The sequence below is a fragment of the Rana temporaria genome, chromosome 3 (assembly GCF_905171775.1).
Source record: "Rana temporaria chromosome 3, aRanTem1.1, whole genome shotgun sequence".
NCBI lineage: Eukaryota > Metazoa > Chordata > Amphibia > Anura > Ranidae > Rana > Rana temporaria.
In genome coordinates, this window is record NC_053491.1 from 291906896 (window position 1) to 292028791 (window position 121896).

At 44.8% G+C, this 121896-nt stretch overlaps 2 protein-coding genes across 2 annotated transcripts; one reads left to right on the forward strand and one right to left on the reverse strand.

Annotated features, from left to right (window-relative positions):
- Positions 1–6324: 6324 nt before the first annotated feature.
- Positions 6325–31567, reverse strand: NUDCD2 (NudC domain containing 2). Its single transcript, XM_040344738.1, has 4 exons — positions 31282–31567; positions 27343–27391; positions 16715–16866; positions 6325–6558 (listed from the first exon to the last, which is right to left on the reverse strand). The coding sequence occupies exons 1-4, from the start codon at positions 31468–31470 to the stop codon at positions 6475–6477; spliced, it is 474 nt and encodes a 157-aa protein (XP_040200672.1). The 5' UTR covers positions 31471–31567; the 3' UTR covers positions 6325–6474.
- HMMR (hyaluronan mediated motility receptor) lies at positions 31521–121405 on the forward strand. Its single transcript, XM_040344736.1, has 17 exons — positions 31521–31825; positions 42499–42597; positions 45108–45190; positions 48136–48213; positions 50308–50496; positions 56799–56885; positions 64811–64922; positions 72976–73041; positions 73488–73561; positions 75091–75177; positions 77495–77706; positions 80942–81043; positions 81126–82577; positions 97677–97755; positions 100122–100298; positions 114605–114767; positions 121276–121405. The coding sequence occupies exons 1-17, from the start codon at positions 31780–31782 to the stop codon at positions 121293–121295; spliced, it is 3126 nt and encodes a 1041-aa protein (XP_040200670.1). The 5' UTR covers positions 31521–31779; the 3' UTR covers positions 121296–121405.
- The last annotated feature ends 491 nt before the right edge of the window (positions 121406–121896 follow it).

Below are 121896 nucleotides of genomic sequence, written 5' to 3' on the forward strand. Positions count from 1 at the left end.
GGGAACCTTGAAGGTCTAGAGAGAAGGCATTTAAAGCTAAGACTACTGCCCTTAGTTCTCTCCAATTAGAGGACTTTTCTGCCTCTTACTGGGACCAAACACCCTGAGCGTAGTTTTGACCCAGGTGCGCCCCCAATCCCCATAGGCTGGCATCCGTCGTTACCACCTTTTCTATTGGAAATGACCACACCAGGCCTGCTAACAGGTTTATCTGACTTCTCCACCACCAAAACGATCGTTTGACTTTGGTGGGGATTTTTACATTTGCCTTCAGAGATTCTGTCCTGTGATCCCATGCTTTCAGGAAGAAATTCAGAAGAGGTCTGAAGTGAAGTCTTGCCCATTGCACTTCTGGTATGGATGAGGTTAGGGTTCCTAGAGCTGACATTACTTGTCTGACTGACAGCTCTTGATTTGTCTGTAAGGAGGCTACGACCCTTTGTATTTTTAGCTGTTTGTCTTCTGGGAGAAAAATTCTCTGCTCCACTGAGCTGATCTGGTACCCCATAAATTGTGCTTCTTGGGTTGGGCTGAAATTAGATTTTTCAATATTTACGATCTAGCCCAAGGCCTCTAGATGACTGCAGGCTTTTCTGAGATCCTTCAACAATTTCTCACTGGAGGGGACAAAGAAGAGCAGGTCGTCTAGGTATGGAATTACCGCTACCCCCTGCAAGCCAAGAGGAGCGAGAGCCTCTGCCATGACCTTTGAATTGGAGGTGCATAACCTCCTTTCCCATGTTTACTGACAATCTTAGAAACTCCTGAGATTGAGTGGCTATGGGGATATGCAGATAGGTATCTCGAAGGTCGATTGATGCCATAAAGTACTCTTCTGTCAAAAGATTTTTGTCTGTGAAGATTGAGTCCATACAGATTTTTTTGTATAGGACTGATCTGTTCAGCGGCTTCAGGGTGAGAATTAATCTGAAACTTCTGGACATCTTTTTCATTATGAATATATAGGAATAAAATCGCTGATAAAACGTCCCCTGTGGTACTTGAGTCACAACCCCCTGAATCATCAGATCCTTCAAACAGGTTCTTCTTCATTGCTAGGGATTTGACCACATCTCTTGGTAGATTTGTCTAAAAGGTACCTCTCCGGGGGGGGTGGGTCCAATAAGGGAGAAAACATTAAAGTCTTCCCCCTGCCCACAACCGGCTGTCATTGTGCTTTGCTGGTTGACGCAGGAGGATGGAACAAGACATTCCCCTTGCCTTTTCCCTTCTGCCCTGACCAACTTTTCTTCCTCTCTTGAGGCTTAATATGTTCTTGAGCCCTTTGAGGACGAAAAAGCCTTTTGCCTGTCTGCTTCTTCTTTTTGAGAGGAAAGGATTTCTTCTTGTCTGCAGTTCTTTCAATAACTGCATCTAAATCGGGGCCAAACAATATGTCCCCTTGGAAGGGTACTCCACATTGCTTGTTTTTAGACGCTGTGTTCCCCGGCCAGGTTTTCAACCACAGCGCCTTCCTAACCGAGTTAGTAAGGGCGGCAGACTTTGCCGTCATCCTGATAGGCTACAGCTGCTGACAGGGTTGAAAAGGAGTTTAGGATTTCTTGCTTTGGAGAATCAGCCATTATATGAGCTTTAAGCTGGTTCAACCAATACTCCATATTTCTGTAGACGCAAGTAGTCGCCATTGCAGGCTTAAGATTGCCTATGATGGATTGCCAGGCCCTCTTTAATTGCTGATCCATCCTCTTATCCATGGGGTCTTTCAGAATCCCCATGTCCTCAAAATGCTAGATCCGTAGATCTTGAGACTTGAGAAAAGGCTGCATCGAGATGGGGCGGTGGACAGGTTTATGTTTCACCTGTGGTGCTTGTATTGGTCCAGCAGCACACCAACACCTTTGCAGCCATTGTGCTACATGCTGGGTGTTTGGTGTGCTCCTGCACCTCTAAGGAGGGGTGGCTCCCCATCAGTCCTCCTGCCCCTATCTATCCATTAGAATGCATGTGCCTCCATTGTGGGGACACTCATTGTTTAGTGTTGGGACCACAGATTACAGGGTGCCTTAGCGCGGCTCTGTGGCTCACGCATGCGTTTGCAAATGCGTGCGGACAAAACCCCCGTTTTTAACACATACTGTTGGACAGGTTAATTGGCTGTTCTGCGAGCTGGTCGGTAAGTGGGCTTGGTTTTTCCCTGGGCATTCCCCAGGTTTGGTTGTTATCTGCATCAAGTTTTGGAACCTTATTCTAGGGAGCTGCTGGGTCTTCATCAAAGGAAACCTTCTTGTGTGCCCTAGCAAAGAAACGTGACCTTTCCGGATCAGTCCATTCTTTCTTGATTGCCTCAGAAATTTATGAATGGACTGGAAAGGTGCATATCTTGGGCTCACGAAGTCCTGCATACATTCTGTCGTGTAAAGACAATTCTTTATGCTCTTCCTCAAAGCCTAAAGTCGCATTAATAGCTTTTAGGAGGCCGTCAACTTGTTCCAAAGACAATTTATATTTTGAACACATTCTTCAACTCGTCCTCCTCCTCATCCGATTCTTGAGAATGTGAGGGGGGGGAAGGACCTTCCTGGTTCAGAGGACTCTTCTGCCGCCACTACCAGGACAAACAGTGAGTCTTGTGAGGTAGAGGTCTGTCTCATGGATGGTTTCGTGAGTGAGGACTTAAAAGATTGAATAGTAGCATCTAATTCTTTAACAGATGCAATTATGTCGCTGCAAGCGGCAGACGCTTCCTCATTCACTAATGCATCAATACATGTTTGACATAAGGTATTTTTCCAGCCTTCAGGTAGCTTAGACGTGCATGAAGGACATTTCTTTTTATTCCCTGGGTCAGAGCTCTTGGTCTGCCATAAGGGAAAAGAAAAAAGAAAAAAAAAGGACAAACCATCCATCAGAGTCAGCCTGAAAACCAAGATGCTCACCACAGGTGCACAGTGAGGCATCCACTACATTCATGCCCAACAGGCCCCCGCTACCAGGTGGGAAAAAAACACTCCAACCCCCCTCTTCTGAGAGCTAGAGAGAGACCCCATAGTAAATGAGAGTAGAACCTCAGTCTACTCCTTACCTGGGACTTGCTGGTGCCAGTGCCTGTTCCACTCGCTGCAGATCCTGCATCCATGTTTGAGGCAGCAGCACAATGCTGGTGGCAAAACCGCCGGTTTCCGGACTCCACTAGCGCCTCTGCACCAGACCTGTTCCTCCCTCCTCCCTTTCCGGTGGAAATGACATGCCCATGCCTCACGCCCCTCGTTGGATGCTTCCCCCTTCCGGTTACCTCATTTTCAGGGGAAGCAGCCTGACTGACCTTCCCAAGATGGCGGCGGTGTTCAGCTGCCCGGACCAGAGAAAAAAAAATGTCCGTGCCGTCTACCTTGCTGAAGGGCAGCATCCCGGTGCAGTCCCAGCTCCTCTGAGCACTGATGAGGGAGAAGGAGCCCATTCACCAGGCACTCTATAGCCCGTGGATTGGAGGAATCAGACTCTGAGGTAAGTGTGACGAGATCCTTGCTCGCCCAGGTCCTGCTCTCCCGACACTCCTCTGCTACCAGTGAGTCAGCTTGCAGATTGCAACGTCTGATGGTCCAGTCACCCAAGGTTCCGGGATCCGAATTACAGCTATGTGCCATTCGGACCCATTAAGAACAAACACCAGGCAGGCTGTATGCAAGTTCAAACAGGACTCTTTATTTTCAAGTACACAGCACACTTTTATACAGAATTTGGTACATCCCACCCCCAACAACCGCTTTCCTATTGGTCAATTGTAAAGTATATGCAGTCTTCACTCAAGTCCTCCTTGACCATGCAAATGAGGACTTGAAATTGTCAACAGGGATTGGTCCAATAGCTTGGATAGAAAGACTTGTGTATTGAGACAGAAGCCCCAGGGGGTAATCAATGTACACAATAACCCGGTCTACTTAATTACTACCTCTGAGAGGTTACATTGCTTTAGACAATAGAATGCTAATTCAATACAGCTGACAGGCTTCTAACCTTTAGAACAATACAAAGTCCCTTAGCGTAAACACATACATCTTCAAACATACATAATAGATTCAATTAACCTTCCATCCCTAATTCTAGCCAGACGGACTGACTCCGACACCCGCTCTTAACCTGCAGAACACAATAAAAAGGTATTTCACAAGCTGGTTCCACTTAGCATTTCAAAAGCCTTGCATTGAATGTCCCTCTCCTGTGTAACAGATGTCAAGTAGAAACACTTTAATATCTCAAGGTCCATGACAGTAAGAAATAAAAACAGGTGGAGTATGGAGATCTGGCCTCTCTGGACAGCACCTAGAGAGCTCCTAACCCCCACATGTGCTCCCGCCGGAGGAAATACAAAAACTGATAAGTGGATGGAGCCTCCCTTTTAAGAAATTTGGTGGTGGTGTGTTTCCTGTCAAGTGGGTGGAGCCACGCTCTCAAGGTGCTGTCCTGAAAGACGATAATGGAAAACTTCCCTTTAGCAATTTTGAACATCAGCGTGAATGACACCGAACCTTCTTCAAGGAAATCACAGAGCTCTGCCATTCAGAAACAGAGAAAAGCTGTTCTTACAAGGGAAGAAGAGTCAGATTTGAAGAGCTGGTCAGTATAGATTCATAAAGTGCTCATAAATAAGAACAAGTGCATCGCCTATTATCCCTTCCCAAAATATTTCCTGGCCTTCCAGCACTATTATATCTAAATATACAGTAATGGCTTTAGCGTCTAAAGCTGTCAGTCTGATTTAAACTGGGCTTACATCATAGGTAGGGCTTGGCTTTTTTTTAAGATGTTACACTATATTGTCAAAATTATTGGGACACCTGCCTTTACTCGCACATGAACTTTAATGTCATCCCAGTCTGTAGGGTTCAATATTGAGTTGGCTCACCCTTTGTAGATAACAGCTTCAACTCTTCTGAGAAGGCTGTCCACAAGGTTTACAAGTGTGTCTATGGGAATGTTTGACCATTCTTCCAGAAGTGCATTTGTGAGGTCAGGCACCGATGTTGGACGAGAAGACCTGGCTCATATCTTCGCTCTAATTCATCCCAAAGGTGTTCTATCTGGTTGAGGTCAGGATTCTGTGCAGACCAGTCAAGTTCCTCCACTCCAAACTCAGGGACCGCGACAATGATCAGAGTCCCTGCTCTCCCTGAGTTTGGGCAGCAGTAGGACGCGCAGCTCTCTCCTCCCTGACTCTATTGTTTTTGTAAGAAGCCTATTAACCCCCTTTGGTGGAGTGATCCTTTGGCTGTATGCATCACACTTAGGAGTTGGCCATCTGTGGGGACTTTTCTTATGAATTTGGACTTTTGCATTTACAGTAAAACCTTGTTTTTAGAGCGTTTTGAAAGACAAGCAACATTTTTAAATAAAATTATTACTTGATATACAAGCAATGTCTTGATATAAGAGTAGCGTCATGTCACAACTGAGTATTAAAGAGAAGAGAGGCACCCTCTAAGTGTAGCAATATGGTTACACTTAATGAAAGGTACAACATTTAGAAACTCACATGGTTGATGATTAAAACAGGCACATCCAAGTATGCAGGCATCCGGGGTAAAGCTGTCCACATAAACCATCCTTTGTACCACTATTGATGTCATCCCTTCCACGAGCGGTTCATGCCTCGCTTTCAAATCACACTACTGAAGGGTAGTCTTCCTGGTCACAATTGCACACCGACAGCGGTGAGGACGACGGTCTATGTGGATCGCTTTACCCCAGATGCCTGCATACTTAGATGTGCCTCTTTTAATCATTAACCATGTAACTTGCTAAATGTTGTACCTTCATTAAATGTAACCATATTGCTACACTTAGAGGCGTCGCTCGTCTTTTTTATACTCGGTAGCTCCTGCTGGATTTTGCTTCTAATCCCCTTGGGGAGGCTTCCATTTGTGGATGGACATTTTATGGTTACACAATTTATCACATTGCTATAACCTTTTTATATGGACTATAGCCTGAAGGACTTATGAATAAATGGTTGTGGAATGAAACATTTGAGTTTTCATTATTTCTTATGGGAAAATTTGCTTTGCTATACAAGTGCTTTGGATTACAAGCATGCTTCCGGAACGAAGCATTACTGTATTAATTCTCACTTAATTTCTGGTATGTAAATTCTATTCATATTTATGAATTAATTGCACCTTTTTTTATGAATTGCTGAGCAGTTGTGGTTTCCAATATTCATGCACATTTAATTTAAAGGTATAGTGCACTTATATATTGAGTGTGTAGTATATTGTATGAAAAAGTTCTGTTACAGCATTAAGACACTGCTCTTTGCACCAAGGAGTACCTGGAAGTATAAGGAACAGCAAATGGTAAAAGTTCAGATTATGAAGAAATCGCTTCACTTTACTAGAAATCGTTTGGACAAGTACAAATTTATGATAGATGACTCAATAAAAAGATTTCCAAAATGTCATTTCCAAATATAAAAAATAAAATTAGATCATTTTAATTGGTGTTCACATTAGAACAGGATTAATTTTGTAAACCAGAGAAGTCAGGTCCACCTTTACTGTAGTTTCCTGAGATTTCTGCTCCGCTGAAGTCAAAGCCAGGGTTCTGAAAGATGAAATGCATAGGTTAGTAATTTATATTTGCTTTAAATTTAAATCTTGCATGGAAATACAGCCAAGCCCCTTAACACTGTCCAGGGATGTCTGACGACGGTCTATGTGGATCGCTTTACCCCAGATGCCTGCATACTTAGATGTGCCTCTTTTAATCATTAACCATGTAACTTGCTAAATGTTGTACCTTCAATGACTCCCTTACCGATTCACCAGAGAAGGGTCCAACCATGCTAGACACACAGACTGACAATCCTCAAGCCCCAAGTATGTTCATAACAGAAGTTCTCAATTTTTGAATTACAAAAAAACTTGAAAAAGCTTTAAATGAGAGTAATGCCGCGTACACACCATCACTTTATGTGATGAAAAAAAATGACGTTTTTAAAAACGTCACTTTAATTGACCGTGTGTGGGGGAAAACGTAGTTTTATGTCTTGTAAAAAACGACCAAAAAAAATTGAAGCATGCTTCAATTTTATGTGTCGTTTTTCAAAAGTGCACTTTTTACTTCACAGAAATTGACCGTGTGTAGCAAAAAACGTCGTTTTCTAAGACGTTTTTTCATCCACGCATGCCCAGAAGCTACTTATGAAGCAAGCTTCAATGGTAAAACGTGGTGGAACGTAACCTCGCTTTGCAAGAACATTGTGAGAAAAACGATGGTGTGTAGGCAACTTCGTCTTTGAAAATTGAAGTTTCAAAAACGTCATTTTTTACTTCACAGAAAGTGTCGTTTGTTTTCATCACATAAAGTGATGGTGTGTACGGTGCATAAGAATTCCTCATAGTCATGCTTTTTACTTTATGAGATGCCCGACTGCCATTGTCTTCAATGCTTTCTAATATTTTCAAAAGAAAAGGGCAGCAATGGTGTCTCCCATATTTCTATCCCGATATACTCTCTTTAAGAACATTATTATTCAGCATTTAACCCTTTCAAGACCAAGCCCATTTCTGACATTTGGTGTTTAAAAGTTAAAATCCGTAGTTTTTGCTAGAAAATTACTTAGAACCCCCAAATACACACATATTTTTAGCAGAGAATCTAGAGAATAAAATGGCAATTGTTGCAATATTTTATGTCACACAATATTTGTGCAGAGGTGTTTTAAATGCAACTTTTTGGTAAAAAACCTACGTTGGACTTACCGGTATTACTACGAACCTTCCCGGACGGCACACCTGAGAGATGAGGGCTCCTCCCTACAGGAAACACAATCAATTGACAGCTTGTTATAAGTCCCCACCCTTCCCCCTTGATCCACAGTATGTAATAAAGTAATCCCGAACTGGTCCACAAGGGACATTGTTCCGTATAGGTACTTACCACCTAGCGTTTAGCTTAGGTTTTCCCTCCACATAGGGCGGGAAGTAGGCCTGCCGCCCTGGAAGGTTCATAGAAATACTGTTACCGGTAAGTCTAACGTGGGTTTTCTCCTGTCACCTTCCAGGACGGCACACCTGAGAAGATAATCAAGTAAACACAGGCCTGCCTTCAGAGTGAGACTACAGCTTGTAGGACCTTCTGACCAACAGTCAAGTCTTGCTGTGACAACATTTCCACCCGATAGTTCTTCAGGAAAGTATGATGACTGGACCAGGTGGCTGCACTGCGGATTTGCTCCCAGGAGGCCTTTGCTTTTTCAGCCCAGGAAGTTGCTAGAGATCCGGTTGAATGAGCTTTGATTTTAGCTGGACCTGGGATCCAGAGCATATATAAGCCCCTGGAGATGGCTTCTCTTATCCATCTGGAGATTGAGGCTTTAGAGGCCTGGAGTCCCTTCCTGGGCCCAGCATACAGAATTAGTTGGTGATTGGATCTCCTAAAACTTTGTTCTCTCTAGATAGGCAAGGAGACACCTTCTTACATCCAGACAATGTAATTTCTTTTTGTTCTCGTTTTTTTTGGTTCATCACAAAAGGACATTGATTTTATGTCTTGCGTCCTATGAAATAAGGATGCTACATTTGGTAGGTATAAGGGATCTGCCCCGAGAGTGAATCTGTCTGGCTGTACCAGTAGAAAGGGTTCCTTCATGAACAGCGCCTGCAGATCCCCTACCCTCCTGGCTGTAGTAATTGCTAACAAAAATGCCATCTTTTAAGTTAGAAACTTAAAAGGGAACCTCTTCTATAGGTTCGAACGGGTGTTTAGATAACGCCTCTAACACCCTAGTCAAGTCCCAAGGTGGAAAATTACCTTTAAAGGACAGGGGAAACTCTTTAGCCTCATACACACGCTCGGTTTTCCCGGCAAGAACCAGCAAGAAAACTGCTGGCAGAGCTTTCTTGCCGAGTAAACCGTTCGTGTGTACGAGGCCTTGCGGTTTCTCGTCAAGATAACTGCCCAGAATCTAGACGAGAAAAAATAGAGAACCTGCTCACTATTTTCTCGCCGTGATTCTCGGCAGCGTTTTCCTGCTGAGAAACCCAAGCGACTATATACTTAGCTGTCGCCGTGGAAACCCACACATGCTCGAAATGACTGACACATGCACGGTAGCTTCCAAGGCATAGGTAGGGTTTAGCAAGATGGCGGCGACGGCATCGAATGTGACGAGTGCGTGATTGTCGTAGTGGATGATGTCACCTTGTTCGTGTCATTCAAAAGAACGGCGGTTCTTTTGAATGGAGTGTGTACACTCGGCTGGCAAGAGAATCTTGGCAAGTATTTAGTCAGGAAAAACAACGAAGGTATTTATTACCTTCTCTGAGCAGCCTTTACACTTCAGGAGCTGACGCTCACTAACCAGGCTCTCAGCTGGAAAAATTCCAGCCTTGGGTGTAGAACTGGCCCCTGCCTGAGAAGATCTATCCTGTTTGGGAGCTTCAGTGGTTCCGTTACAGCCATGGATTTCAGACTTGCAAACCAAGCTCTCCTTGGCCACCAGGGTGCTATCAGAAGGATCTGGCCTGGAGATCTGCTGAGCTTCTGAAGGACCCATGGAATCAAGGCCAAGGGCGGCAAGGCATATGCCAGCCTGTAATGCCAGGTCTGAGTCAGTGCATCTAATCCTTCTGACTCCATCCCTTGGGAAATCGAGAAATATCTCTTTACTTTTCTGTTCTGCCGGTTGGCAAACAGGTCTATTTCTGGATTTCCAAAGTACTGCACCAGGGTTTGAAATACCTCAGGGTTTGAAATACCTCAGGGTTTGGTTTCCATTTCCCCATGTCTTATCAGCTGACGACTGCATTGCTTGTCCCCTTTATGTGGATGGCAGAAATGGAGAAAACGTTTCCTTCGGTCCAATCCAGGATCTCCTTAGATAGTTCCAGTAGGGGTCTGGACCTGGTACCTCCCTGGTGACTCAGGTAAGCTATGACCATGGCGTTGTCAGAGCTTACCTGAACCTCCTTACCCGTGATGTCTTTCTCAAAGGCTTTCAGGGCTACCCCTACCGCACTGAGCTCCCTGTAGTTGGATGACATCTGAGCTAGTGAGCAGCTCCATTGCCCATGGGCTTTTTTCTTCTCTAGGTGGGCTCCCCACCCCCAGGAACTGGCATCTGTGGTGACCTTTACCGATTCCACTGGGCCCATGGTCGACCTTCTTTTACGTTTTTGGGGATTGTCCACCACTCCAGAGAGGACAGGACCTGAAGGGTTAGCAGTATCTCCTGATCCAAGAGGACAGGAAGAAGAAATTAAGTGTCCTTGAGTGGAGTTGTGCCCAGACTATAGCTGGTATACTTGCTGACATCAGGCCTAGGGTTCTAAGATTTTCCCTTCTGGAATGTGACGGGGTCTTCACCAGATCCCCTACCACTGAAGCAATCTTCGCCACTTTGACTTTTGGCAGGAAGAGCTTCTGCAGTCTGGTGTCTACTATGTAGCCTAGGAAGTCTTGACCTGTTCTGGTACGTGGGAAGATTTTTCTGTATCGATTATCCAACCCAGGTTTTCCAGGACCGATACCGTTTTGTTGGTATCCAAACGTGACCTGGAAGGCTGACTGCCCGGAGATCAGTAGATCGTCCAGGTAAGGTATTAGGGAATGAACCCTGGCGATGTAGAAAGGCTACTGCCTCCGCTAAGATTTTTGTAAAAATCCTTGGACTGACTGAAAAATCCAAATGGTAGGGCTCTGAACTGCCAGTGAAAAATCTCTCCTCTGACTACCACTGCGAACCTCAAGTATGCCTGATGGTCCACGTGAATTGGCACGTGCAGGTAGGTATCCTTGAGGCTTCCTTCATGAGGTACTTGCATACCGAGTAGATGCTTTCCATGATCATTTTTTTTGTATTCCAGGTACTTGTTTGGGTTTCTTAAATTTACTATCAGGAAGTATTTTCCCAATGGCTTGCAAACAAATACGTGGGAATAGAATCCCTGGTGTTGTTGTTTTGGTACTGGTACCACTACCTGCTGTTCTACCAATTCCTGGATACCCTCCAGGAGGGCAGATCTTTTTAGGGCATACCTGGGAGGATGTGTAAGAGTGATCATAGAGGGGGATCTTGCTGAGAATTTGAGACGATAACTTTCTCGTAAGATTTGGCAGATGCAAGTGCTGTCTGAAATCTTTTCCCACCGAGGAACACATTGGGACAGTCGGGGGGGAACAGTAAATTGTTCTTTTTCTTTCCCTTACCATAACCCCACCGTTTGTTGGGTTCCTTTTTGGTTCTATGCTTTGATTGCCCGGAATAGTCTCAAAAGTTTTCCTAAATCTTTTTTTGGGTTTAACTGGAAAACTATTTACCCTTTTCCGATGACCATGACAGGACATCATCCAAGCCCTGGCCAAAAAGCAATGAACCTTGAAAGGGAAGACCACATAGCTTACCCTTAGATGTTAGATCCAGGCTTTAATCCAGACAGCTCTTCTAGCTGAGTTGATTAATGCTGCTGTCTTAGCCGAAGCTCTTGCAGATTCGATTGCAGCATCCGCAAGGCAAGCAACAGCTTTTCCCATTACTGTTAGAGAATCAATAACATCCTCTGATTCGGTTCTCTGGGATAGTTAATAATATAAAGAAAAGTCCGATGCGCTACTGTGAGTATACAGATATGATAAAAAAGTGAATAAAGTATACCTGGTGCAGCTATATCTAGAAGTGTTCACATAACACGAAAAGTATGAGCAAGGTAAATTATATGATAAGCGCTCCAGATATGTGATAAATCACAACAAAGGTATATGAAAAAAAAAAACGTATAGTGCACAAACAAAATCAGTGACAACACTCAAGTGCGTGCAGAGTGTATTCAAAAAGGGAGATGCAAATGTGTAAACCTCTAAGTATAGTAGAGGTCTGTACCTCTATGGACCTAGATGCATCAAAAGTAAAGTGATGTGCAAAAATGAATAATAAAAAATCAAAATGCAGTGCTGATGTAGCAGTCTATAAGAAAAGGCGATAAGATGTTCTAAACTTCCGACTTCTTCACTCAGACTCTGGTTGGATATCCACACAGGTACTGTAGTACCCTTACCTTGAAGGTGCTATATATAAGCATATAGTGCTGTCTCTCCAGGTCTCAGATCTCGTCTATCCCAGAATCACTGGCTCCAGCTGCTCAGGCCACTGTGTGCCTCCAGTGGATCCAGGCTCAGTAATCCAGAATGGGGGGATGCAAATAGCAGGGAGAGAAGAAAACATATGCCTCCAATGGTGTAGTGGGTTTATAATCCAAAAAAGTTTATTTGCACCAAAAAAGGGGGGTTGCACAGAGAAAGCAAAATAAAACGTGCAAACAGTGTTTAAAATGAGCGGGGACATGGCGATCAAACTACGTCCAATGGCCTCCGGCTTGTGCGGGTGTTTCCTCGGTCTCGACACCGTACGGCGTTACGTCACGTACCTCGTGACTTCATCAGGGAAGTTGATGTCCCCTGATGAAGTCACGAGGTACGTGACGTAACGCCGTAGGGAGTCGAGACCGATGAAACCCCCGCACAAGCTGGAGGCCATCGGGACTGGCTTAAGGGGTCTATATCTGACTCTCCCTCTGAGCCATGTCCTGATCTGGCCTGGCTTTCTGAGTCCCACCCCCCTCTTCTTTCTCTTCCTGGCCTAGAGGGAGTACTTGTGAGGGTGGGAGGAGGGCACTGGGTCCCCTTGTAAAGAGGCTTTCTTGAGAGGATGTGCCTTCTCTAGGGGTAAATTCCTCTGTGTCAGGACCCTGAGTTGCTGGCTGTCTGGCGGCTTCACGGAAAGCTTTAACAGTTGCCAGCATTTCAGTCTGCATGAATGAAAGGAATCTTTTCATCATTGCAGCATCCTCCTTACCTGCTAAATTGTTTATACATTTATAGCAGAAGGGCTTTGAGTGGGACTTTGGTAGTTAATCCTTACAGTCCCCACATTTTTTTGAGGAACTATGCCCTGTTGTGGCAGGAGATTGTACTGAGGCCTCCTGGGTTCCGCTGGGGGATTCTGTAAGACAAAAAATATAACACATATGCATAATATTACTCGGTCTTCCCCTAAGACTGCAGGTTTGTACTGGGGAGGGGAAAGGGTAAGGTGAGAAGTGAAATCCAGTTCCTGTTCTGGCTGGCCCCCGGGATCTGAGACCCCTGGAAGCCAGGACCTCTCATTCCCTTTGCTCCTCCCTTTCCAAGGGGGGTTTGTACTCACCGGTCCCCAACCTGGATCTGCCTGCAGTCGCATTTGCCTTCCCTTCCTCTTGTTCCATGAGGAGGTTGGCTGGGTACTGCTAGAGGGGCTGGTACAGATAGCCGACCGCTTCCCACCGCCTTGCTCTCCACGCCACAATTCACACAGTCTCCCAGCATTTTCTAGCACTTCCGGGTTGCACTGTGTCTGCGGCGCCGCCCACTTCCTGTGATGCGATCGTGTTCAGAATGAGGTTTGGAGATCAGTGCTTCCTTCATTAGGAAAACCCGGAAGTGAAGAGAGTAGCTTAATGGCGGCATTTTTGAAATACAGTGATGGCGCGCACTCCCTGCGGCCAGAGCGCTGGTGCAAAGCCTACAGATTAGTTCAGCCCTCCCCGGCCTCCCTAAAATCTGTCTCAACAGGGGTATCATTGGACCCGGTCTTTTAGGTCTTTAAACAAAAAACAAAACATGTGGCTATGTTCGGGAGAAACACAATCAATACTGGGGATTAAGGGAAATGGTGGGAACTTATAACAAGCTGCCAATTGATTGTGTTTCCTGTAGGGAGGAGCCCTCATCTCAGGTGTGCCATCCTGGAAGGTGATAGGAGAAAAGACACTTTCATGAATTTAAAAAAAAAAAAAAAAAAAAACGAGTCAGTTAGCCCAATTCTTTTGTAAAATGTGAAAAATGATGTTACGCCGAGTAAATAGATACCAAACATGACGATCGCGGCGATACCTCACATGTGTGATTTGAACACTGTTTACATATGCAGGCGTTATTTGTATTTCTTTTTAAATTTATTATTTTTTTATATTAAATTGTGTTTAAAAAAAAAATAAAAATAAAAGTGATCACTTTTATTGCCGTCACAAGGAATGTAAACATCCCTTGTGACAGTAATAGGTGGTGACAGGTCCTCTTTATAGAGGGATCGGGGGGGGGGGGGGGGGGGTCTAAAAGAACACGAACACCATCATTTTAAAATGACATTTTTTAAAAACAATGTTTTTTTTCATGCCGAAAAATGATCGTGTGTACGCGGCATTACACTTCCAGGTACTTAGGTCTCCACAATGCCTTTATATGCCTTTCTCTTCAAAAGCATGGCACCCTCTATGTTCAGGTATCATCCATGGTTCTCTATCTGGAGTGAGATTCTGACTCAGACATGACACAATCATGTGAATCTTGGCTATGTTCATATACTGTATGTATGGCACAAATTAGTCTTTGCTGAAGTCTTTCACCCTATGACTTGCTACAAAGTTACATGTAGAGTCCAAGCAATTACTAAGGAGAGGGGGCTGAGAAAATGCTTCCTGATGACATCATCCCACCCCAAAGCAAAGTTTCCTAAAGGAACACGGTCATGAGAAATTGATGGAGGCTGGCACCACTGAACTCAACTTTGAGAATGCTAGTTCCTTGGTTGTCACTGTGATACTTTAACTTCAGGCTGGGTTTACACTGCCGCACGGAGTGGCTCATAGCAGGAGTCCGGTGCATCCCTGTTCACCAATTCAGGCTGAATTCTGACCTGAAGACACACAGGACTCCTGTGCGATTCACACTGGAGCCGTGCTGGACATGTGTGACAATCTCCTGACATGCAAATTGAAGGTGGGGAAACCCGCATTCAATTCACACTTGTGTGAACCCAACCTTAAAGCGGAGCTCCACCCTAAAGTGGAACTCACGCTGATCGGCACCCGCCCCCCCTCCGGTGTCACATTTGACACCTTTCAGGGGGAGGGGGTGCAGATACCTGTCTAAAGACAGGTATTTGCACCCACTTCCGGCCACACGCTACGGGCAAAAGACGGGTTTTTCTGACTTCCCGTCTGTTGCCCGTTGTGTGCTGGGAACACTCGGCTCCCAGCACACAGCGTGTGAGCCAATCGGCGGGCGCAGCGCGACTCACGCACGCGCCGTAGGGAACCGGGTAGTGAAGCCGGAGCGCTTCACTTCCTGGTTCCCTCACTGAGGATGGCGGGGGGAGCAGCAGAGAGACGAGCGATCGCTCGTCCTCTGCTGTGGACGGCGCTGGACTCCAGGACAGGTAAGTGTCCTAATATTAAAAGTCAGCAGCTGCAGTATTTGTACCTGCTGGCTTTTAATAATTTTTTTATTCTGGCACATCCGCTTTAATGCTTTCTGAGTCAGGACTAGGACTGAAAGTCAGACACAGCCTGCCATAGCATTTTCCGAAGGAGGCCTGCAGTGGCATATCCAATGCTTCTTTCATGACAAAGTTACTTTATAACCAGAGGGCTGCTTTTTGGAAGGATAAAAGCAGGAGGTTTTGATTTTTTTTTGCTGTACATGGTTACTTGTAAGGAATGTATTAATGCAGACTTATAAGATTACCAAAAGGTCAATTTTTAAGACAAAATAGCCAAACTTAAAATGGATAATTAGCAATATATGATTTTTCTCTAATTAGGCATGCAATTCAGACACCTCTGCTACAATCTATAGCCCGATTCAGATAGCTTTGCTACAGTTCATAGCCCAATGTGGCTTGAAGAGGAGCTCCAGTCATATTTCTGAAATATTAAAAAAAGTCAGCAGCTACAAAAACTGTAGCTGCTGACTTTTAACAGACACCTACCTGTCCCAGGAGCCAGCGCTGTGCTCACCAGAGCCGTTTCTTCCACTGGTCTTCAGCCATCTTAACTGTGGGCACTCACCGGCTGCCCACCGTGCTGGACTTTGAATAAGTCCCATAGTATTCTGTGTCCCAGAAGACTGGTAGGGGAGGAGGGGGGAGAACGTCGGATTGGATAACCTAGGTGATCCGAATGGAAGTAGAAGCAGGTACCTGTGAAAAACAAGTACCCGCTCCCCCCAAAAATGTGCCAAATATTGCAGAGGAGGGGGTGAGGATGAGAAACAGTGGAAACTTTTGGGAAAAGTTCTGCTTTAAAAGCTACCTGTGTGACATGCCTGCTAAGTGGCCACATTGTCTAATATGCTGAAGCTAGAAAGGCAACACTGGAAGCTGTAAAGGCAAAATTACAACCCTAATTTGCAATTTAGATTTCAGTGCTACATCTCTGCTGACTTCTTGCCTGTTTGCTGGCTCATAAATCAGCATCATCACTTTAGACCACGGGTCTCCAAACTATGGCCCTCCAGTTGTTCAGGAACTACAATTCCCATCATGCCTAGTCAAGTCATGGCTGTGAAAGTCAAGAGTTTTACAATGCCTCATGGAAGGTGTAGTTTCGCAACAGCTGAAGTGCCATAGTTTGGAGATCCCTGCTTTAGACCAGCGAGCCCACAGGTGGCACAGGAAACAAAAGAAATAAAGGACTGTTCTCTGCCTGGCTAGGCGGTATTGTGGGAAAATATGAACTGTAAGAACGGTTACACAGAATTGCTTATCAATTGGCATATAAAACGGTCTACATATGAGTAGCTCAAATGTGCGGTTTGCACAATGTTTCATTATTTGATTCATGCATTCATATTGTGTTTGAAGTACAATAGTAAAGTTTTATAGTAACCACTGAAAACCAAAAAGAGAGAAACTAAATAAATTGTGAAAAAGAGTAGACAATACCTCTCTTTGAAACCTTTCTAATGTCAACTTCTTTTGCATCTGATCCTGAAGCCATGGATCAGCAGAATATTCTCCTTCCAGTAAAGAGGGCCAGCAATTGCCTGCATCCCGGTTGGACTTCGTTAATACTATTCGTATAAGTTTTTTGTCCTCTAAAGAAAAAAGAAATACATTTGCCATGTGGACTACAAAAATATCACGCTTTAGCCTGCATTCACACCTGAACAGAGATTATTTTGAAACATTTCTTGAGGCAAATTTGCACATGCATCAAACGTCAAGAGTTTGTTTCCTGTGCTAGACAAGAAAAAAAAAAAAGAGAACAGTTCCATAAGAGGAGAGGAATTCTTCCAGAAGTAGAATGCACAAGGCATTTACAGGTGTCCCCATTGAGATCTATGGAGCCCTAAAAGCTGGACTATGCTTAACCACTTCCATACAGGGCATTTTCACCCCCTTCCTGCCCAGACCAATTATTAGTTTTCAGCGCTGTTGCACTTTGAATGACAATTGCGCAGTCATGCAACACTGTACCCAAAATGAAATCTTTGTGTTTTTTTCCCCCCCACAAATAGAGCTTTTTTTTGGTGGTATTTGATCACCTCTGCGTTTTTTATTTTTTGCGCTATAAGCAAAAGAAGAGCGACAATTTTGAAAAAAAAAAACACACACACACACACACACACACACACACACAATTTTACTTTTTGAATAAATATCACAATTTAAAAAAAAATATATATATATATATATATATGTTTTTTTTCCCCTCAGTTTAGGCCAATATGTATTCTTCTACATATTTTTGGTAAAAAAATAAAATAAAAAATATGCAATAAGCGTTTATTGATTGGTTTACACAAAAGTTATAGCGTTTACAAAATAGGGGATAGTTTTATGGCATTTTTATTAATCTTTTTTTTTTTTAATACTAATGGCGGCGATCATCGATTTTTTCATGACTGCGACATTATGGCAGACACATCGGACACTTTTGACACATTTTTGGGACCATTGTCATTTTCACAGCGAAAAGTGCTATAAAAATGCACCGATTACTGTGAAAATAACACTGGCAGTGAAGGGGTTAACAAGGAGGGGCGCTGTAGGGGGTTAAGTTTGTTGTAAGGGAATGTTCTTACTGTGGGGGGGGCATGGCTGTGCGTATGACGTCATTGATCGTCGTTCCCTAACACATGGAACAGACGATCACCGACAGCCACAATAGGAAGAACGGGGAAGATTTGTTTACACTCACCTCTCCCCGTTCTTCCTCTCTGTGACCCAATCGCGGGACACGAGTCCCGCGGTCACGGAGGACAGGACCGGGTTGCGAGCGTGCCGCGCTCGCCACCCACGACTGGGCATCTTAAAGGGGGATGTGCCCAGCCATGCTATTCTGCCAACATAAATAGTCGTGCGGCGATCCTGTTACTATAAAAAAAAAACAATTAAAAAATAAAAATAAAAAAAAACCACACACAAGTTACCTACTGGTAAAGTTCTTTCCTGGAGCCTTTCAGGACAGCCACTTGAAAGACCTTGGCTCCTCCCCTCAGTAGCAAACACTGCGCTGGCTGTTCAGTTTTTTTTAAAAGAGCACCTCCAGTCCGCTGGGGAGACAACATATGATACACATAATCAAGTTAGATCACATTTTGTGTAAGGAAATCGCAAACATTTTATACATTTGGGTGGGTACCTGTGCTGTCCTGAAACACTCCGGGAAAGAATGTTACCCGTAAGTAACTTTGTTTTTTCCCCCCCCCCCATCGTCTTTCAGGACAGCCACCTGAGAGGATAAAATCGAACACTTACCCCTAGGGCGGGACTAAGGCTTGCAAGACATTGCGTCCAAAAGGTCTGATCTTTTGTCGACTAAAGATCCACTCTATAGTGTCTTACAAAATTGGCGAAGATGGACCAGGTTGCCACTTAAAAAATCTGCTCTAGCTCTCTCTGCCTGCGACCATGCCACTGATCTTGTGGAGTGTGCCCCGATACCCTCTGCGATCTGCATGCCTCCCAACATATAAGACTAATAGCCTCTCTTAGCCATCTAGCTATGGTCCATCTTGAGGCCTTGTGCCCTTTCCTGGCCCCTGAAATTAGAACAAATAAGGAATCTGTATAAGGGCTTTTGGTTTTATTCAAATAATGTAGGACGCCTTTCCTGACGTCTAAGGCCCCGTACACACGATAGAATCCATCCGCAGATAAATCCCAGCAAATGGGTTTCTGCGGATAGATCCTATGGTGTGTACACGCCAGCGGATCTGTTTCCGCGGAGAAATCTCCTCTGGGATGGATTCCAGCAGATCGGATATTTGCTGTGCTGCACAACAAATCCATCTGCTGGAATCCATTCCAACGGATGGATCCGCTCGTCTGTACAGACTTACCGGATCCATTCGTCCAAAGGGATTCCCCGCACGCGTCGTAATGATTTGACGCATGCGTGGAATTCCTTATATGACAGCGTCGCGCCCGTCGCCGCGTCATAATCGCGGCGACACGTCATCGGCAGAGGATTTCCGCGCGGATTTCAATGCGATGGTGTGTACACTCCATCCCATCGAAATCAGCGGAAATCTTTGAGAGGATTTATCCGTGGAAACGGTCCGCTGGACCGTATCTGCGGATAAATCCTCTCGTGTGTACGGGGCCTAACATATGGAACTTAATTTCTTGTTCCCTGGAAGGGTTTGTACAAAATGAGGGTAAAACAATATCTTTGCCTCTGAAATCTTGAGGCCATTTTAGGTAAAAAAGCTGGATCCATCTTAAAAACTATGCAATCTGGAGAAAAAAAAAAAAAAAAAGAAGAAGGGGAGGAGAGGACTGATAGAGATAGGGCCTCTATCTCATAGACCCTTCTAGCTGTAGTAATTGCTACCAAGAAGACTGCTTTAAGTGTCAGCATCTTCAAACTGCAATTTTCCTGTGGCAAAAAAAAAAAAAAAAAAAAAAAAGAAGAAGGGGTCCGCTGGCATAGTTTGTAGCACTAATGACAGGTCCCACTTTGGGAAGGTCGGACTTTGTATCGGTCTTTGTCTACAAGGATTTGAAAAGTGATTATCCAAGGATTGGATGCCAGTTTTCTTTCTGGATATAGGGACAGTGCCGAAACCTGACTTTTCAGTGTGCCGAGACTATCTGCCCCACTCTGTAGGAACTCTAGAACCGCTACTGAACTTTGTGTCTTAAAGGAGTTCTCTGTACACCATTTGTTAAAGCATTTTCCATACCCTCTGGTAGATGTTGCAAGTCTCCATTTTCCTGCTTTTCAGCAGTGTCTCAATTAAGTGGTTTGAGAATCTTTTCGCTTTCAGAAGCTGCTCCTCAAAAACCAGACGGCCAGGTTCAACCTTTCCACTTGGGGGCAACACACTGGGCCCTGGGGGGGGGGGGGGGTCCTTCTGGGTTGGTAGTAACCAAGGGGGTTCTACAGCAAGTTCTTTTAGTATAGAGAACCATGGTCTCCTGGGCCAGTGTGGCGCGATGAGAATCAGTGACGTGTTCTCTGTATGCAATTTCGTTAGAACTGCTGGTATGAGCACTGGTGAGGGAAAGGCATAACATTTGTTGAATGCCCACCTCTGTGCTAGTGCATCTACTCCCACTGTATCATCTTCCCTTTTCAGGGAGAAGAAAGCCTGAACCTTTTTGTTTTCTTTTGGAGGCAAATATATCTGAGGTGTTCCCCATTTTTGCGTGGTGTTTGAACACTTCCTGATTTAGTGCCCAGTCCCCTTCTCTCAACTTTGTTCGCGGAGGAAATCTGCCACTTTGTCTAAATCCTCTTTTAAGTGTACTGCTGACAAAGGAGAGAATGTTTTTCTCTCCCCAACTTAGGATTTCCTCTGCTAAGGTCCACAGGGTTCCACTCCTTGTTCCTCCCTGCTTGTTGATGTAGGCAATTACTGATGAACTGTCGGACCTGACCTGTGCGTGATGACCGTTCAACTCTTCCTGGAAGGATCCAAGTGCCAGAAGTACTGCCTTCAACTCCTTCCAATTGGATGATCTTGTCATCTCTACTTCTTTCCAAGTTCCCTGTGTTACCCAGGTGTGCTCCCCATCCTATACCGCTTGTGTTGTAGTTAATATTCGGGTGATTGGCAAGGCCCACAACCATCGTTTGTTTATGTTTTCTGCTCTCCTCCACCACCACAGGGATCTTTTTACCTTTGTTGGTATCAGAACATGCGTGTCTAAGGACTCTTGTTTGTGGTCCCATACCGTTAGTATAAACATCTGTAGGGATCGAAAGTGTAAACCTGCCCATTGTACTCCCAGGATTGTCCATGTTAGTAATCCTAATGTTGACATTACTTGTCTTATCGAGTATGGTTGATTGACTTGTATTGTTTTCATCGCTTCTTGGATCTTTTGTATCTTCTCCCCGGATAGAAACACTTTTTGTTGTGCTGAATCTAGCATGTACCCTAAGTATACTATTTGCGAAGTGGGTTTTGGATTGGATTTTTCTTTGTTTACCAACCAACCTACAATTTCTAGGAATGCCTGTGTGCATTTCAGGTTCTCTAGTAATCTTACAGGAGAATCTGCAAATAGAAGATCGGCTAGATAGGCGATAATGGATATTCCTGACATGAAGTGTAACCAGGGCCTCTGCCACATTTTTTGTAAAAATGTGAGGAGGAAAGGCTGAAGGGTAGAGCCTGAAATTGAAGGCGCATGGTTTCCTTCTTTGTTATGAATTGCTAATCTTAGGAACTTTTGGCAATTCCGATTTATTGGAGCAGTTTGGAGGTAATAGGGCAGAGTGGGATAGGGGGCGCTACTTGATTATATCCCAATGGTGAGTAATGTGAACCTGTGATGAATCAATTAACATATATAGTATATCATGACTTAAATCTAATGCAAAACAAATGTGAAAATATCCTTAGTTGATAGCAATAAAGTCCCAACAGAATATCATAAAATTTGTGAAAATCCAATGACAGAAATCCAGTGGTATGACTGTCCCAACAGATAATAGTTCATAAAGATACAGTGACAGAAGAAACCTTGCTGTGTAATAATGATTGCTTCAAACAACTTGAGAAACGACACCCAATGTGCTGAGCAGGGTTCGACAAATCCCGGGCAACTAGAATTAGCGACCTGGCGCAGCACCGCTGGGGTATCCTGTGTCTCCGTGCGCCCCCCACCGATCGCGTCGGGCCGCGCCAGCCGGTAGATGAGGCCACGGCTTTCTGCAGGCCTATGCTTCCTTCTGTGATCTGGTGCCATCTTGTGGTGGCCGTTGGTATGACAAGACAACCAGCAATGCTAATGGAGCTTCCCCTGTCTGTTTTCTTTTTTTTTTTTTAAACTGGCTTTATTTAATGTTTTCTGGAAACTCATTTTGAAGCAGTGTTTGTATCAGAATTAAACCACTAATGTTCTGTAATTGAATACGTTAATGAGTATTTGAACAAATGGATTAACACTTTAAATACTTTTTCATTACATAAATGAAATCCATTTTCCAGGCAAGGTATCAGTGTAAATGGTATTATTGTCACTTCATCCTTTGCCAAACACCGGTACACTGAGTGTCTGCAGTATAGTACAAACAGATGTCTACACACAGTAATCTTACAGCTACATCTACTGGATGCTGAAAAACAGCTCAAGCATTAAAAAAAATCTATTCTAATTCCCGTTCTAACAAACTCTTATTTCATAGCTGTGTTTGCACTGTGGTGTTGTAGAAATTCTGCATACAGTAATAATGATATTTAAAACATACAACAGATTTTGGTTTAGAAAATGAACGGAAACGTCTTACAAATTAATTGCAAGCAAACCTTTAATCCGATTTTAAATTAATAGAAAACTATATTTGTACATTTTCCTACTATACCTAAAATTTCACTTTATACTAGCTTGCCATCCTCTCCTACACACTAGGGGGCTCAATTTTCTAGAACGATCATCATTTTCCATAATAATAATTATCTCAGTAATCAGAGCTGAAAATAACAATCATGTTTGTTTAAATGATGATCATTAGTGCAAAAAATACATGAGTTATAGCTGAGTGAAGTCAGTCATAGGACTGAAAGAGGGAGCCAGCAGTATTTTTATCATTATTATTATTTTTTTTTTTCTAGAAAAAGCGGCTTTTGTAATACTTTTACTGGTTTAAATTTTTTTTTTTTTCCAGAATAGTAGTTTATTGAAGATAAAAGAAAAAATAAACAGTACAGCAATAACACCTAGTGCCCTGTCTGTTTTCACTGCCATCTCCTTCCCTCTAATTAGGACCCCCAAACATTATATATATTTTTTATCCTAACACCCTAGAGAATAAAATGACGGTCGTTGCAATACTTTGTCACACCGTATTTGTACAGCGGTCTTACAAGCATACTTTTTTGGGGGGAAAAATACACTTTTTTTAATTAAAAAATAAAACACCAGTAAAGTAGCCCAATTTTTTTTTATATTGTGAAAGATAATGTTACGCCAAGTAAATTGATACCCCAACATGTCACGCTTCAAAATTGCATCCGCTCGTGGAATGGTGACAAACCTTTACCCTTTAAAATCTCCATAGGCGACGTTTAAAAAAAACTCTACAGGTTGCATGTTTTGAGTTACAGAGGAGGTCTTCATATGTGAGCACTACTCACGTATGCGTTCGCTTCTGCGCGCGAGCTCGGCGGGACGGGGCGCGTTCCTGGCTCCTAACTTTTTTAGCTGGCTCCTAGATTCCAAGCCAATTTGTCAAGCCCTGGTGCGGAGGATAAATAATCTGCTTACCAGATGTATCGGACTTCATTAATTAAAAAGAGTCAGATATCGCTTTAGTAGGATGATGCCTGCTAAATTCCCTGGAGACTACTGAAAGGCCTGCACTAGTGGATGGGTACCGCTTGCGTCTTTGGTAACACTACTTGTTGTGTTGTGAGGGGAGCAGTCTGTGGCTGCGGGATATAAAACCCCTCAAAAAAGGTTCTGAAGGAGTCGAACGTACTAGACAGTTCCTTTACTGATACCGCCAACTCACTGCCCTGCTCAGAGTTATTTTCCTGTACAAAGTCCTTTATAGGATGCCACCTTCTATTCCATCACTCATTGCATGCACCTGAGGCATTTTTTGGCCCTATGTATTGCATTGAAGACTTCTCAGCAAAACTGCCTAGAACACTGACAGAAGTAATTATTTTTGTCTATCCTCAATCCTGTGACCACTAGAGGCTTACTGCACGGCTGTATGGACACCCAAGGGCTTCACTAGATGAATGCCCATTTTGTGTCTCTGCCCATTTTCGCCCTTCTTTATCCCCTCACATCTATGATCTGTCCTTGTACCCCCTTCCCCCTGCTAGCTCTCTGCTTTTCTCTTTCCATCCTAGCTCTAAACATCTTGGAGCTACGATCGGCAGCCTATCAGCTGCCTTTCACTCGCGTCATCATGACGCGGCATTGGCACAGAGGATTATGGGAATTGTAGACTAACTAGGCCTATCATCGTTTGGAGCATTTGCGCACTAGCACCTGTGTCCGTGCTCGCCCGGTGACGTCAGACGCCAGGGCGATGATGGGGGGTGGGGGGGTTCTTTAAATTGCCGGCAGTTTCTTAGTTCCACTGCATTGGAACATGGGGGCAACCTCATATGTGTCTTTCATACAGGAAAATAAAACAACCGTTTCCCTTTCTAGCTGGCTGACTTCTATTTATGTTAATCCTATCTGTATCTTTATACTTCCTTGATGCGTGATGCTGGACTCTCCATGCCAAATATACGGTTTCTCTCCATATAAATGATTTTTTAGTAACTTTGATTGACCCTGTTCAGTGGCATGATTTGGTCATCCAGCATGGATCACTTCCTTGTGATCTTATATATTTATACATATATATCCCCCTTTTTTCTATACTAAATTTATTTTCCTTCCTCTTTCTAAACAATTGTTTCTAATTGATTATTTTTTTCAAGGTCTGCTGACTTGACACGATAGACCTGTTGACTTGTCTTTCTAATCACTACACATAGTAAGCCTTGTTTTTTAATTAAATCTAATTTACATGGTTCCGATGTTATTTTTGAAGCATAGCATTCATTAGGCTCTTTGTTCCTCACAGCTGGGTGTCTTTTCTCCCCCTGCGCCTGAGCATTGCCTTTACACAGCTCTGGGATTTTGGATAGGGACCTCACACTTTATGTGTGAAGTAACATGCCGATTCCTTTCAGTTTTGGCTGAATAAAGGTCGGTCCCTTCCTTTTGGGGCGATCGGCCTAGCACATGTCTATATTTGTATGTAAAAGTGTATTATATGTTACATGTGTGTATCATTTGCTTACATGTTTTCTACTTTTGATAGAGCTGGCTGTCCTGCACTAATTTATGGTCATAGTGTAACCCCCTGATGAAGCCAATTTGGCGAAATATATAGGAAAACAACATCATACCTGACCACCAGTATACTTCAAGTTGGGAATTCCAGCGACCCAGAAAATCCAATATCTTTGTATTAATATACATGTTTTTAAATAATTTGTTTATCATGTGATGTGTATAATAACAACTTCATGATATTTTAATAAATAATTAAAACTTATTTGTGTTGTTGACATTCTAATAATTGAGCACCGCTATAATCCTACCATCCTCTTTTCCTATATATTTCCTGTACAAAGTGTTTTTCCCCAGGAGTCCCCAAGTGTAGTTTTACAAGAGGCACACCTCCTCTTAGAGCTATGAAGAGGTCTGGGTTTGTCTGGTTTGTTCTAAGAGTCATAAGAAACCCACAAGCATTAAATAATTACTGTACATTCATTAACCTACAGTAACTGCTTGTCTCACCAGGGGCCCAATGAACCTCCCTTTGGCACCAGAGGGGCTCTTCCTTAACACCCCCCCCAAGTCCCATGGGGGAGAGGGGGGGGGTTTGGCAAGGGGAGCTCCACCCTAGGTTACCCTTACCTTCACGTGGCTGGAGCTGGTCTCAGCTGGAGCAGTCTGGTCCCTCCCTTCTGCCTCCAACATCTTGGTGCCGCCACCAGAGCTAGTGCGGTCTCTACAGCAGCCATAGCTCCTCTCCAGCCCATGCCTGGCTCCTTTTAGGATCCCGCGGCCGAAACCGTTAGCTGCGGGTCAACCTGGAAGTGCACTCCCCATCCGTTGGACGTGACGTCACCCGCCACCGGGCTCCGTGCGGTCCCAGAACCCGGCATGGTCTCTGCACTTACTGTGCCACCACATGCTGCTGAGGGTTCCGGATGCCGCTTCTGGGACTTTCCCTTCCATATGCCGCACTCGGTACTGTAAAAGGAGCCCCCCGACCTCCACCTGCTCTCAGGGGTGGCGGTCTTCACCAGGTATGTTACCTGGCTTGTCCAAAGGAGCCTCTGCTCCCTTTCAGGAATGTTTGCCTCAGCCTCCCTGGCTCTCCTGCTTGATCCAAATGATTTCTCCCCTCTGGAGGAAACACAAATAACTGAGGAGCAAGCAGGGAATGAGGGAATTTAAAGAAGGCTGGCACATTGTTTCCTACAGAGGGGAGGAGCCAGGGTCTCAGGTGGCTGTCCTGAAAGACGATTAGGGGAAATAACAAACATGTTATACTTACTTGCTCTGTGCAGTGGTATTACTCAGAGCGACCCTGGTCCTCCTCTACTAGGGTCCCCAGCAGTGATCTTTGCTCCTCCCCTTCTTCTTAGGGACTAGCCGCTGGCTATGGGGAGAGCGTAGTTCGTGCACTCCCGACCTGCGTGTCTAGGGAGCTGCGGTCTATAGACTTACACAACGGGACTTAGGCCCGCCGCCCATTTCCACCTCACTGCATCTGATTGACAGCAACAAGAGTCAATGGCTACTGCTCGAGTGCTATGTAAAGAGGAAAATAGGGGAGAATAGATGCAGCCATGCACAGCGCTGATCTCTTCTCCCCTCCCTTCCCTGTCACACAGGGAAGGTGGGGGCACAGAGAAACTGAAAAAGTGGAAGTAAACCCCAATTTATTTTTTCATATCACAATGTAGAGAATAAGATTTCCTATCATCTGTGCCCAGTCTTGCCACACAGAGTTAATCCAGCTCTGAGCAATCCTCTTTTATTGTTCAGTGAAAATTAACAGCACTTCAAGATAAAAAACTTTCTAAATAAAAAGTCCTTTCCATCCCCTTGGTTCGAGTGACATACAATATCTCTCACAATGAACTGTGGATCGCCCCCCATATTATGATGAACATCCAGGAATGTGCATGTGTCCAAGCTAGTGCACGAGATATGTAAAAACCCTGTCACTCGAAGCAAGGGGACGGAAAGGACTTTTTAGTTAGACAGGTTTTTATCTGGAAGTCTGTTACTTTTCACTGAACAATAAAAGTGGATTGCTCAGAGCTGGATTAACTCGGTGTTGCAAGACTGGGCACAGATGATAGGAAATCTTATTCTCTACATTGTGACATAAAAAAAAACGTTTGGGTTTACATCCACTTTAATGCAAACAATGCATTAAGGTAAAAAAACTAAACAAAACAATAATTTTTTGGCTTAGTAACACTTTAAGTGAATCACTGTGAGAGTTGTAGCCACTATTAGAATTGGGCCAAGAGCTAGCTGCAAAAGCATATTTTATCATTTAGAAAAACATTTCTTACCTAAAGTCCATGTACTTTCATCACTTTTTGTAGAATCATAAAGTCGTCCCTGGAAAAGAAAAAAGGGGGGGGGGTGCGGGGTAAGACAGACATGTAACCAACAAGATAACTCATTTTAAACATATTTCTTGTGCACACGTTGAACCTAGATTTGCCTACAAGTACTGTCACATACCTTACAGACAAAAAATAAATAAAAAATCTCCTGCGCTCCGGTATTTTCGGAAGATGCTATGGGGTGGTGTAGTTCAATTAAAAGATATCTTCCAGAGTCTTGCAGCCCTCGTCAGAATCGTGGGAATTCATGAAACTAAGAAAAGAGAAAAGAACGGAGGGCGCAGCGACCTAGTGTGATACTGCTAAAATCAATCATTATACTCACAATGTGGAGTTTAAAAGCAGGCCTTAAAAGACAGTACAGCAGAAATCCAGCAACATCAGCAGAACACGATAATCACTTGAATCTACAATCGATGTTAGGGCTGATGGGTTTTGGGGGCGTACCCCTTTCTTCAGAGCTTGGTGGTCTGCAGTGCTCCCTCGCTGTGGGCTTGTGGGAATATATACGCATATGCACAAATAAGTGGGCATGTGCTGAAAGGTCAGGGTCGTGGGTCACCCCTCCCACAGAAGAGGAGGGGCTCACCCGGGACACCTCCCCCACACACCCACCCCTTAAAAAGCCTACACCTCCCGTGAGGGTGGTCGCATCTTCAAAATTGCACCCAGCGGTCTATGAATAAAGATATCCAACCTCAATATAAGGCGGGCATCCCCATAAATAGAGAGGTACCATATGTCATTGGCTCCAGACGTGTATAGTGACTACACTAATGTGTCTGTACTGGCATAGGACACTCCCACTATGCCAGTACAGACACATTAGTGTAGTCACTATACACGTCTGGAGCCAATGACATATGGTACCTCTCTATTTATGGGGATGCCCGCCTTATATTGAGGTTGGATATCTTTATTCATAGACCGCTGGGTGCAATTTTGAAGATGAGACCACCCTCACGGGAGGTGTAGGCTTTTTAAGGGGTGGGTGTGTGGGGGAGGTGTCCCGGGTGAGCCCCTCCTCTTCTGTGGGAGGGGTGACCCACGACCCTGACCTTTCAGCACATGCCCACTTATTTGTGCATATGCGTATATATTCCCACAAGCCCACAGCGAGGGAGCACTGCAGACCACCAAGCTCTGAAGAAAGGGGTACGCCCCCAAAACCCATCAGCCCTAACATCGATTGTAGATTCAAGTGATTATCGTGTTCTGCTGATGTTGCTGGATTTCTGCTGTACTGTCTTTTAAGGCCTGCTTTTAAACTCCACATTGTGAGTATAATGATTGATTTTAGCAGTATCACACTAGGTCGCTGCGCCCTCCGTTCTTTTCTCTTTACATACCTTACAGAACCATCAGACCCCACACAGTAGGGCAACATATTAGAACAGGACGCGTCACCATCCATTGGGTCACGTCAGCGTCCAGGGGGCCCCACACCTTATCAAATTTCCAAGCACACCCTCTATTCGAATACGTCATCTTATATAGCGGGGGCACCTCATCAACCATCCTTTCCCAACCGGATACGGTCGGTGGAGTTGAAGAAACCCAATGAAGTAGAATCGCCTTTTTAGCATAATATAAAAAAGGTATGCTATTAGTAACTTGGAATGATGCGAGTCAAACGCCTTCTCCGTGTCCAGAGTGAACATTAAAGTGGTTCTAAAGGTATTTTTTTTTTAGCTCATTGCATTCCCTACATTCAAGGTAAAAAAAAAAAAAAAGGAACCATTGACTGGCTCAGGAATAAGCCTGCATGTTTGCCCCAATGGCAAGCGCTTGCTGTAGGAGCAGACACAGAAGATTGTACAAAACTATGGCACAGGGCAGGTGAGTAAAAGTAATGCAGAGCCGTATCGCAAACAAATGGCCTAGTCACAAAGGGGGTAAATCTTCCAGGGGGGGAAGTGGTTAAAACTGCTTTTATGCATTCCCTGCCTACATTAAGATAAAATAAGCCCCACTATATTTTCTGCTCATCCCCATCACCTCTCTTAATCCAGCTTTGTCCCAACTTCTCTTCCCGGTCTCCTAGGTTTCTGCTGCTGTCAGTCAAACTTCTGGGAGGAGGGAACAGGGGTGTAGCTTGCCAGTGCTGTGTGTGTCTATGGAACCACATAGCCCAGCTCGGGAGCATGCTTTCACAAGGCATGCCAAGGAGGCACCAAAGGAAGGAGGGGGAATGCTAAAGAGTATGGGTCAACCGATTATTGGTGCGGCCGATATTCACTTTTTTTGAAGAATCTGTAACAATCTCACCGCTATTGCTTCAAGTGGTTGTACCAGGGTGATGCCCGCAGCTGAAGGCATCCCCCCGGTAACATTCTTTAGAGCAGACGGGCGGCTTTCTTGTAATAACAACTGATACAGCTAATTAGCCACTCGCCCATTATCACTAGTAGCTAAGCCAGGGTCTCCCGCCCCACCAGGAGGCCCGCGCGACCAGCTGGCACATCTGCCAGGTGGCCAGAGTTCCGAACAAAGCCGATTGCTTTGTTCAGGTTTTGGATCTAGTAATCCCGAAGCGATGTCATGACATTACTTCTGGGCGACCCTCATCCTAAAAGGCACCCGTTTTAAAAAATAGAAAGAATTTGCCGATCGCCGCCGTTCAGAAACGCATAGAAAGGCCAAAGGACAGCACGGCTGACCTTGGCAAATCTCTTTCCAAGGTTTGCCAAGGTCAGCCGAAGTGTCCTCAGGCCTTTTTGGCAGTTTCCGAGGCTCTCTGGCGCCCCCCCGCCTCTGGCCGCATGCGATATTGCATCCCATTGAAGTCAATTTCGGAACAAATTATTTTCGTTTCTATTGACGTCAATGGGGAAACTCGCTTTGATATGCGAGTACTTTGGATTACGAACATTCTCCTGGAATGGATTATGCTTGTAATCTGAGGTTCCACTAATATAATTATATATATATATATATATATATATATATATATATATATATATATATATATATATTATATTAATAATATTATTATTATTATTATTATTATTATTATTATTATTATTATTATTAATAATAATAATAATAATAATAATAATAATGTAAAAGGACAGTGTAAAAATAAAAAAATCTTTAAATCTACAGACTATTGGTACATGATATCAGCCATCGGCCTTAAAGGGTCACTAAAGGAAAAAAAAATGTTGCCTAAAATTAATGTCTGCAAGGTAGACAGACAGAATAGTGTAATGATTCTGTTAAAAAACGAGTAAATACCTATTAAATTCATCCATCTATATCACCTCCAGCATTCTAGTTTCAGTTCTCTTATTCACTTCCTAGTTTGCGTTGCTCGTTCATGTAAGAACTACATTTCCCAGTATGAATTGCGGCACGCCCAGTAATTCACACCTCCTTGGAGTCTCTAACACGTAGAGAGCGTCCTGCCGCACAGATGTAGTTCCCAGGAGGGGGCGAGCACGTAACTGACCACCACAGTAAGGCCTCCCTTCACGATGGTCAGTAACAATCAGACAAGCAGGAAGTGAACAGAACAGAGAAGAAATAGAGCAACTTCTGAGCAAAAACGAACAATCAGGAAGTGAAAAGAGGAATGTCTGCAGGTAAAGGATGCTCATTATGAAAAACATTTTTTTCCTTTACAACCCCTTTAAAGACCGCTAAAAATTCTGTATCGGCATCAGCCCTGAGGTGAGGGCTTGGTATAGAACAGGCAAGTAGAACTTTTTACAGAAGAAACTAAACTTTCATATCACTTTAACCCTTGCAGTGCAGTGCCAGACCCGCTGCAAGTGAGGATTCATCCTTTCCCTAGAGTTCTCCTTTAACATATAGGGTACTGACAGTTCTCTTCCCCCTCCCCCGCCCTCACAACCCACCAATCAGTGAGCCCAGCAGCACCTCTAGGATTTGCTTGTCCCGCACGGCCAGCGTTATGTCTCTGATCCTCAGTCTACATCGGACATCCCGGCTCTGTGTGCCAGCCGGCACCTGCACCTCAATGAAGACCTCCTCCATGGTCTGGTACCAGCAGCCCCACGGAGTCTTACACGGCACCACCCCGCTTTTCTCCTCGAAGTGCACCGACATCCTAATTGGAAAAGCCTAGAGGCTGAGGCACATGCGCAGTCGCGGCTCCGTTGAACTACATTTCCCGGCATGCACCGCCACTGAAGCGTGTGGCGATTCTTTATCGTCATCGCACAAGGCATTCCCTATTGGATGTTCTAAGCTTGTTATTTCTCGTGTGATTGGCTGAAGTTTAAATTTTAAGGCGGGGCCATATGCTGGTTGGTGATTGGTGGTGGTCCCCGGTCGTAGTTTTTAAAGACTAGCTTGGAGCTGAGATTGTGCCTGCCTTTAGGTTAGTGCGGTGTGTGTACCGGAGTGATAGTGACCATGTCGTTTCCGAAGGCGCCTCTGAAAAGGTTCAACGAGGAGGTTGGTAAGTACCGCACAGGGATACCTTTTTAGCCACATTGTTCTTAGTTAAACTACCCATAAGGAAACAAAGCGTGTGTATACAGTGTCTCACAAAAGTGAGTACACCCCTCACATTTGTGTAAATATTTTATTATATCTTTTCATGTGACAACACTGAAGAAATGACACTTTGCTACGATAAAGTATTGAGTGTACGGCTTGTATAACAGTGTAAATTTACTGTCCCCTCAAAATGACTCAACAAACAGCCATTAAAATGGTTGTAAACTCTAAAAAACAAAACAACCTGTAAGACAAAGGCATAATGAGCTAGTATGCATGACATACTAGCTCATTTTTGAAACACTTGCCTTAGATCAAAGCTGTTGCAGCCTTCCCCGCACACCGATGTGATTGGCAACATGTCTCTTGGAGTTATTTCCGGGTTTGTGGGCTGTGATTGGCCTGGCGCTGCAATGACTTGCGTGTGGGAGCTACCGGTCACGGCACAGCTCCTTAAAAAATGCTGCAAGCCGTTGAAGTTTAGGAGATATTTACAATACCTAGCAGGGTTTACAACCACTTCAAAACCACACACCATCATATGACGTCCAAAAAGGGGGTCTCCTATCCCGGGTGGACGTCATATGACGACCTGTACTTTGTGCGGTGATATCTGAATGATGCCTGCACCTAGAGATCTCATTTTGTTCCGGTGACTTGTCCTCAATGTTCCCCTATGGGCGAAGTTCCACAACCGACTGCGCAGTCTCCGGGCATGCGCAGTAACAGGCTACGGAAATAGCCGAACAAAACAGCTGATCGTCAGCTGTGGAACACGGAATCGGCAGCTAGCTGCTGAGACAGGAAACCCGGCTTGTGGAGTGTACCAAAAGTCAGCAGGGGAGGACGTATATTTATTCACTGTATGCTTCACTGTATATTTATTCACTGTATGCTTCACTGTATATTTATTACATCCTGGATCGCAATCTGGCCAGTGCAGCACGTCGGGTTTGAAACGGATCGTAGAGGGGGGGCTGTGTGCGGCTCTATGGGGCTGACAGAGCAGGAGGAGCTCACTGACTGACAATAGAGCGGCCCATCCAGGGCACCAGTCAGCGAGCACCCGGGCGGGGGAGGCCTCAGGGAGGGAGGAGGAGAAGATGACCATCGCCGAGCTTGTTCCACAACCGACTGCGCAGACTCCGGGCATGCGCAGTAGCAATAGCCGAACGCAACAGCTGATCATCAGCTGTTTAGTGGAACTAATACCATAGCTGGAACAAGCCCGGCAGATCACCGGCGGCGATCCTGCGCATCATAAGAATGATCATAGCGGCGGGAGGCAACACCCCCCCCTATCTTGCCACCATCCGGTGCTTCTGCGGGCTCTCCCGTGCCATCGGGGGCCCAGAGAGATGATCGCCGTGCGCCAGATGGGGGGCATAGAGATGACTAGTGACCAGATGAGTGGAACCTGTCCTGTGAAACCGCTGTATGGTCTTGGCCACAGTGCTGCAGCTTAGTTTCAGGGTCTTGGCAAACTTCTTATAACCTAGGCCATCTTTATGTAGAGCATCAATTCTTTTCTTCAGAACTGCCTTAATTCTTCATGGCATAGATTCAACAAGGTGTTGCAAACATTCCTCAGATTTTGGTCCATATTGACATGACATCACGCAGTTGATGCAGATTTGTCAGCTGCACATCCATAATTCAAATCTCCGTTCCACCACATCCCAAAGGTGCTCTATTGCATTGTGATCTGGTGACTGTGGAGGCCATCGGAGTACGGTGACCTCATTGTCATGTTCAAGAAACCAGTTTGAGATGCATTGACATGGTGCATTGTCCTGCTGGAAGTAGTCATCAGAAGGTGTATACTGTAGTCAGAAAGGGATGGACGTGGTCAGCAACAGTACCCAGGTGGCCGTGGTGCTTAGAGGAAGTAAACCCTCAGAAAGAAAACGAAAAATAAACCCTGCAAGACACTAGCATAATCAGCTAGTATGCATAGCATGTATTTCTTACCTCAGATTGAAGCCCCCGCAGCGTTCCACGTCTCCTACTTCCGGATATCGCGGCTCCAGCGCTGTGATTGGCCGGAGCCGTGATGACGCTACTCCCGCGCATGCGTGCGGGATGGGCACCGTACTGAAGCAACGGCACATAGTGCCATTGCTTCAGTTGGCTCAAGTGCGTATATGCCGCATGACATCGGCAAACACAGGGATATCTCCAAAACCGTGCAGGTTTAGGAGATATCATTGTTGGCTACAGGCTTACCTGTAACATAAAGTTGTAAACAAGGGTTTACAACCCCTTTAAACAATGCTCAACTGTTATTAAGGGGCCCAAAGTGTGCAAAGAGAATGTCCCCCCACCATTACAGGCAGGCTGGATCCATGCTTTCATGTTTAACCATTGAATGTCACAGCTGAAATGAAGCCTCCTCAGACTTCAGTGTTCAGTTGTCCAATTTTGGTGAGCCTGTACAAATTGTAGCCTCTGTTTCCTGGAGGGGGGGAGAGAGAAACACCTGACCGGTGGTATCCTCCCTTACTCGATCCAAAATGAAAACAAGTTTTGCCTTTAGTTCTAAGTTAAGGATACCTCTCCTGTATAGCTTAGATGCCTGCTGATCCATTGTTTGCTGTGGCACACCGGGTTCTGTGCCACCCCCTTCCATAGACTGTGGGCACTGGACACATCATTCTGACCCGTGCAAACATTTTCAGGGAAGGGTCCCCCACCAAAAAATAAATCTGTTAAAGTTGGGGGGGGGGGTGTAGGAGGAAAATTATAGTCGATGTGGAGTCAAAAGTTCCACTTTAAAGGTGTTGTAAAGGTTCCTTTTTTACTTTCTAAATGGGTTCCTTTAACCACTTCCATACCAGGCACTTGGGCAGCTTCCTGCCCAAGCCAATTTTCAGCTTTTAGCGCTGTCGCACTTTGAATGACAATTGCGCGGTCATGCTACACTGTACCCAAACTTTTTTTTTTATCATTTTGTTCCCACAAATAGAGCTTTCTTTTGGTGGTATTTGATCACCTCTGCGATTTTTATTTTTTGCGCAACAACTAAAAAAATACCGTAAACTTTAAAAAAAATAACGTTTTTATTTTTTTTCTGTTCCTTTTTTTGTTAAGTACGTTTTCTTTTTCAATTACGGGCACTGATTGGTACCGATGAGGGGGCACTGATTGGCACCGATGAGGGGGCACTAATGGCATGGCACTGATGGACACTGAGGGGTGGCACTTGTTACAATTTTTTCCAATCAGTGCCCATTTGTGGGCACTGATTGGCATCTATTGTGCCTAATTTTACATGTGGATGGCCATGGGGGGATGTACCTGGTTATCCACATTATGCCCCCTTCCCTGATGGTCCTGACACCTCCCCTATGGTTTAGTGTGGGCATCCGAGGGGGGGCTGCGCTGATAAACAATCAGCGCGAACCCCCCCCTGTCAGGAGAGCCGCCGATCGGCTCGCGTCTATCAGATGCGAGTGAGGAATAGCCGATCAACGGCACTTCCTGTTTACATTGTGATTGGACACGGCTGATCACGTGGTAAAGAGCCTCCGCCAGAGGCTCTTTACCGAGATCAGAGATGCAGGGTGTCAGACTGACACCCAGCATCGCCGTTCGCCCCCATAGACGTCCAGTCAGGATTTTACAACCACTTCCCGGACGTCAATTGTCTATTAACCGGGCGGGAAGTGGTTAAGTTAGTGCATTGTTGGTTCACTTACCTTTTCCTACGATTTCCCTTCTAAATGTTTTTTTCTTTGTCTGAATTTCTCACTTCCTGTTCCTCCTCAGTAAGCTTGCCCCCATCCGAGCCCTTCTGGCTGGGTTTTGGCGTGCTCGCCCCCTCCCTTGGGACTACATCCCTGTGGGGAGACCCTGTGAAAGCTAACCTTTACAAACCCTTTAACTTCTTGCGGATTGTGGACCGCATATATGCAATGGCAAGTAAGGTGGGCTTTTAACACCCAGCAGCTGCATGGTGGCCTGAGGTTGTGTGCTGAGCTCTGTGACAGCTTTTGATTGGAAGCCTTACAGATGGGCTCCCGTTCACATTAAAGTGGAGTTCCACCCTAAAGTGGAACTTCTGCTCATCGGATTCCTCCCCCTTCCGGTGCCACAATTGGATTCCCTCACCGAGGATGGCGGGGGGGCAGCCGAGAGACGAGTGATTTCTTGTCTTCGGCTGCAGACATTGCGGGTACCCTCAACAGGTAAGTGTCCATTTATTAAAAGTCAGCAGCTGCAGTATTTGTAGCTGCTGGCTTTTAATATTTTTTGTTTAGGTGGACCTCTGCTTTAAAACTGAGAGCCAATCTATCGTAGAAAATCAGCGCCACCTCCTGGGCATTGAAGTCCACATAAAGGTAAGTGGTGTTAAGGGATTTAAAGTGGTTGTAAACCCAACCACACAACTTGCACCTACAAGTAAGCCTAGATTAAGGCTTACCTGTAGGTGCAAGAAATATCTCCTAAACCTGCACGGTTTAGGAGATATTTACAGTAATGGCAGGCGCCAATGTCTACGATGTCTGAGAGTGCCGCTTTTGATAATGGCATTATTTGGGTTAATGCCGTATTTCCGCGCATGCGTGGGAGTGACGTCATTGCTGCTCCGGCCAATCGCAGAGCCGGAGTGGCGATAACAGGAAGAAGATGCAAGGGCAGATGGCGGATGAATGGAAACAGCATAAAAAATGCAGCATGCCTGTGGCTAGGTCTTTGTGATGTAAAACACAATGCAAATGCATCAAAAATGTACCATGCGTTACGCAGGTAGTGCCCCCTTGGAAAGCAGCACTCCGTGGAGGCACTTGCCGAAGAGGAGCAGCCAGGAGTGCCACCAGGGGACACCAGAAAAGGCTACTCTGTGCAAAACCCTTGCATAGAGCAGGTAAGTATGGCATGTTTGTAACTTTTTTTTTTTTTAAATAACAATCACTTTAACAACCAAATATTTGAAAATAGCGTGTAAGCGTTCTTCATGCAGTTTTTCTGCGAAGTAGTGTGAAAGTGCCCTAAAGTAAGCAGCCCACTGTTTCCCTAAAACACTTGGTTACCATATTTATCGGTGTATACCGTGCACTTTTTTGCCCTAAAAATCAGGGCAAAATCGTGGGTGCGCGATATACGCCGATACCCGCTTTCCCGTGCAGAGTTTGAATACTGCGCCGGCATACACCGAGCGCAGTACACTCGTGTATAGTCGGGCAGGCTCAGCTCCTCTCGCGCTCACGTCCTGGACGTACAGGACTTGAGCGCGAGAGTAGCCGAGCCTGCCCGACTATACACGAGTGTACTGCGCTCGGTATATGCCGGCGCAGTATTCAAACTCTGCACTGGGATCGAGCGGGGAGGACGCCGCAGAAGGACGCCGGACCTGACGAAGAGGACACCCGAAGCCGCGCGAGACACCAAAACTGTAAGTACAAAAAACTTTTTTCCACAGGAATGCGGGTCCACTTTAGGGGTGCGCGCTATACGCCGGAGCGTGCAATACCCCGATAAATACGATACTATCTCTTACTCATCCAGTGCTGTCCCTGGCTGCAGCACCGCTCTCCCATCTTCTTGGTCTCACAGGAGACTCTGGCAGCAACAGGAGCCATAGGATTAGTCAAATTCCTGGGAGGTGAGGGGCCGGGCTTACTGGGACTATGTGCATCTATCGATGCACACAGCCCAGATCGGGAGTGCGCCCGCATGGATGCGCCCATAGTGCACGGTTTGATAAGAGTGAAGGGGTGGACAGGACATTCCACACTTTCACAGCTCTTACTGTGAAGAAACCTTTCCGTATTTGGAGATGAAATTGCTTTTCCTCTAGATGTAAAGAGTGCCCCCTTGTCCTCAGTGATGACCGTAAAGTGAATAACTCAACACCAAGTACACTGTATGGACCTCTTATATATTTGTACATGTTGATCATATCCCCCCTTATTCTCCTCTTCTCAAGAGTAAATAAATTCAGTTCCTCTAATCTTTCCTCATAGCTGAGCTCCTCCATGCCTCTTATCAGTTTGGTTGCCCTTCTCTGCACTTTCTCCAGTTCCCTGATATCATTTTTGAGAACTGATGCCCAAAACTGAACTGCATATTCCAGATGAGGTCTTACTAATGATTTGTACAGGGGCAAAATTATATCTCTGTCTCTGGAGTCCATACCTCTCTTAAAGGAGTTCTCTGACCTAAAACTTTTAACCCCCGCTGTGCCCGGGCTGTAAAAATATACAAAATAAACTTTCACTTACCTGCCTACGATCCCCCGTTGTTCTTATATCGCCGTCCCGTTCTCCGGGCCCCTTCCGCTTCCTGTGTGTCGGTGACTCATAGTGCGCTCAGCGGCCTCAGCAATGTCCCATCGCGGCCGCTGATAGGCTGAGCGCACTATGAGTCACCGACACACAGGAAGCGGAAGGGGCCTGGAGAACGGGACGGCGATATCGGAACAACGGGGGATCGTAGGCAGGTAAGTGACAGTTTATTTTGTGTATATTACAGCCCGGGCACAGCGGGGGTTAAAAGTTTTAGGTCAGAGAACTCCTTTAATACAAGAAAGGACTTTGCTCGCTTTGGAAACCGCAGCTTGGCATTGCATGTCATTATTGAGCTTATGATCCACCAAAACCCCCAGATCCTTCTCCACTACAGATCCTCCCAGTTGTACTCCCCCTAGTATGTATGATGCATGCATATTCTTAGCCCCCAAGTGCATAACTTTACATTTATCTACATTAAACCTCATCTGCCACTTAGTCGCCCAATTAGACAGAGCATTGAGGTCGGCTTGTAAATTGGAGACATCCTGTAAGGACGTTATTCCACTGCATAGCTTGGTGTCATCTGCAAAGACAGAAATGTTACTTTTGATCTCAGACCCAATATCATTTATAAATATATTAAAAAGTAAGGGTCCCAGCACTGAACCTTGGGGTACACCACTGATAACCTTAGACCATTCAGGTTAAGAATCATTAACCACGACTCTGAGTTCTGTCTTTCAGCTAGTTTTCTATCCATTTACAAACTGATATTTCCAATCCTGTAGACCAGGGGTACTGAATTAAAATTCACAGGGGTCCGGTCAGTAACATTTTCTTCCAGCGGAGGTCCGAGTGTCATATTGGTGATGACTCAGATCCTTCACATCACAGCCTCTCGTGCACGTCACAATTGTTTTCTGTTGCCCTTGTAGCTACCTGTGTTTTTCTAGGGCAGAAAAACATAGATCTCTGCACAAGTGTGAACAAGCCCTTACATCAGTGCCCTCAGTCCCCCCTTAATAGCACAACTCTCCCAGCTCCATTACAGGGCCCAGCTCCATTACAGGGCCCAGCTCCATTACAGGGCCCAGCTCCATTACAGGGCCCAGCTCCATTACAGGGCCCAGCTCCATTACAGGGCCCAGCTCCATTACAGGGCCCAGCTCCATTGGACTCCCTCCATCACAGTCCGACTGTCCCTTTGAGCATTCCCACACTCCCCTACCTTAGTCACACAAGCCGGGAAGCAGCATGGCAGCTCCAGACAAAGGGCAGGACTTTTCAAGTTAAAGGCGGGTGATTGGTTGCTAGCAACCAATCATCTGCTTTGTAACTTGAAAAGTCCTGCCCTTTGTCCGGACGGACCTGCAGTGCCTTCAGGCTTGTGTGACTAAGGTAGGGGAGTGTGGGGAGGAAGGGGGAGTGATTCGATGCAATGGTGTAAAGGAGAGACCTGCCGTGCCTCCCTGTAATCAATGATAGCGGCAGCGGTAAGCTGGCAGAGGGGAGAGAACACTCAGGCACTATTTGGCGAGGCAGCGGGCCGCATAGGGCTGCTACTGGGTTCGGATTCGGCCCGCGGTCCGCCATTTAGTGATGCCTGCTGTAGACTTTACCTTACACATGAGCCGTGTGTGGGGAACTGTATCGAACGCTTTTACAAAATCCAAGTATACTGCATCCACAGCCCCCCCCTCTGTGCAAAGTTTTACTTACCTCTTCATAAAAGGAAATCGGGTTTGTCTGACAACTTCTGACATGATAAAGTATTTGTTATGTAGTGATCATACTGGCATTTATTTGGCATGACTTGCTTTCCTTTCTGCTTTTAGACAGGGTCTGGCTGTTTGTCACACACAGACAGGGACGTATACTGTCTTTGCTTCTACCCAGAAGGCTTTTCCTCCTACAGGCTGCAGCTACAAGCGGCAGCCTGTGATTGGCTAATGCTTCGCAGCCACTGTGAAGCTACTTCATAGCCTGTAGAAAGAATGTGGAAGCCAGAAATCTGTCATCCGTTTTTCATATTTTAAATCTCAACAGCCCTACTAGTTAGTAGCAGCTGCAGTTTTGACAGCAAGTCTTGAGCTGGGAGCGCCTATCAATCAACAAAGCAGGGTAACATGACTATGGGAGATCTCATGTGTTGGCAAATAGACACAAACCGACCATGTAGGCACAGATCTGCTTCTGTTCTTAGTGTGATAAGTTTACATTAAAGCGGAGGTTCACCCATAGAGAACACATTTTCCCCTTAGATTCCTGCTCGTTTTTTCTAGGGGAATCGGCTAGTTGTTTTAAAATATGAGCTGTACTTACCGTTTACGAGATGCATCTTCCCCGCCGCTTCCGGGTATTGGCTGCGGGACTGGGCGTTCCTTCTTGATTGACAGTCTTCCGAGAGGCTTCCGACGGTCGCATCCATCGCGTCACGATTTTCCGAAAGAAGCCGAGCGTCTGTGCGCAGGCGCAGTATAGAGCCGCACCGACGTTCGGCTTCTTTCGGCAACGAGTGACGCGATGGATGCGACCGTCGGAAGCCTCTCGGAGGACTGTCAATCAAGAAGCAACGCCCGCTCCTGAAGACCCATACCCGGAAGCGACGGAGACAATGCATCTCGAAAACGGGTAAGTACTGCTCATATTTTAAAACAACTAGCCGATTCCCCTAGCCAAAACGAGCAGGAATCTAAGGGGAAAAGGTAAAAAAATAAATGGGTGAACTCCCGCTTTAAGGAAAAATGGGAACTGGCAGGATCAGCTAGATATGACATGAAAGGTGGCAATGAGAAACCTATATGTTAACAAACACCTAAGGGGGGGGGGGGTAGTTTTGGGGGTAACACTTTAAAGCAATGGGGAGGGAACATTTAAAGTATGTATGTATGTATGAACAGTTTATCTTGTAAATCAGAATACTTTATTAATCCCAAAAGGAAATTATTGAAAAAACAAAACAATTAAAGTGTTTGTTACCTTAACAATTCATATTCCTGTCTGCTGTACCATGTACTTGTATGGGAAAATATCCTGTTCTCTTTGTATTGTTGCCTTATGTGAAATCCCTGGTGTTCCTGCCAATCCACTCCCTCTGCTGGGAACTGTCTGCTCTCCTCCTCCAATGATCAGACTTGTCCTGACATGCCCCCGCTGAACAGCCATTCACTGGCAAGCTCAGTGTGCTGCCGCTTCTCCTCCCCCAGCTCTTATGCAGCTGAGAACAGAGGGAATGTGATGATTTATAAAAAGGGGGGGAAAAACTAAAGAAGAAATGAGTTTGACAAGGTGGTCGTTTACAAATAGAAATGAAAGGCAAAACATTTGTGTGTAGATGTAGAAAAAAATAGGAACGCAGGGGGACTGGCAGGAACACCAGGTATTTCCCAAGTAATCCTCCAGGCTGTCAAATAAGATTGCGCTTGTGTTTCCTGTAGGGGGTGGAGTCAGAGAAGGTAAAAGCTTCCCACCCACTATTGCCCTTCAATTGTGTGTTTTTTTTTTTTTTTTTAATTATTAAAATGGCAAACCTGCTCTACTTGCCTACTCTGTGTAATGGTTTTGTACAGAGCAGCCTCAATCCTCCTCTTCTCTGGTCCACTGCCAGTGCTGCTGCCCCCCCCGAGTGCTTGCTATGGGGGCACGTGTGTGTGCTCACGCCCAAGCCCTGTTCATAAGACACACAGAGCTGGGTTTGTCCCCGCCCCTTGCTCTCATCACTGGTTCTGAGCCAATGAAGAGAGAGAGAACCTTGGCTCTCGGGCACATCGCTAGATCTGGCTCAGGTATGTATTGGGGGATGCAGGCTGAAGGTTTCTTTTACCAGTTGGGTTAAAGCCCTTCTGCCTTTACAACCACCTGCAGTTCTTGTATTTCCTGTAGGCACATGTGCAAAAACCCTTGGAGGCTTTTTTTCTTCCGACTTTAGCTGACCTTGTACCATTGAGGTATTTGTCCCCAGAACAGGCATCCCCACTAGATTTCCCCTTTGTTCTGGGGGCAAACTAACATTTTGGATTCCCTCAATTTTCTGTCTGGGTGACTGGTTATCAATATCAGTACCAACAGGGGTGAATATCACCAATGGGGATTCAGAAAGAAATAAACCTTTAACAGAGGGTTAGTACCTGTGCTTTTAATGACTGAGCGCATGCGTGACTCTATCCTGCAACGACCTGACAAGATGGCTGAAGATTGGGACCTTGTGAGCGTCAGACTGTTGATGAAGAACCACAGTCTTTAGTGGAAACAAAGTCCTCCTTTCCATGAGGAGGGGGGAACAGATATGATTGTGTGTGTGTGTGTGTGTGTGTGTGTGTGTGTGTGTGTAAAGTAACTGTCACCAGAAGCCTATGGTTCAGGACCCATCGTAATCAAATCTATTTTTTTTTTTATACAGGTTGTGCTCCTGCTCCAGGATCTTATGATGTAAAGAGTTTGGATAGTCTTAAAGGACCTGTGTCCTTTGAGAAGTCTCAGAGGTTTAGAACAAAGAAAGGTGTGTATTGTGTTCTTATAGATACATCAATGCTGTGATAAAATATTTATCTTCTCCTGTATTCTATGCTTATGGTGTCAGTTTCTAGACGCCTGTAATATTGAGACATGAAATACTTTTACCTCTAATTAGGGCCGAAACAAATAACCGATTAACCAGCAAATAATGGATTATGAAATTGATTACTATTTTCATAATCGATTAATTGGCCAGTAACCTAATGGGGTTAAACAAAAATTTGCGTTTCATAGTACACAAAGAGGAAATCGCTACTGTAAATATTACTTTCACTGTTCCACATTAAAGAATTAACCACCTTTTTGTACTATAAAGGGCTAAATTCCGATCGTCCAAAACGCGGTGACGTAAAACACTACGACGAGCCGAGAAAAATGAATTTCAATGCTTTTGAGCATGCGTCGACTATATTCTGAGCATGCGTCGTTCTTTTTTTTCTCCGGAGTTGCATACAGACGATAGGAATTTCCTATCGTTTTATTTTTTTACATCGGATTTTCTAAACACTGACAGAAAAAAGTCAGATGGGTGCCCACACATGATCGGAATTTCCGATGAAAAAAGTCAATCGTTTTTTGCCCTAAAATGCATGTTCGTGTGTTTTTATACTGAAATATTGTTTCCTGTTACCTTTGCGGTAATCAACATAAATTGTGACTACCGCTATTTTATTCTATACGGTTGCCCGCTTTCAGAAAATGTTCGGGGTTTTGTGTAATCTTCAGGCCTAAAATAATTTTTTAAATGTGCAATAACGGCCCTGGCAGTGAAAGGGTTAAAGAAAAATTAAGACTGGCCAATTTTAGACAGAACTGGAATATATTATATGCTGGCCATACAAAAACAATGTCAGTGTATTCGGTCATTTTAAAACTGAAAATTTTCACTTTTTAAACATTCAAATGACATTTCAGTGAATGCACAAAGATTTTTCGTATTAATAATCTCGTCCAAAAATCAATACGTGTATGGTCAGCATAAGGTTTGGTCCACACATGCAGTTTGCTTTTGATCAGTTTCTGCTGTGCGTCTTGCATTTTTGCACACGCGATTTTGTGGCGATTTGCATTTTTTTTGGCCAATTTGTTGTTGGGCCGTTTTAAAAAATGCAAAATTGCACTACATGCTTTTCTGCAACTTCTCCATTAAAGTCTATTGAACAAAAAAGCACTGTTTTGTGTCGAAAAAAGTCTGTGACCCTTTCCAAATACGCAGCGGCTGAAAAAAAAATCATAGACGTGAACATGTCCCATAGGAAACCATGTTAAATAAACTGCAGTGCCTTTCTGCAAAAAGCACTATAAAACATGCATAAGTGTGAACCAGACCTAAGATATTTAGTAGCAGCAGTGTGCTTTTATTTGTATCACCTGTCATAATGGGGTTAAAAAAAACTAAAATGAGCCCTTTATAGTACAAAATAGCAGCTAATCGCTACTATATGGGTTTCATTTATACTAACAGTGAAAGTAATTATATATACCGTATTTGCCGGTGTATAAGGCGACTGGGCGTATAAGATGACCCCCTAATTTTACATATATATATATATATATATATATATATATTTTAAGATATTTTTTTGCCTGTACTCACCATATGACGACCCCCCTTCCGAGGCTTCTGACGCTTCCCATTTCTTCCTTCTGGAGCCATATTCTTCTTGCTGGAGCCATATTCTTCCTGGAGCTGGAGCCAATCACAGCGAGCAATGTATTCTATTAATGAATACAAAGCCTGCTTGGATTGGCAGAGGATGTAACATCAGCCCGCGCCTCTCTGACTCTCAAAGCCAATCCGAGCAGGCTACTGTATGTAGCCTGCTCGGATTGGCAGAGGTTGTTACTCAAAAACCGAGCAGGCTCTGTATTCATTTGAATACATCGCTCACTGGGTTTGGCGATCAGAGTATTAGTAGACCTGATCCAAATTATGTTCAAAACAGGGTCTCTGTCTCAGCTTGGCTGTGCTGTGGGCTCTTTCTGTCATTGCTGGGGTGATGTTCCACCCCAGGACGATAGGTGGCAGCAGTGGAGTCGAGACTTGGGTGCTTTTTTTCCCAGCAGCCAATCTATTTTCATAATCGATTAGTTATTGATTAATAGATTAGTTGTTTTTTGTCTCTAATCCTCCCCCTCCTACACTGTCTATCTGGGGGAAGCCAGCGAACACAGGCAGGGTAACCAACCTGTACATGCTCAGTTGTGTCTTTTATGCTGTCGAGCAGGGATATGCAATTGGCGGACATCCGTTTGCAAAACTACAAGTCCCATCATGCCTTTGTCTCTGGGCGTCATGCTTGTGGCCATCAGTCTTGCTATGCCTCATGGGACTTGTAGTTCTGCTACTGCTGGAGGTCCACTACCTTTTTTCATGTTACTGGGTTTAGTTTAATTGTCACAAAATAAGAATGGTCACTGCCTCATATGTAAAAATATCTGTGTTGCTTTGATGGGTTTAAAATTGTTTACCAGAAATTTTACTTTGTCTAGGTTCCTGTGGTGAAAGTCAGACTGATAGAGATGAACCAACTTCTCCTGGCCGTCTGCGCAAACATGTTTCTCTTGGATCTACGGTAACTATAAGTAGTAATTTGAGATTCATTTTCTTTCAAAGCGTTTCATTCCAATAAAGGCCATTTTAAATGATCCCTGTAAGATGATAAATATGCAGCCAACTTTTGGTACAAGCGACTCCTTAGAAGGCCTTTTTTGTGTGCAGAATAAAATGTATTTTTTGATCTGGGGTCTTGCGTCAGAATTGGGCGGGGTCTGGTGAAAGGTAATATTTCCTGCAGAGACCTGTGGGTCTGTCTTTCAAATGTAAATTGCAACTACCGGATACTCCTGAAATGAAGACGGGTTGTATCTAGAGGTGCACCAGATGGAAGTTTTGTTACTGAAAATTCGGGATGCACTTGGCCAGAACCGAAAATGGCGAGAAATGGAGATAGACGATTCTGGCCGAAATGAGACTCACAATTTTTTGGCTTAGAATAAAGATAATGAATCTCTCACGATTCTTGTGGCGTAACCTCTTTCACATTATACAAAAAAATTGGGTTAACTTTACTGTTTAGTGTTGCGTTTTTTTTTTTATTAAAGTGTGCTTTCCCAAAAAAATTGCGTTTGAAAGACCGCTGCGCAAATGCAGTGAGACATAAAATATTCTTACAACTGCCATTTTTATTCTCTAGGGTCTCCTCAAAAAAACAAAATTAATGTTTGGGGGGTTCATAGAGTGCAGTTTATGGGCTTTAACCACTTGCTTACTGGGCACATAAACCCCCTTCGTGCCAAGAGCGAAATTTCAGCTTCTGGCACTGCGTCGCTTTAACTGACAATTGCACGGTCGTGCGACGTGGCTCCCAAACAAAATTTACGTCCTTTTTTCCCCACAAATAGAGCTTTATTTTGGTGGTATTTGATCACCTCTGCGGTTTCTATTTTTTGCGCTATAAACAAAAAAGAGCGACAATTTTTAAAAAAATATATATATATTTTTTAATTGTTGCTATAATATCCCAATTTTTTTTTTTCTCAGTTAAGGCCGATACGTGTTCTACGTATTTTTGTAAAAAAAAAAAATCGCACTGGTTTGCGCAAAAGTTATAGCGCCTACAAAATAGGGGACAGAATTATGATTTTTTTACATTTATTTTTTTACTAGTAATGGCGGCGATCTGCGATTTTTATTGGGACTGCGATATTGCGGCGGACGTATCGGACACTTTTGACACAAATTTGGGACCATTCACATTTATACAGCGATCAGTGCTATAAAAATGCACTAATTACTGTATAAATGTGACTGGCAGGGAAGGGGTTAACACTAGGGGGTGAGGAAGGGGTTAAATGTGTATCCTGGGTGTGTTCTAACTGTGTGGGGGGAGGTAACCAATGCTGTGTCTCTATGTACAAGCTACACAGATCGGTCTCCTCTCGTTTTTAACCACTTCCATACCAGGCACTTGCGCACCTTCCCGCCCAAGCCAATTTTCAGCTTTCAGCACTGTCGCACTTTGAATGACAATTGCGCGGTCATGCTACACTTTACCCAAACAAAATTGGCATCCTTTTTTCCCCACAATTAGAGCTTTCTTTTGTTGGTATCTTTGTTGGTATCTTTTGTTGATCACCTCTGCGATTATTTTTTTTTTTTTTTTTCGCAACAACTAAAAAAAAGACTGGAAATTTTGAAAAAAAATTACGTTTTTTATTTTTTTCTGGAAATTTTTTTGTAAATACGTTTTCTCTTTCAATTACGGGCACAGATGAGATGGCACTGATGGACATCGATGAGGTAGTACTGATGGGCACAGATGAAGTGGCACGGATGGGCACTGGTGGGGTGGCACGGATGGGCACTGGTGGGGCGGCATGGATGGACACTGGTGGGGCGGCACGGATTGGCATTTTTTTTTTTTTACAGACTTGTTTTTGCCCCCCTTTTTTTTTTTTTTTTTTTTTTTTTTGCCCTTCCCTGGTGGTCCATGTGGCGATCCGAGGGGGGGCTGCGCTGATAAACAATCAGCGCGAACCCCCCTGTCAGGAGAGCCGCTGATCGGCTCTCCTCTAGTCGCGTCTGTCAGACGCGAGTGAGGAAGAGCCATCAACGGCTCTTCCTGTTTACATCGTGATCAGCCGTGGTTGGACACAGCTGATCGGACGACTGACGGAGACTCTTTACCGAGATCGGTGTTGCTGGGTGTCAGACTGAGGACGTCATATGACGTCCAGTCAGGACTTTGCCGCCGTCAATATGTCATTGGCGGGCGGCAAGTGGTTAAGGTTGTAAAAAATGGTCGTGTGTGTGGGCTTTAACGTGTGAAAAAAATGCGCATGCTCAGAAGCAAGTTATGAGACAAGAGCACTCGTTCTGGTAAAACTTCCGTTCGTAAAGGAGTAAGCACATTCATCACGCTGTAACAGACTGAAAAGCGCGAATCGTCTTTTACTAACACTAAAGCAGCCCAAAGGGTTGGCGCTATCCGCATGGAATTTCCCCTTTATAGTGCTGTTGTACGTCACCGCGCTTTGCTAGAGCATTTTTTTTCATTATCGTGTGTGGGCAACGTCGTTTTAATGATCGGGTTGAAAAAAACATTTGTTTTTTTCTAGACCCTTAAAAACTGAATTTCTGAACTGAACCCGGAAAAACAGTCGTTTGTACGCGGCATAAGTGTAATTTTTGTCTGCTTTTTCATTACTCTATCAGTTTTCCTGACATCAAGAGAAAAATGGTGACCGGGAAGGAACCTTCAGCTGATTGACAGCATCAGCTCTGTTCCTGTGTGGAGGGGGTGTGTCCTTTACCTCCAATCAGCTGTCAGTTCTCCTCCCCGAGCGCTGCATGTAGTTTACAATCCCTTTTATGCCTCTTATACATGGATGGTAAACCTAAAGCCCTGTGTATTTTCCCCTGCCTGTTTTTTTAAATTTAACTTTTTTTATTTATTTTTTGTCTGCTTTGTGTGGACTTTTTTTATTCCAAGATACTAATCGGAATTATTTTTTGTAGCCAAACTTGAGACAAAAACCTGAAAAAGATAAAGATTTCTTGAGAGAAAGGAAGCAATTGGACGCTCTGGAAAAAGAGGTGAGATCAGAGGGTTATACATTTTGTCCAGGTTTCTTTGTTTTTGTGAAGAATGGGTTGACTGACTAAACAAGAAATTTGAACCTCCTTTAGTTATAAGGGAGCCTAGAACATCTGTGTGCTATATGCAACTTTGATATGCTATATTTCAAAATGTGCAAATCTACATTTTAAACAAATATTGCAGCTTTTAGTGCCATTGCAGAGTATTATTGGCATGTGCCAAAGGAAATCCCAAAAAACTGCATAAGCCGTTCCATGGTACGCTAAAATAAACTTTCTTCTACTGCCGTCAATGACACCGAATGCCTAATGTTTGGTACAGTTGAACGGTCATTGCATTGATTGGGATATTGTTGTGGGGGGGGTGTAAGTTTTCTGTGAATTGGTTGTGATGGTTCAGAACCTCTTAGTTTTTTGCTATGGTCTCTCCCCATTGAGAAGCTGATTTCCCATGTTTCCCTCACTGCCTGTGTAATCTAGACTTTTTCTAAGATCCTACTTCCTCTAACATTCTTATACTCTTCTATTAATGTCCCCAGACCACTAATACCACTATACCACTAATATATCAGTTTAATGGCGCACAGCCTTCTACCAATCTTCTCCAAAAGGTTGTACATGTGTGTCGCAGTTATTCCAGGGAAAAGTTCATACTATAGGGTAGTAGGATTTTGAAGGGATTTTTACCTTTTTGAAGATCATAGTTTAACCATGTACTAGCAAAGTGCAAGTATGCTTGGAACTTCTTGCAAAAGGTTACTTTTAAGCCCTTATTTATTTTGTGGGCAGATACCGCTATCTAATGAATGCCGCAGTGTTCTGTTTTGAACTCATGTATGTTGGCAACTGTAACGGTCACCACCGTTTATGACCTTCCATCAACCCATGACAGCTTATCGATGCTCCACAATCAGGCAAACGAACACTACCCATAAGAATTCCCCCCCAGACACGAGACACACAGCTCAACACAGTTTAAGCATGAAAGGAACAATCAAACTCTCCACCCACACCTCACACCCTGGGGAGGCTTCAATACACCTTCAGATGGCTAATTGCTAAACATTCTAGACATGTCGGCGCCGGCCTATAATTATCATGATCTAATCACTCCACCTAAGAAGTCACATTCTTTCATTAACAGAATTCAAACAAAACACCATCACACAATGATTTCTTCTCAATCCACATCTTTAGACAGACATTCTGTCTCTGCATGAAAGGTATTCACACCTCTGAGCATCAATAGGCTTTAAACAGTGTTATCACACAATGAAAGGCCTTTCAAGAGCCAGCCTTATTTAACATGTCAACAGTCTACACAGAGAGATGAGTCATAGAATAAACCAACACTTTGCAATATCTCCAATTGCAATATGAGCTATCAGTAATGTCCCCTGTCCTGTAATTTAGGATATCATTTCTCAGTCACCCTATGGCCCTATCGGACATAAGGTGACCCTAGACATAAGAGTCATTAATGACGCTGGCACAGGAGTACCCCTCATCCTTCCAAAGTCTCTGTTTGTCCTGGGTCATTCCGTTACAGCAACGGTATGGCTATATTGCCGTTTTGAGAATGGGGCCTTTGGTCAAAAACTTAACATGCATCCGACGTGAAGGTTAAGCCAAGATCCAAGAGGGTAAATGAAGTTGAGCTGCTCAGTTTGCAATTGCACATGAGACACAGCAGTTTGTAGCGCTTATCCAAATTTACAGCATAAGATGGAATGGGAGCATGTGTAACAGTCTGGCAGTTCCACCTCCAGAAGAAGGTGGTAGATGCACCCTGGTTATCTGATTTTGGAAAATAATGAAAGTAGCACCTATAGAATCGTCATGTGGGGGAATGATCAAATTCTCATCAGACAGTAGCACTGCTTTCATCACATCCCACTTGTGCTGAAGGAATACATAGATGGCATATTGATAATGTAGCATATTGATGACGCGAAAGCTTCCACAGATTTGAAGGTGCATTCATTAAAGATTTTTTAACTTGATTTTAAAGTGTTTTTGCATGAAAATACTTTAGTTTTGCTTTAGGATTCCATATGGTTCCAGACTTTTTTTATTTATTTTTTTATTTAGATTCGTGGCCTTTTAAAAGCACGTGCTGAGCAAGACAAGAAACTTCAAGCTTTGGAGGAAGAGTTCAAGAAGACTGAGCTAAAACTAGTAAATGCTATGAGAGAGAAGACTTCACTCAGTGCAAACATTGCATCTTTAGAAAGACAGATGGCTGACTTGAATAAAGCCAACGACCTCCTAAAAACGAAGGTGCGTTTTAATTGTCCCATGGCAGTTGGAACCAAGAGGCTTGGTAGCCATTATGACACTTCAGTTTCTCTGTGTTTACATTCCACATTTGCTGAGTATTCCACATACTATTAACTGTTGATTAGGTACAGTAGTTGGCTTTGCACTGTACTTGGGCTGAATTACATACTTTTATTTAAATCTTAGATCTTGAGTAGGCAGGATGGAAAAACAGAGTACATGTCCCTATCAATAGTTGATTGTCCTAACTAGCCTTTTAGATTATAAGCCATGGTCAATTATCCAGAGTTGCTCAGACTTTCACAGCTTCTGCATGGAAACCTGCAAGCAACTGAATGTGTTGGCTTTCCTAATGAATTTTTGTGTTAATATAAAGATTGTAAAAGTCCAACGCTCAACTTTCCTGCGTCCCAACACCACTCAAATTCTGATGGTGTCCTAAAGATAGACCTATCTCCTGGATCCCACTCAAGTAGTTCCAACCTCAATGCCACACTGTCCTGTAGCAATGTGGAGGTCAGCAGAAGGAAGCATTAAGAGTTGTGGGGATCCCAGGAATTGACTAAAATTCTTACTTTGAAATAGGGAAAGTTGATCAGTCGTCCTTCAGTGCTGTCCACGTGTTGAGGACTACACACTAGTTGGTGTAAAATTTTAGGGGAGGATTAGAATTCAGTTCAGATCTAACAAGAGATTGATGTGAGAAGGTACAAGACGAAACAAAACGGGTGCGATGACCTTGTGTATTGTCTCAAATTAATACATTTTATAGTAATGGTCAATTATGCAGTTCACAATAGGATAGAGAAAATTTCCTGATTTGCACTGTAGATGTGAAATTTATATAGGTGTAGTTATGACTGGGCTCAAAATATTCGTGAAAAGTAATAGATGTATGTCGTATCACTAAAACTATTTTTTTTTTGTAATATATTTTCACATGCATTTATTACTTTTCACATATTTTGAGTGCGGTCATAACTACACCTATTTTGATTTTCACATATTTATTGTGATTTATAAAGACCTGCTTATTTGGTTAGTTCCCCCCACACCTTCCAGGACAGCTACGAGAGATTGGCTCCGCCCTCTACAGGAAACAAAAATCAGATAAAATTTAAAAGGCTCCTCCCTTTTCTCTGACCCTCAGTAGTTTTGTGTTTCCAGACCCTCCAGGAGCACCAACACATTTTTTTGTTTTTCTTGGGTCTGGTAAATGATTGGCGGACCCCCCTTCTCTGGCATCATCCAGTACTGGTTGTGGCCAAGTCCTGGGTGTTTAGTCTCTGTACTTTCTGCCAGAAGTGTTCCCTGTTTTGAGGTACTTACCTGGTGAAAGTGGTGGCAACTTCCTTCAGGGTTTTTTCCCAGCTCTGCCTGTGTGGAAACCTTGCCCTCCTCGTGCTTCGCCGAGGTGTACCAAGATGGCGTCGGAGGACTTTCGGTGACGCAGCAAGATGGTGCCGGAAGTCGCGTGACACACTTTCCGGTGGTGTGTTTATAAGGAACACGGCATGATACACTGAGGACATGCTGCTTGGGGGGGGGGGGGAGACAGTCTGCTGAAACACCGGACAGGCGCATTTTAACAGGACGACAGCAGCCTATCTCTCCGGCCGATCTTCACTCGCCTTATGGAGCTTGAAGACAGGTCTGAGGATGGAGCACCCGCTCGGATTGAACCAGCGGCAGCCGAAGCCCTTGTCTGTGGTTCTACAGCAGGGTACATTTTTTTGTATGGACCTACTTTGTTTATGGCTTTTTTTTTTTTTCTAGGACCAAACTTAAGACATGTGGTAACTGTAGGGTTAGGCTTTCTGATAGTCTGACAATCCTCACAAAACAGTTTTTTATATTCCATCCAGAGCTAGGTCAGAGACTGCCTCTTTAAAAGAGTTAATGTCTTCTATGAAGGAGGTTGTAGCCTCCTTTCCGGTCCTTTAATTACAGAGTAGCAGGGCTGGGACCTTCCTCATCTAGTTCCATAGCCCAAGAGCCTTCAGCCTCAGCTAGACCCCTTCCTCTGTTAGTGTCTGAGACCATTAATTCACACTATACTTCTGATCTGGAAGAAGGGGAGAATCCAAGCACTTGATCTGATGGGAATTCCACATCAGAGGAGGAGGCGGGTAGCTCTAAGTATCTTTTTCTTTTGAAGTCAATATATACCTCCAGAAAAGATTGAGATGCTACAGCAAATCCAATCTGTACAGGATACAATGTATAGGGGTCTTCAGGGAAATCAAGAACTTTCCCGGTACACCAGTCACTTTGGGATGATTCTTTCAGAGGAAGGAACCTGAGAGGAGGTTATTCCAGTCTAAAGGGCACAAAGGATTTCCTTTTCAGTCTGAGTTTGAGGAAACTCTTTAAATATTATAGGCTGGATGCCCCTATGTCACAGGTATCCAAGAGTTCAGACCTGTCTTTTGAAGACTCAGGGGTCCTTAAAGAGCAAATGGACAGGAAGACCGACTCCTTGCTGCGTAAGCCCTAGGATACTTTAGCCTTATCCTTGGGTCCAGCTGTAGCATCCACCTGTGTGGCTAGGAATTTGGACGTATGGGTTCAGCATCTGGATGCTCTTTCATCCGACACCCCCAAAGAGGAGATTAGGGAGTCTCTCCCACTCATTGCCAAATCAGTTACCTTCTTGGCTGATGCAGCTGCAGTCTCCGTGAAAGCTGCAGCTAAGGTCTTCTGCTCTCATTCAGCCAGACGGGCTATCTGGCTTAAATCTTGAAAGGGGGACCTTGCCTTCAAAAACAAACTCTGTGGCATTCCCTTTGAAGGCAAGCTCTTATTCGGTTCCTCCTTGGAGGTCCTAGCTCGTTCCTCTGAGGAAACAGTTACCTTCTCAAAAGAATAAGCCACAGAATAAGAAGCCTTTTTGCAGTTTCTAGAACAAGGTTAATTTTAAAACCAACAGGCAGAGAAAAAGTGGTCTTTAAACAAAGATAAGTAAAATAAGGGGATTCTCTTTGCTCCTCCAGCGGCTTCCGTATGGTAATCCATTTAAGCATCCTAAACAAATTTATTCTCTACAGACGTTTCCGGATGGAAAACAGATTTCTTACAGAATAAATATTGTGGCCAGACGTCTTCATGTTCCAATTTGCCACTTCGTGATGAAGTGACTCCTTGTACATAAGTGATGTCATTTCTAGCTAGCTATTCAAGCAGACTGGAAGAGTAAATATGGAAGCAAGACTGGGCAAAGATGGAAGTGCCCAGAACCACCTGAAGTGGTGACAGCTCATGCTAGAGGGCTGGTATGTGTGCCATGATGAGCTGTTATGCAGTGCATACTAGCATTGTGTAAACATCCTGGGGTTTTAGTTGTAAAAAAAGTCCCCTTAACACATCTGACTCTGAGTGGTTATATACTTTGAGCTGCTGGATTTTTTACCTTTCCAGGCTCTCCCGTCCCACCCAGTCCTTGATATGATAGAAATTAAGGGCAGAGGAGACATCTGGGATCTAGATAAAGGTTGAGAGGGCAGATGGTTCAATCTACCATTACTTTGGAAGTTCTATCCCCCCCCAACCCACCCCCTTGCCCATGTAACACTAGACATCTGCGTAAAGGGAAAAATATCTACCAGAAAGGGGACCGGTAAGGTCGCCTTTCCAGGATGCATCTGTGAGCCTTTGACTACATCACCAGCTCATCTAGAGACTATAAAGTGCAATGTTAAAGCCAATTGCTGGGCCAAAAAGAAAATGTTCCCATCCAGTGAGGCTGTGCCCGCATTGCACAGGCCAACTGCTTATTTTGCCTAGGGGTGATGAGAGAGCTTTTGCTAGTCTGATCCTGTTTCATTGGTAAACAGCTCCCCCACAGTCTAGCAGTGCACTGTTCTTGTCTGTGGAGCCTACTCTGAGCTTGACATCCGGAACATTCCACAATTCAGGAACGTGGGGTGCTGGTTTAGTCTTGTGCTGAGAGGATCGGAGAATTGGGTAAGTAAATCTCCGTTCTCCTGTCCCCTAGACAAAATCAAGCAGTTAACCCATGCAGTGCCCAGAGTTGGGCTTTAAATGCAAGTAAATGCATATTTTTTTCTTTTCACCATAGTAATGAAGATTTGATATTGGCATAATGCATGCAGATTAAACTGTATATCTAATACAGCTGTGAGCTTGTTCAGCATTTGTAACGAAACATCCCACACTCCACTTGAGTGCTTTCGTCATATACCGCTTTCTCCAGTCTGAATAGAGATATCAGATATTCCAAACAGCTGACCACCAAGAACTAGGCAGCACTTGTTTTGGCTGCTGAACATGCACTGTTGAAACATGGGTTACTTTGCGACAATCCCCCCTCCCTTTACATTCAGGGCGGGGTAGACTGTCCAATCGGACATGTACATCCCATAATAGTTTGCTCCCAAGGCAGACACACAATGGAATACAGCCACACCCCAAACAACCCAAAAGAGCACACGCATCATAGTATGTGTATGTATAAACACACACCCACACCCCATTCCAGTGTGGTTGTAAAGTGAGTCCGATTAGTACAGATCAGACTGGAGTTCTCGGCCATTCTGTGCCCCTAATAAACACAGGGTAACAAGCCCCATACACGATTAGATTTTCTGCAGATTTCTGTCTTCAGATTTACCAAAACCATATAATATGATGTTACACCTTGAGTTTCAATTTGTATGCAATCAGGCAGGCTCTTTTACTACATGGTTTTGGTAAATCTGAAGCCAAAAAGCTGCAGAAAATCTAATGGTGTGTATGGGCCCTTGGACATAGGAGGTGCATGGGAAAATGAAACAAGGGTTTCCCAACCTCCAAGGGATTCTGGATTTCCTGTCGCAGGAACGTATGGAATTTATCTTGGACCTCCTAAAGCTTAACATTTTTACAAATACTAATTTTCTCTACTACCATTGAGCTGCAAGTAGTGTGTGTGTCTCCTTTTTAACAAAACTTTAAGACCTGTGGCTGACACTGTAGGTAGTCTAAAACAGAATTTTCCCCAGGGAAAGGAGCATTACATTTTCCCTTTCTCATAGCATAAAGACTGTTTTCTTGGCTTTGCTTACATTTTGATTGTAGAGCCAATTTTTGTTACAACAAAGCCATGTTGCATCTGCTTTGGCATAGTAAATATGTCCTTGGTGATGACCATTGAATAGATGTTCTCTAAGCATTTGTAGTTTATAGTATGTGGGAAATAATTGATTTTCTTAGAACATTAATTTCAAGAGGTAATAATCAAATTGGCAAAAGAGTGAAGCAGCTACTTTAAAAAAAAAAAATCAAACTGTGAAAAACATATTCTAAAATTAGTGTAATAAAATATATAAGCAGCGCTGTAAACAATGTAAGATGAAATATCCGTTTTCACAGGTATTCAAAAATAATGCTAATGTCCATAAACATAGCCATGTGACAAATATGAATATGTGCACAAATTCCAAAAAATATATATAAATGTGTTTAAATATTAATTAAATATAAGTCCATAAAACACATCAAGTAGGTTGTGAAAAAATAATAGCTTCCAATCTTCCACCACACCCGGTGTCAGTGAATCCTCTCCCGTCAGATGCAAAATTCACCAACTCAAATTGCCTTACACTATCGTGTTCGGCGTGTAAACATGTACAAAAAGACCTCACTGGTAGGTATAGCAGATAATTCCAGTTCCAACCAATTCACTGCCAGAAAGCTCTGCATGTAAATAAAAGAAGTGCTCAAAATAGCGTGATACCGTAAAATCAGTTTAACACACTTGAATCTTCAAATATAGCACTCGCATGAATCTAAAAAAAATAGAGCAATACACTGCACAGCAAACTCGTTCAGAGATGAACCGAAAACAGAGTATATTAATCACAGCAGACCCAAGGTGTCAAATGATCGCTCACCACCTCCCCGCTGTTCCTGGATCTCTGCTTCCTTGATCGGCCTTGATACGTCACACGTTCACTTCAGATGGTTGCCGCACAGTCACGCCCCGACATGTTTCGTCATATAAGACTTGGTCATGGGATTGATGTGTTTTATGGACTTGTATTAATATTTAAACATTTATATATATTTTTTGGAATTTGTGCACATATTCACTTTTGTCACATGGTGATGTTTATGGACATTAGCATTATTTTTAAACCGTTGTATTGTAGACGCTTTAGAATTGTACTGTTTTTCTGTGATAGATCTGTAGCCTTGTTAAATCGGCTGTGTCAGCCCCTATCCCCCATGAAAAGTTTATGAATCGTGAAATGGCATAAACTTGAAAATTAATTCTATGTATTTTTTTTTTTTTTTTCTACTAGTTTTCTGATGACAGCTCGAAGAGAAAAATTGACAACCTGTGCATTGAACTAATGGAAGCTAAAAATAAACTGGATGCAAAGAATAAGGTGTGTTGACCTTTTTTGTTTGTTAGAGGAAAAGTTGCATGATTTTAATCATTTGCAGTGTGACGTGCAACATGGTGCCCTAAAAACAAACATTTAGTTGGGATATGTAAGTGTGTTGAGGTACCTTTTTTTTGGAAAAATTCTTCAGCGTGTGTGAAATCACTTTTAAACATGCTGAAGAATTTTTCCAAAAGGTACCTCAACACACCTACACATCATAACTGTTTCTTTTTAGGGCACCATGTTGCACTGTAAAATATTAAAAATGCACAACTTATTTTTTTTGTAAATGGCAAACATTGTGCTTACCCGCTCTGTACAATGGTTTTGCACAAGGCACTGAGTGCTATAGGGGTACTCATGCAGGCTCAATACTGAGCCTCGCTCTCTCCTCACAGGCAGCAGGAAACAATTGCTGCCACCATGGCCAGTGAGGAGAGAGCTGCTGCTCTTGGGCACAGCGCTGGATCGAGATCAGTCTCAAGCAAGTACAAGTGGGGGGGGGTAGCTGAAAACAGTGTTTTTGTGGTGTGGGTTTATTTTTTTGTTCCCTCAAGGTAAAAAACCTTCTGCCATTAGAACCACTTTAAAGTGGAGTTCCACCCATAAATATAACATTACATCAGTAGTTTTAAAAAAATGTCATTAGTCCTTTAAGAAAAATATTTTTTTTTAGATGCCTTCAAAGTGTTGTTGCTAGGCAGAATAGTTAATCTTCCCTCTTCCTGCACCTAGGTGCTTAAGCTTCCTAACCTTACACCACACAGACTCCTGGGAATGTAGTGGGTGTAACGTTCCAGGAGTCTGTGCACTCTCCAGTCTCGAAGAATCATGTGACTTGGACAGTACAGTTGCTGAAACCTGATCTGAAACCTATTGCGCTGCTTGTACAGCACTGAGCATGTGTGAGATCTGCAAGGCTGAAATCCAGGAAGTCTTACAGTCTGGCTTCATGATGCCCACACTTAAGATGGCCCCAGTCAATTTCTATTTTATAAAGTGTCTAAATGCTGTAACAACCTAACAAAACAGACCTTAGTTTACAGACTAACATTACTAGAATACATTAAGATTGTGTATTACAGGGGTATTTATATTTAAAAAGTGAAATTGTGGCCGGAACGCCGCTTTAACTTCAGGGCTGTAGGTTTAAAAATACTGTTTTTGTCAATTTAGCTAGCAGTGGGATTCCTATCTGTCAGAAAATAGTCTGCATATCTGTGAAGACTGTAATTTTTCTTGAACAAAGCATATTCTTGGATGGCCGGGTTACAGTATAGATTCCTGCTCGGTGGAGAATCTGTGTTCTGATCCTGATCTGGCTGACGGGTCTGTATCCTCTCTGCAATGCAGAGCGGACACAGACAAAGCCAGCTGGTCTCTATGGGGTGGTCATATAGAAACAGACTGCATGTCCGTTTCCATCAGATTATTGTCCGATCTGCCAGACAGATGGCAAATGCATTCCCATCCCTCTGTTTTTAGCATCAGATGCTGGCGGGTAACTGCTGAAAACTGTCCGCTGACGTCAAACCCCCCCCAATACAGAACAATAGGTGGTCCGATTGGGTCCGCCTGAAAAAGGACAAGCAGACCTGAACGGTCCGCCGGTGTTGAAGAGGCCATATGTTAGCTGGGTACTGGTATACAGGACTGCAAGGACCCCCATATAACCCCTCCCACTGACGGTTATCTTCAGTAGTAGTTTTCAGCACTAGTGTCCTGGGTACCATTTCCTCTTTGACTGTATGCCTTTAAATTTTTGTTCTCTCCCCAACTTGGCTACATAGCAGCCCTACTGGTTTCCTTCCCTTTTTCCATTGTCGGTGCCAATCCCTTGCTGCTTTTATGGGCATATACTGGGATTGGTAATTTTTATGTTAAAGTGGAGGTTCACCCGGCAATTACATTTTTTTTAACCTTGGATGGATGCTCATTTTGTCTAGGGGAATCGGCTATTTTTTTTTTTAATCAAAGCTGTACTTACCTTTTTAGAGATGCATCTTCTCCGCCGCTTCCGGGTATGGGCTGCGGGACTGGGCGTTCCTATTTTGATTGACAGTCTTCCGAAAGGCTTCCGACGGTCGCATCCATCGCGTCACGATTTTCCGAAAGTAGCCGAACGTCGGTGCGCAGGCGCCGTATAGAGCCCCCCCCCCCGACGTTCGGCTTCTTTCGGCTACTCGTGACGCAATGAATGCGACCGTCGGAAGACTGTCAATCAAAATAGGAACGCCCAGTCCCGAAGACCATACCCGGAAGCGGCGGAGAAGATCGCTCTCTAAAACGGTAAGTACAGGTTCGATTTTAAAAACAATAGCCGATTCCCCTAGACAAAATGAGCACCCATCCAAGATTTTTTTTACGGTGAACTCCCGCTTTAAGATATACAGTAGGTATAGAAAAGAATCGCCGCCACCCTCCCTTCAAAATCATTTTGTTGCTTTGCAGCCTGTGAAAGATGACATCAACATGTCAGAAATTCAAAAACAGAATCAGAGTTGGGGGGGGGGGGGGGGGGGGGGAGTATCAATCCCCCTCCTAAAAATGACTGGTTGATGGAGCCATGTGGAGTGCTATGACTCCACATGGCAGCCTTCCGTGCGCAACACAGTGCGCATGCACACACCTTTAATGCCCACACACATCACTCTTCGTGCTTTTTTTTTTTTTTTTTCTTTCAACTTTATTGAAATGTGAAAATACATTTCATTCATTTTTATGCACCACAGCTCAGTTGCGGTGCATAGAAACAGTATACATTTTGCACTGCACAACACTCAGGGAAATGGTTTTCTATTGCCCTTGCAGAGACCTGGTTTGTTACTGCAGAAATCAGACCCCCTTTTTACATCAGTGTCTTCAGTCCTCCGCCTTCACATCACACACACCCTTTTTACATCACATGCTGCCCCATTGCAAACTGATCTCTCCCCAATCAGACCCCACCACAGACTGACAACCCCCACCCTCAATCGCAGTCCTCTCTCGATATCATAACAGCACATCACTCCCCACAGAACCCTACCTTATTCACACATGACATGAAGTGCGGCCACTTTGGACAAAGGGCGGGACTTTTCACGTTCAAGGTGGACGAGGGCAGAGGTGTCGAACCTGACAGACCGGGTGGCGACAGGTGAAGTGTCGATGACCTCCCTGGTAACCCAGCTATCGGAGCTGGAACGGGCCCACGACCAGCACTGTGTGGCACTCCAATTGCACTTGGAAGACATCGAGGACCTGAGCCGCCGTAATAATCTGCGGCTCCAAGGCATCCCAGAGCCGCCAAAGACGGAGAATGTGAGTGAAGAGGTGCAGGCAATTTTCCGGATTGTACTTGAAGACCCAGAGAGCCCCAGGCCTACTGACTCTATTTGTAGACTTCACCGCTACACCCAAAAGGAGAACATCCTGCGGCAAGCATGGGAGCACAGCGACGTCGAAATGGGGGGGGGGGGGATCACAGATCGGAATCCTGGCAGACCTGTCCCGGGCAACTCTCGACGCAGGGCCTTACTACGTCCATTTCTGGCTAAACAGAAAGGTTTTGTGTACCGCTGGGGCTACCCCCTATGGGTTTCGTTCTGGGTCCCCCGAGAGCCCTTTTGCGCTGAAGTCTGCCGTATAACCCAGAAGTTCACGGTACCGGAGAAACAGCCTATTTTCTTTTGCATGCGACTGACACGCCAGCACGAGTATACAAAAAAAATCAGTGGTTCGACACCTGGATGCAGCCAAATCTTGCATCCCCGCAGCCTCCGACCATTGCTCAGTGGCTCCAAAAAGTGGATGACATTAGCAAGATGGAGGACCTAATCCTCACCAATCTACACAGACAAGAGGCATACTCCAAGACAAGGCAACTTTGGAACATGTTCAAATACTCTGAAGGACGCCTCCCCCCCACTCCACCCTCCCCTTCTTTTTCACAAGTCTCCTCTGTCATTCCCGCACTTGGGTCTTACCTTGATTCTTTATCTTTGTTATACTTTACCTTCTACTGTACCCTCTTCTATGTTATAAAGGAAAACTAGATGGGAGGCTGAACCCGCTGGGCTACGGAACACTATTACCAACCAAACCACGTAATACACAGATGGGACTACCTCAGTCCCGAATAGGACTCGCCTTCACATGGAAGCCCATTCAACGGCCCCACTTAACTGTCTTTCATTAGTGGGAAATCTGTATTTCAATGTCAACAACTGTATTGCTGTCAATGTAATGACTTTGTTACTGAGGCCCCTGGGGGCCAGCTTTATTTATATATATATATATATATATATATATATATATACATACACACACATACACACACATACACACACATACACACACATACACACACATACACACACATACACACACATACACACACATACACACATATACACATACACACACACACACACGGCTGATCTAGACTTGACCTCTTGAAAGGGGGTACAAGGATGCATTTTTGCTCTCCCTCTTCACGATTAATTTCTTCAAATCTGCCTTCTGCTCTTCAGTAATTGCTCAGCTTGTGGGTAATTGTTCCTGCAGGGGAGGTTTCTGGGTATGTGTTTTTACTCCAACCTGTTCACTGTTCTAAAAACCAAGGCCTGTATTTATCCTATCCTGGACATGAAATGCCTGAATGTTGTAATTTTTATCCAAAAATTTCAAATAGATTAAACCCGGTCAGTCACTGCCTTCTTGCAACATGAAAATCTGTTAGCGTCAGACATCAAAAACAGCCAGTTTGAAAATACCTGTCGTGGTTTTTCTTTTTTAAGTTTTTGGTGTGGAGCTGGAATTTTCAGTTTGACCCTGCCATTAGGCTATTCACTCTCATGGTGTACACATTGTGGGCTTCTATTCAGGCATTGAATGCCAACATGCAGTGGACTTGGATGGATCCTCAGAAGTCCAATGTACAGTTTGGCATATACTGGACTCATGCTGGACACGTCCCAAGCCTAGGTCTTTATTGCCTCAGAAAAGATCAGGACTCTACCATCTCAGAGTTTCTCCTTATCCAGAAAGGCTTCATTTCTGCCCACGGTGATCTTTCTTTCTCCTTTCACATTAACAAGGATGTCATCCTGCCAATTTCGGTCTGGCTCTCTTCACTGCTTGGCTGTGGTTTATGCTGTATGAGTTTACCGGTCTACTACACACCTCCCCCTTTACAGTCTTCAGAAAGAGAGAAAAATCCTGAGTCGTCCAGCGAGCATACTGCTTCTCGTTCTACCGTCAAGGTGGATTTATAAGCTCATTGTTCAAGCCTCTTTCCTACGGGATAGATACCCCCTTTCATGTTTTGGACCACTCCAATAGGTTTGTGGGAGTTTCTTGGGCCTTTAGTGTTTGTTACCCCAAAACTTCTTGTTCCTGATATTTGCCTGCTGTACCATGTCTTGTATTCAAAAGTATCTTGTTCTCTTTGTATTGTTTTATGTGAAATTCCTGATGTTTTGCCAGTCTCTCTGCTTTCCTTTTCTAAAAACTGACCACACAAAGCAGGAGAGCACATGGTGGTCAGTTCCCTATTTCTGCTGGGAACTCTGCCTTCGCGCCAGTGATCAGACTTGTCCTGACACCCTTCACCAATCCCCCCCGCTGCACAGCCATTCACTGGAAAGTTCAGTGTGATGCTGCTTCTCCTCCCCCAGCTCCTATGCTGAGAACAGAAGGGATGTGATCATTCATTTAAAAAAGTGGTGGGGGGGGGGGTTTATCTATAATGCATTTCCTTTTATTTAATTTTTTTAAACGGAATGGTTTGCTGTACAAGGTGGATCGTTCACAATCACGTTAAGCATCTGTTTTGCAGATTTATAAGGCTGCCATATGGTCTTCTGTTTACACAGGCCTCATGCACACAGGATTTTTAATGCTCCTAGAAGTCAGCAGTGTTTTTGCAGAACAAATGCCTGACTCTTGTAACATGCATCAAGCTCTTGAAGCGTGAATTATTAATTTAATCGGCCACAGGCTGGATTTGATTTAACTCGCTAGTAAAAAGGCTTGATTTAAATGGACTTAATATTAAATCATAACTTTTAAAGAGCATCTGTCATCTGTCCTGCTGTTGACTCACCGACAATTCCAATTACTTTAATAGGACGGCTGGTGATACAGCAGTGACACAACAAGGTGAGGGATGTGGTGGCAGCAGGTGAGTGCATGTCCGTTAACAGGCTTTGCCATGATGGATCTGAAATGACAGGTGCTCTTTAAATGTACGGACTCCTCCTTGCTGGTAGTTACAATCTTTAATATTTGCAAACAAAACGAATGCCCCGTACACACGATCGATTTTTCTGTCGGAAAAAGTCAGATAAGAGCCTTTGGTCAAAGAGCCGGTTCTCCTTTTTCCCCCGACGGAAGAAATTCCTAGCGGGAAAAAAAATCGTCTATTGAATTCCGACGGGGGGAAAAAACATGCATGCTCGACACATGAATTTTTTTTTTCTTGCCTCGTGTTGTACGTCACCGCGTTCTTAACGCTCGAAAGTTCAGAGAACTTTTGTGTGACCGTGTGTATACGAGACAAGCTTGATTGGAACTCAGTCGGGAAAAAACATCCAACTTTTTTCAGACGGGAAATCCGGTTGTATGTACGGGGCTGAAGGCTTCCTCTTCAGAATAAGCTGTCGGTTTAGTAAATATTCCCAAACTTTTAGGCTGTTAGCCCTAGATAGGTCTTTAGCTGGGTGGAACGAAAGGAGGGAATGAAATGAATAAACTGGCAAAACGGCTGTTTACATGCCAAAAAGTGTAGACAAGTGTAAGTGGGCCCTTTAAAGAGATGCTTTAATATTTTGCAACAAATCTTGTATGTGGTTGCCAATTATGTACAGAATGGCAGTTTTAAAGCTTGGCAGCATTTTGCCCAACTACATCTTTGCACTGAAAGTCAGGCACTGTTGATTTCACTGTGTTTGTACAACACTGAGTTTCGTGAAAGGTGTAGAGGGCAGTGTGTGGTTCTTTGTTTTCCAGTCACAGGCTGGGGTAGGTCTTAAACAAGGTTGTATTGTCAGCTGCAACTGCATTGTATAGAATTCAGGATCTGAGTGGACCATCTGACAGCTGTCCCTAGATTCGCTACCTATATGCGCTGTGCGTTTTACATGTGATTCGGGTGCAGTGCGATTTCAACCCATTCATTTAAATGGGCTGAAATTATGCCGGACTGCACTAAAAGTAGTGCATGCACTAGAGAAAAATGCACTGGATACCATGCCTGCACTGGATACCATGCTATCCAGTGCAGGCAAACGCACTGTTTGTGACCTGCATTTCGGGTGTCCGCACTGATGCCCATTTGGGAACGCAAGTGTAGTGTGTTGAGAATGCAGTGTAAACCGTCAGGTGTGAACCGTCACTGAGCGCACCCTCCTAATACTGCACGTTGACTAATATACTGCAGTGGCATATAATACTTTAGATTTTTTTTTTCTCTCTCTTCATCCAGCAAAAAATAAAGTTAAATTCCTTCATTAACACTCATTGTGGATGAGGGAATCCCTCCCATGGGGAGAGTTTCTCACCATCAGAATGCAATGATCAGCGGCTATAGCTGGTGTCACTGATCGAGCAGAAAGACAGGCTGGTTGTAGAAAACTCGATTGGGAGATCAACTTCTGTATAACAAGCCTGCCCATGGATGAATTCAAATTTGTTTGTTCCCTGCTAAAAAGGCTGGATTTTGATCCATCTATGGCCAGCTTAAAAGAGAACCAATAGAAAGTGATGTTTTTGTGACTGTCAATATGAGCTAGCTGTCAACCTTTTAATGCAGGCTACAACATTACTATCAGCACTGCAGTGGCTGCAGCTTCTCATTAATTTTTAATCTGTCAAGTAGCTGGAAAAATGTGACAATTGAATGTTTTTAGGCTTTATGTTCAATTGCTATTTGTTGATTGCAGGAGATTATCAATTTTCAAGCCAGCTTTGAAGAACAAGTTAAAACGCTTCAGAAAAACTTGGCTACATCGAAAGCAGCCTTAGAATCCCTTAAAGAAAAGAACGCTCTTCTCGGTAGGTGGTGAAATTCCCCAAAATAGGTTGTGATTTCTATATATTTACATTATGTTTTCATAAAATTGTTTTGTGACGCACTTATTTAATTCTGCAGCCCCCTACACATGTGAATCAAATAGCCATCCAGCTGCATTTAGAGACATTTACAAATGCACCTGGAAGCATGTAAATGCTTTTGCCATGGCTGAATGCACCCCTAGACGTTCAGCAGTATTGTGCATTAATTTTTCTCCGTTGTTTTTGTGCCTTCTCGCAATGTAGAGCTTGTACATGCAAGGTCCTCTTCTAATCAAATAGTGAAGCACAACACTCCTATTATAATGCAATATAAGTCAGTGCATAAATTGTGGGAGAGATGGAGATAGAGGTAGAACAGTCCAGACTTCCAACAGTGCTCTGTGTGTAGTTGATCTATCCGCTACTTCTCGTGCCAAGTGCTCATCTACCACCAGGTGAAAAACCGTCTCCCCTCAAACGCAATAGCACGCTCATCTGTATTCTCCAATTGATGATCATTCTCCAAGACAGCCGACCTCCACTCCCTCCTCATAAACTCTGTATTTTGGTTCCTTCTCCTTCCATTTAATCGTAAATGATATTTATATATTAAATGGGACAAAAGGGCAACAACCTAGTGCTCCATTTAAAGATTTATTCTCCCCCACTAATAACTCACAGGAGTGAGTTATTAGTGGCTGCCAATAAAACTAACTTATGCAAAATGAAAAATATATTGGAAATTTAATCTTTAGAGAAAAATCTACAAGGTGGTTGATTCGGGAGCAAAATTAAAGTGGAGGTTCACCCAAAAACTACATTTTTAACATTAGATTGAGGCTCGTTTTGTGAAGGGGAATCGGGTGTTTTTTTAAATCGAAGCAGTACTTGCCGTTTTAGAGAGATCTTCTCTGCCGCTTCCGGGTTTGGGCTGCGGGACTGGGCGTTCCTATTTGATTGACAGGTTTCCGACGGTCGCATACATCGCGCCACGATTTTCCGAAAGTAGCCGAACGTCGGTGCGTAGGCGCCGTATAGAGCTGAACCGACGTTCGGCTTCTTTCGGCTACTCGTGACACGATGTATGCGACCGTCGGAAGCCTGTCAATCAAATGGGAACGCCCAGTCCCGAAAACCATACCCGGAAGCGGCGGAGAAGATCTATCTCTAAAACGGTAAGTACTGCTTCGATTAAAAAAAAAAAAAACACCCGATTCCCCTTCACAAAACGAGCCTCAATCTAATGTTAAAAATTGTTTTTCGGGTGAACTCCTGCTTTAACTATAGTATAACATTCAATAAATCAATATATAAGAAAACACAAATGAATACAGGATAAAATCAACACAACATAATTACCCGCTTCTGGTCTGAATTGCTGATTACCAGAGTTTTTAAAATGGCTGCCATGGCTTTCAAGATGGATACTCTAAGGAGGAATTACTATTTGTGACTTCCGAGTTCCAAAGCACAAGGTGTTTAGGAATCTTCATGAATGTTAAAGTGTGGGTTGATGAATGATGTACATGATTGATGGTAATCGTGTGTCTTCAGTCATCTTGAGGGGATGTGTTTGAGTCTGTGTATCCAAGTGTCTTTTTATGGTGCACAAACTTGGATGGTTACCTCCTTCACTTTATGTTGACCCGCTTGTGCTTGGTTGGTTGCAAATATAAGAGGCAACTGCCCTGATTTTCACCCTGCCCATCTATGATCATGGCTTGGAATATGATATATAGTGTTATGAAATATGTTTTAACATTTTTCTCTAATATAATTGTTTGCTTTTTTTTGTCCTGTCGTGTACTGTCCCCATCATGTACTTTACTGGCTAAAGAAAAAGAAAAAAAAACCTAACATATATGTTCATATGTTGAGAATAACAGAGTTTGATGGAATCGGACATCGCCTTTTAACCATAACGGACTGGTGCCAAATCCTGGACACATGGATGACTACAGTACACATTCATTCTTACAAAATGGACAGACACAGAGAGGGGCTGAGGGGCGGGGGGGGCTGCTGTGGCACTTGTTTCGCTGCTGTAATCCTGGCGTATAATTAACTGGAGTGTCATTCCATTGACTAGGAAAAGTCAATCCTGGTTGCTTTACTTTAACCACTTGCTTACTGGGCACTTAAACACCCCTCCTGCCCAGACCAATTTTCAGCTTTCAGCGCTCACACTTTGAATGACAATTACTCAGTCATGCAACACTGTACCCAAATGATTTTTGTGTCCTTTTTTTCATACAAATAGCTTTCTTTTTGTGGTCTTTTGTCACCTCTGGGTCTTTTATTTTTTGCGCTATAAATGGAAAAATACCCAAAATTTTGAAAAAAAAGCATTTTTCTTAATTTTTTTTTTTTTTTCATACATTTTAGCCATAATTTATACTGCTACATGTCTTTGGTAAAAATAACTCAATTTGTGGAAATTATTTGGTCTGTGTAAAAGTTTGAGTCTACAGGCTATAGTGCAAATCATAATGTATCACATCTGATGTACTGGCGGACTATCGTTTCTTGAGACCCTAACAAGCCAGTAAAGTACAAATGCCCCCCAAATTACCTGTTTTTGGGAAGTAGACATTCCAAGGTGTTTAAGAGGCATGGTGAGTTATTTGCAGTTGTAATTTTTTCAAACAATACTTTGCAAAATTAAGATTTTTATTTAAAAAAAATTCTCAAAATTGTCGTAATAGCGTTTTTCTCTCACATGGCATGTGCATACCACAAATGACACCCCAAAATACATTCTGCTGCTACTCCTGAGTAGAACGATACCCCATGTGTGAGACTTTTTCACTGCCTGGCCACATACGGAGACCCAACATGCAGGGAGCGCCATCAGGGGTTTTAGGAGCATAAATTGCACATCTAACTAGTTGACTACCTATTACCTTTTGAAGGCCCTGGAACACCAGGACAATGGAATTACCCACAAAATGACCCCATTTTGGAAAGCTAACACCCCAACGTATAATCTGAGGCATAATAAGTCTTTTGAACAGTTTATTTTTTCCCAGCAGTTTTTGGAAAATGTGGAAACGAAAACGCATATTTTTTACACAAAGTTGTCCGTTTTATAAGATATTTCCAACACATAGCATTTAGATAGCAATAATGACACCCCAAAATATATTCTGTTACTTCTGAGTACAACGATACCACATGTGTGAGACTTGTACACAGCCTGACCACATACAGAGGTCCAACATGCAAGGAACACTGTCAGGTGTTCCAGGGACACATAGTATGCACATACCAAGAATTACACCCCAAAATACATTCTGCTGAGCAAAGCATAAACAAAAGATTACCTGTGGTAATAGTAGCACAGTTCTACACAGCAGGATAGCACTTGTAAGGGCAGCAGGCAGGGACTTGGTCAGCAACGGCATACACAATTGTCCAGGCAGGGATACTGTCCCGTCGGGGTTAGCGCAGGCAGAGATATTGTCAGCAGTGCCAAAAATATTGGTCCTGGTAGTAGGCAGGTCCATGTCGTGTTGTCAGTTCATGCAATAGGCAGAGGCATGATGGCATAGGTCCTACAGGCATCAGGCAGAAGTAGGGCCTCATTTAGGACAGAATGGGGACAGGGGTAGAGGCTTCTCCCACCCAAATTTCTTTGAAGCCTCCGAGTCTCCAGACCCTAATCTAGGATGAGAAAACTCCATCCATAAAAACTTTTCTGGAGCCCCTCACATGTGAGACCCCTGTGTTGAATCCCACTAGTCCAGTAGCAAGGGTACAAGATCAGTCCATGAGGCAGGCAAAAGGCATGGTCAAACAGTCCAAGGTCAGTTCCAGATCAGGCAGAGGTATTGCAGAATCGTTAGGCAGAAGCGTGGTTGAATAACAAGCCAGGGTCAGTTAACAGAGCAGGCAGTGGCATAAGGTGTGTGAAGGCAGGAACTGAGGATTACGTTTACCATACTTCACTAATAATTTAGTTTAGTATGGTAACGATGAAAACAGCCAACTACACAGAGGCCTGGTTGGGAAGGACACTCTGCACAATAATAAACGGAGTCTTGTCTGACTCCTTCACTGGCACAAACCTTAAATTTTTTTTTTTTTTACCTCGTCGGCCTGTTGCTGTGGGAGGGACTTTATCTGGAAAGTGACGGTCGGAGAGTCCACTTGGAACATCTGATTGGATGTTTTGGGGTAGGTCATTCTGGAATATCAGGGCAGTGGTGATTTCCTCCTGGTAGCCAAGGAAGGGTAGGGGGTTTTGGGTGGACTTGCGATAAATATGAGTTGTATACGGCCAAATGAAAAAAAAAAAATTGCTACTTTTTTGTACCAATGGTATGTCCGCCTTGTGGCAAGGTAGGGTTCCAACATTTGGTCGTTAATGTCAACTCCCCCCATGATCGAATTGTAGTCCTGGATGCATGTGGGCTTTTGGATGGTGGTGCCAAGCCTTCTGCAGGTTTCCACAAAGGAATTGTTGTGGATGGAAGACAACATACACATCTCTTCTGTACTTCCACTTCACTGCCAGAACCTCCTTGTTTCGCAGACTTTCAGATTCTCCTTTTCTCAAATTTTTTATTTACAAGACTTTGAGGAAAGCCCTTCCAATTTTTTTTGACGGTGCCACATGCTGGCGTCTGCTTCTGGTGAAGGTTGTGGAACAGGGGAAGAGATGTGTAGAAATATCTACATACAGATGGTAGCCTTTGTGCAGTAGGGGGTTGATGAATTGCCAAACTTTTCCTCTTGATCCCAAGTAGTCTGGGCAATTGGGGGGATGCAGCTGGGTGTCCTTCCCTTCGTAGACTAAGAAGAAATACAGGTACCCTGAGACTCGTTCACACAGTTTGTAAACCTTCACCCCATAGTGGGCCCTTTTGCTGGGGATAAACTGCTTGATTTTAAGTCTGCCACTAAATTTTACAAGGTACTCATCCACACATGTGTTGGTCTGGGGTATATAACTGGGGGGGGGGGGGGGGGAATACTTCCAAAAAATTTAATAAGGGGCGAATTTTGAAAAGCCTGTCAAAATTTGGGTGATTTCGGGGAAGCCACTGGGTATTATCATTGAAGTGGAGGAACCTCATGATCATAAAGTATCTGGTTCTGGGCGTTGTTGCAGAGAAGACTGGTAGATGGGGCGTTTTGACCAAAAGGATCGCATTTCATTATTTTTGTTGAGTCCCATGCAAAATGTGAAGCCTAAAAAAACCTTAAACTCCTCCACCGTTAGGTCTCTCCACTCGAAGGGACGGGCATAATAAGATGTTGGGTTATTTGCAATACATTGTTCGGCATGTAGGTTGCACTGGGCCTGAATTCTAGATAGCATGTCCTCAGTAAAAATTTAATCAAAAAAATTGATTGGGGAAAAATTGTCCGTGTCCACCTGCACTCCTGGCTGGGCAGTGAAAGGGGGAATGTTGGCTTCTCCTGAATTGGGAAGAAGCCACAAGGGGTTCTGAAGGGCATAGGGAAGGCTGGCATGGGTCCTTGGCCTTTCTTGCCGAGGTACTTCGGTGCTGGTGGATGGCACTTCGGTGCTGGTGGAAGCCACTGCCTCACCAGAGCGCCTTTGTTTGGCGGGCTGACTATCTTCCCCCTCTGACCCTGTCACTGTTCCACTACTGTAGACTGGCTCATAGTTTACTTCCAACTCAGAATACGAATGGGAATCTGAAAAAGAGAGCTCCCCGTTGCACTCGTCAGGCGTGGAAAGAATTTGATATGCCTCCTCGGCGCAAAAGCAACGTTTTGACATGGTTGCTGGCGGTGGTGATGCAACTTCACAGGTGTGTGGCACAGATGTGCCCCGATTGCACAGATGTGCCCCAATGAGGTGGCACAGATGGCACTAATGAGGTGGCACAGATGGCACTAATGAGGTGGCACAGATGGGTACTGACGAGGTGGCACAGATGGGTACTGACGAAGCGTTGGATGGGCCTTGATTGCACAGATGGGCACTAATGAGGTGGCACAGATGGGCACTAATGTGGCACAGATGGGTAATGAGGTGGCACTGAGGTGGCACTAATGAGGCGTTGGATGGGCCCTGATTGTTTGCACAGATGGGCACTGATGAGGTGGCACTGATGGGTACTGAGGTGGCACAGGTGGCACTAATGAGGCGTTGGATGGGCCCTGATTGCACAGATGGGCACTGATGAGGTGGCACAGATGGGCACTGATGAGGCGTTGGATGGGCCCTGATTGCACAGATGGGCACTAATGAGGTGGCACTGATGGGTACTGAGGTGGCACTTATGAAGTGGCACTAATGAGGCGTTGGATGGGCCCTGATAGTTTGCCCAGATGGGCACTAATCAGGCAGCACAGATGGCACTAATGAGGCAGCACTGAGCTGGGTTCTGATGTGCACCGATGAGGCGGCACAGATGGGCACTGACTGGCACAGGTGGGCACTGATTGCAAATGTGCACTGAGGCGGCAGCTGATCACTGGTGGCACAGGTGGGCACCAAGAGTTTCCCTGGCAGTGATTGGGCACTGATGTCACTTTGTAAACTCAGATCGCTCTCACACGCGGTGTCTGTGTGAGGGAGAGCCAGCAATGAGAGATGATCGACGATCGTGCTGTAAATGGCCACTGTGATTGGCTATTTACCACGATCTGTGATTGGCTGTGTCCAAGGGACACGGCCAGCACAGAAGTTCCCCGATGCGCGTTCGGGGAACGAGGAAAGTGGAGGCCGTTCCCGGCAATTCAGGTCCGCGCTGTAGCCGTATTTTGGCTATAGGGCGGATAGAAAGAGGTTAAGGGATTATCTCGCTCTTTGAAACAATGGGGTTATTTACCCTGGCTTCCTTTTTAACAAAGGCCTTGATACCTAGACTTCAATTGTGATACCATTTTTCTCATTGTGTCTTTTAAAAACTTTTATCACTCTGCTTGCTTGATTTTCAAGTGCAACAAACATTTTATTTCATGTATTTTATTCTACTTATGGTTTTATATATACTTTCTGGAATTGACACATAGAGCGCCATCTTTTTTTTATCCATAGTTCCGCTGGCTGATGGCTGCATTGGTTTCGGTCCATCAAACCTTGTTTGCTTATGACAATTTTCAAGCAACTCATAGCTATAGTGCTTGTGGATTTTTTGTTTTAGCTCTATTGGATAATATGTAAACCCAACAGGTCATATTCTTGATATGTGCCTGCTGTACCCATGTACGTGTATGAAAAAGTATCCTGTTCTTTTTGTGTTGCTACCTTTGTGTGAAATCCCTGGTGTTCCTGCCAGCCCTTCTGCTCTCCTGTTAAAAAAAAAACTGATTACACTAATATGAGAGCACAGCGTGGTCAGTTAACTAGTTGCTGTGAACTCTGCCTGCTCTCCAATGATCAGACTAGTCCCCCAAACACCCCCCCCCCCCCCCACAGCCTTACCACACAGCCTCACTGGAAGCTCAGTGTACTGCCACTTCTCCTCCCCCTAGCCCTTCTGCACCTGAGAACAGAGGAAATGTGATCACTTCTAGCAGGGGTCTCCAAACTTTCTAAACAAAGGGCCAGTATATTGTCCTTCAGACTTTATGGGGTCCGGACTGTGGCAAGAGTGGATATGTTCCTGGCATCAGCGGGAGTAAACATCACCACAATTGATATTAGAGGGAGGAATGGTGCCCCATTGTTATCAGTTGGCAGAATAGTGTCTTATCAGTGGAAGGAATTGGGCTCCAAGGGCTGGATAGAGGCAAGAAAAGGGCCACATCTGGCCCCCGGTCCGCAGTTTGGAGACCAGTTTGGAAAACATTTGTGTACTATACACTTTTTTTTTTTTTTAATGGAATGGGTTGTTTTACAGGGTGATTGTTAAACCAATGTCTATTTGTCAATCACTTTAACCCCCTCATAGCCCTGGAAGATTACTGCTGCAGGGTTTGTGAGGGAGCAAGTGCAGAAGATTTCAACTAAGACGGCTGGAAACGGCACAAGGATCACTTCCGATTAAGCACTTTTTTTTTCCGTTTGTTTACAACTTGGGCTTTTAAACATCAGGTTCTATTTTTGGATAATGGTGTTTATCTATTTCAGAGGAAAATCATAAGGAAATGGCAGCACAGAATGAAAACTTGTCAGAGGAACTAAACCAAACCCAAGGTATGTGATTTGGTTGGTGTGTCTTTATTTTTTCTTTAAATTAGAAGTATGGCCAAAGCTCTTTTGGCCCCACCATTCCACTCCTGTCACCAGATTTAGCTGAAAGCAGGCTAAAGTCTTTTATTAATGTCAGAGCCAGTCCAGGCTGTGCAGGGATCCTGACCATGTCAGGATCTGCCCAGCTGCTGGCTCAGCCTCTTGGTGTGCAGCTGAGACCCTGAGCCCCCCCTACACACACTCTACAGTCCTGAGCTCCTGTGAGCACTGGAGGGACAGAACAGGGACTCAGTCACGGCTCCATTGGACCAGAGAACTAAGCGATCAGCGGTCTTTGAGCAGAGCCAGCACTAGATCGATGTTGCATAGATGAGTATAAATGTTTGTGTTTTTTTTAAACCAATACTTCTGTTAAATTGCATGGATACTGAAATTATCTTTCATTACAGCTGTAGTTAAAGAGCTTAAAGGAGAAAATAAAAGCTTGGAGGATTATCTATCAAGTGCCCAAGAGAAAATGCAGGTAAATGTTTGGCTGTGGTTCTTTTGAAAAATGAAGTGCTTACAATGCTTGTAGCTCCAGACCTGAATAAGGTTTTGTTTTTTAAAGTGGTTGTAAAGTCAGAAGGTTATTTTTTTTTTTATATATCTTAATGCATCATATAACCTTTTTATAAAAACATTGCAGCAATGACTTTGATTTATATATTAAATGGAACCAAAAGATCTAAATCTAACTTTTCTGCCGCCATTTTTTTCAGAGTTTACAAGTCAACTTTTTATAGCAGTTTCTACTCCTATTAGGACATTGCATGTGATTTGCACCGCACTGCTGTGCCGATCACATGCGATGTCTGTGCACTGCAAATTCAGCCATACATATTGTATGGCTTAATTTGTCGCATTCACACTAAAATGGTGCAGGACACTTTTTCTGGTCCACACTGAAATCGTATTGCGTGGGTGTGCACACCCATGCAATCGGATTCCTGCGCCATTTGACCGTTCACACTGCGATATGCGAACCGATCTGGAGATGTCATTAACTTTCTATTGACACCCGCAGCAATTTGCATAGGGCAGTGTAAACTTCCTGAAAGCCCTATGCAATGGGGGAACCGGCACTGGAGTTGTGCTTGTTCCTGCATCTCGCTAGTGTGAATAGGCACTTGGGGAGATTCACCCTCTTTGTCATGTTTAGTTATCACTGAAAGTGAAAGACCATACCAAATTTTGTTGGCTGGTTGTTGCCCCCAGAACCAGTAATAGGGGAGTAATCTTCAAATGGGGGACACTAGTTCTGGTGACAGCCAGGAAATTTCTCGATTTGGAGGGATTTCTCCTCACTTCTGGTTTGCTATGAAACGGGAAATGAAGGGAAGTCTCCAATGTGACACAAATGACAAGAAGACGAGGGTTACAACTAGAGGTCGGCAGATATTTCACCTTCTATTCTAAACGGCTGCTATTATGGCCGCTGCCTTGCTGACTTTTATTTTTTCCCCCAGTGGAGGAAGTCTGCAGCAGTGGCCGCCAATTGGCTGTTACTGGCCGTGCTGCATTCTGGGATTTTTAGTCTGGAAGCAGAGGCAGTATGCGCCGCTCAGAAGCCTGTCAATCACAGGCAGTGCTTGGCAACGCCCAGTCCCGCGGTATTCCCGGGGGGTAAAAATCGTGATATTGAGGTATGTGCTGAGAAAAAGAAATACACCGGCATTCTGTCGGTAGGATGGCTCGACTCCATGTGATGTCAGAATTTTTTTGGAGGGTGAACCTCCACTTTAAGGTTTTCCCAAATCATAATAGTATAGTAAATATAGGGGGGGGGGGGTCAATACAGCAATCTTTAATAACAAATGTATCAAGTGTATATACTACATAGAATAAAGTAGCCTGGTGTTGAAATAACAATAAATCTTCAGGTGGAGACACCTGAGGCAGGTGCTTAGTCGAAGGATTGTGTGGGACAGCGCGGTATGTGCTTTTTTTTTTTTTTATTAAACCTGTAAATCCTTTTTTGTTCTTCCCATCGAATTCATTTTTATTTTATAGGACCTTACTTTGGAGCTAACCAGCAAAGAACAGGAATATGAGCATAAACTGGTAACTGCAACAACTCAGATTGCTGAACAGAACATGGTAAGACTGGCCCATTGATGCTCTTTTCATGTTCATAAACTGTTGGATCATTACATCTAAAATTCTATAAACGGTCTCCATTGTGCGTTTTTCTCCCAATCATTAATCACAGGATTACTTAAGTTATGTTGACTTCAGTTGACTGGATACTGGCCAAAAAGACATGAAACCACGCCCAGGCAGGAACCCTCCTAGTTCAGCTAAACCTCAGTTTTTATCTAGTGTCCTTGGATGTGGTTCTAAAGATTGTGACTGATGGGGCCAAAATGTGTTGTGTGTGTGCAGGCCTAAAAGGACTATACCCGGGCCCTGCATGCAAGAGCAGAGATGTCTGTAATGCTTCTAGTCAGTGCTTAATCCTGCAGGCTGCAAGCTCCTGGGTACAGCATAGGAAGTCAACTCCTATGGTGGCACATATGCAGGCTCAATCCGGAGCCTTGCTGTGTGTTCCCATTGCTGCACTTGGGCCCAGTGCTGAATTGAGACTCGGGTGAGTATTTGGAGTGAAGGGGAGATGAAAATAGTTTTTTTTCACCTTACTGCAGAGTCTGGAGACCTTCATGGTCACCTGGACCAAGGAAGTTATAGCCAGTTAGGTCTGCAGCATGGTGTTTTGCTTCATTCCACCACCACGCTTTATGCATTCAAGGGCATCTTTGGATCCACAAAAAAAGCACTTTGCTTTGCAGCCCTGTTCCAAAGGGTTTTTGCACTACTGAAGCTCACTGCTTCTATTCTAACCTTTGTGGTTGCCAAGCTTTGACATTCGACCTATTCTGGAACCATTTTTAAGGTACCACAATACTGGTAAAAGTTTACTTTAAATATAACTGTAACGCCATATATTGCCTCTACCTTCTCTGGGTTCAGATACTGATCTTCCCTGCATAGTCTTTAACCACTTCAGCCCCGAAAGGATTTGCCCCCTTCTTGACCAGCACATATTTTGCAATACGGCACTGTGTAACTTTAATTGCACAGTCGTGCGATGCTATACCCAAACACAAAGTTATGTCCCTTTTTTAGTTTTCTTTTGGTATTTAATCCCCCCCTGCATTTTTTTGTGTGCTATAAACAAAGGGCGACAATTTTGAAGAAAACCCATTTTGTACTTTTTGCTATAATATAAAAAAAATTAAATTCTTAATCAGTTTAGGCCGATATATATTCAACATATTTTTGGTTAAAAAAATCGCAATAAGCATATATTGATTGGTTTGCGCAAAAGTTTTAGCGCCTACAAAATAAATGTGTTTTTTTTTTTTTTTTTTTTTATACTGGTAATGGCGGTGATCTGCGATTTTTATCAGGGCTGCGACATCGGCACTTTTGACACTATTTTGGGAACATTGACATTTATACAGCGATCAGAGCTAAAAATAGCCACTGATTACTGTATGAATTTCATTGGCAGGGAAGGGGTTAACACTAGGGGGTGATCAAGGGGTTAACACTAGGGGGTGATCAAGGGGTTAACTGTGCTCCCTAGGTGTTATAACTGTGCTCCCTAGGTGTTATAACTGTGCTCCCTAGGTGTTATAACTGTGCGGGATGGAACTGACTAGGGGTAGAGACCAACCAGTGTTTCTACTTGGTATGAATACACGACTTGTCTCCTCTCTCTCCTGAGAGAACCAAGGTCTGTGTACACACACGCAAACATCCCCATTCTCGTGTTATCAAGAGCGTTCGCGGGTGCCTGGCAGACATTGCGCCCGCCGGGCACACATCGGCTCAGTCTTGTTTGACGTCTTAGCTACGTATAGCTACGGTGTTTTGCGCAGCCGTCCCAACCTGCTTTTTTTAAAAAAAAAGTCATACTTGACAGCTCTGTGGTTTTTTTTTTGCACAGAGCAGCCCTGATTCTCCTCTTCTGGGGTTTTGACACTTCAGACTCCTACTGCCTTCAGAGTGCCCCTATAGCAAAGTAGAAAACTTCTGACTTTAGAACCACTCACTTCCTCCCCAGGACAACATGTCCCCTGAGGCATTGCTCCACACAGTCACAAGTTCAGGCACTTACTGACATGCATGGATGGTGTGCTGCACTGTATTTCCTGATGTGTAAACAAATGATGCATTCTGTATGCAGGCCAACTAATCGGCTGGCGGATTATAAAAATGGTTGACAACTATTTTTATAATCTAATAGTTGCCGATTAATCGATTAGTTATGGCCCCATTTCATAGTAAGCCCTTTAGCTTTGCAAACCTGATTTAGGTTTGGTGGTCTTGTTGAATGAGCGACACCTATACTAAGCCTGTGTATTGTGTACATCCATGTAAAAAAAATGACTTTTTTTTTTTTTTTAAATAGGCTTTCAGCTCCCTAAGTCTGAAACTGCAGAATGTACAAGAGGAGATGATGAAAGAGAGACGCCTTTTGGAGGAGGAGCTTGAAGGAACCCTAGATGATCTTGATAAATTACAACAGGAGGAGGAGGCAGCAGCGAGAATAATCATGCAACTGGATCAGGAGAATAAGCGGAGGGCAGAAGAGCTTGCACAGTTAGAGGAAACTCTTAAAGGGTATTTAAGACAGAACAAATGCCGCCATTTTTCTTTTCCTTAACAATTGACTGTAGCAGTGTTTGGAGGTGTGAATATATAAAGGATTCCCCTCCTCTTAAAACAGAGTAAATTTCTCCACTGGGGAGCATTTGTTACTTGAACAAGAGTCCCAACTGGAAGTCCCCTCCTGTGTGGTTGTAGTAGTTGAGGAAGCTGTAGTCATCTCTTCACCCGGATAGGGTAGAGTATGAATGGGGGTATAGGGTAGAGTATGGGGTGGGCATTTCCTCATGTGCATGGGGATAGGGATGAATGCTGGCTGGGGCGGATATTCCTCCTCTAACATGAATAATCATAGAATATACCTGATCAATTTGTGCCTTAACCATTTGAGGTATTAAAAACAATAGTTGTAATAACTCCATTTTGGATTAATTCACGTGGAGTCCCATTGTTTGGTATCACCAGGGCGAATGGAGAGGTTGAATCTCTAGTGGGGCCATGGGCAGTAGTAAATTTTTTTTTTTTTACACTCGATTTGTGTATTGTGCACAACTATTCAGGAATTTTAGAAGTACAGTATTACCCACTGTAGTTTACCAGATTTCTATACCAAGCGCGACTCTATATTCAATGGGGGAATTCATAAAGATTTTTTTAAACACTGCATGGGGCTAAGGATAGATTCTTGTGCGATATAGGGTCACATTTACGCTCCCCAGCACATGCATGCCCCACTGTAACCTGGGAAAGTGTGTGGGCCGCTCGGGCTTGATAGCGTGGGGGTATGTGGACAGTACATCCGCAGCTAGTGTGCTGACGGGATGGAGCCTGTCCAGGCTCCTGCAAAGCTTAAAGAAAGCGAAACCTCTGGAAGTTGCACATCTATGCCAGGTGTGGCCTGGTCGGAGTCCAAGCGGAGGTTGCCATTTCATTCATTGCATTAGGACACCATAGATGTGCGACTTGCAGGGGTTACCTTGATGCACAAACGGAAAGGGAACCCTAGAATTACAATGTACCTACGCCTGATAAGATGACATTGCATACATAGGGGGGGTGGAACTTAGACAATTATGTCCAACCTATAGCTTCTAAATGCTAATACGATGTCTGGGTATTGGACAAGATAGGTGATGGCACAATAGATAAAAAATACGAACAATCAACAAAGAATCATAGATGAGTACATAATAAATTAAAATCTGTCCATAGCTAAAGGCAGCCGGTATGAAGGAGCTAGAAGCAAACTGTGAGAAAACGAGAAGGGACACGGCGCATATAAGTGCAGTATGTATAGGACGGTTTAATAGTAGTATAAGGTAAACTACTTGCAAGAGGGTTAAACAGCGTGTGGTATAAGCATGGTGATCCCACTCTGTAGTGTCCAGAGGGGAGAGTTTCCCCTATGCCTGTGTCCCTGGTGTTCCAGCCGACAGCTCATATGGGTGGTTTCCTGTACTGCCAGCTCGGCCCGGGTGGAGGAAACCGCTGGAGTTCGGCTGACCTTGGCAAACCTCCTCAGACTTTCCGTCCGTTTCCAAACGGTGCCGTTCAGGTCCGACGCCCCCCCCCCCACCTCAGGCCAAACGTGGTACTGCACACCGCCTTTGTCCTGAATCCTGCTTGTGTTGCGAGACAACGCTTGCAAACCGAGTTAGCATTTTAGGAAATGCAGTGCTCGTATTGAAAAACGCTTGTTAACTGCGTTACAATCTGAGGTTCCACTGTACATGGATTTTGTTATGCACTTTTTATATAGTCTCTCTCTCTCTCCCCCTCTCCCTGTCCCTCTCCCTCTCCAATATGCTAGTATTTGTGTTTGATATGTAGCGTATAATTTAGATTGGCACTTTGTGTATACAACATGTTGGTTAGGGTGCCTCCTTAATGACTTAAACCACAACAAGATGGCTCCCTGAAGGAGCATGCATAGTGGAAGTTTCCCCTCCAGACACTAAAGAGCAGTATCACCATGCTTATACCACGTGCTGTCTTTTGACCCTCTTGGGGAGTAGTTTACCTTGGAGGAACTGTGTACTTTCTCCTTGACTTCCAGGGGTTTCATTCCTTTCTTGATCATGCATGCCCCACACTGGCATTTTTCTGTACACCACCTAACACTTGAACTTGATTACAGCTAGTTCCTAAACTGCCATCGGATGTTAATTCTTCTGATATCTGTTGACAGGTTTTTAAAGTGGAATTTGCGACAGTCTGACAGTACTGACAAGTGTGACAAATGCTTGCCTGAATTAGGGCACTTTCACACGGGGTAGATCAGTAATGATCCGCCCCGTGAACCTCCGCTTGCTCAGCGGGGATCACTCCGTTGATCCCCGCTGAGCCGGCAGATGACAGGGCGGTCCCCGCACACTGTGTAGGGACCGCCCTGCCTTTTCTCCGCTCTCCCCTATGGGGGGATCGGATGAACACAGAAGGTCTGTCCGTGTTCATTCTATCCGCAGAAGGAAGAAAAAATAGGGTTTTCCTCCGTCTGCAGAATCTGAGGAATGCGGAAGCGGGCGAGATCGGCTGTCAGCGGATCATCCGCGATCTCATAGGGACCAATGAATGTCCCTTTTTCATCCGTACACGGATGGATGAAAAAGCGGACATTCAATCCACCCGTGTGAAAAGGCCTTTAGGCACCGGTAGTTTTAAAGAGACCGTGGCAAAAAAGTGTAACAGGTTTGAATTCCTCAGAATGTGTTAAAATGCTAAGTTTACCTTCCTCTGCATGTTTCAAATCGCACCCATATGTAGGATGAAACATGATCGTCATCCACAGCCCCCACCCTCAAACTGCTCCCCCACTTAAATAATCAGTGAGGGATGAGGCAATCTGAATTGGAATAAATCTGTTTTGTTTTTTTGTCACTGCTTACTTGTATATCTGCTTCCAAAGATGTTATGGCTTCTAAAATAGTAATTACCTAAATCTACTTGACTTCCTGCAGTCCTATGTACCAGCAGCAGCACTGCACAGATGCTGCAAAGATGTATCACTCCTTTTTATTATGTTTTTAATTTTTGTGATTACCCATCGGATGGATTCGTGCTATAATCCATTCAGAGGTGTTTTTTTTGTACTGTGCTCATGCAGCAATACACTTGACTGTACAAAAGTAAAGGCCAAGTGCTTGGGGTGTAAAGTTGAGCTTGTGTTTTTATCTTTTAGCAGATGGAGCTAGTATAATATCCTGAAAAAAACTGATCTTGAATTACTTTTTATTTTTATTTTTTTTTGCAGCAAAAATGAGGAGCTGGAAAGGGCAAAGGTGAAACACGAGAACATTTTACAGCTGCAAGAAGAGCAGAATAACCTACTGCTACAGATCGCAGAATATGAAAGGTATCGGAGTATGTCTGTGTGAAACTCACTGTCGTTGGATGTGATGGTTTATCATATTAATAAACGTGTATTTTCCATCTAGTTTCAAGAGTACGGCAGCAACAGAAATGGACTCATTAAAGATGACCAATATGTCTCTTATGGATCAAATTTCACAGGCAGAAATGGATAAGGAAGTTCTGCACCAGCAGCTTGAGGAAAATTTGAAGAAAAGGGAATCCTTGAAACAACAAAATTCAAAACTAAAAGAAGAATCCTCAAAAACAAAGGAACGTTTGGAACAAAGGCTACTTGAGCTCCAAGACTGCTCAAGAAAAACTGAGGAAAGACTGGAGCAAGAGCTTAATGATCTCCAAAATGCCTCTTCTGAAATAAGGGAGAGATTGGAGCAGAAGTTCCTTGAGCTTCAGGAAACCTCAACCAAAACAAGAGAGGGGTTGGAACAACATCTTAAAGAGGTTGAGCATAGCTCAATTAAAGCAACAAAGGAACTAGAGGAGAAGCTTGTGAACGTTCAAGAAACCTCAGACAAAGAGAGAGAGGTCTTGGAAAAAGAGCTTCTTGAACTAAAGGATACATCTGCTGCTTTGAGGCAGCAGCTTTTTTACGAGCAGGAGACCTCCTGCAAAGCAAAAGCAAAACTGGAGCAACAGCTTCTTGAACTCCAGGAAATATCTTTAAAATCTCAGAAGACGTTGGAAGATCTACAAGAAACAAAGGAAGCATTACAGCAGCAACTTCTCAAAGTCCAAGAGACCTCTGCAAAAACAAAGCAATTATTGGACCAGCAGCTTATTGACCTGCAGGAAACTTCAACCAGAACTAGGGAAGAATTGGAGCAACAGCTACGGGACTTGCAGGAAAGTTCAACAAACATTAGGGGAGAAATGGTGCAACAGCTAGATGACTTGCAGGAAAGTTCAACAAAATCTAGAAAAAACCTGGAGAATGAGCTACGTGACTTGCAGGAAAGTTCAACCAGAGCTAGACAAGAGTTGGAACAAGAGCTACGTGACTTGCAGGAAAGTTCAACCATAGCTAGACAAGAGTTGGAACAAGAGCTACGTGACTTGCAGGAAAGTTCAACCAAAACTAGGGAAGAATTAGAGCAGCAAATTGATGAGCTTAAGACTGGCGCAACCAAAACGCACAAAGGATTGGAAAAAAAACTTCTTGCGATACAAGAGACCTCCACAAAGACTGTTTGTGAATTAGAGCTGCAAGTGCTTGAACTACAGCGGGAGCTGGCAAAAACAAAGAATGATGCAGAGCAAAAGTATTGTGAACTAAAAAATAATAATGAAGCCATGTTAAAACAAATCCAGGAGATGAATAAGGTTTCAGAAAAAAAAGAACAGTTGGAGCTACAACTACTTGAGATGCAAGAGTTCTCTAAGAAAACAAAGGAACACTTGGAGAAACGGCTTCAAGAACTTCTTGAGACCTCTGCTAGAAGAGAGGAGGAGTTTGAACAACAAAATAATGAGCTAACAATCCTAAAGATAAAGTTTTCTGAGTTACAAGAGCTTTCAAGGTATGATCTAAAGCCGACCCTATTGTATTTTAAGTTTAACCAGTCACATTATACACGTAAAAGTGCATACTTGCCTCTATGCTGTCTGTACCTTCAACATTTCTCAGTATATAGTACTAGGAATGCCAGTGGGAGATCTTAGAAGAGATCAGTGCTGCTCTGTGAAAAACCATTGATTAGAGTAGACAAGTATGACAGGTCCTTCTTCTTTCTTCCTTTGTAATTTTTTTTTTTTCCCCCCCTGAAGAGGGGCCTGTTTTACTGGTGGGCATGTTGGTCATTTGCTGTTGCATTTGGATGTCCCAGTGGTCTAAGAATCAAAACCTAAGATTACGTAAAAATGGGGAAAACAAAGGGCAGGCATAGTTGACATTTTGTGATGAGTGGCTGTCCGCTCCCTTGGTTCTATTAACCCCAGTGGCACCAAAAGATTGAGACAGTAGAGGGGAGGCAAGCAGCTGAGAAAGGATATCGCCTAAATCAGGAGACGGTACAATGTACACATCACGCTACTAGTACATAATGCCCATTTTATTTTATTTTATTTTTTATTATGGTGTTTCAAGCAGTATTAAACCCAAAAGAAAACCTTTTTTTCTATTGCAGCTTACCAATTCTCATCTGGCGCTCTGGCCTGTAAGTCTATTCTTAAATAAAAAATGAACCAGCTCTCCTACAAATGTGTCCGTTCAGGGACAAACCTTTTAGCAGTGATGGGGGTGCTTACAATGACCCGTTTTATTTACCCCAACCATTATCCATTAAAGGGGTTGTAAAGGTAATTGTTTTCCCCCCTAAATAGCTTCCTTTACCATAGTGCAGTCCTTCACTTACCTCATCCTTCAATTTTGCTTTTAAATGTCCTTATTTCTTCTGAGAAATCCTCACTTCCTGTTCTTCTGTCTGTAACTCCACACAGTAATGCAAGACTTTCTCCCTGGTGTGGAGTGTCATGCTCGCCCTCTCCCTTGATGGGGCGAGCAGGAGAGTCAGGACGCCCATTAACACACAGCTGCTTTCTCGATCTGCAACGTAGAGAGCGTCCTGACTCCTGCTCGCCCCCTCAAGGGAGGAGGCGAGCACGACACTCCACACCAGGGAGAAAGCCTTGCATAACTGTGTGGAGTTAGACAGAAGAACAGGAAGTGAGGATTTCTCAGAAGAAATAAGGACATTTAAAAGCAAAATTGAAGGATGAGGTAGGTGAAGGACTGCACTAAGGTAAAGGAAGCCATTTAGGAAAACAATGTTTTAGCTTTACAACCCTTTTAACCTTTATCCCAAAATAACAAAATTACTGTAACTGCCTATAAACTCTTGGCTGGAGTTCAGCTTGATATTTAGTGTATTTAAATCTAGTACATTTAACACTCCCTTCCCCTCAGAATAAAGGGATTTTTAATACAGCTTACCTGTAAAATCCTTTTCTTGGAGTACATCACGGGACACAGAGCGGCATATTCATTACTATGTGGGTTATATGGAGTACCTTCAGGTGATGGACACTGGCAATCTCAAACAGGAAGTGCCCCTCCCTATATAACCCCCTCCCATAGGAGGAGTACCTCAGTTTTGTAGCAAGCAGTATGCCTCCCAAAAAATGGTCCCCATAAGAGGGGTGGGAGCTCTGTGTCCCGTGATGTACTCCAAGAAAAGGATTTTACAGGTAAGCTGTATTAAAAATCCCTTTTTCTTTCTCGTACATCACGGGACACAGAGCGGCATATTCATTACTATGTGGGATGTCCCAAAGCAATGCTTACAATGAGGGGAGGGAGAACATCTTCCCAAGACAAAAGGATTTAATTTAGATATATACTCAAATCATAATAAATCCAACTTAGTTGAGAAAAATAATTTTTAAATTTAACTCAAAAGGGAGCCCCCGGAATCCGAGGGTCTCAAACTGCAGCCTGCAGCACTGCCTGCCCAAAGGCTGTATCAGTATTCCTTCTTACGTCCAACTGGTAGAATTTTGTAAACGTGTGGACAGAAGACCAGGTTGCCGCCCTGCAAACTTGAGCCATAGAGATCTGGTGGTGTGCTGCCCAGGAGGCGCCCATGGCCCTAGTAGAATGAGCCTTTAATGATAACGGAGGAGGCAACCCTTTCAAGCCGTAGGCCTGAGTGATTAACTGTTTAATCCATCTCGAGATGGTGGATTTTGCAGCTGCCTGCCCCTTCTTGGGCCCATCCGGTAAAATGAACACATCTGTTTTCCGGATCTTCTCTGTAGCTTTAAGATAGGCCTTCATGGCCCTGACAATATCCAAGGTATGCAGCAACCCTTCCTTTCTGGAAGTAGGTTTAGGGAAGAAGGATGGTAATACCAAATCCTGGTTTAGATGAAAACTGGATATAACCTTCGGTAGGAAGGAAGGATGAGGGCGGAGAACGACCTTGTCCTTATGTAAAATAAGATATGGTTCCTTACAGGATAAGGCTGCCAGTTCCGATACTCTTCTGGCGGAAACTATGGCGACCAAAAATACTAACTTCCTTGTCAGTAAAACCAAAGGAATTTCAGCCAACGGCTCAAAAGGTTGTTTCTGTAAACTTGACAGAACAAGATTTAAATCCCACGGACAAAGCGGGGATTTAACTGGAGGATTAATACGTAAGACCCCTTGAAGGAAGGTCTTAACTAGCGAGTGGGTGGCCAGCGGCCGCTGAAACCACACTGACAAAGCTGAAATCTGTCCTTTGATTGTGCTTAATGCCAGTCCTTTATCCACTCCTAGCTGGAGAAAACTTAATACTCTATCGATGGTAAATTTGCGAGAAAGCCATCGCTTGGACTCACACCAGCCTACATAGGCCTTCCAGACCCTGTAATAAATCACCCTAGAGACCGGTTTCCTGGCTCTGATTAGGGTAGAGATTACTTTCTGAGACAGACCTCTACCCCTGAGAATCAGGGATTCAGCCTCCAGGCCGTCAAATTTAGATGCCGTAAGGCAGGGTGGAGGATCGGACCTTGCGATAGCAGGTCTGGCCGTAGAGGAAGAGTCCAAGGGTCTCCCACTACCATCTTCAGGATTAGTGAATACCATGCCCTTCTGGGCCATGCTGGAGCTACCAGGATGACTGGTATGTGCTCCACCCTGATCCTGCGCAGCAGGCGGGGTAGTAACTGGAGCGGGGGAAATGCATAAAGAAGTTTGAACTGATGCCAAGGGCAAACTAACGCATCGGTTCCGCAGGCTCTGGGATCCCTTGTGCGGGACATGAACCTGTCTAGCTTCTTGTTTAGTCTCGATGCCATGATATCCACGTCCGGCACTCCCCACTTCTGGCAGAGTGTCTGAAAGACCTGTGGATGCAGAGACCACTCCCCCGGCAATAGAGTCTGGCGACTTAAGAAGTCCGCCTGTAGGTTGTCCACTCCGGGAATGAATATAGCCGATATGCAGGGCACATGGGCTTCTGCCCACAAGAAAATCAAGCTCACTTCTTTCTGAGCGGCTTGACTCTTGGTTCCCCCTTGGTGATTTATGTATGCCACCGCCGTGGCATTGTCCGATTGTATTCTCACCGGGAACCCCTGCAGTTTGGACGTCCAAGCCCTGAGGGCTAGTCGGGCAGCTCTGAGCTCCAAGATATTGATGGGCAACTGCTTCTCTGCCGCTGCCCAAGTGCCCTGGCGAGTGCAACCATCCAAAATTGCTCCCCAGCCGATCAGGCTGGCGTCTGTGGTTACTATCTTCCAGGTCACAGGACTGAACGTCTTTCCCTTCAGGAGATTCTGAGGGTTTAACCACCAAGATAGACTTTGCCGGACTCTTGGTGAGAGTGGCAAAGTAATCTCCAAGGCCTGAGGCCTCTTGCTCCATGCTGACAGGATGGCTGCCTGCAGGATGCGAGTGTGGCTCTGAGCATACGGTACCGCCTCGAAGGTGGCCACCATCTTGCCTAGTAGCCGCATACATAGGCGAACAGTTGGCCTTCTCTTGCTCAGAACTATTTGTATTAGCTCTTTGATTGGCTTGACCTTTAATAGAGGTAGGAACACCTTCTGTTCTGTATCCAATCTCATGCCGAGATATTCCAGCTGCCTTGTGGGCCGGAATGCTGATTTGTCTCGATTTAGGACCCAGCCGAACCTCTCGAGGTACTGAACCGTGAGGGCGACTGCTCGTTCCAGGCCAGGAAACGAGTGGTCTACGACCAAGAGGTCGTCCAGGTAAGCCAGGACCGTGACCCCTTGGGTCCTTAGATTGGCTAGGATTGGGGCTAGGACCTTCGTGAATACCCGGGGGGCCGTAGCCAACCCGAAGGGGAGCGCCACAAATTGGAAATGACGCTGAGTCACCGAGAAGCGTAGAAATACCTGATGTGGCTGAAAAATTGGCACATGAAGGTAAGCATCCTTTATGTCTATGGACGCCATGAAGTCGTCCTTCTGGAGCACGGCGACAGCTGACCGAATAGTTTCCATCCGGAATGCGCGGACCTTTAGGTACGCATTTACTCCCTTTAAGTCCAAAATTGGCCTGACATCGCCGTTGGGCTTTGGGATGATAAACAGGTTGGAGTAGAACCCCAAGCCCTGTTCCTGGACTAGTACTTCTATCACCTTCTGGCACAGCAGATGATTCAATGCCGCCATCAACGCGGCTCCCTTCACCGGGTCGCCTGGTACTCTTGACTCCTGGTAATGAGGAGGAGGGAATTCTGAAAATTCTAGTTTGTAGCCCGTGGCCACGGAAGACCGGACCCAGCAGTCGGGAATGCTGGCCTCCCAAACTTCTGCAAAGAGACGTAGCCTTCCCCCCACCATCGTGGGTGGGGGCGCCCCTTCATAAGGCCGACTTGGGGGCTGGCTTCGCAGGCTTGCGGTACCACTGCTTCTTGCCCCCAGTGGCTTGGCCTTGTGGCTTATTGTTAAAGCCTGATCTTGCAGGAGGCCGTCGATACTGTCTGGTATTAGAGGGCCCCTGTCCCGGGGAGGGCTGGCGCTTAAACGCGGGCCCTCGGGCTTTCTTCTTGACTGGCAAGAGAGTGCTTTTGCCGCTTGATATAGTCTGAATATATCTATCCAGATCTTCTACGAAGAGTCGTCCTCCATGGAAGGGAAACCCTACCAGGAGCTTTTTGCATGGGGGCTCAGCCTCCCAACTCTTCAACCATAAGAGCCTTCTCATATGGATTAGAAATAAGGATAAACGTGATGCCTGCTGGATGGAGTCCTTGATAGCATCCACCGTAAAGCGTATAGCCCTCGGTATATCCGAAAATTCCTCTGCCTGCTGGGCAGGGATAAGTTTAAGCATTTGCTTAGTCTTATCTGATAATGCTTGGGTAATTCCAATAGCAGCCACAGCGGGCTGAACTATCGCCCCTGCTGAAGTAAAGGAGGCTTTCAGTAATGTTTCCAAGCGTTTATCAACCGGATCCTTAAACACCTGTACGTTTTCCACCGGACAAGTTAAAGATTTGTTCACATAGGAGATGGCTGCGTCCACCGCCGGGGGCGCCCATCTTTTGGAGAATTTCTCCTCCATAGGATATAAAACAGAGAATTTTTTAGGTGGTAAAAAGACTCTATCTGGCTGGCTTACTCCAATCCTGAAACATGACCTCGAGTAGAGGATGGATCGGGAAAACTGCGTTGCTTTGAGGCGTTCTTAAAGAGCCTAAAGCTGAAACCGCCGATACTTGAGGTTCTGGTATGGGTAACTTAAATGCCTCATGGACCATGTCCGTTAAGGCCTGAACCCACAAACTTTCCCCTTGGGAGGCTGAACCAGACCCCTCAGTATCCAGATCCTCGATCTCTGAACCACCCTGGTCCAAAGCGTCAAGTCTATCCAATTCCCCTAGGGAAAGGATTTCTGTGTCTGAGGGTTCTTGCTCGGGTGACGGAGACCTAGTCCGCTTTCTACCCGATATAGCTTTAGCTATCCTTTTTGCCATTCTTTTCTCTAGTTCACCTAAAGAAACAGCAAGAACTCTCTCAGTGACAAAGCCGGGGTTGGACTGACCTGGATCAGCCCCAGCACCAGATCCCCCAGGTCCCATCAAGGCGTGCCCTGATATGTCCTGTGGGGAGAGCAGCGGCATAGCCGTGTCTGAGCCCTCGGATTTTGCGGGGGAATCCCCACCCTTTGTACCCTCTGACCCAGAAGGCATGGTACAATACCGAGGTACACCTGCTATCACCCAGCCACAGACGAAGCTAAGGGGATCTGTCGGTTTGGGAGCGATAGAGACTAACGCCCAAACTGAGAAGGGAGATCAGCAGTTCTTTCCCTTCTTCTCTTTTTCTTCTTTTTTTTTTTTTTTTTTTTTTGAAGAGGAAAAGAAACCACTCCGTCTCCCACTAACTATTACCAATAGCCATCTGCTGAAAAAAGGAAAAGAAAACCTATCTGTAGGTTTGACAGTCCTTAGAAAAACTGCAATTCTTCCTTTCGCCACCGGGTGTCCTCGGCGTGCTCCGCTCTGTGTCCTCCTCTCCTCTAGCTCAGGATGACACTGAGCTCTTGGCAGCTAATGGAAGGACCTCCCCTTCCTTTATTTGTGATTCGCCGCCCACAGGGACGCGCCCCCACCACGGAAACGGCGCGAAAATCGTTTATCTCGGGCACGCGCGCCCGTCGGCGGGGGCCATCACACATGGAGGAGGACGGAGCAGCGCAGGCACCCAGGCAGGTAAGCCCTTTAGGTAGGTGTCAGGGTACTAGCTCCATCTCTGACAGATTCCCGCACATGCCCAGTAGAATGACATTTCGGCGCATGCCTGTGCGTGGTTTGCGCGCACGCATGCGCTGTATGGCAGCGCGCCGTGTGCGTGGAAGCGCGCACGTGCACGTATGCGGCAACCCTGGGGCCAATCAGAGGCCGGACATTCCTATTTAAACCAGCAGCCTTCCCTGAACAGGTTGCTGGTTTGTCTTCAGCTCCTATGTGTTTACCTGTTGCCGTACCTGCCTGTTTTGACCCGGAATTCCTGACGACTCTCCTCTCACCTGGAACCTCTGACCCTTTGGCTAACGTTACCTGGATTGCTGTTGTCTCCTGCCCCTTGACCTTGGCTTGCTCTCATGGACTCCCTCTGAACTCTCCTGCCCTTGACCCTCGGCTTGTGACTCGGATTTGCCCTCATCTCCTGTGGACCCTACCAGACTCACCTACCAGTTCCTGCCTGACCAACGCTTGTCTCCAGTCTTCTGCACCTGCCCTGCTTCTGTCAGCTGCACCAAGTCTTCCTGCCAGCTCCCGGCGCCGGTGCCTCCTTGTGCCGTCCCTCTGTCCCAACTCCAGGGAGTGGTCTGCACAGGGTCGCAAAGGTGAGCCGCCCTCAGCATCTCGGTCTCGGTGAGTACAGGTTCTGACAGTACAAACCAGCCAGATGTCTGAGACCGACAGGGCGCGCTCACCCTTTGAGACGCTGTGCCAACAGGTCTCCGCCTTAACAGAGGCAGTCCAGAAGCTTCAGGAAGGCTACCTCCAGATTGATGGCCGCCTCCAACAACTGGCCGGTTCCCCAGGTCCATCCACTGCGGCCCTAGCCTCTTCACCCGGACCTTCTGCTGCCCAAGCTCCTGCAAGCCCTGCCATGATGGGGAGTAATCCCGAACCCCGGGTCTCCATGCCCGAGCGATTCTCAGGCGACCGCCGGAAATATCGGGCTTTCAAGAATGCCTGTTCCCTTTACCTGGCCTTGCAACCTAGAACTTTTGCGACCGAAGCTGTTAAGGTTGGATTCGTAATCTCTCTCCTTTCTGAGGAGCCTCAAGCATGGGCACACTCCTTAATGGAACAACGCAGTCCAATACTTGACTCTATGGACACCTTCTTCACCCACATGGGGAAATTATACGACGACCCCCTACGTGCAGCCACCGCAGAGGGTACTCTGCACAGCTTAAATCAAGGGAGACGGCCGGTGGAAGACTACACCGCCGAATTTAGAAAGTGGTCTGCTGACACAGGCTGGAATGAGTTGGCCCTCAGGTACCAATACCGCCAGGGCCTCTCTGAGAACCTAAAGGATGAGCTTGCAAGGTCGGCACCCCCTGCCTCTCTGGAGGATTTAATCCAAACCGCCACTCAGCTGGATAGGCGCCTTCGAGAACGTCGTTCGGAGAGGTTCCAGTCCAACCGGCCTAACTGGGTTCCACCAAGATATGCTCCAGTACCTCCGCCTCACCCAGCTCCACCAAACACCTCATTACCCGACCCAGAGCCGATGCAGCTTGGTATAGTACGGGCCCCTCTGACTCCAGAAGAAAGACTCCGGAGGCGTCAATCTAACCTCTGTCTGTACTGCGGAGCCGCCGGACACTTTTTGCGCACTTGCCCAGTAAGGCCTTGTAAGTCGAAACCTCCATCTGCTATCAATTTCCCTGTTACCAGTTTGCCTCAGACTTATGTTATCCTCTTTCTTTCCCTACAGCTCCCGGAAGGGGCAACACGTCTGCCGGCGATAATTGATTCCGGGGCCTGCAGCTGCTTCTTGGACTCATCCTTGGCCCAAAAGCTGCGTATCCCCTGCCGTACCAAGGATTTTCAGCTGCAAGTTCATCTGGCTGATGGCTCTCTTCCCCATTCCGGATTGATTACCCAGGAAACCCTTCCTCTTTGTGCCATCTCAGATTCTGGGCACCGGGAGTTCCTCTGTTTGGACTTGATCCCGTCCCCCATGTTCCCTATCATTCTGGGTCTCCCTTGGCTACAAGTTCATCTGCCCTGCATTGATTGGCTCAAGAAAGAAGTCAGCTTCCCTTCCACCTACTGTTCCCAGCACTGTCTCGCACCCGCTCCAGTCGCCTGCTCCACGCTAGCTACTCCACCTGAAGACCTACAGCATGTTCCTCCAGCCTACCTAGACTTCAAGGATGTCTTTGACAAAAAACAAGCCGATTGTCTCCCACCACATCGGTCATATGATTGACCTCTTGCCCGGATCTGAAATTCCCTTTGGGCGCATATTCCCCTTGTCAGAGACTGAGTTGAAGACCCTCAAGGTCTATATTGAAGAAAATTTAAGTAAGAAGTTCATCCGTCCCTCCTCCTCGCCAGCGGGGGCGGGGATCTTCTTTGTCGAGAAAAAAGATGGATCGCTTAGACCCTGCATTGATTATAGGGAGTTAAACAAAATTACCATTAAGAACCGGTACCCGCTGCCTCTAATCCCCGAGCTCTTTCAAAGGTTCCGATCAGCTCAGGTTTTTTCTAAATTGGACCTCCGGGGCACCTACAATTTGGTCCGAATAAGGGCAGGAGATGAGTGGAAGACTGCGTTCAGGTCCAGATTCGGGCACTTCGAGTATCTGGTCATGCCCTTTGGGCTCTGTAATGCGCCCGCCACCTTCCAGCATCTAGTCAATGACATTTTTCGACAATTTTTAGATGACTTCCTCGTAGTCTACTTGGACGATATTCTCATCTTTTCAGCCACAAAAGAATTACATCGGCAACATGTCAGGCAGGTTCTCACCATCTTGAGACAACACCGGCTTTATCTCAAATCAGAAAAATGCGAGTTCGAAAAGACATCAGTGCAATTTTTAGGATTTATCATTTCTGTGCATGGGGTAGCCATGGATCCCCAGAAAATCAGTGCTATTCAGGAGTGGGCACCTCCAACAGACAAAAAGGGCGTTCAGCGCTTCATTGGCTTCGCCAATTTTTATAGACGATTCATCATCGGTTTTTCATCAATTGTTTCTCCCATCACCAAGTTGACCCGCCAGGGGCACCGCTTCCAGTGGCCACAAGAGGCTCAGGAGGCCTTTATCAAACTCAAAACGGCCTTTACCTCGGCACCTGTACGTTGTCATCCGGATTCTACGTTACCTTTTGTTCTAGAAGTGGACGCCTCGGAATCTGCTACAGGCGCTATTCTTTCCCAGAGACAGGGACCGAAGTCGCTTCTTCACCCAGTAGCCTACGCCTCTCGGAAACTAAGTCCTCCTGAGCGCAATTACGACGTAGGCGATAGAGAACTACTGGCCATAAAATTTGCACTGGAGGAGTGGAGGTACCTGCTGGAGGGGGCAGCGCATCCCATTATCATTTTCACTGACCACAGGAACCTGGAATACTTACGGTCTGCAAAACGCCTTAGGCCCAGACAAGCCCGTTGGGCTCTTTTTTTTGCTCGCTTCAATTTCCATATTACCTATCGTCCTGGCGCAAAAAATGGAAAAGCTGATGCCCTCTCCAGGATGTTTCCAGAGACGCCCGATACTTCCGAGCCCAGCACGATCCTGTCACCTCAAAATTTTTTGCTTCTCCCTCAAACAGATTTGTTGACTGCTCTAAAGACCGCATGCCAACGGTGCCCTGATCATGAGGTTTCCTCCTTGGAGAAAAAGGACGACCTGCTGTGGTCTCGTGGGAAGATTTTTGTTCCAACAGAGGCAAGACAGTTAATCCTCAGCACCTTCCATGATCGTAAATTGGCTGGCCATTTTGGTACCCGTAAAACTTCCGAACTGATCTCTCGCTCCTTCTGGTGGCCTAAATGGAGGTCCGACTGCAAGGATTATGTCTCTTCCTGCATTCGCTGCCAGCGGAGTAAGGGGCCAAACACGAAAACCTGGGGGCTGCTGAAACCCCTTCCTATCCCAGAACGGCCCTGGATTGACATCTCCATGGACTTTATTGTCGATTTGCCTCCTTCAGCCGGGTTTACCACGATCCTAGTCGTGGTGGACCGTCTGTCCAAGATGGCGCATTTTTTGCCCATGGTGGGTACGCCCTCCGCGGCAGACACAGCCAAAATCTTTTTTAAAGAGATTATCAAGCTCCATGGAGTGCCCAAAAGCATAGTATCTGACAGAGGTACTCAATTCACATCCAAATTTTGGAAGGAACTTTGCAGAGCTTTGGAAGTGAAGATCTGTCTGTCCTCGGCCTATCACCCTCAAAGTAATGGCCAGACAGAGCGCACTAATCAAACGCTAGAACAGTATCTACGATGCTTTTGCTCAGTCTCCCAAGACGATTGGTCCTCCTTGTTATCTACAGCCGAGTTCGCTTACAATAATTCCATACATTCTTCCACAAACCAAACCCCGTTCTGGGCTAACTTCGGTTTCCACCCTTCCTTTTTGCCGGACTCCATCCCGGAAACATCTGTGCCAGCGGTCCAGGAACGTGTGACCTGCATCCAGCAAAACTTTCAGAAGTTACAGGAAAGCATGCAGCAAGCTCAGCAGGACTATAAGAGGTTCCATGACAAGGGGAGGAAGGATTGCCCTGTCTTTAAAGTGGGTGAGAAGGTCTGGCTATCCGCCATCAACCTCAAGTTACCTATTCCCTCTCGGAAGCTGGGTCCAAGGTTCATCGGGCCATTTGAGATCAGGCGAGAAATCAACCCAGTAGCTTTTGAGTTGGCTTTACCCAGGTCCTACAAGATCCACCCTGTGTTTCACGCCTCTCTGCTTAAGCCCGTTGTGTCTGACCCCTTCAACGGTAGAGAAGAACTGCCACCTCCACCAGTGGAGATTGAGGGTGAAAAAGAATTTGAGGTGGAGGCTATCTTGAGCTGCAGGAAAAGAGTAAGGCAGTTGCAATACCTTATAAAGTGGAAGGGATATCCCCCTGAAGATAACTCTTGGGAGCCTTCCCGGAATCTCCATGCCCCTCGCCTGATTCGGGCCTTTCACCTGGAACACCCGGAGTTAATGACCAGTTTGGGCGTCCGGAGTCCGCCCCTTGGGGGGGGGGCACTGTCAGGGTACTAGCTCCATCTCTGACAGATTCCCGCACATGCCCAGTAGAATGACATTTCGGCGCATGCCTGTGCGTGGTTTGCGCGCACGCATGCGCGGTACGGCAGCGCGCCGTGTGCGTGGAAGCGTGCACGTATGCGGCAACCCTGGGGCCAATCAGAGGCCGGACATTCCTATTTAAACCAGCAGCCTTCCCTGAACAGGTTGCTGGTTTGTCTTCAGCTCCTATGTGTTTACCTGTTGCCGTACCTGCCTGTTTTGACCCGGAATTCCTGACGACTCTCCTCTCACCTGGAACCTCTGACCCTTTGGCTAACGTTACCTGGATTGCTGTTGTCTCCTGCCCCTTGACCTTGGCTTGCTCTCATGGACTCCCTCTGAACTCTCCTGCCCTTGACCCTCGGCTTGTGACTCGGATTTGCCCTCATCTCCTGTGGACCCTACCAGACTCACCTACCAGTTCCTGCCTGACCAACGCTTGTCTCCAGTCTTCTGCACCTGCCCTGCTTCTGTCAGCTGCACCAAGTCTTCCTGCCAGCTCCCGGCGCCGGTGCCTCCTTGTGCCGTCCCTCCTCTGTCCCAACTCCAGGGAGTGGTCTGCACAGGGTCGCAAAGGTGAGCCGCCCTCAGCATCTCGGTCTCGGTGAGTACAGGTTCTGACAGTAGGTCACAGACCTCCTTTTAGCATGGGAAAAAGACTCCCCTCTTACAGAGATCCCACACCTAGCGCCAGCAGCCCAGCTAAGCAACACTTACCAGGGAGGTCACATATTACTGGGGAAAAAAGATTGAATCATCCTGTCTCTGTCATAGACATAGTGATTCCTTGCCAATGCAGAGCATACCCAGGCCTGTCCCCCTGTGCACCCCCTGTAGGGAACCTGCTAAGAACCAAGTTCCGCAAGCTCCCCCAATACTTACCTGCTCCATGCCGCAGGACTTTTGCACAGCAAGAGGTCCAATCTTCCCCCATCTCCGTGGGTGGCGTCTAGACCTTCAGGCCCTGGGTTCCTATGAAGGAGCCACTGTCCTGGGCCCATATAGCACCCTGGCAACAGAAACATTAGGCCCCCAAAGGTTTCTAAGTTCTGGGCCCAGGGTCCAGCTCTCTGAACAGAAAGCATTATGGGCTACACCCCAATGGTTTGGGGTCCGGTTGCTGACCACTTTAGCACTGAGGCCTTTGGACAGAACCGGTTAGCCCACCTTAATCCCAAGGATGTGGAGGTAAGCTAAACCATGACCAACACCTAAGACACTGGCGAAAAAACTGAGGTACTCCTCCTATGGGAGGGGGTTATATAGGGAGGGGCACTTCCTGTTTGAGATTGCCAGTGTCCATCACCTGAAGGTACTCCATATAACCCACATAGTAATGAATATGCCGCTCTGTGTCCCGTGATGTACGAGAAAGAAAAAGCTGTTGTCCAAATGTGCCTCCTGTTCTCCTTCATCCAAAGTTGGGGCACTTTAATACAGGAGGTGTGTTACTGGTCAGATCACCAGGGAAAATATCCAAAACAAGAAAACGAATGCAGCCGTCACATTGAATTGCTAAGCTGCATTATATTACATGTTTGCCTTTGAGTAGGATACTGCTTTAAAGTGGATGTAAACCATAAATAAATAAAAAGTCCTTTCCGTCCCCTTGCTTCGAGTGACATACATTACCTCTCACAATGAACTGTGGATCGCCCCCCATATTATGTTGAACATCCAGGAATGTGCATGTGTCCAAGCTAGTGCACAAGATATGTAAAAACCCTGTCACTCGAAGCAAGGGGATGGAAAGGACTTTTTATTTAGACAGGTATTTTTCTGGAAGTCTGTTAATTTTCACTGAACAATAAGAGGATTGCTCAGAGCTGGATTAACTATGTGTGGCAAGACTAGGCACAGATGATAGGAAATCGTATTCTCTACATTGTGACATAAAAAAAAAAAAATGTGGGGGGGGGTTTACATCCACTTTAACTAAAATCAGACTCCAACACGACCGTATCTTATAATGTACCATTAAGAAAAAGAAATTTTTGAGTTACTTGAAAAATCCCTTTTTTCGGGAACACATCGCAGGACATGATCCCTACCCTTGCTTGTTTCAGGCCAAAATTGCTTTCTAACAAAACTGACGTCCAAGATAACTAGAACACAGGAAGTGTGCAGAGGATATAGGACAGCTTTGAGAGTCAGAGGCGCGCGTGTGTGTGTGTGTGTGTGTGTGTGTGTGACTTATTTTTTTTTTTTTTAACCGGCCAAAAGGGAGCAAATAAGAGAAGCTCATTGTTGTGGGTTATGTGCACTTTTAAGATGAAAAATTAATACAAAACGGATTATAGCACACACATTCAAGAATGATATTTATCCTGCAAGGCTAGTGCATTTAAATGCATTTTAAGATGTGCCCCCAAAATGTTTTTATAAAAATTAAAACCCACCCTTTTGTGCTCTACGCTAAACTTTTTTTCTCTTCACTGCTGGAAATATTCTGCCACCTGTGGCTGCTGATGTACTGATCTGCACACATTTAAACTCTGTAGCCACCTAATGCTGTGAATGACTTGTGGTCTTTGGCCAGTGCTGTAATGTGACCTTGCTGACCAATGAGACTCTTCTGTCACAGAAGTAAGAAGACTCTCATTGGTCAACACCTGTGATGACATGACTGTTGACCAATGACCTAGCCATTTACTAGCATTATACGCTACACTACCTCAGGCTCTTTTTTATGGAGTTTAAAGTACAGATCAGTACACCGGCAGACATTGTCATCGAAAGATTATCTGTTCAGTAGGAAGAGTGTTCGAAATTCGTCTTTTAAAGTGTATGTAAACCCTCACATATACCCAGTGAAGTGAACAGCCTCAGTTGATGGAGATAAAACCAATACTACATAAGTTTTACATGTATATCTGCTGTCTTGAGCTTTATATACTGTTTAGAAAGTGCCGATTGTGTTAGAACCCCCCCCCCCCCCCTTCATTCTGCACTGAGAGAAGCCTTGGATTACACCCCTTCCAGATAGGCAGAGACTTTCAGAGCTGTCTCGTGAGTAAAGAATCTTTCTGCTAATACATAGCACTCTCTGACAAAATTCAGCCTGGTTTTATCACGTGTCAGACTTTGTCGATAATAGTGGAATGGAGCAGGAGAAAGCCACAGGACTTGGTGCTTTAAAGAGAGATAAGAAAACACTGCAGATATGTGCCCAGCTCACTTGCCTGTAATGAGGAGTGTAGGCAGCTGGGTCCTGGAGAAATCTTTAGGTAGAACAGCAGTAAAGCTAGTTTAACAGATGCAACAAACATCTTTTCACGTAGGATTAAACCTTTTGGTGAAAACATTGATAACTAGACTTCTCGGCATTGTCTGGTTTGGTAACACTGTTTTTTTTTTCTTATTATTATTATAGGCAAAACTGTGAAAATGAAGAAACCATCAAATGGCGTACTTTGTATGAGGAGTTATCCAATAAAGTTAGACCCTTTCAGGTAGGTTTATAAAGATTTTCCAATGGGGTTTAGTGTATTTCCACTTTTTGAGACCCTGCATGTTTGGGCTGCATTCCTGGTAAATCACCTTCTTTTGAATTGAAACTGAACTCAAAAGTGAGGATTTGCTTGTTTATAGGGAATATCTAGAAAGTGTTAATATGCCTTAACATTACCCTGAAAGCTTTTACAATTTGTCTTGAATTTCTTAAAAAAAAAAAAACAACTAAACTCCTGGTATGTAAAGGTGCCTAGGCATTCCTATGTATACAGCTTCCTAGCTCTGTATGTCCAAGTGTGAATCTAAGGCATTGCTGCTTTGACTGCTAGTTTTAGAAGGTTTAAAGTGACATTTGATGTCACTACTGTGTTGCTCGTTCACCTTGGTGGAGGTTCAGGCTGAGGAAGCAAAGCTTTGCCTCTACAGAGATGGACTGACTAGGACAGCCTTTCCTGACCTTCTCTTACTTGGTAGGTATTCCCCTGCTAGTGTACGTGGCTTTATACAAGGGGAGGTTTTTAAGATTAAACCAGAACTCCGGGCATCATTTTTTTTTTTCTATGTTCTCGTTGCCGATCTCCTACCTTCATCAACTATGTTGACCATGTTCTTCTGAGCTCTGTAGTTCCTCTGCAATAGCCTGCTGAACTTGCCGGAATATTTTTTTATTGCCTGGTGATTTCCTGTTTGTAAGACCGCTGGCTGCTATCCCTCCTGTAACCTCAGCCAGTGGTCTAACATGCCCCCTTGTAGTACTTTGAAACCAAGCTGGGATGATGACGCTGCACTGCACTGGTGGCAGTATGTAAACAATTTTTTTAAATGACAAAAAATTACAACTTCAAAAATAAGTGATATAACTACAATGTCTAGCCTTGGTCCTCATCAAACCTGATATGCTGCAAAGGTTTTCGCTCTTCAGCCTCTCTGAGAATTTCCAGTCTGGTAATACATTTCTCAGACACAAAATCCTTTGTTCCTGCACTATTCCAGACACATTGGGGTTGATTTACTAAATCTAAAGAGTGCAGCATCTGTGCATGGTAGCCAATCTGTTTCTAAATTCAGCTTGTACAATTAAAGTGGATGTAAACCCTCTCCTATACCCAGTAAAGTGAACAGCCTGTGTAGATATACAAAGATGAAACTCTCCCTACATAAGTTCGACGTGTATATCTGCTGTCTTTCCCTTTCTATATTCTTTAGAAAGTGCACATCGTGTTAAATGTTTCTTCCTTTTTCAGCAGTGGGAAGGGAGTCTGGTCGTACACTGTGTGAGCTGATTGGAGGGCAGGCACCCCCCACCCCTCTACATAGGCAGAGGAACGAAGAAACACGGAGAGCTGTACTCTGTATAGACCAGCTCTCTGCTAATCCCCCTCACCAACACAAATTTTCAGGTGCTTTTATCTCCCATGTCGGAGAGCTTGTCGAAATTCTCATGCTGATAACAGAAGAACAGAGCAGCAGGGGGCACTTAGGGCTTTGGAGAGAGATGAGTAAACCCTACAGATAGATGTTATACTAGGTCAGATTTCATCAATAGGGTTTACATCCACTTTAAGGCTGGGTTCACACTGGAGAACGCAGCAGCTCACAGCAGTCTAAGCTTTGACAGTAAAACCTGGAAGCTGATTGGTTTCTATGCAGAGCTGCACCAGATTTTGCACTCCAGTCTTAGTAAATCAACCCCACTATCTCTTTCCAGATAATTTTGTTAAGTGTCTACTTCTATTGAGGTTGGTTCTCCCCATGTCTCGTTTTTACAAGACTCTGGCCATCCTTATCAAAGATGCTGTCATTTAAGCCATGCTGGCAAAGTTAGGTGTGCTTTTGCGGTCAATCTATTCCTTAGTGTGACCTTTCAACATTTAACTGCCATTCTTTCTTCCTAGACCAGCAACCTTTGTCCACTTGAGAGCCAGATTCAATGTATGTGAATGCATGGAGGGCTGTATTCACCTTCTAATGAAGATGATTATAATCCTTACCTAGTAATAACAGTACAGGTTTTCCTCACTTTATGGTGCTTCACTAATACAAAGCCAGTTCACCCTAAGAGCATGTGGCTGGGGATTTGTTTTTTACTGCCCCCCTTCCCCATACTGGCACCCAAGGGTGGCTGACACCAGCCCTGCCAGCATTGTCTGGAGAATTGGTCACCCTCTCCCCATCACTCCCAGTGTCCTCTGCCCCACACACACCCTTACAGCTGCATAGCATGTAATACAGCATTTATTAAGTGTGTGTGTGTGTGTGTGTGTTTTTTTTTTTTTTTTTTTTTTTTTTTTTAAGGATAAATATGCGCTTACATTTTTTAGTCACTTACCTTGACTTCTCAGAATTATTGACATTTGTATTCTAGCAACAACTGGATGCCTTTGAAGCTGAGAAAAATGCCTTGCTTAATGAGCGTGGAGCAGCACAGGATGAAGTGAACAAACTCGGTGAAGCATATGCCAAGCTGCTTGGTCATCAGAATCAAAAACAAAAGATAAAGCATGTTATGAAACTCAAAAACGAAAACATTGAACTCAAACAGGTGCAGTACTAGTTACACTTCCTCATTTGAACAGCAGATGGCGCTATAAAACTACTATATGGTTGTATGTGAACTTCTGGGTTAATTCTCATACTGTTTATGCTTCATCCGTGTGACTGGACAGTGGCAAACGCATAACCCCACACACTCCCATCATTGCCTCCGTTTTTTGCTAGTTTCTGTAGGAGATGGAGCAAATACAAAAATGTCTGCAGTCACCCTGAACCCCCTCAACCCAAGCTGCTGTAAAAATATCTTCATATTAAAAGCTTTATATGCAACACAGAGAGCTATCTCTATCTAATAATTCATAGCATAACAAAGTGATACACATACAGTGCATTACATCAGAGCATGAATTTTTATATAAAAAAAATAAGCTTTGCACAACAAAAGTGCTCCACATCAATAGTCCATCAAACAAGTGTAGTGAAAAAAATAAGTGTGTAGAGTTGATCTAACTGTAAAGCAACTAGTTGTCCATAAATCATGCAGCATTTTCAATGTGGTAAAGTGCCTGTGCGCAACACCCTTCGTGCAGCACACAATTGACTTACATTTTCCCCAGATTTAATTTGGCCAAACGGTGCAGTGTAACTTTGCTTAAAGGAGAAGTACAGCCACAGGAGTGCGGTTTGTTCTGCACTTCTGTGACCTGTTTTCATCAGACAGCGGGCTGAAGTCTTGCTCAGGTAAGATCATGACAGTCGGATCTGCCCACAACCCTGGGCTGGAACCTGGCTCAGCCTCTTAGGCCGCATTCACACCTGAGCGTAGCGTTTTCGGGCGTTTTGTTGCGCGTTTGCATACAGCGTTGTCTGACGGTTTTGAACTTCGTCGTTTTTTATTTTAGCCAATAGGAAAAATTATCATCTCTTTCATAATTTGTTGCTATGTTTGTAGATTTTTTTTATCATCTTCCTGGGTGAATGTTCTATTCCACAGAACAGATTAAAGCGACAAAACGCTTGTTGTCGCGCTAGACGCTTGAATCAAGCGTTTCCATCAGTTTCTACTAACGTTCAATAAAACGTTCAAAAACGCCCAAATCAGCCCAATTTGCGTGACAAAAAAGGGTCCAGAACTTGTTTGAGCTTCAGGAGTTCGGCTTCAGGCGTTTTGGAGTGGAGATGTGAAACATCTCCATTGAGAATAATGTATTTTTTCCCCTCTAGCGTTTTATAGCTTCAGGCTACAAAACGCTCAGGTGTGAATGCAGCCTTAGCAAGCTGCTGAGATTGTGAGCCAGCCGCTCCCGCCCCCTCCACAGCCCAATGCTCACGGAGCTCTGAGAACAGAGTGAGCAGTCTTTGATCGATTGGGTCTTGGAGCCGGTGGGGGACAGATGCAGCATCGGACCAATGCTGCATCTACCTAGGTAAGTATGATTACAACCCATGCTTCTTTTTAAAGCACAAGAATCCCTTGGTTCCTAGTAGAAAAAGGAGAAAAAGCTCATGGTGTGAAACCACTTCTTAAAGTGGTTTTAAAGGTTTTTTACTTCATTGCATCCTATGCTTAAAATAAATCACTTTGTGCATAACACATCTATATAATGAGTTTCAAGTTTTGAATTGAATTACTAAAATAAACTTTTAGTTATATTAAGGTGCGTGTGTGAGCGTCAAAATTGTAAATTTGGCGATGTGGGATAACTGCATTCTAGTGAAGGGAAATTGAACATAAAAATACATTTAAATAAATATCTACAAACGGTTTATTTTATTTACAATAAAAGGATCCTTAATCTTAAAAATACCAGCTAATCGGATCTTAAACCAGCTCTAAAACCTTCCCAAACTTTCTAGGTCAGGGGATAAGCAACCTTTCATAAAAACTATCAAACACTCAATAAAAACACAACAGTGTCCTCCACTCCCCTTTATACCATTCCTCTCACAATAGTGTTCTCTGCCTGCCGTGATTCACCCCCCCCCCCCCCCCAAAGCATTGTCCTTTGTCCCTTTCACACCTCCGCACTGTAGTATCTTTTGCACCCCCACCACTGCTGTGCCTTTGTCTGTCCCCCTTGTCACACACCACTGGATAGGGGGCGGATACTGTCGGAGTTAACTTTTTACATTAACAAGCTTGTGATTGGTTGCGAGGTATGCATGCCAACCAATCACCTGCTGGTTAATGTAATAAGTTAGTTCCAGCAGCCCCTGCCCTCTATCCAGTACTGTGATTTCTCCTGATCTCCGCATTGCAGGTAAGAGAGGCCACTGGGGAATCGCTATGCATGGGCCTGTGTTCCTGATTGACCCGTCGACCCCTGCTCTAAGTGATGGGCCACTGTGTGTCTGAAGAAGCTTTAGATATCCAGATTGGTTGCTACAGATTAGTTTTCCATTACAGCTTTCAGCCAGTGGACGTCTTTTTTTACCTTTCTAAAGAAGCGTTTCACCCAAAAGTTAAAGCTTCCGCTTATCCGATTCCTCCCCACCTCCAGGGCCACCTTTCCAGGAGAGGACTAGGCAGAAAACATGTTAAAGTGTTAAACACACATCAAAACTGTACAGGAGGGCGGTCCCTCTAGGTACAACTCCTCTCCTTGCGTGTAGCAGCTCAGTTTTTTTTCTGCCTAGCCTAGAAGAACCTGGCTCCCTGTGGGCCCTTTGGTCCTGGAGTTTTGTCTACTTATTTGTTCCTGAGATCTACTATCAACTGTCGACTGGGTCACAGGCTGGACATCAGATCCTTGTAGGTCCCCCCCCGTTTCGGCCATCGAACGTGTGCAGACCTTTAGCTTACACGCTGGGTTGGCCACAACATGCCCTGTTGCTCCAGGGGTGGCCGGTGGGCTACATGCTCCGGGCTACACATATGACCGGGCTATATGTCCATGTCAGTGTGCCAGGGCCGACAGTCACACCATAACCGTGCGGGCGATGGGTCTGTCAGGAATGCTTCCAGCGAGTCCACGCAGGACGGGTAAGTAGCCATTCCTCTTGCTCTGGCAGGATGGCACGGCTGGACATTCCTGGGGAGGTCAATTAGGGGGTTCCCACACTTCCTTTTTTCTCTCCCTGTCCTTTTTTCCCCCCTCCTCCCCATGTGCTGGGCCTGGCTGTGAACTGGCCAGGGGGGGGGGGGGTGGACACTCCGCTTCTGGCTAAAGCTACACGGTGCCAGGGTCCGCTTTCGGTGTGGGGGGCTTCCGTTTGGGAGCTCCCGGCCGTTCTGTGTACTTTTTACCGCAGTACACGGCTGGCGGCCATTTTGGAAGTGTCCGGCGCCATTTCTTGTTATACAGCGGTGTCCATTTTTCTTGTGGTCCACGTGCTTTTTCTTCACACAGACGTCCGGCTGCCATTTTTTTTGCAGCCCTCTCCTTACAGCGCTGGCCATTTTGTTGTGGTTTCTACTAGGTTTTTGCTTCTAGCGGTGAAAATTGCTCTCAGAGCGGCGCAAACACAGCTCAATTGCCTCAGAGAGAGTGACACAGGCGGTGGTGTAGGAACACCTCAGTCGCAGGAGAGAGCGGCAGCTGTGCAATGCCTGGTCGGGGGTTGGGAGTCCTCTGGGGGGGCCCTTAGTTCTGTGGCAGCTAGGAGAGTGGACTTGTGTACCTTGCTTTAGTCCCTACGGGTGTCAGGCGTGTGGGGTCAGCATGGCATCAGAACTGGCGTTTCTTCCCAGATATACCTGTGTTGGCTATCGGTGCGCCTGCACCTCCTGTACTATGGACGCTTTTCGGGGTCCTGTAGTCTTTTGTTGCCAGGGTAGAAGTGGTGTGTGGGTGCAGGGGGGGGGGGTAAAATAACGCCCCCTCCCACCACCAATTTCTGCAGGAAGCTCTAATTCAGCCTCGGGCCTGGCTGCGGCTCACGGCTCTTGTCTGAAGTGTCAGGGGATGCCGACCAGGACCATGCAGACAGTGAGGATAATTCCATGTCTGGGTCAGCGCAGAATGAGGCACTTATTGGAGATCTCTTCACCGCAGTTCAGGAGACTCTAACAATTGAAAGATACGGCGGGTGCATCTACAGAGGTGTTGGTCCCTTTTGGCTCCCGTAAGCCATCCTGCACTGCTAGGGTGTTTTCTTGCATGACTTATTTTGATAAGTTTCTGTACAAGGATTGGGAGTGACCGAAAAGGGCCTTTTATGTCCCAAAATATGTAGTGGTCCATTACTCCTTTGAGAAGAGTTTCCTGAAATATGGACATCTCCCCCAATTGTGGACCCCCCCCCGGTTTACAGGTGAAACAAAGTAACCACGATTCTGGTGGAGCTGACTCCTGCTTTTAAGGACCATGCAGACAGAAGGGCAGAGGCGGTGTCCCGGTCCCTGTTCACGTTAGTGGGGTCAGCAGTGCGGCCTGTTTTGGCCCCGACCCTGGTGTCACAGACATTTACTGAATAGGCAAGTTGTTGCCCCACAAGTCGGAAAAGCAACAGGCTTCCCCAGTCTGGGTGGAACTGGCTGACCAGTTGATCCATGGCTTTTATGCCTGCGACTCGGCCTTGGATACGGTCCCCTTGCTGTCCACAGCATTGGTATCTGCGGTGGCACTATGTTGGTTCACGGACCAGACTTCTAAGAAGGCTCTGGTGGATTTACCCTTCAAGGGTGAGAGGCTTTTGGAGCCTCGCTGTATGACATTATTAAAGATGTCGCTAGGGGTAAAGAGCACCTTGCTCCCACAATCCAAAAAGGTAAGCCACGCTGTAGGCCAGGGCCCTCTTTTTCCACTCGGAAGTGTTTTTTTGTCCGTCCAGAGCCACTTGTAAGTGCTCCCAGACAGGGTGTCTGCTGAAGGACAAAAACGTCCCTGATTTCGCAAGCCTGCGAACAAATCTGCGACAAGAGAGTTCTCTTGTACTCCAAACTGACTTTCCCTCCAACCTTTAGCTTCCTCCAGCTCGTCGGGGTGACCCGTTTGTGGCAGTGCAAGACCTGATGGGGCACCGGGTGATAGACTCCTCTGGCTTTGGTGGAGCTGTTGGCGTCCCGCAGGTTGTCTTCACTGGGCTTTTGCATGCGAGTCCTGTTTTTTTTTTTTTTTTTTATCCATCCTATTTTTACCTAATGATCTGGCTAGTAACATACTTCCTGTATTCGGATTCATGAAAGAGCACAGAGACCCCTTTGGAGATTGTCAGTCTGGTAGGAGGGTAGTTTAGTTCTAGAATGATTAGCAGATTTGGATACACTAAACAAATTGAAGCTAAACTCTCGTCAACACCTCATATGTTGCCGCAACGGTTTTCCTTTTTTGGCATTCAGATTTTACATGCATGAATAAAAGCTGACTATTGTTGGCACTCCTGTTGTTGGTAAATGCTGTGTCTCAACCCTGTAACTGCTACATCTGCAAGACAGCTTTTTCTGTTAAACAGACTTACTGGCTAGCTCACCAGGTGAATATGAACGGTAGCCCAAAAAACTCTAATGCGGCCATTGCGTTACCAAGAATTGATGAGCTGCAATATAAATGTTGGCTTTTTGTGTTTTATACTACTTTAACCCTCACCTTGCTGTCAGGACAGTCTTTTCCCCCCACTAACTCAATTCTGGGCCAACGGACCTGTTCTGGCTCTAATGCAACATCCAGTTTCCCACTCCTGGGGGTGCTCCTTCCTCAAATATTCTGTCAAGAGGACTATTCTGCTGCTTTACTCATGGTGCTGGGACAATTGGTACACATCTTCAAGGATTTATAATCTAGTGATTGAAAACAGTTTGGTCTCGGTCACCACAAAAGCTACCTTGTTAGTTTCCCCTCCCACCCCTTCTCGGGTTGGGGAAAGAGGAAGTGAGACGAATGCCTCTGACATGGAGGAATCTTCTGAGGACACTCCAGCCTCTAGCATTTCACAAAAGCAATAGTCCGTGGTGGGTTTACTCAGAAAAAAATTAAATAAAACTGATGCTTTTCTGTGACCACGCAACCCCCCACTATTGCATCTATTTGAGTGCATCCAGGCTTTGCTGATATAGCCAAACCACATGGCAAAAGAAAACCCTCGGGTCCATTTCATCAGCTATGCAGCATTTGGAGATTTCCCGAAAGCCTAGTTTCGGTTGGGAGATTCCATCTGGCTTGGGGCTTATGTCTGTGCACAGGAGGCAAATGGTATGGGTAAAATGCAGGTCCGCTGCAAGAAGCAGTTGGCATATATGTCTTAAGGGTGAACACCCCTTTGACAATGTTCTGGATAGGTTTATCCAGAAGATCACAGGTGGAAAGAGCTTCTAAAGAAGCTGGAGTTTTGCATCTTGCCTCCTCCACGCTTTATCGAACAAGCCTACTGCACCTGCTCCAGACCAGTTGCCTCTCGGGGGATCATTGCCTCAGTTTCAGAACCAGTAAGTTTTCATTGTTACCATCCCAACCTGTTCATGGCGTTCCTGAATACGTTTTTACAGGTTCAAAGTTCCATATATCTGTATGGTCATTGGTTGTTTCCCCCCATGTGGGGGATTTCCTGGCCTTTGTGCACATCAAGGATGCTTGCCTCCATATCCATAATTTTTCACTTCATCTCTGATTTGCATTGGGGAACGTTTTCAGGTTGCAGCTTTGTCTTGCCACGGTACGGAGAGTGTTTACGAAGGTGCTAGCCCCAGTTTTGGTTAATCTACAAGCCAGGGGAACACCTATTCTGGGATATTTGGACGATCTGCTCCTATGGGAGAAAGCAAGACTGTCGTTGGTCTTTGTTCACGTATATGTGAATCTCATTCAATTTGCCTGACATGTGAACCAGCAGCCTTCTCTATGGAGCCGGCTCACATATTTGTGGCCTGGCTGCGGTTATTTTTAAAATGAGTCCTGTGCGGTTTTCCGATTCGGGTACCATTTCAAGTAAAATTTGCACCTGAACCGGTGAACAAAACTGCAACAGAGTTCCTTAAAAAATGAAATATAAATTAAGGGAAACCGCGGCCAGACATATGTGAACCGAGCATAAGAGCTAGTATGCAATAGGCCACCAGGATTTCAACTGGGTCCTCAATCTCAAATCGATCCTGGAACCATCACATTGCCTGGGATATCTGGGGCCTCATCCTAATTGCATATCCCTGGCCTAAATAAAGACTTGGAGATAACCGTGTGATGTAGGGATTGGTCATTAACCACTTAAGGACCGCCTCCTGCAGATATACGTCGGCAGAATGGCATGGCTGGGCACAGGCACGTATCCGTACGTCCCCTTTAATTGCCCAGCTGTGGGTCGGGCGCGCGCCCACGACCCGGTCTGAAGCTCCGTGGCCGTGGGACCCGCAAACCCGTTCGCCGCCGGTGTCCCACGATCGGTCACAGGAGCTGAAGAACTGGGAGGTGTGTGTGTGTGTGTGTGTGTGTAAACACACCTTCCCCGTTCTTCAGTGGCAGCTTCATTGATCGTGTGTTCCCTGATATAAGGAAACACAATCAATGACATCACACGTCCAGCCCCGCCCCCCTACAGTTAGAAAAACATATGAGGTCACACATAACCCCTACAGCACCCCTTAGTGGTTAACTCCTAAACTGCAATTGTCATTTCACAGTAAACTGCATTTTTATAGCATTTTTTGCTGTGAAAATTACAATGAAATGAAAATGTGTCAAAATTGTCTGATTTGTCCGCCATAATGTCGCAGTCACGAAAAATTCGCTGATCGCCGCCATTAGTAGTAAAAAAAAAAATATTAAAAATGCAATAAAACTATGCCCTATTTTGTAAACGCTATAAATTTAGCGCAAACCAATCGTTAAACGCTTATTGTGTTTTTTTTTTTTTTTTACCAAAAATATGTAGAATATGTATCTGCCTAAACTGAGAAAAAGTTATCTTTTTTTGGGGTATTTATTATAGTAAAAAATACCACCAAAAGAAAGTGCTATGTGTGGGGGGAAAAAAAGGACGTAAATTTTGTTTGGGAGCCACATCGCACGACCGCGTCATTGTCAGTTAAATCGACGCAGTGCAGAATCGCAAAAACTGGCCAGGTCCTTTTTACCTGCATAAAGGTCCGGGTCTTAAGTGGTAGTAAACCACAAATTCTTCACCCTGCAAATTAATGGCATAATGTGCATCGCATACTCGCACATTATGAAAGACTTGCCTGAAAATGAAGCCCTCCAGCGGCACGCTGTCACTGCTGACAGGGATTTCACATTCACCCGGTCTGTGATTCACGAATGATGTCACGTCTGCGACACGGCTCTTTATGGGCGACACGCCATCTATAAAGAGCGCAGTGCTCATGCATCGGTTACCTAAATGGTGCACGTTTAGGAGATATTTACTGTACCTACAGGTAAGCCTCATTATAGGCTTACCTGTAGGTATAAATAAAAAAACTTTTACTACCATTTTAGGTGTGTGTGTGTGTGTGTGTGTGTGTGTGTGTGTGTGTGTAATTTTATATGTATTTTTTTTATATGATGCCAATATAGATTTGCTTGGCCCTAAGAATGTGTTTTTTTTTTTTTTTTTTCTATGAGTAGTAGGCCAATAGACGGTTCACTATTTGACCATATGCCACTCACGGGTAAAAATGTTTCCAGACAGGCGTTAAATTGGAACTTTAACATATTGCAGGCTGACGGGTCTTTAGCACCCAATCTCAAGTTTAGGCCCATGATTGCTTACAGGCACAATAAAACCATACTCGGTCACCTTGTACAGGCTGGCCACCAAGAATCTCTCATTGGACAGTCTGTTTATACTGTAGGTGCTATAATTGCAATGTATGATTCTCGCATCGCATACACTATCTTGATTTTGTGTTTTTGCATCCTGAAATGTCCATGTGTGCTGACCTATGTGGGTAAAACAACTGTTCCATTTAGGAGATGTTTCCAGAAACCTAGGAGTGACATTAGGACAGCCCTGATGAGGATGGAAAAGGTGAAAACTGATTTGATGATGTTAAGCAGCCAGCTAGAGGAGGTGACCAGGACCGCCTTTCTGTGCTTAAACACGATTACGTTTACACACGATTGGTTTGTTTCATCAAGAGCTTTGCAGGTTTCCTTGTTCTCTCCTTCCCACCAGATCCTAGGCCATTCATTTCCATTACATATGGGTTAGATGTTGTCCAGATCATGGTGGAGACACTTGTGTTACAATGTGTCTTCCTGTATGACACTTTGGACTTTCGTACCCAAGACCCCTCCTGATCGCTAATACATTGTTTATGGCCTTGACAGTGGGAAGGAGAGAAATTCCTCCAATATATTTTTTTATTTTTATAATATTTATTTTTTATATTCTTGGTTTGCGTTAACTTTTTACATTTCTTTCTGTTTTGGGTTTAATCTGTTTCCCTTGCTAGCTATACAGTTCAAATCTCGGTCAGTTCAGCAGGGAGCGGCAAGGATTTGAGCAGTCGATAAACTTGGGTACGACCAGCCTGTCGGATTGTTCATGAGATTCTTGCCAGTGGCTATATAGCCGCTAGCAACAATCACTGTGTTCTCCCCGACATGGCAACCCCCCTGCCAGGAACACAATAGCTCCATGGGAGGGAAAGTTACAGGAAAGAAAATCTCGATCTTTGTTCCTCCTGACAAGATGGGTTTACATCTGTCTTGGCTTAAGCATTCTGGATGTCATGGGCTTCAGTGGCGGGGGCCCTGCCAGACAGTGTTTTGCTTGGATACAGCTTCCGCATATTGCATTCGCAGCCACCCCATTTCCTCTGTGGATGGAAGGTGGGTTGCCTGGCAACAGATGGATCCTGCCGTCTTTTTTTCTCACTTTGTTGTCTGTATAAAAAATATTTGCACTAACAATACTCTGCCTGGCTTTATGTGTATTACTGCTGCTCTTTGATATTCTATTATGGTTGGGCTTATGTGGAGGATTCTTTATTTTTCTAGTATTTTTGGTGGCATTCTGACAACATATATCGGTGGATCGGAGGTGTCACTTTTTTCTTCTCTAGTGGAGAAGACTTTAAACACTTTTGCATTTTTGTACACATTTTATCACATACCTGACAAAGGGGTCCTGAGTGGCTCTGGAATGTTGCACTGTCCTTTTGTTATGTGATCGTTCTTTAATAAAAATGTTGGTTGTTGCTACATGATCTATAGCAGACCTGGGCAAACTACGGCCCGGCGGACCTTTTAATCCGGCCCCGCCGCCGCCGAAATCGCCGCCGCCGCAGCTGCCACGTTAATCACCGCGGCGGGGAACATTACAGACAGCGTTCGTTTGAACAGCTGTTTTCCCCGCCGTGCATAGACACTCCCCCTTGGACGGATCTGTCCAATCGCGAGCAAGGGGGAGTCACATAGACACTCCCCCTTGCTCGCGATTGGACAGATCCGTCCAAGGGGGAGTGTCTATGCGCAGCGGGGAAAACAGCTGTTCAAACGAACGCTGTCTGTAATGTTCCCGCCGCGGTGATAACAGTAGCCCTGTTGTACCGGGCCCGCCCCCATCAGCTACACAGTGGGGCCGGGCATCATTAAAATGCTTTACTGCATTTAAAAAAAAAAATGTTTTCTAAAATCTTCCCCGCCTCCACTTGCTTACAGAGTGGTTATATACATTTACTGGACCCCATCGGGTCAACACAGGGGCCCAGGAGGGGAGCACAGCGGAGGGACTATTTCTTTGTTTTCGGGCACATGTACATCATGCCGCCCCACTATTATAATAGTCCCGGCAGGCGGAGTGATACGGCGATTCTCCTTTCGGCTCCCGGCTGCTTCTCTCATGAGATATGATAGAGTTGAGCGGCTGACAAGGAAGAGCAGGAGGCGATCGTGGCTGCACTTGGACACAGTGAGTGGGCAATAGAGAAATAATACTCACTGTGTCCTATTTTATGTATCTTACAGCACATCAGGTTACAATCATCACACAGGTGAGGCAGAACAGCAGGGTCTCTGTCATGGCTCTGTGTCACATTGCTGTTGGGTGCTGACTTTGTTATGGTTGTACTGTTACAGTCTGTTATATACAATACAGCCATAAGTTAAGTCAGCACCTAACAGCCATGTGACATAGAGCCATGATCGACCCCATGGTTACTGTGCTGCCTGTGTGATAATTGTAACCTGATGATAATAAGAAATATGCTACTTTAACCACTTGGGATCGGCGCTATGGATGAAAGACGTCCACAGCGCGGCTCTCAAGTGCCGGGTGGACGTCCTGTTGTTGTCATTCTCAAACAACGTGCCCGGCGCATCGCTGGGAAGCCGATGGTGTACCTGGCGGCCGCGATGTCCGCCAGGTACCCACAATCGGCGGTGACAGCAGAGACGTGGATCTCTGTGTGTAATGATGGGGTGTAAACACAGAGCTCCACGTGCTGTCAGGGAGAGAGGAGACCGATCTGTGTCCCTTGTACATAGAGACACAGATCGGTCACCTCCCCCAGTCAGTCCCCTCCCCCCACACAGTTAGAACACACCCAGGATACACGTTTAACCCCTTCCTCACCCCCTAGTGTTAACCCCTTCACTGCCAGTCACATTTACACAGTAATCAGTGCATTTTTATAGCACTAATCGCTGTATAAATGTGAATGGTCCCAAAATTGTGTCAAAAGTGTCTGATACATCCGCCGCAATATCGCAGGCCTGCCAAAAAAAAAAAAAATTGCTGATCGCCACCATTACTAGTAAAAAAAAAAAAAAACAGAATCTATCCCCTATTTTGTAGGCGCTATAACTTTTGCGCAAACCAATCAATATACGCTTATTGCGATTTTTTTTTTAACAAATATGTAGAAGAATACGTATCGGCCTAAACCGAGGGAAATTTTTTTTTTTTTTTTTTTAAATTGGGATATTATAACAAAAAGTAAAAAAATATTGTGTTTTTTTTTTCAAAATGTTCTGTCTTTTTTTGTTTATAGCGCAAAAAAAAATCGCAGAGATAATCAAATACCACCAAAAGAAAGCTATATTTGTGGGAAAAAAATTCTAAAAATATAATTTGGGTACACTGTTGTATGACCGCGCAATTGTCATTCAAATTACGTCAGCGCTGAAAGCTGAAAATTGGTCTGGGCACGAAGGGGGTTTAAGTGCCCAGTAAAAACTTCATTTGGGGGAGCAGTAACAAGGACTTTATCACTTCCTGTTTCAGGCTCCTGTAAAGAAGCCATTACAAACTTGAACAAGCATCTGATGAAAATGATCTCGGTTTGATCAGATGCATTGGAGGTCAGAGGACAGATGTGGGGTCTAAAAGACCTCATATCTCTCCATAAAGAGAACCTGTGATGGCCCATGCTATCACAAGGGATGTTGTCCATCCCTTGTGAAAGCAAAAATGTAAAGATACAGTGTAAGATTTATTTTTTTATTATTTGTAATAAATAAAATACAATTTAAAATAAATTTAAACTGCCCCCTGCTCCTTCATGCTTACTAATTGCAAACACATGCATTGGCTCTGCACGCATATGTAAACGGCAACAAACCTGCATTTCGCTTCAAGGCGGGGGGGGGCAAGGGCGTGGTTGAAGGGGGCCCCTTCAGGTAGACTGTACGGGGCCCCATCATTTCTAACAGCGGCCCTGGTAGGCAGGGCCGGTACAAGGCAGGGGCGGGAGGGGCGAGTGCTCCGGGCCAGAGCCGGCCCATCCATGGGACCCAATGGGACCATTGGTACCAGGCGGCACCTAGGAGGGAGCGGCAAATTCCGGCGGCAGAAAGTTATAATACTAGCGCTGCGGCGGAGAGCAGAGCGATGCCGACCGCGGCGACCGGCACCTAGCAAGCAGAGTGATCAGGACATCAGGAGGAGGACGCCGCGGCCGCCCCAGCATTCACAGCGCGCCTCCGCGCCAAATTGCAAATTGCGTCCGCCCATCTCGAGTCCACAGCGTGAGGGAACTCAGGGAAGTGTGGGGTTGAGGGCTGAGGAGTGGACAAGGAGGTAAGAGAGCTGCAGTGCTGACTGTGCTGAGTGTGGCCGACCACCGACCTGACTGAGTCTGACTGACAGTGTGAGCCAGCCTCTCAGACACTGAAAGAAAAGTAAGTATAGCTGTGGCATGTGTGCTGGGGGCCTGGGCAGCTGTTACTTCCTCATGGTACTGTGCACTGTCTGTCTGCATTAGTTTGTCCAGTGGCCTGCGGCTGGTGCTCAAATTTTTTTTTTTGGGGGGGGGGGGGGAGCGCGCAAACGAAAAAACAAACAAAAAAATTGAAGCCTCACTGTGCCCATCATATGCAGGCAGCCACTGGGCCCATCAATTGTCACCACTATGACATGCCATCAAACGCAGCCACTGTGCAATCAAACACAGCCACTGTGCCATGCCATTAAACGCAGCCACTGTGCCATCAATTGTCGCCACTGTGCCATGCCATCAAACGCAGCCACTGTGCCATCAATTGTCGCCACTGTGCCATGCCATCAAACGCAGCCACTGTGCCATCAATTGTCACCACTGTGACATGCCATCAAACGCAGCCACTGTGCAATCAAATGCAGCCACTGTGCCATCAATTGTCGCCACTGTGCCCATCAAACGCAACCATTGTGCCATCACATGCAGCCACTGTGCCATCACATGCAGCCACTGTTTAATCAATTGTTTAGTGGCTGCCTGTCCCCAGCGTCTGTCCCCCTTCTGTGTCATGTCCCCAGCGTCTGTCCCCCTCCTGTGCCATGTCCCCAGCCTCTGTCCCCCTCCTGTGCCATGTCCCCAGCCTCTGTCCCCCTCCTGTGCCATGTCCCCAGCCTCTGTCCCCCTCCTGTGCCATGTCCCCAGCCTCTGTCCCCCTCCTGTGCCATGTCCCCAGCCTCTGTCCCCCTCCTGTGCCATGTCTATAACAAGTACTCGTACCAGTTGTCCAACAATGATATTTACTGCTTTTTATGAAGAAATACAATTGATTTTATGCAGTATTGAGTTTAGCCTTTTGGCCCGGCCCTCCAAAATATTTTTAGTTTCTCATGTGGCCCCATCGAAAAAATAATTGCCCACCCCTGATCTATAGTGTGTGGGAGAATGTGCATTTCCCATAGACAAGCACTTTGAGGCTTTTTGCAGGACTGTTGGCATTCTTTGGTTCTGCTATGCAGCCATTGCCTGAGCTAAATCAGAGCCCTTAGTCTATAATGTAAAAAGGAAAAGCGTCAAGTTGCTTAGGACCCAGCAGATCATCTGACACTAGGTGTCGCTGGAACAGAGCACCTTGAATTTTTTTCCCCACAGTATTCTGCAGTCAATTGCTGAATATGGATCTAGAGTTTGATGTAAGTGAGCAGTAATGATTATATTTGCATTTGTAACCCTGGCTGGTTATCCGTTTTTATTATAACAATGTGTTGTGTTTTTTTATTTATTTTTTATTTGTTTTTTACTAGTTTTGATCTTAAATCTTTCAGGAACTTGCAAGAGTGAGATCTGAATTGTCAAAAGAAAAGCAAAATGAAAAGCGGCTACAGTCCCAGCTAAACGATTTGAAGGGAGCAAAGAATTTTGATCCAGCCAAAGCTTTTCAGCATGATGTCAAAAGAAACGTTCACCAAAGAGCTCCACTAAAAGATGGTAAGAACTGAAAAAAATTAAAATTGCATGCACAAAAAAAACACAGCCGTGATCTGTCTTGCTTTGTGGTTGTATTTTTGTTCAACCTAAACAGAATTATTTAAAACACCACCCACAAGTAAATATAATATTTCACAGTACTGGCTGCCAACTCGCCACATTAAAGTGGTTGTAAATGCTGAAGATTTTTTGTTTTCATGCATTCTTTTCATAAGGGTAAAAAACCTTAAGTATGCATCCCCCTAATACTTGCCTGAGTCCGATCGCAATCTAGTGATGGACACGAGGGAACAGTTGCTCTTGTGCATCTGTATCCTCATTGGCTGAGACAGCAGCTGGAGCCATTGGCAATCTACTCCATTGTCAATCACTGCCAGTCAGCATGTGGAGGGACCGAGCACTTTTTTGTGTGTCTTATGGACACAGAGTGGGGCCCGAGAGTGAACACACGAGTGCAGCTTGCTATGGGGGCACTCAGAGGAGGAGCGAGGGGGGCCAGAAAAAGGCAGATAGGGGCTGCTCTATGCAAAAACATTGCATAGAGCAGATTAAACATAACATGTTTTTATTTAAAAAAAAAAAAAAAAAAGTTTTTTCACTTTTAGGGTGTGGGATGTAACCAAAAACAAGCCTAAAGCAAATAATATAATTGACCTGGGAAAGAACCCTAGGTACTACTACAGTTTAACCACTTGCTACCCAGACCAATTCTGACACTTCACCCCTACATGTAAAAATCTTTTTTTTTTTGCTAGAAATATACCCAGCGCTCCCTATTTTTATATATATATATATATATATATATATATATATATATATATATATATATATATATATATATATATATAGTGAAAGATGTTACGCCGAGTACATGGATACCTAGGATGCATTAAAGCGGAGTTCCACCCAAAAGTGGAACTTCCGCTTAATCCAATCCTCGCCCCCTTACATGCCACGTTTGGCATGTAATTTTTTTTGGGGGGGGGGAGTGGGGACTTCAGGAGGAGTGGGACTTCCTGTCCCACTTCCTCCTTCCGCCGAGGGGCTGCTAAGGCGAATAGTGACTCTCGCGCATGCGCAGTGGGCGTCTTCATTCAAAGTGTGGGCACCCGGCCGTGACAGCTTTCGGCTTCACGGCCGGGTGCCCACATTTGGAATGAAGACTCTGGCCGGAGAGGGGGGGGGAGCGGAGCCCCGGCCGGGGCGTCGCTGGAACGTGGAGCAGGTGCGTGTATGTTTATTAAAAGCCAGCAGCTACACTTTTTGTAGCTGCTGACTTTTAATTAGCATAAATGACTGGAACACCCCTTTAAGGTGAAAAACACAAGGGTTTTACAATACATTTAACTTTGGCAAAAATTAACTTGGCATTATAAGAGGGTGCGCTTTCCTACACACCAAAAGGCCACTTAACTAAATCGTAACCTTTATTGTAAATCATAAGGCTCCATGCACACAGGACGCTCAAAGTTGTTCTGGACGTTGGATTGCTGGCAGGAAACCGCTGGTTTAAACACAATTTTATCAGCGTTTTTGCATTGGAGTCAATGCACGTTGAACCACGCTAGCTTTTAGATGCATTTCTCTGCCTCTATTCAAAATCAATGGTTCCCTATGGGAGCCAATGCATTTGAAGTCGGATCATGATGATCCGACTTGCGGTGCGACTTGTGTGCTGAGGATTAAGTGTAACCCCTGCAAAAAAAAAACGGTGTGGGGTTCACCCCTCTGACGATACCAACATGGGGGGGTGTTGCTTTGGGGCAGGGGTGCCCTGCGCCAATTAAAAAAAAAAAAAAAAAAAAAAAACATTTTTGGTGGGGGTTCCCCTTCATCCTCAGCACACAAGTCACACCACCATGATCTGACTTCTGGTGTGACTTCTATTCAAATCGATGGGCTTCCATAGGAAACCATTGATTTTTGCGTAGAGGCCGAGAAACTGCCTGATGAGGCTTAACTCTGTTTACATCGTTTAAACCACGTTTAACAGCTTTTACCAGCGTCTGACGTTTTTAGGACTGCTCTTGAACACGATTTTAGGATGTTCAGGCAACAGCTCATAAATTCCCCTGCTTTTTAAACATCCAAAAACTTCCATAAGTGCATGGACACACAGGATAACAGAGGAGTTTATGGGCTGTTAATTATAAACAAAAATTTTTAATGTTTGTGCTCTCCTAGTCTATGGGGTTTTGGAGAGACCGCATACACCGCCAAGCAAGTGCCCACAAATACAGCCAGTTCCCAAAAATCATGCATCCGGTAGGGGTCAGACCTGCCGGATTACTGTGAGGCTACTGGACCGTGGTGGTGATCTTGGGGTGTGTGGGGTCAGGATCTATAAAGTTTAATGCATTAAAGTGACTTGTATAGCTGGATTAAGTACAAAACTAGTATATAAAAATATATAAAAAGAAGCTCATCTATTGTGTATAGAGAGAAAAGACTATATAGATATTATGTGTAACTAAATATACCTGCTATCTTAGTAAGTATGATCCCACATATATTTTCCTCCAAAGGTCAACACAGGGCTAAAAGCACACAGCAGAGTGAGACCAATGAATACCAGGCCACAGTGATGCTGTAAAAAATAAGACATTATAGCACTTATCAATCTAGATGTGTGTATATATGTAAACGACTGAACTATGGCATAATTGAGATAATACCACTCAACATGGTGCCTCTAGTTAGAAATAGCATACTGTGCAATATAATGTCCAGTATGACACGGGTATGTTGAAAACCCCCATCAGTTTGTCTATTCTGCTAGGACAAAGAAAACAAGGCTATTGCCTATTGCGGTAGTGGTAGCAGGAATATCCTGCAGGTGTCCACGTTGGTCCCCCTCCTTGTGACGCTAGTGGTAGTATTTCCCACAAGGCGCGCATGTCGAATGATTGTCGGCACTGGCGTCTTATAAAGCACGGTCCCACCAGATGCGAAGGGTCACAGTTGACCCCTGACATAACTTCCGGTGGGGTGTCCCTCTCCAAACGCAAGCGCAGAAGGACCAGAACAAAAAGTCACATTGCGCAGACACCACGTCCCACATACACAAGTGCGGACAAGGCTTGAGAAGGGGGGAAAAAAACCTTTTCTCCACCAGGGCCACACGAGTAGCTCCACTTAGTAGCTTGAATCCTGGAGCTCAGCCACAATGCAAGATGGACAATAGCACAGCGCTGCAGCGGCCTCAAGCAAAACTTCCAAAGACAACATAATTATATACAATACGAGTAGCAACATTAACTCTGCATATAACAAACATTATTCAAATGTAAATTTTAGTTATACGATTCCATATGTGAAATACTCAACTTAAAGAATAACCCTATCCACCACTCTACATAAGAATTGCCTCTAGGTGGCAGTGGTGTGTCGCATGAAATTAAAAACGAGGCCATTACATTAAATAGTGGACACAGATGAACCTATTCCTGTACAGTAATCACCTATACATAGGAATTAAAGCTACAGGAAGGGTTTGAACGATACAGCTTTGTTCAGCCCTGGTGGATAGGTAGCTCTTTGATTAAAGATCCACCTCCCCTCTTGCTGGAGGACTTTATCAAAATTGCCTCCCCTTTCCTGTCCTGTGATTACCTAAAGGACAAAGGATACATAAGGATCATAGCTGTGCTGCAAGCCAACATGTTTACAGATGGGAGTGTAAAGTAGTCCTGCATCTAGATAGTATAGGTGGTCTTGTATGCGTCTGTCAAATGGACGCTTAGTTTTGCTGATGTAAACTTAGGGTGCGTGTTATATGCCGATAAATACGGTAATATGAGGTCAAAATTTAAGAGTTTTGATTTGTAATCAATCAGGTAGGCCCTTCCGCTACATGGTTTTGGTGAATCTAAAGGAAATCAAGGGGCCAGATTCACATAGAATCCGCGGCGGCGTAGCGTAAGCCATTTACACTACGCCGCCGCAACTTACTGGAGCAAGTGCCGTATTCTCAAAGCACTTGCTCTGTAATTTGCGGCGGCGTAGTGTAAATGGCCCGGCGTAAAGGCCGCATAATTCAAAGGGGACAGCTTGTATTTAAATTAAGCGCGCCCCCGCGCCGATCGAACTGCGCATGCGCCGCCCCGAAAAATAGGCCAGTGCGCATGCTCCAACTCACGTAGGAAAACGTCAATGAAGCCGACGTGACCGTCATTTCCGCAAATCCCTATTCGCGAACGACTTGGGAAAACAACGTAAAAAATTCTAATTTCGTCGCGGGGACGATGGCCATACTTAACATTGGCTGCACCTCATAGAAGCAGGGGTAACTATACGCCGGGAAAACCCTTACGTAAACGGCGTAAAGTGACTGCGTCGGGCCCGCGTACGTTCGTGAATTGGTGTATCTCGCCGATTTACATATTCTCGCCGATTTACATATTCTCGCCGATTTACATATTCTCGCTGATTTACATATTCTCGCCGTAAATCAGCGAGAACGCCCCCAGCGGCCATTTTAAAATTGCAGTTAAGATCCGACGGTGTAACACAGTTACACCTGTCGGATCTTAGGCATATCTATGCGTAACTGATTCTATGAATCGGTCGCATAGATACGTCCGACGCAACTCTGAGATACGACGGTGTATAAGGAGATACACCGTCGTATCTCTATGTGAATCTGGCCCATGTTGTATAGTATGTATGGGGGTCTAAGACCACCCTTTGAACCCATCAGATGTTCTTTCCACTGCAGCCACAAGGTGGTATTTTTTTCGTAGCCCTCATCTTTAGAGGATAAATCCACCAGCTCAGATGCTCCTCCCAAACCTTTTTTTGGTCTTGCACAGGCACATGATTTTTGAGGCTCATGTCTTCTTTCCTGCGTCCTACCTAAGGTCTTTTAGCCCGTCGCCTCAACCAGGACATCATTGTTCTGTCCCTCTGTACAGCTTCAGCTGATCATGCTTTTTTTTTTTTTTCTTGGCTACTGCTGCCATCCCAGATTATCCATTATTCATACCAGATAGTTCTTGTAATGGTGCATCAGCCCAATCAAGCTTATTGTCTCAAGCGTTGGATTCCACTTAACTCACCCCCCCCCCCCCCCCCTTCGCCTCCTCCTAAAGGCGTTCTCTGCTATGTCTATTTACTTTTTGGGCTTCTTGGCATTCATGTTTGTTTGCTTTGGGTGTAGGGTCCTTCAGATGGCTCCTCTTATCCTCCTTTCTTCACAAATTCACACACCAAGTTAAAAAATGTATTGTTTTCTTGGACCTGTTAGCAGGTTTTTTCTGTTTGTACTCCCCATAAAATTATTATCTGGGAGTCCTTTGGTCCCACTTGGGGTTTATGATCATGCTATTGGTACTGATTTTCTTAAAGCGGAGTTTCAACCACAATTGGCATTTTTTAAATGTATTTCCTTTCATCCTGCATTTTTATAATATAAATCCGGTCACTTACTATTTTACAATCCGCCGCCGATCCGCATAGATATTCAAAAAAGATAGTTTATAAAACTATGTCTACACCGTTGTCCTTTTGCTTGTGGGCATTGTGAAGCCTACAGGCACTTACTTCCTGGAAGTCTTGGATGGGGAGTGATAATTTGACAGCACACTGCATCCTGGGAAATTATGACACACATTTCCCAGGAGCATTAGAGGGAGATGTCAGAATCCTAGGTGGTTTCAAAGGCAGATTTCGTGGGACTGCATAGCAACAGGCTTTTTTTTACTTTTTTAGGTCTAATGAGCACAATAATGAAAAAAAAATGTTGGGATGGAAACTCCACTTTAAGAACTGAGGCATGTTGGTAGTAGGAGGGGTTACTCTGGACTGGCGTGAACATTTTTTTTGTTTAGTGTTCCGTTCCATGTCTGAACATTTTGAGTGCCTACAGGAGGATTGAACTGCAAGTATTTTACCGTGAATACAAGAATTCTATCTTTCCTACAAAGGAATTTGTAATTCAGCCAGTTCTGTGATCCACACCACCTAATAGATGGCCCAGGAAGGCCTTCAATGTCACATTTTGTCTACTAGCACCCTCAGCTGGAAAACTAAAGCAGCAGCTGACATGTCTGCAAACACCTAGTGCTACATCAGTGCACCAACCAGAGTAGAACCTGCTGCCCCCTCTCCCAGTCTCGGACCTACTGTACAGAATTTGAATAATGCTAAAATAAACATTTGTACTAGCTTTTTATGATCTGTATTTTAAATGCATTACATTTAACAGAGGTTACGTTGATTTTGTTTAGATTTGGCTAGAGGTCAGTTTTAACATGATCATTAAATCTATGCTCAAAGTTCATAATTTACCTTAAAGCGGAACTAAAACCTCCTATGCTTTACAGCCAATGAAGCTCTTATCAAAGCTTATAAATGACCAGACCAGCCCTTTTTACATGGATAGGCTGTTTCCTGGGATAGCCAGCAAGTCATTATTGTGAACATTGTGCATAGTTGACTGGAGAAGTGTCTGATTTTATAGCTTACAAGAACTTTCTGACCATTTAACTTTTTTACTTTTTCTTAACAGGGAACCGAAACATGTCCTGAGGAGCCTGTTGCTGATACACTTTGCAGTGGTTATTTACCGAACCATATAATTCACACATGCTTTACAGAGACTCTATGCTTTATTGCTTCACAAATGCGCAAGCTGAATTGAAAATCCTCATTACAAGAAAATGACACCACCTGGTGAATGCAGTTGTGCTACTTTACTTTTTCTGCGCAATCTGTATGTTTGACGGTTGCCACATGACAGGATTGTTCATGTATTTGTACAGTTAAAAAGTAGTATGTCATTTTCCTTATTCCGTAGAAGTAAAATTTCAGAATTTAAAGAGTGGATAAAAATGGTATAAAATGAACACATTTAACAAAAGATTTTTTTTTTTGTTTTGCTTTTTGTATTGCATATTTCTGTCACTGGTTGGTTGTAATCTATGCACTAACTAAATGCCCTATTTTGCTTATATAAAGTATCCAGAGAAAAAAATATTTTCAAAGAAATGTATGATATAGCATATAATCGCTATGCAAAATTTTTCAGTTTCTGAAGCTTGTAAAAATGTATGCTAAGCACAACAAACTGTCCACTTCCTATTCAGCCAGTTTTTTTTTTTATGGTTCTGTCATTATTTTTACCTTGGTG

Bases quoted from the DNA above. Each gene is read 5' to 3' on its own strand.
- NUDCD2 (XM_040344738.1), bottom strand. From the start codon at position 31,470: ATGTCGGTGCACTTCGAGGAGAAAAGCGGGGTGGTGCCGTGTAAGACT. The intron at 16,867-27,342 runs GTAAGAAATGTT...TTTTTTCTTTAG, and splicing joins TGAAAGTACATGGACTTTAG to AGGACAAAAAACTTATACGA. The intron at 6,559-16,714 runs GTATTGTCTACT...TTCATCTTTCAG, and splicing joins TAGAAAGGTTTCAAAGAGAG to AACCCTGGCTTTGACTTCAG.
- HMMR (XM_040344736.1), top strand. From the start codon at position 31,780: ATGTCGTTTCCGAAGGCGCCTCTGAAAAGGTTCAACGAGGAGGTTG. The intron at 50,497-56,798 runs GTGCGTTTTAAT...TTTTTCTACTAG, and splicing joins ACGACCTCCTAAAAACGAAG to TTTTCTGATGACAGCTCGAA. The intron at 77,707-80,941 runs GTATTTAAGACA...TTTTTTTTGCAG, and splicing joins TTAGAGGAAACTCTTAAAGG to CAAAAATGAGGAGCTGGAAA.